This window comes from Scleropages formosus, chromosome 7 (genome assembly GCF_900964775.1).
Source record: "Scleropages formosus chromosome 7, fSclFor1.1, whole genome shotgun sequence".
Classification (NCBI taxonomy): domain Eukaryota; kingdom Metazoa; phylum Chordata; class Actinopteri; order Osteoglossiformes; family Osteoglossidae; genus Scleropages; species Scleropages formosus.
In genome coordinates this window covers 30,713,743-30,855,013 of record NC_041812.1, presented here as the reverse complement: position 1 = coordinate 30,855,013, position 141,271 = coordinate 30,713,743, and the positions used below count along the sequence as shown (strand labels likewise).

At 44.3% G+C, this 141,271-nt stretch overlaps 10 protein-coding genes across 19 annotated transcripts; 3 read left to right on the top strand and 7 right to left on the bottom strand.

Annotated features, from left to right (window-relative positions):
- Nucleotides 1–2,993: 2,993 nt before the first annotated feature.
- Nucleotides 2,994–5,776, top strand: LOC114910959 (anti-apoptotic protein NR13-like). 6 transcript variants are annotated; one of them, XM_029253570.1, is made up of 3 exons: nt 2,994–3,226; nt 4,535–4,942; nt 5,349–5,776. In XM_029253570.1, the coding sequence occupies exons 2-3, from the start codon at nt 4,538–4,540 to the stop codon at nt 5,511–5,513; spliced, it is 570 nt and encodes a 189-aa protein (XP_029109403.1). In that variant the 5' UTR covers nt 2,994–3,226; nt 4,535–4,537; the 3' UTR covers nt 5,514–5,776. The 6 variants fall into 6 exon arrangements, with proteins under 6 accessions (XP_029109403.1, XP_029109401.1, XP_029109402.1 ...); XM_029253568.1 differs by lacking the exon at nt 2,994–3,226 and adding an exon at nt 3,239–3,324; XM_029253569.1 differs by lacking the exon at nt 2,994–3,226 and adding an exon at nt 3,240–3,293.
- Nucleotides 5,777–6,305: 529 nt separating this feature from the next.
- LOC114910960 (anti-apoptotic protein NR13-like) lies at nt 6,306–7,803 on the top strand. Its single transcript, XM_029253573.1, has 2 exons — nt 6,306–6,969; nt 7,376–7,803. The coding sequence occupies exons 1-2, from the start codon at nt 6,565–6,567 to the stop codon at nt 7,538–7,540; spliced, it is 570 nt and encodes a 189-aa protein (XP_029109406.1). The 5' UTR covers nt 6,306–6,564; the 3' UTR covers nt 7,541–7,803.
- A 4,662-nt stretch (nt 7,804–12,465) lies between these two features.
- On the bottom strand, nt 12,466–13,321 carry LOC114910951 (synaptotagmin-1-like; the record flags this gene model as incomplete). The annotated part of the gene is given in 5 exon segments (XM_029253560.1): nt 12,466–12,703; nt 12,772–12,815; nt 12,817–12,941; nt 12,984–13,097; nt 13,144–13,321. Coding segments are annotated over 5 exon segments (699 nt in total), but the record flags the coding sequence as incomplete, so codon positions are not given.
- A 10,806-nt stretch (nt 13,322–24,127) lies between these two features.
- LOC114910950 (synaptotagmin-1-like) lies at nt 24,128–24,983 on the bottom strand (the record flags this gene model as incomplete). The annotated part of the gene is given in 5 exon segments (XM_029253559.1): nt 24,128–24,365; nt 24,434–24,477; nt 24,479–24,603; nt 24,646–24,759; nt 24,806–24,983. Coding segments are annotated over 5 exon segments (699 nt in total), but the record flags the coding sequence as incomplete, so codon positions are not given.
- Nucleotides 24,984–28,682: 3,699 nt separating this feature from the next.
- Nucleotides 28,683–38,223, top strand: LOC114910949 (uncharacterized). The gene is made up of 5 exons (XM_029253558.1): nt 28,683–29,298; nt 29,884–30,291; nt 33,988–34,175; nt 37,368–37,512; nt 38,011–38,223. The coding sequence occupies exons 1-5, from the start codon at nt 29,212–29,214 to the stop codon at nt 38,221–38,223; spliced, it is 1,041 nt and encodes a 346-aa protein (XP_029109391.1). The 5' UTR covers nt 28,683–29,211.
- Nucleotides 38,224–41,842: 3,619 nt separating this feature from the next.
- On the bottom strand, nt 41,843–50,329 carry LOC108929057 (guanine nucleotide-binding protein subunit beta-5). Its single transcript, XM_018743354.2, has 11 exons — nt 50,109–50,329; nt 49,448–49,584; nt 47,952–47,993; nt 47,745–47,821; nt 47,166–47,298; nt 44,855–44,998; nt 44,621–44,712; nt 44,484–44,532; nt 43,971–44,067; nt 42,853–43,019; nt 41,843–42,599 (listed from the first exon to the last, which is right to left on the bottom strand). Exons 1-11 carry the CDS (start codon nt 50,218–50,220, stop codon nt 42,588–42,590), a joined length of 1,062 nt encoding a protein of 353 aa, XP_018598870.1. The 5' UTR covers nt 50,221–50,329; the 3' UTR covers nt 41,843–42,587.
- Nucleotides 50,330–53,602: 3,273 nt separating this feature from the next.
- On the bottom strand, nt 53,603–86,025 carry LOC108929055 (unconventional myosin-Va-like). Of its 3 annotated transcripts, XM_018743352.2 has the most exons (41): nt 85,524–86,025; nt 78,565–78,675; nt 77,952–78,123; nt 77,523–77,667; nt 76,462–76,618; nt 75,193–75,336; nt 74,751–74,832; nt 74,488–74,595; nt 74,231–74,337; nt 73,729–73,994; nt 73,207–73,288; nt 72,649–72,789; nt 72,382–72,507; nt 72,101–72,184; nt 68,684–68,836; nt 68,498–68,595; nt 68,237–68,323; nt 66,475–66,583; nt 66,176–66,387; nt 65,784–65,940; nt 64,901–65,140; nt 64,025–64,252; nt 62,674–62,767; nt 62,234–62,382; nt 61,998–62,111; nt 61,765–61,902; nt 61,502–61,558; nt 60,693–60,929; nt 60,437–60,445; nt 60,228–60,328; nt 58,603–58,801; nt 58,230–58,289; nt 57,710–57,803; nt 57,457–57,612; nt 56,841–56,995; nt 56,652–56,741; nt 56,403–56,553; nt 56,002–56,284; nt 55,536–55,710; nt 54,196–54,276; nt 53,603–54,069 (listed from the first exon to the last, which is right to left on the bottom strand). In XM_018743352.2, exons 1-41 carry the CDS (start codon nt 85,548–85,550, stop codon nt 53,917–53,919), a joined length of 5,532 nt encoding a protein of 1,843 aa, XP_018598868.1. In that variant the 5' UTR covers nt 85,551–86,025; the 3' UTR covers nt 53,603–53,916. The 3 variants fall into 3 exon arrangements, with proteins under 3 accessions (XP_018598868.1, XP_018598869.1, XP_029109170.1); XM_018743353.2 differs by lacking the exon at nt 58,230–58,289; XM_029253337.1 differs by lacking the exon at nt 58,230–58,289 and having other exon boundaries at nt 66,176–66,583.
- Nucleotides 86,026–87,814: 1,789 nt separating this feature from the next.
- On the bottom strand, nt 87,815–91,218 carry LOC108929047 (cAMP-regulated phosphoprotein 19-like). The gene is made up of 3 exons (XM_018743338.2): nt 91,046–91,218; nt 89,086–89,208; nt 87,815–88,777 (listed from the first exon to the last, which is right to left on the bottom strand). Exons 1-3 carry the CDS (start codon nt 91,103–91,105, stop codon nt 88,607–88,609), a joined length of 354 nt encoding a protein of 117 aa, XP_018598854.1. The 5' UTR covers nt 91,106–91,218; the 3' UTR covers nt 87,815–88,606.
- A 2,340-nt stretch (nt 91,219–93,558) lies between these two features.
- On the bottom strand, nt 93,559–117,683 carry LOC108929068 (protein FAM214A-like). 2 transcript variants are annotated; one of them, XM_018743376.2, is made up of 13 exons: nt 117,289–117,683; nt 116,886–116,954; nt 103,071–103,246; nt 101,647–101,840; nt 100,923–101,048; nt 99,268–100,741; nt 98,868–98,978; nt 97,757–97,845; nt 96,351–96,450; nt 95,641–95,799; nt 95,436–95,504; nt 94,671–94,876; nt 93,559–94,246 (listed from the first exon to the last, which is right to left on the bottom strand). In XM_018743376.2, exons 1-13 carry the CDS (start codon nt 117,302–117,304, stop codon nt 94,096–94,098), a joined length of 2,940 nt encoding a protein of 979 aa, XP_018598892.1. In that variant the 5' UTR covers nt 117,305–117,683; the 3' UTR covers nt 93,559–94,095. The 2 variants fall into 2 exon arrangements, with proteins under 2 accessions (XP_018598892.1, XP_018598893.1); XM_018743377.2 differs by lacking the exon at nt 116,886–116,954.
- A 9,092-nt stretch (nt 117,684–126,775) lies between these two features.
- Nucleotides 126,776–133,627, bottom strand: LOC108929035 (hepatocyte nuclear factor 6-like). Of its 2 annotated transcripts, none has more exons than XM_018743326.2 (2): nt 132,137–133,627; nt 126,776–127,309 (listed from the first exon to the last, which is right to left on the bottom strand). In XM_018743326.2, exons 1-2 carry the CDS (start codon nt 133,206–133,208, stop codon nt 127,014–127,016), a joined length of 1,368 nt encoding a protein of 455 aa, XP_018598842.1. In that variant the 5' UTR covers nt 133,209–133,627; the 3' UTR covers nt 126,776–127,013. The 2 variants fall into 2 exon arrangements, with proteins under 2 accessions (XP_018598842.1, XP_018598843.1); XM_018743327.2 differs by having other exon boundaries at nt 132,152–133,627.
- Nucleotides 133,628–141,271: the final 7,644 nt, after the last annotated feature.

Below are 141,271 nucleotides of genomic sequence, written 5' to 3'. Positions count from 1 at the left end.
CATCATTGTTGCTGATGAGACCCACAGCTGTAGTGTCATCAGCAAACTTGATATGATTTGAACTGTACTTTGCAACACAGTCATGAGTCAGTAGGGTAAACAGCAGTGGACTGAGCACACAGTCCTGGGGAGCACCGGTGTTCAGCGTGGTTGTGCTGGAGGTGGAGTTTCCGATCATGACGGACTGGGGTCTCCCAGCCAAAAAAGTCCAGGATCCAGTTGCAGAGGGAGGTGGTCAGACCCAGCAGGCTCAGCTTAGTTATCAAGTTATCCTTCCTGATATAGAGCTTCTGAAGTTTTTTGTCAGTTTTCCAGATTGCCCTAAGTGACTAAGCTTTACGCCAGACACAATATTGTTTAGTAATACTTTAACCTTATAGTCTCCCACCAATCCAGAACTGATTAATATGATGGTCTGAGATCCAGCTATGTGAAACAAGTCCCTATAATCCTTAATATTGTCAAGGTGGCTGCATGCCCCTTAGCTATTGTGCCAGACAATGCTCAGATGACTGGGGTTGCATACTTTAAAACCGTCATAGAGGTCCCTAGGGGTCTTCACCCTCACTGCCAAACTCACATGGACTGAGCACACAGCATCAACCACCAAAAAGGCCCATCAACGTCAAAATCTACCAGTAAAAGTTTTAAGATGTTTAGTCCTTACATTCCCCTTCCCTTCGACCTGTATGTTAAAATCCCCCCGATTATCAAATGTTTATCAGTTATACAAAATGGGAGCAGTTCATCTAAAAGAACAATGCAGGACAAACCCTCCACTGAAGCATAGACATATACGTTTGGCTGATGCTTTTCTCCAAAGTGACTTATGATGTTAAGGTACTTACAATTATTTACCCATTTGGGCAGCTGGGTAATTTTACTGGCCCAATTTAAGGTAAGTACCTTACTCAAAGGTAGTACAGCCAGAGGTGGGGATTAAACCTGTAATCTTTAGATCTAAAGGGAGCAACTCTAACACCACTACACTACCAGCTAACACATAGCTCAAATGTTGGTCCATCCATGTGGTGTCCACTCCAAGCACCCTACCTTGCATGATAGAAAATGCACTGACTTTCTCAAAACAATACGCCCAAAAAGAACATTCTGTGGAGTGAACGCCACCTATGCTCCAGTAGGATTTCCTGGGGGGTCCTTTTCCTTAAGGATTAACAAGCCAACTTTACACACTCCCCAACAGGCACTCACCCCCTTATTACCCCTGTCAGCCCCCAGAGCAGTTGAACAACTGTTTTATATTTTTCCCCCACAATTCCCATTACACACACACACACACACACACTTTCTGAACCGCTTGTCCCATCCGGGGTCACGGGGAGCCAGAGCCTAACCTGGCAACACAGGGCGTAAGGCCGGAGGGGGAGGGGACACACCCAGGACGGGACGCCAGTTCACCGCAAGGCACCCCCAGCGGGACTCAAACCCCAGACCCACCGGAAAGCAGGACCTGGTCCAACCGACCGCGCCACCGCCGGGCCACTGCACCCCCTAATGTGTAACTCATGCGAACGTAATAAGGAGCCAATGTGTATGTATTTTTTCTGTGTTTTCCCTCCATTTCCCACAGTCTCCCATTTGAAGACAAATAACGAAAGTTGATTAAATTCTGTAAAGGGATATTTTTTTTTTTCAAAATGCTACAGTTCTGAGACAGATACCATGACAATATTTGTCAATTGATAACGCTCCTCACCAACAGACCCCAGCGTGTGCGGATTGGCAGTAATACCTCCTCCCCACTTATCCTCAACACTGGCACTCCACAGGGAAGCGTCCTGAGCCCGGTGCTGTATTCCTCGTTCACACATGACTGTGTGGCCAGGCACAGCTCCAACACCGTCATAAAGTTTGCTGACGATACCACCGTTGTGGGTCTGATCACCAACAACGATGAGACGGCCTACGGAGAGGAGGTGAGGCTCCTGGCAGAGCGGTGCCAGGACAACAACCTGTCTCGCAATGTCAGTAAAACTAAGGAGCTGGTGATTGACTTCAGGAAACAGGATACGGTTCAGGCACCCATCTACATAGGAGGGGCCTTTGTAGAGAGGGTCAACAGCTTCAGATTCCTAGGGGTCACCCTCACTGCCAACCTCACATGGACTGAGCACACAGGATCAACCATCAAAAAGGCCCATCAACATCTCCACTTCCTCATGTGTCTGAAGAAAGCCCGGATGTCCACTACAGTCCTCACCACTTTCTGTAGGTGTGCTGTGGAGTCCGTCTTCACAGGGTGTATTACATCCTGGTGTGGCAACTGCTCCGTACAGGAGAAGAAAGCCTTGCAGAGGGTGGTCAAAACAGCTCAGGAAACCATTAGCACACAGCTACCAGCAGTCGAGGACACCTACACCACGCGCTGCCTCAGAAAGGCGATGCGCATCATGAAAGATCATAGTCACCCAGCACGGGCGCTCTTCTCTTCCCTACCATCTGCAAAACGGCTCGGGTCTATTCGAACCCGCACAGCTAGGTACAGGAACAGCTTTTACCCCACCGCTGTAAGAGTATACAACACCCACCAATGTTCAAACTTCACTAGAGTTGGACTGTTCCCTCCGAGCACATCAGCTCATTACATTGTTACTTCAAGTATTCTCAGTTTTAAGTACTCTGGCTGTCTATTGTTATTTATTGTTGTTGTTTTGTGCAGTATTATCTATTATTTTTTTGTTCATAGTTTGTGGAGAAGCACTCGGACAAGGATTTCATGGTACTTGTACAGGGTACTTGTACCTGTGACAATAAACCTTGAACCTGAACTTTTTAGTGAGGAATTAAATCAATATTGAACACTCATTGGGGTTCTAATGCTGTAGAACAAATAACGTGATTTCTTTCATTTTTTGCAGGAAGATGCTACATCACCAACAAATAACAGTTCCTGTGTTGTACCTCGAATTGTTATTGTGTTATGAAAACCTGTGTCTGATAAAATTGTGACATTTTTATTTAGCCCGTTTTCGTGTATTATATGATTCAGATACAGTATTTCTAGACTCTCTGGAATGGTCATCATTTTCACAGCCACCGTTGGCCACAGGAGAACTAACTGACTTGGAGGAGCAAATAAGTTTTCAGAGAACGTTAACAATCGTTCGTTCGAATAGAACGAAGGCCGTGGTAACCACGGTAACAATTATTGCGTCATGTCCTCGCTTGGAACGTTCAGCACTCGTATTTAATAGGAGCCCGGGAGGTGAGTGTATATATTCACTGTCGCGAAAGGCTGAGCTACAGGTGTGAGCTCTGAGGCGCCGCGCATCGTGAGTTCGACGCCATTTGATTTCTGTTCTGGTGGGTGTCTGTTTTAAACTGACCAATCAATGGTATTATAATAATTAGTTAAAAACAACGTTCTGCTGCAAGTCGCCCAATAAATGACGGATTTTCCGCGAGTTTCTCAGTTTTCGCGGCTCCGGCGCGCGCTGAGTCCCGTCAGGCTTCTCTGAAGCGGAGCGCGCGCCGGCGGACCGTTTAACGTAACTAACGGTCATTCGCCTTTCGCCTTCTTACCGAGTGTTTTACTGTAACATTGGAGGGTTCAGAAATCCTGCCTGCTCGTGAACACATTTAGTGCTCTAAGTTCTTTTTTTCCCCATCATATTTATTTAACATCTATGATGTATTAAAACACCGGCGTTAGATACTGTAGTTATCCATCGTCAGCGCAGGGCTTCTCAAACACTAACTGGTTTGAAGTTTCTCGAACCTTCTTCAAGTTCAACTACATTTTTACAAAAAAACGAAAACAGTTTTCTGAGTTCACCCGTGGTCCTCGTGTTTGTTTGAAATTTGGAGCTGCAAAGAGAAGCAAATATAATCAGGTGGTGAAATGTGTTCTGTTGTTCTGTCTGTGTCCAGTAAAATCGAACTCCCGCTTCATTTACTTCAAGTCCTACTGGCACCTGTGTTTTGTGTGGTTAGTAAATATTAATACTCATACTGTACTTGTCTAGCGAAGCGTTTATATATATGTATATATTAACAGGTACTTTTGTACAAGTGTGCCGTTTAAACCGTATTTCTGCGCGGTAAAAGAAATGCATATAAAAAGTGGTAAGTTGCCTTTATTATATAGTAGAACCAAAATGTGTTGGTTTTAATGATTAAGTGTAATACAAGAAGGTAGTATAAGTGGTTAAGGACAGGCTCAAGAAACCTGAAGTTTGTAGGTTCAAGTTCCAAGAAATGCACCCTACTGTGTGGTGCCTTGGGGGGGGGGGGGGGGGGGTATTTTACCCTGTTAATTTGCGGTAAAGGAGTTGAATCCTTTAAGTGCGTTGAATAAAAACAAAGTATTAATCGCAGGTTTTGCTACTGATGATTATATCAGAGTGCAAGGGGCCGTTGCTGTGTTAACATGGTATACAGCACACAAGGTGATCTTGTAGTAATTTTAAGCGCGTAACTGAAGTGTTTCCAGTAGCTGGCGTTAAGTATTGTGCCGAGGAAGCGTAGCCAGCATTAAAGCCACTGTGCGTTGTGCTTTTTTGTGTTTTTGTAGAAAATGTCCAGCCCATTGGAGAGGGAGACCTTGCTGGTGGCAAAGGATTATGTGGGTTTCTGCACTGGGATCCGGCAAGACCCTCCAAGCGAGTCAGCCAAAGCCATGAGACAACTGGCGAAGCAAACGGAGAGGCAACATCGGTCAACATTTCAAACCTTAGTGCAGAACTTCTTGGACAACTCTGAACCCGACTTCCTGACCAGTCTGAAGCAGACCATGGCAGCGCTGGCGCATGACGGACAGTTGAACTGGGGAAGAGTCGTAGCGCTTTTTGCATTCGCAGGAATGCTAGCGAGCGAGCTCTCATCCCGGGGAGTGGACGTCAGCAACAGAAGGTTAGCGGAGACGATCGCTCGCTACCTCAGCGAGGAGCACGGAGAATGGCTTCTGCACAACGGTGGCTGGGTAGGTAGAACTTGTGTGTAAACATGTCCGTAATTGTTCTACGCAGACTGCTTGTGTATACACTAGTCTTTACTTCCATGAAGCAGCTAAAAGTGAATGGAAATCGGCAGTGGTTCTGCTTGTGGTAAACGATCACAAAACTTCTTTAACAAACCTTTCTTGTGGTTGCTGTATGTAGGTCGAAATTAAGAAAGCAGTGCGGATGTGTAACAATTTTCACCATGTGGCAAGAGTCTCTCAGCGCACGTCTGACATGCATTATGATGCTTTATTGTTCTAAACCCACAAACATTCCTACACCGACCGTAGTTTCCAATGTGTACAGCAAGTATTTCTGACTTGGAATCAATTGATTTTGTTCAGGAATAACCACACTTACTTGGCATTTTGTTTGTCTCTTGTGTAGGTCGGCTTCCTATCCTTTTTCCACATGGTGAGAGGTGCGGACTTGGGGTTGTTCCTGAGGAACGCTTTCTTTGCAGTCTCCGTTGCGAGCATTGCAGGGATAGCCGCCCTTCTTCGCCCTGGAAGACTTCCTCTGGGGTCCTTGCTTCGGCTGTTTTTTGCCTGAAGGATCATGTTCTGATCCTAGCAAAAGTCAAATGTATTCGTTGTCATAATTGTTTGTTTTTTTTTTTTTTAATTCTTGATTTCTGACCAGTTTTGGAATTTTTTATGACGTTCTAGTTCCAGCTTTAACTACTATGGTCAAAATCAGCTGGCATTAGTCAAGCAGCTTTCCTGTATTTTCCCTGCAGATGTATATATTTCTTCACTTGTTATTCTTTTTGATTTAATTAAAAAATTAGCCCATTAAGAGACTTGTGTGCTCATCTTTTGAGGACAACTGTTACTACCGCTGTGCTGTTGTGTTTTAGCATTATATGGAATATCGTCTTGTTCTTTAGTGGGAAAGACATAGTTGAGGACATCAATCATTACATTGTCAAAAAGAGACTTCTAGGGGTGCCGAAAGAACAGTGTAAAAGTGAGTACAGTGCCATCTCTGAAGCCATATGTGATTGGTGTTCATGTGATCACCTTAGAAGTAGTGCTGCTATTCATTGAATTGTTCAAGTTTCTTACATATTTCAAGGACTTGCTGCTGATCTCCAATTGCTGTGGCGTGAAGAGGATGGTTTTCCATGTTCCAATGTGAAGTGGAAAAAGAGCTGCAGATGCTATCAAATGCTGAAATAATGTGTAAATGTGTTCCAACCTGTTCTGTGCCCTGCAGTAAAATCAAAAATGTTGCTGGTTAGTTCACTTCACTGAACTCATGAAGCAGCTATAGCTGTCTAGCACAGCATTCACGAAACAGGTAGTTTTGTAGCACTTCACCGTAGGTATTTACCCTGTTAATTTGCGGTAAAGGAGTTGAATCCTTTAAGTGCGTTGAATAAAAACAAAGTATTAATCGCAGGTTTTGCTACTGATGATTATATCAGAGTGCAAGGGGCCGTTGCTGTGTTAACATGGTATACAGCACACAAGGTGATCTTGTAGTAATTTTAAGCGCGTAACTGAAGTGTTTCCAGTAGCTGGCGTTAAGTATTGTGCCGAGGAAGCGTAGCCAGCATTAAAGCCACTGTGCGTTGTGCTTTTTTGTGTTTTTGTAGAAAATGTCCAGCCCATTGGAGAGGGAGACCTTGCTGGTGGCAAAGGATTATGTGGGTTTCTGCACTGGGATCCGGCAAGACCCTCCAAGCGAGTCAGCCAAAGCCATGAGACAACTGGCGAAGCAAACGGAGAGGCAACATCGGTCAACATTTCAAACCTTAGTGCAGAACTTCTTGGACAACTCTGAACCCGACTTCCTGACCAGTCTGAAGCAGACCATGGCAGCGCTGGCGCATGACGGACAGTTGAACTGGGGAAGAGTCGTAGCGCTTTTTGCATTCGCAGGAATGCTAGCGAGCGAGCTCTCATCCCGGGGAGTGGACGTCAGCAACAGAAGGTTAGCGGAGACGATCGCTCGCTACCTCAGCGAGGAGCACGGAGAATGGCTTCTGCACAACGGTGGCTGGGTAGGTAGAACTTGTGTGTAAACGTGTCCGTAATTGTTCTACGCAGACTGCTTGTGTATACACTAGTCTTTACTTCCATGAAGCAGCTAAAAGTGAATGGAAATCGGCAGTGGTTCTGCTTGTGGTAAACGATCACAAAACTTCTTTAACAAACCTTTCTTGTGGTTGCTGTATGTAGGTCGAAATTAAGAAAGCAGTGCGGATGTGTAACAATTTTCACCATGTGGCAAGAGTCTCTCAGCGCACGTCTGACATGCATTATGATGCTTTATTGTTCTAAACCCACAAACATTCCTACACCGACCGTAGTTTCCAATGTGTACAGCAAGTATTTCTGACTTGGAATCAATTGATTTTGTTCAGGAATAACCACACTTACTTGGCATTTTGTTTGTCTCTTGTGTAGGTCGGCTTCCTATCCTTTTTCCACATGGTGAGAGGTGCGGACTTGGGGTTGTTCCTGAGGAACGCTTTCTTTGCAGTCTCCGTTGCGAGCATTGCAGGGATAGCCGCCCTTCTTCGCCCTGGAAGACTTCCTCTGGGGTCCTTGCTTCGGCTGTTTTTTGCCTGAAGGATCATGTTCTGATCCTAGCAAAAGTCAAATGTATTCGTTGTCATAATTGTTTGTTTTTTTTTTTTTTAATTCTTGATTTCTGACCAGTTTTGGAATTTTTTATGACGTTCTAGTTCCAGCTTTAACTACTATGGTCAAAATCAGCTGGCATTAGTCAAGCAGCTTTCCTGTATTTTCCCTGCAGATGTATATATTTCTTCACTTGTTATTCTTTTTGATTTAATTAAAAAATTAGCCCATTAAGAGACTTGTGTGCTCATCTTTTGAGGACAACTGTTACTACCGCTGTGCTGTTGTGTTTTAGCATTATATGGAATATCGTCTTGTTCTTTAGTGGGAAAGACATAGTTGAGGACATCAATCATTACATTGTCAAAAAGAGACTTCTAGGGGTGCCGAAAGAACAGTGTAAAAGTGAGTACAGTGCCATCTCTGAAGCCATATGTGATTGGTGTTCATGTGATCACCTTAGAAGTAGTGCTGCTATTCATTGAATTGTTCAAGTTTCTTACATATTTCAAGGACTTGCTGCTGATCTCCAATTGCTGTGGCGTGAAGAGGATGGTTTTCCATGTTCCAATGTGAAGTGGAAAAAGAGCTGCAGATGCTATCAAATGCTGAAATAATGTGTAAATGTGTTCCAACCTGTTCTGTGCCCTGCAGTAAAATCAAAAATGTTGCTGGTTAGTTCACTTCACTGAACTCATGAAGCAGCTATAGCTGTCTAGCACAGCATTCACGAAACAGGTAGTTTTGTAGCACTTCACCGTATTTCTGCAGTAAAATACCTAAGAAGTGGTTAAGGACAGGCTCAGATAACCTAAAGTTTATAGGTTCAAGCTCCAAGAAAAGCACTGTACTGTGTGGTACCCTTGAGCGAGGTATTTACCTTAAATTTGCAGTATAAATGGCTCGCTCGCTCTAGCTGCGGTCCATCGCAGTCTGCTGCAGTGTGATGGAGTAATAATGGTGGTATAATAAAGTGCCTTGTTTGTTTTTTTCAGATCATGGTTCTGCTCAACCGAATTCCTCACGCCCAGAATTGTAAGAACTTCCTTTCTCTGGGGCTTTTGGTCTTATAGCACCTTCTTGAGTTGTGTGTCATTGGGGAGCACCTGCGCACAGGTATTCACTTTTCTCTCTTTTCTTCCTTGAGCAAGAAAGGTCAAAGGCAAAGTGGGAGGTCTCTGGAATAAGCACTGTGGTATGGATGGCTGGGTGGTGGACGCATCCAGTGTCCTTACAGAAGATACCCCCCCTCCCCAACCCTCACTGTCAGTGTACAGCGCTGGGAAATAAAATGATCTGGTGTGTTTAGCTGGGTTCATGTGGTCAACAAGCCAGTGCTGTGTCCCCACTGCTCTACTGCAAGATTTCAGAGTAGCCAGTGTGTCCCAGTGGGGAGGAACCAGAATCGGGCCACAGCACCTGTGTGTCAAAGGACACAGGATGTCCCATGCAGAATGCTCCTCTGATTCCCCCCTGTGAGCTCTGTTGGCTTGTGAAGTTAGACCCATGACCTTGGGGTTGGTGGTCTGGTCCTCAGACAAGCTGTTCCTTTTCAAGCAAACTCCTGACAGCCCCTGTGTCCATCCCAGAGCAGGAGGGGAACCAACCTGTGCAGGTGCCTGGGACAGCATTCTGAGAGCTATGTGTCTCCCCAACAGATTGTGGGTGTGATCCCGTTGGAGGGGAGTTGCTTTTTGGTCTGTGACCAAGTTCCCTTCCCCAAGCTTAGCTATGTGTAGAAGGGGTTTTGGAGGGTAGGTTGTGTGGCACAGCTGGTTGGTGGGGGTAGTTACTATGCTCGAGGTTGTGGATTTACTTTGTGAGAGAGGTGGTATTCTGGTTGGCTAAATGGCCATTTTGCACTTTAACTATATCTCAAACATCCAAGTAGGGGTTTGTGGAGTGGTTGTGTAGCTCAGCAGGCTGAGGATTGGGTGGCTAATGTGATGGTTATTGATTCAAGCCCTGCAAAGGGTATGGTGAGCTGGGTGAGGGTGTACCTCCTGTGGTGGTTAGTATGTAAATCACCAGGTCTGTAGAAAGTGTGTGTGTGAAGGGGTAGGGGGTAGAAAGAACTGCTGCTTTTCTTTTTTTTAAAAGACAAAGGGGGGGGGGGAGTCACTAACTGTAGTCCTACAACAACACCAGCAGCGACCTTCTTTCTCTGGAGGTCAGGGGAGGGATTGCCTCTCCTCTACTTTTCTTCATGGTTCAGGGGGAATGTGTTTATCAGCCTCATTGCCTGCTCTGCATGGCTTTTGACACCTTCAGATGTTTGGTACCACACATGGCTACCTCATTACCCCCTCAAGGAGGTCTCTCTTGTCTCCTTCAGCTCTTTAGCACCAGGGGTGGCTCCCTCACCCACCCTTCAGGGGGTCTCTCTTGCTTTCCCTAGTCCTTCAATACCAGGGGTAGCCCCCTTCCTACCTCCTCAGGGTTTCCTCCCATTGCATTTGGACCTTTAGCCCAACTGTTGGCCACCCCAACCAACTGCTCTGTGTATTTCTTGCAATGCTTGGACTTTCAGCACCAAGGTTAGTGGCCCCATCTCTTACTCAGAAAGTGCTTCCTAGCACCTTTGTTCTTTAGGGTTCTCAAGTGGGTTTAAACCACTAATGTTACTATCAGCAGCTTGACCACCCAACAAGCTGCTCTATGCCACCATTCCTCTAAGTACTTCTCAAAGTGTTCAGATGAGCTTTAAAACCAGCCTTCCTTTTGACACAGGAATTGAATTTACACTGTATAATTTAACAAAGCAAACAATAACCTGATGAGCTACCTGTTAAGTTTTGTGTCAGACCTTTCATGTGTGGTTAAGGTACAGAGATACTCCAATGGTTTTAAAAAAAAGGGTCATGAATGAAAGAATTGAACTTGAGTTATAGGGTTTAACAGAACAAGTACTAACATCAGGAGCTATATATTAAGGGAAGGATTGAGAGTTTTTACATGTGGTTAAGATACAGAGATGTTTCAATGGTTAAGAAAAAAGAAAGACTGGTCTTTAATCAATGAGTTGAACTTGGGCTGTTGGGTTTAAACAAGTACTAATCAGACAAGTCACATACTACACTGGACATCCAACCTTTCACATGTGGTTAAGGTACAGAGATACTCGAATAGTTTTAAAAAAAAAAAAGTGGTCTACAATAGAGGAATTGAACTTGAGAGTTTAAAGGAAGGAGCACTAACCTGATGAGCCATATGCTAATCTCAGGGACTAGAATTTTACAGGTGGTTAAGGTATGGAGATACTCCAAGTTTTTTTTTTTTTTTTTTTTTTTTAAAAAAAGAAAAAGAAAGAAGGCACTGGTCTTTAATTGAGCTGAAGCTGGTAGGCAATGACTAAGTACTAACCTACTGAGCCACATACTATCCTGGAGAAACAAAACCTTCCACATGTGGTTAAGGTACAGAGATATTCCAATGGATTAAAAAAAAAAGACTGGTCTTCAAATGAAGACTTGAACTTGGGCTGTTGGGCTTTTTAAAAAACCAAGTACTAACCTAATGAGCGACCTACTACACTAGAGATTAAAACTTTCACACGTGGTTAAGGTACAGAGATGCTCCAACGGTTTAAAAAAAAAAAAAAAGAGCAGTCTTCAGTAGAGGAACTGAACTTACGCTGTAGGGTTTAAAAGAAAAAGTATTAACATGATGAGCTACACATTAAATTAAAGATTAAAACTTTCACATGTGGTTAAGGTACAGGGATGTTCCAACAGTTAAAAAAACTGGTCATTAATGGAAGAATTGAACTTGTGCCATAGGGTTTAAAAGAACAAATACTAACCTGATGAAACCACCCAGCAAACTCTAAACCTTTCAAATGTTTTCAAGGTACAGAAATATTTCAGTGGAGGAATCTCTGCATCTTGACAACATCTGAAAGGTTGTTCTTTATATCGTACACTGTGTGGTTTAGTTGAACCAACACACACCTGCTGAGCCACCCAGCTATAGAAAGTACTGCTCCTTAATGACACCATAAGTCAGATGTTTAGTTTTTTTTTTTTAAACATTTATTCATTTAATTGATGCTTTTGTCTCAGGCAACTTAGAATGTTAAGGCACTTTTATTGTTTACCTGTTTATACAGCCAGGCAACTTATTAGTGCAGCAATTTAATGTAAAGTACTTTGCTCAAGGGTACTACAGCTGGATGTGGGAATGAAACCTGCAACCCTTTGGTCCAAAGAAAACAGTACTAAGCACTCCGCTACCAATTTGCATAGTCCAGTTTGCTGTCTTTTTACACTGAAAGAAATTTTCATGACATTTTTATTATCTTTGAGCCACAGTAATTTGAAAACGAGCGTACATTTTAAAGAGCAAAACCAAAAATGTGTTCTGTACAGAAAATCCTCTCTGATGCTAGATGACCACACTCCTGTGCAGTCTCAGTTCTGTCTGAGCACACATCATTTTCACTCCATGTTGGAGAGCGGGTGAAAAAATGCAGTTAAAAATAAACAAAATGCCATGTGTAGACTGTCAGTTTTCCACAGGGTTCCACCAGTGCACTGGGGTTTACTGCACTGGTGGAACCCTGAGCCATGTGTCTGGCAGGGTGCTCAACACACACACTGTCACCTTCCCACCACCTTCACGTTCAATCCCATTTATTGCAGTTAAGATGCGGTAAACCCGAACATCAGAGCGTCAGGCATGGTCTCGAACGCGTAACTTTGGAAACTGAGTGTTGTCGTTGTGCTGCTCCTGCACGCATCTCATCTGCCGTCTGCTCGCGCCGCTCCGAAGAGTTTACCGCAACCTGCTGGGCCGTTCACGCCAAAGCCGTTCTCCCAGGCCTCTGCACACGTGTTCCCTCCCCCCCACAGACACAGACCAGCAGAAGCAGGACAAGCGCGCCATGTCTACTCCCTAACGGTTAGCCTAGTTAGTTACGAGCACGTGAACGGGGGGTGACCCCTCAGGGATCCTTCTAGCAGCGAGGTTCCTTCAGCACTACATCCAACTCCTCCTTGAACTACAGTGTGTGCGCCACTGAGCCACGGGGCGCAAGCTGCCAGGGGTTGGCCAGCATGTCTGACCATCGTGCCGTAGCCGATGAAGGTCTTGCCGGTGGCGTCGTCGTTGCCCAGCTGGTCGCAGTTATACACGGTTATTAGGACCTGCACGGAAATGACGCGTTAGAGCAGCATGAGCGGTAGCACCTCACGGGGGCCCCGGCGGTGCACTCTCCACCTCGCCCAATCTGTTTGAAAGAAACTTTGAAGCTGAAGCTCTCGTTTCAATTACAGGTTGAGTCTGTTCTTCACTGTCGACGTCTCCTTCTTCAGCCGCCTCCTGTTGTGCTGCCAGAACCACAGTCTGGATACGGGGACATTTGGCGATAGGGGGATGTTAGTGGCACGGTCTCTGGACCCCTGCGGGACAAAGACATAGCAGGGTAGGTCACCTGAGAGGTCGCTGAAATCTGTATTTTTAAGGTTCTTGGCTTCCATCACGTTGACGGTGAGCTTGCCTGCCATGGGCATGTGACGGAGGGAGATGCAGATGTCATCCAGCTTCTCTTCCTAGGCCGAGCAACAGAAGAGGACAATGTTGAAGAGGCCTACCTCCCCTTCCTCTCCACTCGTGCAGCGGTTTGCCCGGGTCCACCATGTTCATAGGGATCTTAACCTTGCCAATCACGTCATGCTTGGAAAAGTGGTCAAAGTCATACGCCTGCATCACCAGGGTTTGGCCCCCCAACTCGGAGTAAGGGATCTGGCAAGTAGGGGGAAGGATGACATGTTGGACATGTCAGCCAAGGGAGCTGCATCATCCCGCATCTCTGCTCAGCGATGACACGCATAAGACCCAAGAGTCTGGCTCTCTTCAGCCTCCGTAAGAAGTGAAGATGCTGCTGGGCCTTCTTGGCTAGGCAGGTGGTGTTGAGAGTCCAGGAGAGGTCCTCCGCCATGTGCACACCAAGAAACTTGGAGTTTTTGACTCTCTCCACAGTTGTTCCGTTGACGTGCAGTGGCGAGTGGTCTACTTGGGTCCTCCTGAAGTCAACAATCATCTCTTTAGTCTTATCAACATTAAGAGATAGATTGTTGTCTTTACACCATTCTGTGAGCTGGTTCACCTCCTCTCTGTACGCCGACTCATCATTGTTGCTGATGAGACCCACAGCTGTAGTGTCATCAGCAAACTTGATATGATTTGAACTGTACTTTGCAACACAGTCATGAGTCAGTAGGGTAAACAGCAGTGGACTGAGCACACAGTCCTGGGGAGCACCGGTGTTCAGCGTGGTTGTGCTGGAGGTGGAGTTTCCGATCATGACGGACTGGGGTCTCCCAGCCAAAAAAGTCCAGGATCCAGTTGCAGAGGGAGGTGGTCAGACCCAGCAGGCTCAGCTTAGTTATCAAGTTATCCTTCCTGATATAGAGCTTCTGAAGTTTTTTGTCAGTTTTCCAGATTGCCCTAAGTGACTAAGCTTTACGCCAGACACAATATTGTTTAGTAATACTTTAACCTTATAGTCTCCCACCAATCCAGAACTGATTAATATGATGGTCTGAGATCCAGCTATGTGAAACAAGTCCCTATAATCCTTAATATTGTCAAGGTGGCTGCATGCCCCTTAGCTATTGTGCCAGACAATGCTCAGATGACTGGGGTTGCATACTTTAAAACCGTCATAGAGGTCCCTAGGGGTCTTCACCCTCACTGCCAAACTCACATGGACTGAGCACACAGCATCAACCACCAAAAAGGCCCATCAACGTCAAAATCTACCAGTAAAAGTTTTAAGATGTTTAGTCCTTACATTCCCCTTCCCTTCGACCTGTATGTTAAAATCCCCCCGATTATCAAATGTTTATCAGTTATACAAAATGGGAGCAGTTCATCTAAAAGAACAATGCAGGACAAACCCTCCACTGAAGCATAGACATATACGTTTGGCTGATGCTTTTCTCCAAAGTGACTTATGATGTTAAGGTACTTACAATTATTTACCCATTTGGGCAGCTGGGTAATTTTACTGGCCCAATTTAAGGTAAGTACCTTACTCAAAGGTAGTACAGCCAGAGGTGGGGATTAAACCTGTAATCTTTAGATCTAAAGGGAGCAACTCTAACACCACTACACTACCAGCTAACACATAGCTCAAATGTTGGTCCATCCATGTGGTGTCCACTCCAAGCACCCTACCTTGCATGATAGAAAATGCACTGACTTTCTCAAAACAATACGCCCAAAAAGAACATTCTGTGGAGTGAACGCCACCTATGCTCCAGTAGGATTTCCTGGGGGGTCCTTTTCCTTAAGGATTAACAAGCCAACTTTACACACTCCCCAACAGGCACTCACCCCCTTATTACCCCTGTCAGCCCCCAGAGCAGTTGAACAACTGTTTTATATTTTTCCCCCACAATTCCCATTACACACACACACACACACACACACACACACACACACTTTCTGAACCGCTTGTCCCATCCGGGGTCACGGGGAGCCAGAGCCTAACCTGGCAACACAGGGCGTAAGGCCGGAGGGGGAGGGGACACACCCAGGACGGGACGCCAGTTCACCGCAAGGCACCCCCAGCGGGACTCAAACCCCAGACCCACCGGAAAGCAGGACCTGGTCCAACCGACCGCGCCACCGCCGGGCCACTGCACCCCCTAATGTGTAACTCATGCGAACGTAATAAGGAGCCAATGTGTATGTATTTTTTCTGTGTTTTCCCTCCATTTCCCACAGTCTCCCATTTGAAGACAAATAACGAAAGTTGATTAAATTCTGTAAAGGGATATTTTTTTTTTTCAAAATGCTACAGTTCTGAGACAGATACCATGACAATATTTGTCAATTGATAACGCTCCTCACCAACAGACCCCAGCGTGTGCGGATTGGCAGTAATACCTCCTCCCCACTTATCCTCAACACTGGCACTCCACAGGGAAGCGTCCTGAGCCCGGTGCTGTATTCCTCGTTCACACATGACTGTGTGGCCAGGCACAGCTCCAACACCGTCATAAAGTTTGCTGACGATACCACCGTTGTGGGTCTGATCACCAACAACGATGAGACGGCCTACGGAGAGGAGGTGAGGCTCCTGGCAGAGCGGTGCCAGGACAACAACCTGTCTCGCAATGTCAGTAAAACTAAGGAGCTGGTGATTGACTTCAGGAAACAGGATACGGTTCAGGCACCCATCTACATAGGAGGGGCCTTTGTAGAGAGGGTCAACAGCTTCAGATTCCTAGGGGTCACCCTCACTGCCAACCTCACATGGACTGAGCACACAGGATCAACCATCAAAAAGGCCCATCAACATCTCCACTTCCTCATGTGTCTGAAGAAAGCCCGGATGTCCACTACAGTCCTCACCACTTTCTGTAGGTGTGCTGTGGAGTCCGTCTTCACAGGGTGTATTACATCCTGGTGTGGCAACTGCTCCGTACAGGAGAAGAAAGCCTTGCAGAGGGTGGTCAAAACAGCTCAGGAAACCATTAGCACACAGCTACCAGCAGTCGAGGACACCTACACCACGCGCTGCCTCAGAAAGGCGATGCGCATCATGAAAGATCATAGTCACCCAGCACGGGCGCTCTTCTCTTCCCTACCATCTGCAAAACGGCTCGGGTCTATTCGAACCCGCACAGCTAGGTACAGGAACAGCTTTTACCCCACCGCTGTAAGAGTATACAACACCCACCAATGTTCAAACTTCACTAGAGTTGGACTGTTCCCTCCGAGCACATCAGCTCATTACATTGTTACTTCAAGTATTCTCAGTTTTAAGTACTCTGGCTGTCTATTGTTATTTATTGTTGTTGTTTTGTGCAGTATTATCTATTATTTTTTTGTTCATAGTTTGTGGAGAAGCACTCGGACAAGGATTTCATGGTACTTGTACAGGGTACTTGTACCTGTGACAATAAACCTTGAACCTGAACTTTTTAGTGAGGAATTAAATCAATATTGAACACTCATTGGGGTTCTAATGCTGTAGAACAAATAACGTGATTTCTTTCATTTTTTGCAGGAAGATGCTACATCACCAACAAATAACAGTTCCTGTGTTGTACCTCGAATTGTTATTGTGTTATGAAAACCTGTGTCTGATAAAATTGTGACATTTTTATTTAGCCCGTTTTCGTGTATTATATGATTCAGATACAGTATTTCTAGACTCTCTGGAATGGTCATCATTTTCACAGCCACCGTTGGCCACAGGAGAACTAACTGACTTGGAGGAGCAAATAAGTTTTCAGAGAACGTTAACAATCGTTCGTTCGAATAGAACGAAGGCCGTGGTAACCACGGTAACAATTATTGCGTCATGTCCTCGCTTGGAACGTTCAGCACTCGTATTTAATAGGAGCCCGGGAGGTGAGTGTATATATTCACTGTCGCGAAAGGCTGAGCTACAGGTGTGAGCTCTGAGGCGCCGCGCATCGTGAGTTCGACGCCATTTGATTTCTGTTCTGGTGGGTGTCTGTTTTAAACTGACCAATCAATGGTATTATAATAATTAGTTAAAAACAACGTTCTGCTGCAAGTCGCCCAATAAATGACGGATTTTCCGCGAGTTTCTCAGTTTTCGCGGCTCCGGCGCGCGCTGAGTCCCGTCAGGCTTCTCTGAAGCGGAGCGCGCGCCGGCGGACCGTTTAACGTAACTAACGGTCATTCGCCTTTCGCCTTCTTACCGAGTGTTTTACTGTAACATTGGAGGGTTCAGAAATCCTGCCTGCTCGTGAACACATTTAGTGCTCTAAGTTCTTTTTTTCCCCATCATATTTATTTAACATCTATGATGTATTAAAACACCGGCGTTAGATACTGTAGTTATCCATCGTCAGCGCAGGGCTTCTCAAACACTAACTGGTTTGAAGTTTCTCGAACCTTCTTCAAGTTCAACTACATTTTTACAAAAAAACGAAAACAGTTTTCTGAGTTCACCCGTGGTCCTCGTGTTTGTTTGAAATTTGGAGCTGCAAAGAGAAGCAAATATAATCAGGTGGTGAAATGTGTTCTGTTGTTCTGTCTGTGTCCAGTAAAATCGAACTCCCGCTTCATTTACTTCAAGTCCTACTGGCACCTGTGTTTTGTGTGGTTAGTAAATATTAATACTCATACTGTACTTGTCTAGCGAAGCGTTTATATATATGTATATATTAACAGGTACTTTTGTACAAGTGTGCCGTTTAAACCGTATTTCTGCGCGGTAAAAGAAATGCATATAAAAAGTGGTAAGTTGCCTTTATTATATAGTAGAACCAAAATGTGTTGGTTTTAATGATTAAGTGTAATACAAGAAGGTAGTATAAGTGGTTAAGGACAGGCTCAAGAAACCTGAAGTTTGTAGGTTCAAGTTCCAAGAAATGCACCCTACTGTGTGGTGCCTTGGGGGGAGGGGGGGGGGGGTATTTTACCCTGTTAATTTGCGGTAAAGGAGTTGAATCCTTTAAGTGCGTTGAATAAAAACAAAGTATTAATCGCAGGTTTTGCTACTGATGATTATATCAGAGTGCAAGGGGCCGTTGCTGTGTTAACATGGTATACAGCACACAAGGTGATCTTGTAGTAATTTTAAGCGCGTAACTGAAGTGTTTCCAGTAGCTGGCGTTAAGTATTGTGCCGAGGAAGCGTAGCCAGCATTAAAGCCACTGTGCGTTGTGCTTTTTTGTGTTTTTGTAGAAAATGTCCAGCCCATTGGAGAGGGAGACCTTGCTGGTGGCAAAGGATTATGTGGGTTTCTGCACTGGGATCCGGCAAGACCCTCCAAGCGAGTCAGCCAAAGCCATGAGACAACTGGCGAAGCAAACGGAGAGGCAACATCGGTCAACATTTCAAACCTTAGTGCAGAACTTCTTGGACAACTCTGAACCCGACTTCCTGACCAGTCTGAAGCAGACCATGGCAGCGCTGGCGCATGACGGACAGTTGAACTGGGGTAGAGTCGTAGCGCTTTTTGCATTCGCAGGAATGCTAGCGAGCGAGCTCTCATCCCGGGGAGTGGACGTCAGCAACAGAAGGTTAGCGGAGACGATCGCTCGCTACCTCAGCGAGGAGCACGGAGAATGGCTTCTGCACAACGGTGGCTGGGTAGGTAGAACTTGTGTGTAAACATGTCCGTAATTGTTCTACGCAGACTGCTTGTGTATACACTAGTCTTTACTTCCATGAAGCAGCTAAAAGTGAATGGAAATCGGCAGTGGTTCTGCTTGTGGTAAACGATCACAAAACTTCTTTAACAAACCTTTCTTGTGGTTGCTGTATGTAGGTCGAAATTAAGAAAGCAGTGCGGATGTGTAACAATTTTCACCATGTGGCAAGAGTCTCTCAGCGCACGTCTGACATGCATTATGATGCTTTATTGTTCTAAACCCACAAACATTCCTACACCGACCGTAGTTTCCAATGTGTACAGCAAGTATTTCTGACTTGGAATCAATTGATTTTGTTCAGGAATAACCACACTTACTTGGCATTTTGTTTGTCTCTTGTGTAGGTCGGCTTCCTATCCTTTTTCCACATGGTGAGAGGTGCGGACTTGGGGTTGTTCCTGAGGAACGCTTTCTTTGCAGTCTCCGTTGCGAGCATTGCAGGGATAGCCGCCCTTCTTCGCCCTGGAAGACTTCCTCTGGGGTCCTTGCTTCGGCTGTTTTTTGCCTGAAGGATCATGTTCTGATCCTAGCAAAAGTCAAATGTATTCGTTGTCATAATTGTTTGTTTTTTTTTTTTTTAATTCTTGATTTCTGACCAGTTTTGGAATTTTTTATGACGTTCTAGTTCCAGCTTTAACTACTATGGTCAAAATCAGCTGGCATTAGTCAAGCAGCTTTCCTGTATTTTCCCTGCAGATGTATATATTTCTTCACTTGTTATTCTTTTTGATTTAATTAAAAAATTAGCCCATTAAGAGACTTGTGTGCTCATCTTTTGAGGACAACTGTTACTACCGCTGTGCTGTTGTGTTTTAGCATTATATGGAATATCGTCTTGTTCTTTAGTGGGAAAGACATAGTTGAGGACATCAATCATTACATTGTCAAAAAGAGACTTCTAGGGGTGCCGAAAGAACAGTGTAAAAGTGAGTACAGTGCCATCTCTGAAGCCATATGTGATTGGTGTTCATGTGATCACCTTAGAAGTAGTGCTGCTATTCATTGAATTGTTCAAGTTTCTTACATATTTCAAGGACTTGCTGCTGATCTCCAATTGCTGTGGCGTGAAGAGGATGGTTTTCCATGTTCCAATGTGAAGTGGAAAAAGAGCTGCAGATGCTATCAAATGCTGAAATAATGTGTAAATGTGTTCCAACCTGTTCTGTGCCCTGCAGTAAAATCAAAAATGTTGCTGGTTAGTTCACTTCACTGAACTCATGAAGCAGCTATAGCTGTCTAGCACAGCATTCACGAAACAGGTAGTTTTGTAGCACTTCACCGTATTTCTGCAGTAAAATACCTAAGAAGTGGTTAAGGACAGGCTCAGATAACCTAAAGTTTATAGGTTCAAGCTCCAAGAAAAGCACTGTACTGTGTGGTACCCTTGAGCGAGGTATTTACCTTAAATTTGCAGTATAAATGGCTCGCTCGCTCTAGCTGCGGTCCATCGCAGTCTGCTGCAGTGTGATGGAGTAATAATGGTGGTATAATAAAGTGCCTTGTTTGTTTTTTTCAGATCATGGTTCTGCTCAACCGAATTCCTCACGCCCAGAATTGTAAGAACTTCCTTTCTCTGGGGCTTTTGGTCTTATAGCACCTTCTTGAGTTGTGTGTCATTGGGGAGCACCTGCGCACAGGTATTCACTTTTCTCTCTTTTCTTCCTTGAGCAAGAAAGGTCAAAGGCAAAGTGGGAGGTCTCTGGAATAAGCACTGTGGTATGGATGGCTGGGTGGTGGACGCATCCAGTGTCCTTACAGAAGATACCCCCCCTCCCCAACCCTCACTGTCAGTGTACAGCGCTGGGAAATAAAATGATCTGGTGTGTTTAGCTGGGTTCATGTGGTCAACAAGCCAGTGCTGTGTCCCCACTGCTCTACTGCAAGATTTCAGAGTAGCCAGTGTGTCCCAGTGGGGAGGAACCAGAATCGGGCCACAGCACCTGTGTGTCAAAGGACACAGGATGTCCCATGCAGAATGCTCCTCTGATTCCCCCCTGTGAGCTCTGTTGGCTTGTGAAGTTAGACCCATGACCTTGGGGTTGGTGGTCTGGTCCTCAGACAAGCTGTTCCTTTTCAAGCAAACTCCTGACAGCCCCTGTGTCCATCCCAGAGCAGGAGGGGAACCAACCTGTGCAGGTGCCTGGGACAGCATTCTGAGAGCTATGTGTCTCCCCAACAGATTGTGGGTGTGATCCCGTTGGAGGGGAGTTGCTTTTTGGTCTGTGACCAAGTTCCCTTCCCCAAGCTTAGCTATGTGTAGAAGGGGTTTTGGAGGGTAGGTTGTGTGGCACAGCTGGTTGGTGGGGGTAGTTACTATGCTCGAGGTTGTGGATTTACTTTGTGAGAGAGGTGGTATTCTGGTTGGCTAAATGGCCATTTTGCACTTTAACTATATCTCAAACATCCAAGTAGGGGTTTGTGGAGTGGTTGTGTAGCTCAGCAGGCTGAGGATTGGGTGGCTAATGTGATGGTTATTGATTCAAGCCCTGCAAAGGGTATGGTGAGCTGGGTGAGGGTGTACCTCCTGTGGTGGTTAGTATGTAAATCACCAGGTCTGTAGAAAGTGTGTGTGTGAAGGGGTAGGGGGTAGAAAGAACTGCTGCTTTTCTTTTTTTAAAAGACAAAGGGGGGGGGGGAGTCACTAACTGTAGTCCTACAACAACACCAGCAGCGACCTTCTTTCTCTGGAGGTCAGGGGAGGGATTGCCTCTCCTCTACTTTTCTTCATGGTTCAGGGGGAATGTGTTTATCAGCCTCATTGCCTGCTCTGCATGGCTTTTGACACCTTCAGATGTTTGGTACCACACATGGCTACCTCATTACCCCCTCAAGGAGGTCTCTCTTGTCTCCTTCAGCTCTTTAGCACCAGGGGTGGCTCCCTCACCCACCCTTCAGGGGTCTCTCTTGCTTTCCCTAGTCCTTCAATACCAGGGGTAGCCCCCTTCCTACCTCCTCAGGGTTTCCTCCCATTGCATTTGGACCTTTAGCCCAACTGTTGGCCACCCCAACCAACTGCTCTGTGTATTTCTTGCAATGCTTGGACTTTCAGCACCAAGGTTAGTGGCCCCATCTCTTACTCAGAAAGTGCTTCCTAGCACCTTTGTTCTTTAGGGTTCTCAAGTGGGTTTAAACCACTAATGTTACTATCAGCAGCTTGACCACCCAACAAGCTGCTCTATGCCACCATTCCTCTAAGTACTTCTCAAAGTGTTCAGATGAGCTTTAAAACCAGCCTTCCTTTTGACACAGGAATTGAATTTACACTGTATAATTTAACAAAGCAAACAATAACCTGATGAGCTACCTGTTAAGTTTTGTGTCAGACCTTTCATGTGTGGTTAAGGTACAGAGATACTCCAATGGTTTTAAAAAAAAGGGTCATGAATGAAAGAATTGAACTTGAGTTATAGGGTTTAACAGAACAAGTACTAACATCAGGAGCTATATATTAAGGGAAGGATTGAGAGTTTTTACATGTGGTTAAGATACAGAGATGTTTCAATGGTTAAGAAAAAAGAAAGACTGGTCTTTAATCAATGAGTTGAACTTGGGCTGTTGGGTTTAAACAAGTACTAATCAGACAAGTCACATACTACACTGGACATCCAACCTTTCACATGTGGTTAAGGTACAGAGATACTCGAATAGTTTTAAAAAAAAAAAAGTGGTCTACAATAGAGGAATTGAACTTGAGAGTTTAAAGGAAGGAGCACTAACCTGATGAGCCATATGCTAATCTCAGGGACTAGAATTTTACAGGTGGTTAAGGTATGGAGATACTCCAAGTTTTTTTTTTTTTTTTTTTTTTTAAAAAAAGAAAAAGAAAGAAGGCACTGGTCTTTAATTGAGCTGAAGCTGGTAGGCAATGACTAAGTACTAACCTACTGAGCCACATACTATCCTGGAGAAACAAAACCTTCCACATGTGGTTAAGGTACAGAGATATTCCAATGGATTAAAAAAAAAAGACTGGTCTTCAAATGAAGACTTGAACTTGGGCTGTTGGGCTTTTTAAAAAACCAAGTACTAACCTAATGAGCGACCTACTACACTAGAGATTAAAACTTTCACACGTGGTTAAGGTACAGAGATGCTCCAACGGTTTAAAAAAAAAAAAAAAGAGCAGTCTTCAGTAGAGGAACTGAACTTACGCTGTAGGGTTTAAAAGAAAAAGTATTAACATGATGAGCTACACATTAAATTAAAGATTAAAACTTTCACATGTGGTTAAGGTACAGGGATGTTCCAACAGTTAAAAAAACTGGTCATTAATGGAAGAATTGAACTTGTGCCATAGGGTTTAAAAGAACAAATACTAACCTGATGAAACCACCCAGCAAACTCTAAACCTTTCAAATGTTTTCAAGGTACAGAAATATTTCAGTGGAGGAATCTCTGCATCTTGACAACATCTGAAAGGTTGTTCTTTATATCGTACACTGTGTGGTTTAGTTGAACCAACACACACCTGCTGAGCCACCCAGCTATAGAAAGTACTGCTCCTTAATGACACCATAAGTCAGATGTTTAGTTTTTTTTTTTTAAACATTTATTCATTTAATTGATGCTTTTGTCTCAGGCAACTTAGAATGTTAAGGCACTTTTATTGTTTACCTGTTTATACAGCCAGGCAACTTATTAGTGCAGCAATTTAATGTAAAGTACTTTGCTCAAGGGTACTACAGCTGGATGTGGGAATGAAACCTGCAACCCTTTGGTCCAAAGAAAACAGTACTAAGCACTCCGCTACCAATTTGCATAGTCCAGTTTGCTGTCTTTTTACACTGAAAGAAATTTTCATGACATTTTTATTATCTTTGAGCCACAGTAATTTGAAAACGAGCGTACATTTTAAAGAGCAAAACCAAAAATGTGTTCTGTACAGAAAATCCTCTCTGATGCTAGATGACCACACTCCTGTGCAGTCTCAGTTCTGTCTGAGCACACATCATTTTCACTCCATGTTGGAGAGCGGGTGAAAAAATGCAGTTAAAAATAAACAAAATGCCATGTGTAGACTGTCAGTTTTCCACAGGGTTCCACCAGTGCACTGGGGTTTACTGCACTGGTGGAACCCTGAGCCATGTGTCTGGCAGGGTGCTCAACACACACACTGTCACCTTCCCACCACCTTCACGTTCAATCCCATTTATTGCAGTTAAGATGCGGTAAACCCGAACATCAGAGCGTCAGGCATGGTCTCGAACGCGTAACTTTGGAAACTGAGTGTTGTCGTTGTGCTGCTCCTGCACGCATCTCATCTGCCGTCTGCTCGCGCCGCTCCGAAGAGTTTACCGCAACCTGCTGGGCCGTTCACGCCAAAGCCGTTCTCCCAGGCCTCTGCACACGTGTTCCCTCCCCCCCACAGACACAGACCAGCAGAAGCAGGACAAGCGCGCCATGTCTACTCCCTAACGGTTAGCCTAGTTAGTTACGAGCACGTGAACGGGGGGTGACCCCTCAGGGATCCTTCTAGCAGCGAGGTTCCTTCAGCACTACATCCAACTCCTCCTTGAACTACAGTGTGTGCGCCACTGAGCCACGGGGCGCAAGCTGCCAGGGGTTGGCCAGCATGTCTGACCATCGTGCCGTAGCCGATGAAGGTCTTGCCGGTGGCGTCGTCGTTGCCCAGCTGGTCGCAGTTATACACGGTTATTAGGACCTGCACGGAAATGACGCGTTAGAGCAGCATGAGCGGTAGCACCTCACGGGGGCCCCGGCGGTGCACTCTCCACCTCGCCCAATCTGTTTGAAAGAAACTTTGAAGCTGAAGCTCTCGTTTCAATTACAGGTTGAGTCTGTTCTTCACTGTCGACGTCTCCTTCTTCAGCCGCCTCCTGTTGTGCTGCCAGAACCACAGTCTGGATACGGGGACATTTGGCGATAGGGGGATGTTAGTGGCACGGTCTCTGGACCCCTGCGGGACAAAGACATAGCAGGGTAGGTCACCTGAGAGGTCGCTGAAATCTGTATTTTTAAGGTTCTTGGCTTCCATCACGTTGACGGTGAGCTTGCCTGCCATGGGCATGTGACGGAGGGAGATGCAGATGTCATCCAGCTTCTCTTCCTAGGCCGAGCAACAGAAGAGGACAATGTTGAAGAGGCCTACCTCCCCTTCCTCTCCACTCGTGCAGCGGTTTGCCCGGGTCCACCATGTTCATAGGGATCTTAACCTTGCCAATCACGTCATGCTTGGAAAAGTGGTCAAAGTCATACGCCTGCATCACCAGGGTTTGGCCCCCCAACTCGGAGTAAGGGATCTGGCAAGTAGGGGGAAGGATGACATGTTGGACATGTCAGCCAAGGGAGCTGCATCATCCCGCATCTCTGCTCAGCGATGACACGCATAAGACCCAAGAGTCTGGCTCTCTTCAGCCTCCGTAAGAAGTGAAGATGCTGCTGGGCCTTCTTGGCTAGGCAGGTGGTGTTGAGAGTCCAGGAGAGGTCCTCCGCCATGTGCACACCAAGAAACTTGGAGTTTTTGACTCTCTCCACAGTTGTTCCGTTGACGTGCAGTGGCGAGTGGTCTACTTGGGTCCTCCTGAAGTCAACAATCATCTCTTTAGTCTTATCAACATTAAGAGATAGATTGTTGTCTTTACACCATTCTGTGAGCTGGTTCACCTCCTCTCTGTACGCCGACTCATCATTGTTGCTGATGAGACCCACAGCTGTAGTGTCATCAGCAAACTTGATATGATTTGAACTGTACTTTGCAACACAGTCATGAGTCAGTAGGGTAAACAGCAGTGGACTGAGCACACAGTCCTGGGGAGCACCGGTGTTCAGCGTGGTTGTGCTGGAGGTGGAGTTTCCGATCATGACGGACTGGGGTCTCCCAGCCAAAAAAGTCCAGGATCCAGTTGCAGAGGGAGGTGGTCAGACCCAGCAGGCTCAGCTTAGTTATCAAGTTATCCTTCCTGATATAGAGCTTCTGAAGTTTTTTGTCAGTTTTCCAGATTGCCCTAAGTGACTAAGCTTTACGCCAGACACAATATTGTTTAGTAATACTTTAACCTTATAGTCTCCCACCAATCCAGAACTGATTAATATGATGGTCTGAGATCCAGCTATGTGAAACAAGTCCCTATAATCCTTAATATTGTCAAGGTGGCTGCATGCCCCTTAGCTATTGTGCCAGACAATGCTCAGATGACTGGGGTTGCATACTTTAAAACCGTCATAGAGGTCCCTAGGGGTCTTCACCCTCACTGCCAAACTCACATGGACTGAGCACACAGCATCAACCACCAAAAAGGCCCATCAACGTCAAAATCTACCAGTAAAAGTTTTAAGATGTTTAGTCCTTACATTCCCCTTCCCTTCGACCTGTATGTTAAAATCCCCCCGATTATCAAATGTTTATCAGTTATACAAAATGGGAGCAGTTCATCTAAAAGAACAATGCAGGACAAACCCTCCACTGAAGCATAGACATATACGTTTGGCTGATGCTTTTCTCCAAAGTGACTTATGATGTTAAGGTACTTACAATTATTTACCCATTTGGGCAGCTGGGTAATTTTACTGGCCCAATTTAAGGTAAGTACCTTACTCAAAGGTAGTACAGCCAGAGGTGGGGATTAAACCTGTAATCTTTAGATCTAAAGGGAGCAACTCTAACACCACTACACTACCAGCTAACACATAGCTCAAATGTTGGTCCATCCATGTGGTGTCCACTCCAAGCACCCTACCTTGCATGATAGAAAATGCACTGACTTTCTCAAAACAATACGCCCAAAAAGAACATTCTGTGGAGTGAACGCCACCTATGCTCCAGTAGGATTTCCTGGGGGGTCCTTTTCCTTAAGGATTAACAAGCCAACTTTACACACTCCCCAACAGGCACTCACCCCCTTATTACCCCTGTCAGCCCCCAGAGCAGTTGAACAACTGTTTTATATTTTTCCCCCACAATTCCCATTACACACACACACACACACACACACACACACACACTTTCTGAACCGCTTGTCCCATCCGGGGTCACGGGGAGCCAGAGCCTAACCTGGCAACACAGGGCGTAAGGCCGGAGGGGGAGGGGACACACCCAGGACGGGACGCCAGTTCACCGCAAGGCACCCCCAGCGGGACTCAAACCCCAGACCCACCGGAAAGCAGGACCTGGTCCAACCGACCGCGCCACCGCCGGGCCACTGCACCCCCTAATGTGTAACTCATGCGAACGTAATAAGGAGCCAATGTGTATGTATTTTTTCTGTGTTTTCCCTCCATTTCCCACAGTCTCCCATTTGAAGACAAATAACGAAAGTTGATTAAATTCTGTAAAGGGATATTTTTTTTTTTCAAAATGCTACAGTTCTGAGACAGATACCATGACAATATTTGTCAATTGATAACGCTCCTCACCAACAGACCCCAGCGTGTGCGGATTGGCAGTAATACCTCCTCCCCACTTATCCTCAACACTGGCACTCCACAGGGAAGCGTCCTGAGCCCGGTGCTGTATTCCTCGTTCACACATGACTGTGTGGCCAGGCACAGCTCCAACACCGTCATAAAGTTTGCTGACGATACCACCGTTGTGGGTCTGATCACCAACAACGATGAGACGGCCTACGGAGAGGAGGTGAGGCTCCTGGCAGAGCGGTGCCAGGACAACAACCTGTCTCGCAATGTCAGTAAAACTAAGGAGCTGGTGATTGACTTCAGGAAACAGGATACGGTTCAGGCACCCATCTACATAGGAGGGGCCTTTGTAGAGAGGGTCAACAGCTTCAGATTCCTAGGGGTCACCCTCACTGCCAACCTCACATGGACTGAGCACACAGGATCAACCATCAAAAAGGCCCATCAACATCTCCACTTCCTCATGTGTCTGAAGAAAGCCCGGATGTCCACTACAGTCCTCACCACTTTCTGTAGGTGTGCTGTGGAGTCCGTCTTCACAGGGTGTATTACATCCTGGTGTGGCAACTGCTCCGTACAGGAGAAGAAAGCCTTGCAGAGGGTGGTCAAAACAGCTCAGGAAACCATTAGCACACAGCTACCAGCAGTCGAGGACACCTACACCACGCGCTGCCTCAGAAAGGCGATGCGCATCATGAAAGATCATAGTCACCCAGCACGGGCGCTCTTCTCTTCCCTACCATCTGCAAAACGGCTCGGGTCTATTCGAACCCGCACAGCTAGGTACAGGAACAGCTTTTACCCCACCGCTGTAAGAGTATACAACACCCACCAATGTTCAAACTTCACTAGAGTTGGACTGTTCCCTCCGAGCACATCAGCTCATTACATTGTTACTTCAAGTATTCTCAGTTTTAAGTACTCTGGCTGTCTATTGTTATTTATTGTTGTTGTTTTGTGCAGTATTATCTATTATTTTTTTGTTCATAGTTTGTGGAGAAGCACTCGGACAAGGATTTCATGGTACTTGTACAGGGTACTTGTACCTGTGACAATAAACCTTGAACCTGAACTTTTTAGTGAGGAATTAAATCAATATTGAACACTCATTGGGGTTCTAATGCTGTAGAACAAATAACGTGATTTCTTTCATTTTTTGCAGGAAGATGCTACATCACCAACAAATAACAGTTCCTGTGTTGTACCTCGAATTGTTATTGTGTTATGAAAACCTGTGTCTGATAAAATTGTGACATTTTTATTTAGCCCGTTTTCGTGTATTATATGATTCAGATACAGTATTTCTAGACTCTCTGGAATGGTCATCATTTTCACAGCCACCGTTGGCCACAGGAGAACTAACTGACTTGGAGGAGCAAATAAGTTTTCAGAGAACGTTAACAATCGTTCGTTCGAATAGAACGAAGGCCGTGGTAACCACGGTAACAATTATTGCGTCATGTCCTCGCTTGGAACGTTCAGCACTCGTATTTAATAGGAGCCCGGGAGGTGAGTGTATATATTCACTGTCGCGAAAGGCTGAGCTACAGGTGTGAGCTCTGAGGCGCCGCGCATCGTGAGTTCGACGCCATTTGATTTCTGTTCTGGTGGGTGTCTGTTTTAAACTGACCAATCAATGGTATTATAATAATTAGTTAAAAACAACGTTCTGCTGCAAGTCGCCCAATAAATGACGGATTTTCCGCGAGTTTCTCAGTTTTCGCGGCTCCGGCGCGCGCTGAGTCCCGTCAGGCTTCTCTGAAGCGGAGCGCGCGCCGGCGGACCGTTTAACGTAACTAACGGTCATTCGCCTTTCGCCTTCTTACCGAGTGTTTTACTGTAACATTGGAGGGTTCAGAAATCCTGCCTGCTCGTGAACACATTTAGTGCTCTAAGTTCTTTTTTTCCCCATCATATTTATTTAACATCTATGTATTAAAACACCGGCGTTAGATACTGTAGTTATCCATCGTCAGCGCAGGGCTTCTCAAACACTAACTGGTTTGAAGTTTCTCGAACCTTCTTCAAGTTCAACTACATTTTTACAAAAAAACGAAAACAGTTTTCTGAGTTCACCCGTGGTCCTCGTGTTTGTTTGAAATTTGGAGCTGCAAAGAGAAGCAAATATAATCAGGTGGTGAAATGTGTTCTGTTGTTCTGTCTGTGTCCAGTAAAATCGAACTCCCGCTTCATTTACTTCAAGTCCTACTGGCACCTGTGTTTTGTGTGGTTAGTAAATATTAATACTCATACTGTACTTGTCTAGCGAAGCGTTTATATATATGTATATATTAACAGGTACTTTTGTACAAGTGTGCCGTTTAAACCGTATTTCTGCGCGGTAAAAGAAATGCATATAAAAAGTGGTAAGTTGCCTTTATTATATAGTAGAACCAAAATGTGTTGGTTTTAATGATTAAGTGTAATACAAGAAGGTAGTATAAGTGGTTAAGGACAGGCTCAAGAAACCTGAAGTTTGTAGGTTCAAGTTCCAAGAAATGCACCCTACTGTGTGGTGCCTTGGGGGGGGGGGGGGGGGGGTATTTTACCCTGTTAATTTGCGGTAAAGGAGTTGAATCCTTTAAGTGCGTTGAATAAAAACAAAGTATTAATCGCAGGTTTTGCTACTGATGATTATATCAGAGTGCAAGGGGCCGTTGCTGTGTTAACATGGTATACAGCACACAAGGTGATCTTGTAGTAATTTTAAGCGCGTAACTGAAGTGTTTCCAGTAGCTGGCGTTAAGTATTGTGCCGAGGAAGCGTAGCCAGCATTAAAGCCACTGTGCGTTGTGCTTTTTTGTGTTTTTGTAGAAAATGTCCAGCCCATTGGAGAGGGAGACCTTGCTGGTGGCAAAGGATTATGTGGGTTTCTGCACTGGGATCCGGCAAGACCCTCCAAGCGAGTCAGCCAAAGCCATGAGACAACTGGCGAAGCAAACGGAGAGGCAACATCGGTCAACATTTCAAACCTTAGTGCAGAACTTCTTGGACAACTCTGAACCCGACTTCCTGACCAGTCTGAAGCAGACCATGGCAGCGCTGGCGCATGACGGACAGTTGAACTGGGGAAGAGTCGTAGCGCTTTTTGCATTCGCAGGAATGCTAGCGAGCGAGCTCTCATCCCGGGGAGTGGACGTCAGCAACAGAAGGTTAGCGGAGACGATCGCTCGCTACCTCAGCGAGGAGCACGGAGAATGGCTTCTGCACAACGGTGGCTGGGTAGGTAGAACTTGTGTGTAAACATGTCCGTAATTGTTCTACGCAGACTGCTTGTGTATACACTAGTCTTTACTTCCATGAAGCAGCTAAAAGTGAATGGAAATCGGCAGTGGTTCTGCTTGTGGTAAACGATCACAAAACTTCTTTAACAAACCTTTCTTGTGGTTGCTGTATGTAGGTCGAAATTAAGAAAGCAGTGCGGATGTGTAACAATTTTCACAATGTGGCAAGAGTCTCTCAGCGCACGTCTGACATGCATTATGATGCTTTATTGTTCTAAACCCACAAACATTCAGAATCAGAACGAGCTTTATTGCCAAGTATGTTCACACATACAAGGAATTTGTCTTGGTGACAGGAACTACCACAGCACAGACAGAATGACAGTGACAAGACAGGTGAGAAGATAGAGTATGTGAACAAGGGACAAAAAATATTTAAAAATATAAAGTACCCAATATACAAAAATCGTCACTAGACACAAATGCAAGGGAGTGTGAGTAAGAGATATGATGTGATAAATAGTTATAAATACAGATATAAATAGCATTATGTATTGCACTGGTTTACTCTCTAGGGGAGAGATTTAGGTGTTCATGAGGTAGATGGCCTGAGGAAAGAAACTTCTCTTGTGCCTGGCTGTCCTGGTGCTCAGTGCTCTGTAGCGCCGGCCAGATGGCAAGGGTTCGAAGAGGAAGTGGCCTGGATGCGAGGGGTCTAGAATGATTTTGCTAGCCCTTTTACTGACTCTGGACGAGTGCAGTTCTTGGAGAGCTGGGGGGGATGTGCCGATGATTCTTCCAGCAGTCCGAACTATCTGTTGTAGTCTTCTGATGTCTGACTTCGTAGCTGAGCCGAACCAGACAGTTATAGAGGTGCAGAGGACAGACTCAATGACTGCGGAGTAGAATTGCATCAGTAGCTCCTGTGGCAGGTTGAACTTCCTCAGCTGGCGAAGGAAGTACAACCTCTGCTGGGCCTTCTTCACAATGGAGTCTATGTGGGGCTCCCACTTCAGGTCCTGTGAGATGGTGGTGCCCAGGAACCTGAATGACTCCACTGTTGTCACAGTGGTGTTCATGATGGTGAGTGGGGATAATGCTGAGGTGTTTCTCCTGAAGTCTACGATCATCTCCACTGTTTTGAGCGTGTTCAGCTCCAGGTTGTTATAACTGCACCAGACAGCCAGCTCTTGGACCTCCTGTCTGTAAGCAGACTTGTCACCATCCCGGATGAGGCCGATGAGTGTGGTGTCATCTGCAAACTTCAGGAGTTTGACAGAGGGGTCTTTTGCGGTGCAGTCGTTGGTGTACAGGGAGAAGAGCAGTGGGGAGAGCACACATCCCTGGGGGGCTCCAGTACTGATTGTGCGAGTATTGGATGAGAATTTTCCCAGCCTCACTATCTGCTGCCTGTCTGTCAGAAAGTTGGTGATCCACTGACAGATGGAGGTGGGCACAGAGAGTTGGGTTAATTTGGACAGGAGGAGGTGTGGGATGATGGTGTTGAAGGCTGAGCTGAAGTCCACGAACAGGATTCTCGCATAAGTCCCTGGTTTGTCCAGATGTTGCAGGATGGTAGTGCAGTCCCATGTTGACTGCATCATCCACAGACCTGTTTGCTCGATAAGCAAACTGCAGGGGGTCCAGCAAGGGTCCAGTGATGTCTTTCAGGTAGTCCAACACCAGTTTTTCAAGTGACTTCATGACCACAGACGTTAAGGCGACAGGTCTGTAGTCATTAAGTCCTGTGATTTTGGGTTTCTTTGGGATGGGGATGATGGTGGAGCGTTTGAAGCAGGAAGGAACTTCGCACATCTCCAGTGATCTATTGAAGATCTTTGTGAAGATAGGGGCCAGCTGGTCAGCACAGGTTTTTAGGCAGGCCGGTGAGACGCCGTCTCGGCCTGGTGCTTTCCTTGTCTTCTGTTTGACGAAGACCCGACGCACCTCCTCTTCACAGATCAAAGGTGCAGGAGGGGGGAAGGTGGGGGTTACTGGAGGTGTTAATTGATTTGTGGAGAGAGGGTCTGAATGGGTGTAGGGTGTGAGACAGGGTTTATCAAACCTGCAATAAAACTCATTCAAATCGTCGGCCAGTTGTTGAGTTGACACGGTGCCGGGGGGTGGTGTCTTGTAATTTGTGATGTCTTTCAGGCCTTTCCACACCGATGCAGGATCGTTGGCTGAAAACTGTTTCTTCAGCTTTTCAGAGTAGTTTCTCTTAGCCACTCTGATCTCCTTTGCCAGTATGTTTTTGGCCTGTTTATACAAGACTCCATCCCCGTTCTTGTAGGCGTCTTCTTTGGCCTGACGAAGCTGTCTGAGTTTTGCAGTGAACCACGGTTTGTCATTGTTGTATGTTAAACGAGTCCTGGTAGGGATCCACATATCCTCGCAGAAACTGACATATGATGTTACAGAGTCTGTGAGCTCATCTAAATCGCTAGCAGCAGCCTCAAAAACACTCCAATCAGTGCACTCGAAGCAGGCTTGTAAGTCCTGCTCTGCTTCCCCAGTCCATCTTTTAACAGTCCTTATTACAGGTTTAGCTGATTTCAGTTTCTGCCTGTAGGTCGGTATAATATGAACCAGGCAGTGATCAGAGAGCCCCAAAGCTGCCCGTGGAACAGAGTGATATGCATCCTTTACTGTGGTGTAGCAGTGGTCCAAAATATTACTGTCTCTGGTGGGACATGTAATATGGTGTCTGTATTTTGGCAGTTCACGGGAGAGATGTGCTTTATTAAAGTCCCCGAGAATGATTATAACAGAGTCCGGGTGTTGTTGCTCTGTGTCAGTGATCTGGTCGCCTAGCTGTTGCAGCGCTGCGTTCACGCACGCTTGCGGTGGAATGTAAACACTTACGAGGATGAACGAGGAAAACTCCCGCGGCGAGTAGAAAGGCTTGCAGTTGATGAAGAGCGCTTCTAGGTCGGGACAGCACATCTTCTTCAACGCTGTTACATCTGTACACCACCTTTCGTTGATGTAGAAGCATGTCCCACCGCCACGTGATTTCCCTGCTGATTCCGCGTCGCGATCCGCTCTGAACAGCTGGAAGCCCGGCAGATGTAGCGCGCTGTCCGGGATGGCTTCATTCAGCCAGGTTTCCGTGAAACACAGAGCAGCAGAGTTTAAAAAGTCCTTGTTTCTTTGGGACAGGAGGAAAAGTTTGTCCATTTTGTTGGGTAAGGAGCGGAGGTTCGCCAGATGGATACTAGGCAGCGCTGTTCTAAAGCCGCGCTTTCGGAGCTTGACAAGCGCGCCGGCTCGCTTTCCGCGCTTGCGCGTCTTGGAGCGCTTGAGTAGCGCCGCTGCACCTCCGACTACAATGTCCAGCAAAACGTCAGAATAGTCGAAAACCGCTAAAATGTCGGGTGGTGTGTACTGCCGAATGTTCAGCAGTTCTTCCCTGGTAAAACTGATTGTCGGAGTATAACTAAAGACAGGGCAAACTAACAAAAACAGTAAAACAACTTAGGAGCGCCACACCGAGGCGGCCGTTCGCAGCGCCATCATGATAAGCAACTGATAAGCAGATGGTGTTTAAAAGCTTACACTATTGTCTAATACTTGTTACAGAGAACCTAGTGAAACTGAAATGGCACAGAGGCATCTTCTTAAGCACTTGTGACTGTGGTTATGAGTTCAGACTTTTTTTGGAACTTCTTTCATCGAGATTTTGTGCCTTCAGGCAAAAAACAGCCAAAGCAAGGATCCCAGAGGAAGTCTTCTAGGGCGAAGAAGGGCGGCTATCCCTGCAATGCTCACAACGGAGACTGCAAAGAAAGCATTCTGCAGGAACGATCCCAAGTCCACACCTCTCACCATGCGGAAAAAGGAGAGGAAGCCGACCTACACAAGAGACAAACAAAATGCCAAGTAAGTGTGGTTATTACCACAGTCACAAGTGTTTAAGAAGATGCCTCTGTGCCATTTCAGTTTCACTCATTTTTGGAAAAGGGTGGAACAGAAATGTGTGAAGAACAAAACACTACATAGAAAAAGGATAAGTTTAATGTCTTGTACAGAAAGAAAATTAAATTAAAGTTTTAATCTTTAATTTAATGTGTAGCTCATCATGTTAATACTTTTTCTTTTAAACCCTACAGTATAAGTTCAGTTCCTCTACTGAAGACTGCTCTTTTTTTTTTTTTTTAAACCGTTGGAGCATCTCTGTACCTTAACCACGTGTGAAAGTTTTAATCTCTAGTGTAGTAGGTCGCTCATTAGGTTAGTACTTGGTTTTTTAAAAAGCCCAACAGCCCAAGTTCAAGTCTTCATTTGAAGACCAGTCTTTTTTTTTTAATCCATTGGAATATCTCTGTACCTTAACCACATGTGGAAGGTTTTGTTTCTCCAGGATAGTATGTGGCTCAGTAGGTTAGTACTTAGTCATTGCCTACCAGCTTCAGCTCAATTAAAGACCAGTGCCTTCTTTAAAAAAAAAAAAAAACTTGGGAATATCTCTATACCTTAACCACCTGTAAAATTCTAGTCCCTGAGATTAGCATATGGCTCATCAGGTTAGTGCTCCTTCCTTTAAACTCTCAAGTTCAATTCCTCTATTGTAGACCACTTTTTTTTTTAAAAACTATTCGAGTATCTCTGTACCTTAACCACATGTGAAAGGTTGGATGTCCAGTGTAGTATGTGACTTGTCTGATTAGTACTTGTTTAAACCCAACAGCCCAAGTTCAACTCATTGATTAAAGACCAGTCTTTCTTTTTTCTTAACCATTGAAACATCTCTGTATCTTAACCACATGTAAAAACTCTCAATCCTTCCCTTAATATATAGCTCCTGATGTTAGTACTTGTTCTGTTAAACCCTATAACTCAAGTTCAATTCTTTCATTCATGACCCTTTTTTTTAAAACCATTGGAGTATCTCTGTACCTTAACCACACATGAAAGGTCTGACACAAAACTTAACAGGTAGCTCATCAGGTTATTGTTTGCTTTGTTAAATTATACAGTGTAAATTCAATTCCTGTGTCAAAAGGAAGGCTGGTTTTAAAGCTCATCTGAACACTTTGAGAAGTACTTAGAGGAATGGTGGCATAGAGCAGCTTGTTGGGTGGTCAAGCTGCTGATAGTAACATTAGTGGTTTAAACCCACTTGAGAACCCTAAAGAACAAAGGTGCTAGGAAGCACTTTCTGAGTAAGAGATGGGGCCACTAACCTTGGTGCTGAAAGTCCAAGCATTGCAAGAAATACACAGAGCAGTTGGTTGGGGTGGCCAACAGTTGGGCTAAAGGTCCAAATGCAATGGGAGGAAACCCTGAGGAGGTAGGAAGGGGGCTACCCCTGGTATTGAAGGACTAGGGAAAGCAAGAGAGACCCCTTGAAGGGTGGGTGAGGGAGCCACCCCTGGTGCTAAAGAGCTGAAGGAGACAAGAGAGACCTCCTTGAGGGGGTAATGAGGTAGCCATGTGTGGTACCAAACATCTGAAGGTGTCAAAAGCCATGCAGAGCAGGCAATGAGGCTGATAAACACATTCCCCCCTGAACCATGAAGAAAAGTAGAGGAGAGGCAATCCCTCCCCTGACCTCCAGAGAAAGAAGGTGGCTGCTGGTGTTGTTGTAGGACTACAGTTAGTGACTCCCCCCCCCCCCCTTTTTAAAAAAGAAAAAGCAACAGTTCTTTCTACCCCCTACCCCTTCACACACACACACTTTCTACAGACCTGGTGATTTACATACTAACCACCACAGGAGGTACACCCTCATCCAGCTCACTATACCCTTTGCAGGGCTTGAACCGATAACCATCACAGTAGCCACCCAATCCTCAGCCTGCTGAGCTACACAACCACTCCACAAACCCCTACTTGGATGTTTGAGATATAGTTAAAGTGCGAAATGGCCATTTAGCCAACCAGAATACCACCTCTCTCACAAAGTAAATCCACAACCTCGAGCATAGTAACTACCCCCACCAACCAGCTGTGCCACACAACCTACCCTCCAAAACCCCTTCTACACATAGCTAAGCTTGGGGAAGGGAACTTGGTCACAGACCAAAAAGCAACTCCCCTCCAACGGGATCACACCCACAATCTGTTGGGGAGACACATAGCTCTCAGAATGCTGTCCCAGGCACCTGCACAGGTTGGTTCCCCTCCTGCTCTGGGATGGACACAGGGGCTGTCAGGAGTTTGCTTGAAAAGGAACAGCTTGTCTGAGGACCAGACCACCAACCCCAAGGTCATGGGTCTAACTTCACAAGCCAACAGAGCTCACAGGGGGGAATCAGAGGAGCATTCTGCATGGGACATCCTGTGTCCTTTGACACACAGGTGCTGTGGCCCGATTCTGGTTCCTCCCCACTGGGACACACTGGCTACTCTGAAATCTTGCAGTAGAGCAGTGGGGACACAGCACTGGCTTGTTGACCACATGAACCCAGCTAAACACACCAGATCATTTTATTTCCCAGCGCTGTACACTGACAGTGAGGGTTGGGGAGGGGGGGTATCTTCTGTAAGGACACTGGATGCGTCCACCACCCAGCCATCCATACCACAGTGCTTATTCCAGAGACCTCCCACTTTGCCTTTGACCTTTCTTGCTCAAGGAAGAAAAGAGAGAAAAGTGAATACCTGTGCGCAGGTGCTCCCCAATGACACACAACTCAAGAAGGTGCTATAAGACCAAAAGCCCCAGAGAAAGGAAGTTCTTACAATTCTGGGCGTGAGGAATTCGGTTGAGCAGAACCATGATCTGAAAAAAACAAACAAGGCACTTTATTATACCACCATTATTACTCCATCACACTGCAGCAGACTGCGATGGACCGCAGCTAGAGCGAGCGAGCCATTTATACTGCAAATTTAAGGTAAATACCTCGCTCAAGGGTACCACACAGTACAGTGCTTTTCTTGGAGCTTGAACCTATAAACTTTAGGTTATCTGAGCCTGTCCTTAACCACTTCTTAGGTATTTTACTGCAGAAATACGGTGAAGTGCTACAAAACTACCTGTTTCGTGAATGCTGTGCTAGACAGCTATAGCTGCTTCATGAGTTCAGTGAAGTGAACTAACCAGCAACATTTTTGATTTTACTGCAGGGCACAGAACAGGTTGGAACACATTTACACATTATTTCAGCATTTGATAGCATCTGCAGCTCTTTTTCCACTTCACATTGGAACATGGAAAACCATCCTCTTCACGCCACAGCAATTGGAGATCAGCAGCAAGTCCTTGAAATATGTAAGAAACTTGAACAATTCAATGAATAGCAGCACTACTTCTAAGGTGATCACATGAACACCAATCACATATGGCTTCAGAGATGGCACTGTACTCACTTTTACACTGTTCTTTCGGCACCCCTAGAAGTCTCTTTTTGACAATGTAATGATTGATGTCCTCAACTATGTCTTTCCCACTAAAGAACAAGACGATATTCCATATAATGCTAAAACACAACAGCACAGCGGTAGTAACAGTTGTCCTCAAAAGATGAGCACACAAGTCTCTTAATGGGCTAATTTTTTAATTAAATCAAAAAGAATAACAAGTGAAGAAATATATACATCTGCAGGGAAAATACAGGAAAGCTGCTTGACTAATGCCAGCTGATTTTGACCATAGTAGTTAAAGCTGGAACTAGAACGTCATAAAAAATTCCAAAACTGGTCAGAAATCAAGAATTAAAAAAAAAAAAAAAAAACAATTATGACAACGAATACATTTGACTTTTGCTAGGATCAGAACATGATCCTTCAGGCAAAAAACAGCCGAAGCAAGGACCCCAGAGGAAGTCTTCCAGGGCGAAGAAGGGCGGCTATCCCTGCAATGCTCGCAACGGAGACTGCAAAGAAAGCGTTCCTCAGGAACAACCCCAAGTCCGCACCTCTCACCATGTGGAAAAAGGATAGGAAGCCGACCTACACAAGAGACAAACAAAATGCCAAGTAAGTGTGGTTATTCCTGAACAAAATCAATTGATTCCAAGTCAGAAATACTTGCTGTACACATTGGAAACTACGGTCGGTGTAGGAATGTTTGTGGGTTTAGAACAATAAAGCATCATAATGCATGTCAGACGTGCGCTGAGAGACTCTTGCCACATGGTGAAAATTGTTACACATCCGCACTGCTTTCTTAATTTCGACCTACATACAGCAACCACAAGAAAGGTTTGTTAAAGAAGTTTTGTGATCGTTTACCACAAGCAGAACCACTGCCGATTTCCATTCACTTTTAGCTGCTTCATGGAAGTAAAGACTAGTGTATACACAAGCAGTCTGCGTAGAACAATTACGGACATGTTTACACACAAGTTCTACCTACCCAGCCACCGTTGTGCAGAAGCCATTCTCCGTGCTCCTCGCTGAGGTAGCGAGCGATCGTCTCCGCTAACCTTCTGTTGCTGACGTCCACTCCCCGGGATGAGAGCTCGCTCGCTAGCATTCCTGCGAATGCAAAAAGCGCTACGACTCTTCCCCAGTTCAACTGTCCGTCATGCGCCAGCGCTGCCATGGTCTGCTTCAGACTGGTCAGGAAGTCGGGTTCAGAGTTGTCCAAGAAGTTCTGCACTAAGGTTTGAAATGTTGACCGATGTTGCCTCTCCGTTTGCTTCGCCAGTTGTCTCATGGCTTTGGCTGACTCGCTTGGAGGGTCTTGCCGGATCCCAGTGCAGAAACCCACATAATCCTTTGCCACCAGCAAGGTCTCCCTCTCCAATGGGCTGGACATTTTCTACAAAAACACAAAAAAGCACAACGCACAGTGGCTTTAATGCTGGCTACGCTTCCTCGGCACAATACTTAACGCCAGCTACTGGAAACACTTCAGTTACGCGCTTAAAATTACTACAAGATCACCTTGTGTGCTGTATACCATGTTAACACAGCAACGGCCCCTTGCACTCTGATATAATCATCAGTAGCAAAACCTGCGATTAATACTTTGTTTTTATTCAACGCACTTAAAGGATTCAACTCCTTTACCGCAAATTAACAGGGTAAAATACCCCGCCCCCCCCCCTCCCCCCAAGGCACCACACAGTAGGGTGCATTTCTTGGAACTTGAACCTACAAACTTCAGGTTTCTTGAGCCTGTCCTTAACCACTTATACTACCTTCCTGTATATCCATCATTAAAACCAACACAATTTTGTTCTTGGCTACTTACCACTTGTCACATGTATAATGGGCTAAAAATTGGATGTATGAGAGGAAAGAGAGGGCACCCAAAAGCATTTTGTGTTTGTTTTGTTTGGTTGTTACAGAAAAGTTCCTAATTGCATGAATGCTATTCAATAGTACATCATGTCGATGGTGCCAGCAGTGATAAGGATCCCCTGGTTCTGGGCAAAGGGTCAAAAGTTAAAGAAATAAAGGTCACCGCCAGAACTGATTACACGCTAACTCGCGTCCGGTCTCCCTGTCACTTTGCAGGTTGGTAAAATAGATTAAAATGAGTATGAAGTGAATTACTGAATATTGTTGCTCATATTTGAAGTTTTGGGAAATGTTAATCGTTGCTTCAATGCATTTGTTTTATAAGTTAGTTTAAGCTAATCCTGCTCGTACTTAAATACGGGTAGGTAGTACTAGTAGGATATAATACGTACTCAGAGAAGTGTGCTGTTAGAAATAGATTATTTTGGTATTTGTGTAGATGCCTTAGTCAGTTAGTGGGTAAAAGTGCTGCTTACAGTAAATTCAGCTGTGCAAATGGACATTGAAGACAGGAGAAAAATTAATTAAGAAACATGGTGCCTAATAGGTTATGCAAATGTGGACACAGAAGTTGATGATAGTGGGAATATAAGCGAACTCCAATTGCATGCGAAAAATAACTAAAGGTGCAGCATAATAACAACGCATGGAAAATATTATAGTATATAAGTGTGAAAGTGGTAGAGGTTGGTTGGGTTAAATGAAAGTGTGGGGTTGATTACTGAATTGATTAGTATAACTCTTTTGTTAGATTTACCTTGTTTATATCGAGACTGCTAAGTTAAAGGAATAAGTCACCGCCAGAACCGTTTACAAGCCAACTTGCGTCCGGTCTCCTTCACTTTGCACTTGACTCCAACTCAGCAGGCGCCCCGTCTGAGAAACACATGCACTTATTTTACTACAGAAATACGGTTTAAACGGCACACTTGTACAAAAGTACCTGTTAATATATAAACGCTTCGCTAGACAAGTACAGTATATTAACATTTATACTAACCACACAAAAGGTGCCAGCAGGACTTGAAGTAAACGAAGCTGGAATTCGAATAATTTACTGCAGTGCAGGACACAGAACAGAACACATTTTTATTTCACCACGTGATGTTATTTGTTTCTCTTTTGCAGCTCCAATTCAAACAAAACAACACGGGGACCACGGGTGAACTCAGAAAATTGTTTTTTTTTGTAAAATGTAGTTGAAGAAGGTTCGAGAAGGTTCGTAGAACACTAGTAGTAGTGTTCGAGAAACCAGTGCAGTTTGCTGATGATGGACAACTACGAGTATCTAACGGTGTTTTGGATGTTAAATAAATAGGGGAAAAAAAGAACTTAGAGCACAGAATGTGTTCACGAGCAGGCAGGATTTCTTAACCCTCAATGTTACAGTACAACACTTGGTAAGCGAAACGCGAATGACCGTTAAACGGTCGACCGGCGCGCGCTCCGCTTCAGTCTCAGAAGCCTGACGGGACACACGGTGCGCGCCGGAGCCGCGAAAACTGAGAAACTCGCGGAAAATCCGTCGTTTATTGGGCCACTTGCAGCAGAACGTTGTTTTTAACATTAGTCAGTTTAAAACAATTTAAAAAGAGACCCACCAGAACAGAAATGACGTTGAACTCACGATGCGCGGCGCCTCAGAATTCGCACCCGAGCCTCACCCTACTGCTGTACAGTGCTGAACGTTCCACAGGTGGGCGTGACGCAATAGCAGTTACCATGGTTACCATGGCGTTCGTCCCATTCGAACCCTTGTTACGCGTATTTTCAAAGCTCATTGGCACCTTATTACGTACGCCTGTGTTACAAATTTTGAAGACATGCCCTTTTTCCTATTTCCTACGATCTGTAACCGTCGTCACTTATTTTCTAGAATGTTCTGCGTCGTGGAGTACTGAACAATGATTAGTTTTGCATGGTAATCTACATCTTAGGTGTTCTTGAGGGATCTCACCTTTGTGTATTTTTATTCAAGTCTTCAAGGAATCGCAGCTGCTTAATTAAATTTAAAAACACAAAACAAGAAGCTAGGAAACAGCAAAAAGTAATATGGACATGTCCAAGATGTAAACAAAGTCCTTTTGTCTTGAAAAGTTTTCCTTTCCAACTTAGCTGCTCTGATCCCAGTTGCTGATTTGGGGTATATTTAAGCGGATGTCATGCCACCCCACTCAAAGTTTCCACGGTGGGGGGGGGGGGGGGGGGGACTGTCCTCCAAAGTCTGGCCACATCATCCACCAGACACCACATCCAGTTTCTCCAAATTCCCACATCTTCAGTTGCCTCGTTTCATGACCAGTGAACAAGATTCTGTTTAATATTTATTCAATGCATTTATTGACTTAAAGGTTACCTGACTTTAACATAATCCAGTATTTTCATACGTTAAACGTACTTTCATTCCATTTGGGACAATCTGTTTTTACTGCTATGGTCTCATGCACAGGAAGTCACCCAAAGGTTAACTATCTCTATGTGCTACATTTATAAATAGGTATTTTGCTATTATTACTACTGTATAAAAAGAAGTCAGTGTAATTTAACTCAGTTTAGCAGCAGCACTATCTTTAAACTTATCACAGAAAAAAATCTTACATAAAATCTGATAAATACTTTTTCTTTGTTTTGTACCATGAAACAGCTAATAAAATACAATTTAAACAGATCATTTTGTACAGCTTCAATTTAAGTACTACTTTTACTCCCCAAGCTTTTGGATAAAACACTACACAAACATGATTTCTAGCCTTTAAAAAGGTCTATAAAAATAAATACTAATGACAGGTAAATTAACAGCAGATAAAAAAACAAAACGAGGTAAATAAGATCAAACTACACAGGTGTTGCCCTGTGGTTGTCAAGCAATGCAGAGTTTTAGAATGCTGAAAAGCGCATTCTCACCAGTGCAGTGTGTGTAAATGTATGGGGTTGGGAGATCCGCTGACTCTAGAAACACAAAAGTCCTACAAAACAAAGCACGTATTTATTCTTCTAAACGGTTGTGGAGTTCCTGCTGGCTGAAGGTGCAGGGAGTGGGAATCCAGGCAAGCTGGGTAATGTCGAGATTTCAAGGCCCAGACTCTGTGGAACAACTCAGGCCCAAATCTGCAGTAAAAAAAAAAAAAAAAAAAAAGAAAGAAAAGATAAAGAAAAATTTCAATCCCTGCTTTTCTTTTGTGGGCTTTACGCAGAACTGAATCGCACGCTCTTGTGTAACTCGGCTGACAATCACGGAAAATGGCTCCTCTTCCATTATCGGCCTTTGCTGCCTACAGTCATCCAACGGTATGGTGGGGGTGCTCATCACAACCCCTCATTCTTCCTTACCAAGGCATCAAATACCCTCTTCCTCACTCACCCGCAGGGTATGATCCCAGGAGCCAGAGCAAAAGGCGGTGCCGTCTGGAGAGACCCGCAGAGTGCTGACCCGGTTCTCATGGCCAAAAAGGATGGACACCCTGTTTCCTTTCAGCACATCCCACACATTGATGGTATAGTCGTTGTACCCACCAAACAGCAATCGTCCTGTACAGTTAACAAAGAGCGCAACCTTTTTGGCTTACGACATGGTTATCAACGCCTTAAAAAAATTGAGTTTTTTGTAAGTGGTTCACACTGTTACCCATTCCTCCACTGACGCAGTGAAATATTTACTAAAACCGTTCATTCACTTTAAAATATTACGGTGTTTCTGACCTGTACAGAATTTCCTTTTTTGGTTACAACAGTCTGGGATGCCATTTTCCCCCCTAAAGTTAAATACAATGTTGTTTAACAGTTCTTACAAACAAATAATTTAGCAGACAAAAATCCCCCCTTTTTTAAAACGACTGTTCAGCCTAGTCAGAAACTGTTCTCAAAAAGCATGTGGCATTTCGGTTCATGAAGCTGAAAGAAGAAGGGAGAGTGTAAAGTGTTCGAGACAGCTTCAGCAGCCTTTATGTAAATGTTTAACCGAATCAGCTGAGGGCTGGAGTCACTCAAGGGTAGCATGTAACAGCTGAAAGCCAGGTGCCATTTTTGTTAGGGTAAACAAATACGCGCATGACACAGAAGGTGCCGAGACTGAAAGGTTAAGGATTAGTACAATCAGAGGGTTGTAAATGTCTAGTTAACTTGCCAGACATGGGCTGCTGCAGACTGGAAACTAAGGCCAGGAGAGGCAGGAGGACGCTGGGTCGAGACCTGAGAGAACGTTCAGGTCTGCACAAGGTCGTCTGTGGTGGAGGTTGCATTTCCCACACAAGTATGACTCAGTCAACAGAGGGCGTTCCGTTTAAACCTTTACCATGTTTTAACATCTCTAACTTCGCCTCCTTTGTCTTCCAAGATTAACATGGTTAATACATTTTCAATCAAATATTTTTAAACTGGATACCCTAAACTTCTCTTTTCATGATGATGCTCTCATTCTTGGGGTTAGTGTGATTGTAGGGTGTGCCCTGTACCTGGTTCACTTTTCACCATGGCTCTTACCACTAAGAGAGAAATCCACACTAGAAGCTCCAAATATGATGCTCTCCTTGGAGTAGATGGCCACTTCTCTGTCTGCCCGTAAGTCATAGAGACGGCACTAAAACAAACCAGGTGCATAACGAATTAAAGAATGTGTAGGCATATTGTGAAAACCCTGTAAAACATACTGGTGTTTCATCGACACAGTACTTATTTGGTTTTTTACCTGGACAGTACTACCCAAACCTGCACACCTTTTGGTGACAGGGTCTATAAACACATTTGAACTATCCGTGAGGCGACTCACAGTTGCACGTCTAAAACCTACTGTGCATTTTCATTTATTCATTTAGCTGATGCTTCGTCCAGAGACTTACAATGATTCACCCATTTATACAGCTATGCAGGTAACATTTACAAAAAATGCTCAAAAAGCTGCACACTGGTAAGAAAAAACTCCTAATACTGCAGTAGACACTGCACAGGAAAGCAATAGGATCATGCGAGTGAGGAGAGATCCAAAGCATAACTTACAGTGGCATCATCAGACCCAGATGCAAAGGCATCTCCACTGGGATAGTACCTGGAGCCAGGAGGTGACATAAGACATCACATGGGGCTTGCAGCAGGGAGAACAACTACGGTCTCCAGAATCTGTCAGGTGGGCTCACCTCACGCTGTTGATGTCTGACTCGTGGGTCTCAAAGGACTGGATGCACTGTCCCGAGCGCATGTCCCACACGTTGGCCTTCTTATCACAACCCTGAAAACCAAAGGGGTCCAGTAGAAAATGAGTCAAAGACAGTGGGGATCTGTGGAGACTCGGGATGATCAGACAAGAGCTGGACAAAGTACCAGGAACAGGTGGTGTTGGAGGAGGGGCCAGAAGAGAATCGAGCGCCTACCCCCGAGACGAAGGTGTTGCCAGTCTCAGATGGGGCCAAGTCCAGGCAGAGCACGTCAGCTCCGTGGCCATGAAAGCTTTGCAGCAGCTGGCCGCTTTCCACGTCCCACAGAGCGCAAGTCCCATCGCCACTCGAGGTCAGGATCTGAAACCATCAGGCACAGTCGTAGCAGGCACCCACACAAGCGTGCAACACACACAAGCACAATTTATATGAAAACACAGAAAGCAGGTGCCTACGCATGTCCACACACAACACAGACATACAAATAGAGAACTTTTATCAATTATATAAAGCTCTTCTTGCTGGCTTTAAAATACACCACAAACTTCGGATGTTCAGTCACATACTGCATTAACATTCCGCACCACGATTTTTGTACCACCTTGCAAAATGTCTACAACTAAGCTTCTGCTGCCATCTTTTGGTATCCTGGGGAAATATCGTCTTAAGAACACGCAATTTAGAATGCTCACCTCTCACTGATGCGCTGACTCGCTTGCTTAACCGTCATCTAAAATTTGTGGTGTTGCAGGACTTCCTTAAAAATGCTCTCAACAGCTAAAAACAGAAGCTGTAGTTGTCAAGGGGTGTAAAATTAGAAAACGACAGAAAGCGCTTACGTCAACACTAAGTATAAAATTACAAACACACTCAGCCCTCATATAAGTGTCCCATACAATGAAAAAACACTGCTTCAATATCTTATGAAAATGTTCCTTTTTCGCGTAATGGCATTTTTGACCATAAGGAGGTTATTTCACTTTTGCGACGGGTACTTTATTCCACACAACTTCTTGTATCAGACACTTGTTTGGACAGCTTCACTTACGGATGAAGAGAAATGGAGTAGGACGTTACCCTGGTCATATTTCTTCCGTAACAAAGCCAAGTATCTACTTCCTACTTCCTCTCCACCACATTAATAATCTCCACCACTCACAACCATTAAAAAGGTAAATCTAAATAACATCACATCTGAAAAAGCAGATTTAATCCTGTTATCACTATTACTTCATTTTGATGATGCTTTTCTCCAAAGCACATTATAATCTTAAGATCTTGGCAGTAATTTGTAGTGAAGCAATTGGAGGTAAGTTCCCAGCTCAAGTGTAAGCAGGAGTGGGGACTACACATAGGTAGTGATCTTACGAACTTTATCCCTTTATGTAATAAACTTCTGTATGTAAAATTATGTAAATGTCTCTGTTCAGGGTGTACCCTGCCTCGAACCTTATGCTTCTGGGATAAACTCCAAGCCTACATAACTCTGCACTGGACAAGTAATTAATTAATAAATGAAGATAAAACTGTAAAAGAGAAGCCAATTTTGCTATAAATATTATATGTGTTACCATTGTAAGACCTGAAATTACTTTTTTTTCTTTTATTGGTATTTTAATTCACTTTAGGTGACATTTTTTTTTTTTTTTTTTTTACCAGGGGATCTAATTAATTTTTTTCCAGAAGAAATAATGGTAACTTTGCCCCTTCACAACAGGTATTCGCCTAAAATGGTTTAAAAATGGAGTAAATTAAACTTATGTAAGGAATGTGTGTAGTTGCTCTCCAATTTGGCTTGAATAAACTAATATACACATTAAGACTAAAAAAGGTTTATGCTTTTATACCATAAAGGGAGAAACCAGCAATGATTCATAGTTTTCATTAAGTAACAGAGTGAATCATCACATAGTTGCAGAATTAAGAAAACGTTACTTACAGAACTCTAGATACTCTAACTACAACGCAAATTTACACACTCCTATTGATATTTGTACGTGGATGGATATAAAATAAAGGCCACGCTCAGGCTATAAATAGAGCTGCTTAAATAGAGCATAGGCACACGTGACTCCGCTGTAGCATCAGGAGTGGCAAGATTGACTGCTCTGAATTATTAATAACCCTGGAAATGTCTTCTGTGGGCAAAGGAAAACCAGCATTTTTTTTTTCTTTTAAAGGGCATTAAAATGCCTATGGCTACATACTGCTGTCTCCTTAAAAGGATTCCCGCTGATCCGCTGCAACTGCTCAGATATTCAGAATAACGGGACATCAGCGTGGCCCTCGGGGTAAGGAAACTGCTGAAACAGACTCTGTACATGGGAGAGCATCCCAGACAGTGAAGATGAACCATCAGCCTTATAACATGTTGAGAAATGAGACTACAGTCACTTGAATTACATGAATGGCTCTACGGCTTCTCCCCCACCAGCGATCGGCTCTGCCCCAAGCAGGAACTAGCGCCCTGCCTCGGCAGCACGTGGCCTCATCCTCCTTGCACATGGCCCCTCTGTCAGTGTCTAACCTGCATGTCAGAGTTGGTGAAACTGCAGGCTGAGAGGTAGTTGGTGTGCATTGCCACAGACTTCTTCTTAGCGGCCAGGTTTTCGTTCTTGTCCAGTGACAGGGGGTACACTGAGCACTTATTGTCCAGACCTCTGAAAGAAATGATGGAAAACAAGACTTTCGATACAGTGGACACACAAATCGGGGCAACGCATTCTGAAAAAGGAAATTACTTGATGCCTCACTAATACACAATCGCTTCAAAATTGAACGAGAATGCTATTGCCCCTGTATTTTTTACTTACTTATTGGATGCTTTTCTCCAAAGCAACTTAAAATGTTAGGTTTGTATAACAAGATACTTACATTTTTTGCCATTTATACAGTAAGATTACTTATACTGCAGAACATAGAATTAGCACCCTGCTCAGTGCTACTACAGTGGGATGCCAGCCTGGTGAGAGGAAGGGTACATCTCTAACCACAACGCTACCTAGCGGTCTCCATCAAAACAATACTGAAAAAAGTGGTGGAAGTGGTTTTGACACCGGTGCTGAGACTGCATCTGGACCTGGGACTGTGATCAGGACCAGCTCACCCGCAGGCCACTGCACAGCCAGAAGGAGCATAAGCACAAGCCATCACCCAGGTGCACGGCATAGTCACAGCGTGTTCCTGCAGCACAAACATTCGTGCAAACACACACAAACACACTCAGGTGAGTCTTGTACACGGAGATATTTTCACATTTAAAATTTAAAACATTTTTTCTTTGGTGCTCAGTCATGCATGGCTTCCAGTTTACCTTATTAGTTGTGAATGCATCCCACACAATTACTTTCCCATCCTAGAAGAAGAACAAAGATCAAATTCAACAGAAGGTAAATCGATATGCCTTAGCGTTACGTGGACGATAGCATTTTCTCATAAATTAAGCTTCATAAGCCTTCCATCGTTACAGCTTTCAAAATCTAAATCATGCACAAAGTTTTTGTTTTAATAAATAAATGCACTTTTTGTATTGTTCTCAGAGACTTAAGTTGCTTTGAAGATCTGCTAAATGGTGTACATGTAAATGTTTCTGGGGGTAGATGTCTCCAAGGACCACACATGAACCCTCAACCCTCCAGGCCTGGTTAAGAAGGCTCAGCAACACCTTTACATCCCGGTGAAGCTGAGTAGAGCCAAGCTGTCTCTCAGAATCCTTCATGATTTCTACAGCGGTGCTGTCGAGAGTGTTCTGATCAACCGCATCGCCACCTGCTATGACAACTCTACCGTTTCTGACCAGATGGCCTTGTAGCAGACAAACAAAACAGCACAATTACTCACTGGGACCTCTGGGCCCACAATCCACAACATCTACAAGCGGCGGTGAGAAAGAAGGACACGGAACATCATAAAAGACAAGTCGCTCCCCTGACAAGGCCTGTTTACTCTCTTCCTGTAGCATGTGGTACGAAACCACAAAAAAGTTTCTTTCCTCAAGCCACCAGACAATGAACACTCCACTCTTCAAAGAACTACTGCTTCCTCGAAAACAATCTCATTTTGTATTTGACAGCTTACATTTATACTCACTTTATATTCAATTTTACATTCGCACTTATTTATAGCTTCGTTATCTATAAACTGTTACATCTGCACGTTATTCCAAGGACTCATGCAAGACACTACGATCAGCTGGATGCAACATACTGCTACTTCAGAGATCACTGGCTGGGGTTGTTGTCTTATTTCTGTTCTTTATCATGTCTGTAACCTAATGATTACATTGTGCGTGTACTACGAGCCGATTCGTGTACATCCAAACCGGCCAAAGCATATTTTACTCCTGCTGTACACCTGTGCAGTGAAATGACCCTAAACATAAACATAATCCCAGCACAGGTCCCAGACCTTCCCAATCCTGCACTGGACAAGCATTATGGATGACAGATGGATGGATGGGTGGATGGATGGATGGATGGATGAACTGTCATACTGTTTGTTGAGGACATTAAATCAGTGTAAAATTCAGCATTCGTGTACCCTCCGTCAGCGCTTAACGTGCATGACCGAATCGGTGAAACAGATGCACTTCGGAGAGATACCGATGTCTCGTGACCCGTGAAATCCGATTCTTATAAATAATGGCATTTTCTGGCACGACCACTTGAAATCCTCTTCTAAGCATGTGTGTGACAGCAAGTGACACGGGCTCCGGAAAAGGTGGCGCTTGTCCGGAAGGAGAGGTGCCATGTGCCGTGACAGTGAGTGGGCCACAACGGTCAGCACCGCGGACAGAGGCCAGCAGATCACCTGCGAGGAGCTCACGATCCGCCGCTTGTCTTTGCACCAGTCCATGCAGAGGACTTTGTTTCCATGTCCCTTCAGCGTCCGCCTGGTCTTCATCACAAACTGTCCCAGCGCCTCGATCTTCTCGGCCACCTGATGGACTGCAGCACGGAGGGGCGGAGGGTCATAGAGTCAGTGTGAGTGGAGCGCGCGGCAGAGCCACAGCGCGCGACACACACAGCGCGCGGCGACACCCCCGTCACACAGCGAGCGCCACGAGCTGCAGTAGCAGCACACGGCAAATTGAACGCAAAGGCGGAGCTCGCGGCTCTCACTCTGAGAACCGGACACAAAACTATGATATAAGCTGACTTCGACAGACACTTAAAATTGCTAATTCCAATCGGTGAATATTAAGTTAAACAATATTATTATTATAGGCAGATAAAGAAATCCCACGACACGTTTTTTTTTTTTATAACACTACAAACCAGGCAGTTGCTTCACAAAGCGCTAGCCTAAGTGCAGTTACGAGCATTTGTCGCTGTCATTCATCGGTTCAGGGTTCATCTTTTAGACCCCTCGCCTCGGCCACCATGATGAAAATCCCCCCCCCCCTCATTAAACAGCGATGCGGCGCGCGCCGAGGCCCCGTCGCCCCGGTCTCGCGCGCTCCCGCACTCACGCTCCACGTCGTGCAGCTTGGCTCTCTCCTCCTCCAGCTTCGCCTTCAGGTTCTCCGACTCCATCTTCAGCGTGGTCAGGGTGTCGTTGGGATGCAGCTCGTGGGTCGCCATCTCTGCGGGATGAGGATCCGACGTAGAGCGAGACGCCGTCGCGAGCCCGACGCGGCCGCTCCTCCTCGCGCGCGCGGCTGATGCAGCTGCGATGACGTCACTGGGATGCTTGTTCCGTTCGTTGTCGATGGCGACCGCGCTGCTACCCCTGAGCATCTTCGCGACACCAAATCAAATTAAAACAGCAAATTTTAACTCATAAACACCCTCATGCAGTGTGTTGTACTATAATTTAACATTTTGAAAACTATTTTAGGCGACTCGAAACATTCGCTATGAACTGCTCCTCCAGTGCACACCATGGGCTGAAGAGCATTCTAGACATTTTCCGTTCGGTGTCGTCAACGAACACAAGAGGCTCTATAATATTAATTACATTTTCCATTCAGTGCCATTGAGTTATTCCTCTGATGATTCTCTGCTCAAGTCAAACAGAGGGTATTTCCCCTGAACTGATACAGGAAGGGTACAGTACCTTGCTGTATGAATGTGTAAATCATTGTAAACTTGCTTACTTTTGCCTTGGACAAAGGTCAAGGTGGCAGAAAAATAAAAACAATAATCTCACCTTCACTGGATGTGGCTGTGAAGGACATTCCAATCCGGTGCGCATAACACACTGAGGGTTATGCTCCAGGCCTACCCCTCGTACGGGACGTTCACGTTACACACCTGCGTTATTCACTTCAGTTTTGAGCGTCGCACAATCTCCTCTCTTCTCTTTTTAAGTTTGGATCTGAGACTTTTTCCAGGTTTACTGCTGTATGCCCTATTTCTGGAAAGGGGGCTCTCTTAAAAATAAATCCCAGAGGAACACTACCATTTATACATTTTTGTAAGGTATTGAGAATATAGCGTGTGCTCATGTGAGCACAACACAGCTACTAATGATTGGAACGGGTCTAGAGATGATGTAGATGTAGACACACTTCCAACAACTGCCTCTTCTGGACTTGTATTTCCTTACTGACTCTTTGCAGTTTTCTCCCCCCTTTACGTTTCGTCTTCCTGTGCTTTAAAATGTCGTATATAAAATGTAACTATATCTTTGCTTGCATTCCTTGTAAGTATTAGGCTATGATCACCGTTTTGGGCAAATGCTTAGCGTGCTTTTCAATGTAGACTTTGATTCCGCAGGTGAGCTGTCAGATGCCATCGAGCAAGGTTGTTCAACCCCATCTTTTGGGACACAAGCAGTCCGCAGTGAGGTAGAGAGAGGCTGGGGACTGGTTTGGTACAATACCTCCCTCCCAAAATTTTGCTTTTACACAACTAGTCAATTTCAAACAGAAAATCTAATAAAATTTTAACATTAACCTCAGTCTTAGAAAAGGACTGAAAACACCAAGAATATTCTAGATCCCATGGTTAATAACTCCCAGGCCTGGCAGCCCCCCACGTGGTCAGATTTTCCCAGAATCTTATCAGAAAGAGTTAATCAGTTCCAGAAATATGACAGTGTGAGAAGGTGGTTGTGTACTAAGGTAGAATAAAGACCTAAATCATCATCTGCCCAACACCAATTTAATTCAATTTCTAAGCAACTTTTAAAGTGCATAAAAAAAAAAAAAAAATACTGCTTTCCACCCTCCATGTGCAGTTTTGAAATAAGTATACACAGGGAAACAAAATGTGTAATTTTTTTTTTCCTGGAAATGCAACACAACATTGTACACAGACAAAAAAAGGTCACAAAGGCTGCTGACAAACATAAAACAAATGAGTGTTACAGATATAAAACCGACGACTGAATCATTTGAAATGACTTGTGTGATCCAGTTTTTTCTTTAGTTGTGTAACAGATATAAACTATTTTAAGCTGTATATTTTGTTAGTATACAAAATATTGCAACATACAAAAAGACAACTTTCCCAAAAGTAGTCCAAGAAAAATGTAAAATATGTAAAGTTTTTCTTCAGTATTGTTCCAAAATATTCTGGAAACAGTAAAAACTGGTTCCATACTTGTTCCAAATGTTCCATTTTGCATCAGTTAACTCTTGTGGAAAACAGACAATATTTGCTTTTTAGCAGTATGCTAAGATGCCAGTAGTGCAGCAGAGGAAAAGCCCCAAGTTCCAGTCACGTGGCAAACAAAACTGACGTGACACACAAAGCCAATTAAATGGGGAAAAAAAAAAATTACCATTTAAACTCTACAAATCAGCATCGCATGGTGGCATACCGGATCAGATATCTTAAATATCTGAGTACGAACAAGACCTGCTCCCTGTAATGCATAAATAATGCTTTTTAAAAAAATGGTGAGCAACAGATGAATGTCAGTTTTGCATACAAATCAAGTATGGAGAGAAGAAAACAGATTCAAATTATGCAATTCGTATGCACTTCAAGTCCTAAAGCTATAAACTACCTAGTCAGAGAGATCCATAAATTAATACAAATAACAGCTTCTTTGAAAACAACAGAGAAGCTGGTTGACCTTTAATTGTGTACCCTTTATTGTGTGATTCAAGGAAAGCTGCCAACATAATGTCTCTAATCAGCAAACACTGTCACACAGATTTTACAAAAAATAAACTCACAAGCTTTATATGATACAACTCTTCAGTACAAGTTCAAGATTTTCCCAGTTCTGAGAGGTTTTTAAAAAAAAAAAAATACATTCATTAAATACTGAAATGTGTGTAGAAATATTTAAATATGCTAAAGAGGAGCTCAAGAAATAGGAGTCTGTCTCTGATAAAATATCCAGTGCTCTGCTGTGGTCACTGGACAAGAAAAGCACTCCATGGTAGACAAATTCAGAGCAGCAATGACGAGATACTAGGAGAGACAGCAGCATTACGAAGACAATGCACCTGTACCTGTGCAAAGCAGAGCAACCCTTTAACAACACGTCACTTGCTAACAGCACTGGAGATGGTTAAAAACCTAATCACCAGCTTCAGCACTGTTCTGACTCCTCACTATAATGAGCTTCAGCCATAGAAAACAGCATGGTCTATGAATGCTTCCAGAACATTCTGAACTCCAGACAACCCAAGTGTTGATCCCAAAACTGAGGCCATAAGCATACCCATAAACACCCAAGCTCACATCCAGTTTGTAAACAACATTGATAACTATGACATTCATTACCTTAAGTCTCTAGCCGGCAAGGCATAAATAGTACATTCTTTGATATGCAAATTGCACAACATATAGCTGCTGTTTAGATGTGCTAAACCACATGTACCATCAAATAAAACATCTAAATTTAACAGGTAATTCTTTAACATTTCTTAGATACCTTTTAAAAACATGAAGGCAAAGAAGAAAATGAGAAATTTTCCTCTACTGCTTTTGAAATGGTTTCAAGTCTTTCTCTTTCCATTTCTGGAATAATGTTTAAAGGTAGCAATGATTCATCATTTTAACTACAGACACACTTGGGTATACACCCCCCCCACCCAACTACTGCTGCTGATAAAAGCATTGTAATGTTTCTGCCGGCATACACACAGCTTTTCTTGGCAGTAACAAAAAGCAAGGGCACAGCTTTCCAGGAAAGTCTGCGCTTGGAACCACCACTCTACTCACTATAAACCTTGGTCAAGACAAGATGGACCATGGGTATCCGTATGCATTACAAGACCACATAGCTGTACGCACACGCCTAGTTTCCCAACAATCTACAGTCCCAGTTCCTTTGTGATGACATGATGTGTGTACACGTATGTTTGTGTGTCTGAACTACACAGGTATGAGAAAGCCCAGGTTCAGACTGCTTGGAATCTGAATGGTGTCCAGTGACAAGGAGGAGGGGTTGAATGGAAACGTGACAGGGAAGATCATTTTGGTGTCCATGAGCAGCTGGAGTGACTCCTTCCGGTCTCGTAGACGGGCCTAAGCAAAACAGAATAAGCAGGTGCTGGGTTAGTGAGCCATACACACTTGACACAGGTACACACACACACACACACACACACACACACACACAGCACAGGCTTAATACCATTAATATACACTCACCTGTATGGTGCGAATGAATGCGATTGAAACTCTTTCTTCAAACTCATTCATTGGGGTGTACAAGTTCAGCACTTTCACAATCTGGTTGGAGGTAACATAAGATTTAACATGGACTTGATTTACTTCAAAAGTACTTTATATGATAGATAATTTATATTTTTTTATTTATTAAATAATGGAAACCTTGAAGCCAGTGGGTCCGTGTACGTTGAATTCATTTGTTTTTCGTTTTAAAAATGAAAAACAAATTATGAATTAACTGTTTAAAAATCATTTACCTCAAAATGTAAAATATTTAAAATATGCTTCATTTATAGCTCCTTGCCTTCTTATTTTTTGATTGAGTTATTGAGTCATTTTGTGGTATTCTTCAGCCTGCGTGTAAAAGAACTGAAACCGCACATAATCCATCAGTGACTTCATTGAACATACTGGCTTTGCTCAGAGTTATTGATCATAAGTTGATATGGATCACTAGGTACTTTTCAAAGCAGCAAAAGAGCGACGGGGTGCGGTGGTGCGACGGGTTTGGTCGGTGCCTGCTGTGTGGTGGGTCTGGGGTTCAAGCCCTGCTTGGGGTGCCCTGCGACAGACCGGCGTCCCCTCCAGGGTGTTTCCCCTATGGTGTGTGTTGCCAAGTAGGCTCCGGCTCACCGCGACCCCACTCGGGACGAGCAGTCATTGACAGTCGTTGGTTGGTTGGACTGTCTGTAAGGGTGAATCGCATGTCCACTGAGGAAATGACTGGCATGATTTTTCAGATGCAATTTCGTAAGAATCTTATTACTAATTAAGCGCAGGTGTTAAAAGCACTGAAGTTCCACTGGCAGTAGAGTACGAGATGTACATTTCATTCATTATATTTGGTATTGAGATTTTGATTTCTACACTTTTAAATGAAAAGAGAAAATAAATAAGTCCTTTTCTTTTTGTGTGGGCTCAGAAGTTAGTCATTTTTCTGCTTTCAATATTAAATCAAAAAATGAATGAAGGCATCGTAATTTGCTTTGTTTTTCCAATTTTGAATAAAAAAAAAAATGAACAATGCACACAGAGCCCAGTGTTTCCTGTCAACGATAGGTCATGCTAAATACTGTGGTGGAGGGTTGCAAATTTCTTGAGCACATTAATTTTATACGCAGAATGTGTATATGTAAAAAACAAAGTTTAGTTGGAAAAAAAAGTATTTGAATACATAACCACATTATGTTACCATACAGTGAATGTACATGGGCAGTTACACCTGTTATATACCACGTTTAAATGTCTGAATATACACTGCTGTCCAGCAAGCAAACTTTAGCTCCTCTTACAAAGACCCAGGGAGTGACTGGACCTACCTGTGCAGTACTGAGGGCGTGACACATAGAGCAGATGGCTTCCGCATCCTCGTCTGTCTTTTTCTTCACCTGCAGCAGCTGTGCAGCCTGGATGAGGGGCTCCAGTGTCTCCTTGGCCCCACATGTCATCAGGTTCTTGTCCCTCAGCCACTCTTCCAGCTGGCTGACATTGTATCTGGGACAGGAAGTGGGGTGGGAAGGGGGTCAGGTCAGTGTATGGAGGCTTCATCTAAGTGCTGTATTGAACTGTTTGGGAAATACAGCCAATTTATTCTGTGCTCAGAGGAGGTTGGTATGTAATTTCAGCATCTGCCACAACAGCGTACAGTGGACTTTCTCCCTTCTTCATTTTAAACTCCTCGCACTCAAGTGTCACCAGTGGCATCCCTGGGCCTCTGTGTTCATCTCAGGGCAGTAAATTGCCTCTATACAATGTAGGCCCCTTGGACATGAACCGTTATCCTACCTGATCTGCATCCCTTTGCTCCAGGAGCACATGTCCTTACGCAGCAGCAGGTTGTTGAGAGTCACGGCACCAATGACGTAAAACTGTTGCTTGACCACCTGCTTGATGAGCTCGGGGTCGGTGCCGTGTTGGCACATGGTGGAGTGGAAGGCGGTGAGCTGGCGCAGGATTAAGTCCAGTGTGTAGGTGCCCTCTTCAGCTATACTAGAGGTCCGCTTCCGCAGGCCTGTGGGCTTCACTCCTGACATGCCCTGGATTGTCTCGTGCTCCAGCATACCTGAAACTGTGGTAAGAACACATAGATATGAGAGTGGGAACCACTGAAGCAAGCTCTATTATATATTTTTTTAAAGATCCTAAAAGTTAGTTTGCATAACCTCCATGTTCAACCATATTTTTACCTATCATGGGCTGCAAGATGTTTTCCATACACCTGATGAGCTGCTGGTAGATCTGAATGGCCAGATCGCTTAGCACCTGTCGGTACTCTGTCAGGTCAAAGTTGGAGAGGCAGTGTTCGTTCTGCTTCGGAGTGTTATGCTTCATGAATGACTACAGGTTAAAGAGCAGGGAGGATAAATCATGAGAGGCAGGACAACAAGGCTGTGATACACGGGACGAGCATAAGAATACCGACTCTTCAGCCTCACCTCCTCCCCACTGTACTGCTTGAGGCAATGCAGGAAGCGGCAGGTGTTAGAAAGCCAGAAGGAAACCGTTTCAAAGTCATCCCCTCCTTTCTGTAGAAAAAGCAACGTGTGCAGGTCAAACCAAAGTCAACAACAGGGAAATTAATGCCTTTTTAGTCTTTCCTGGAGTCCTTGTATGGCATCACATACCTTCAAGATCTTCTTGATGCTGTTGATGATAGAGGTGAGCAGTATGCGCACCTTCTGGTCATTGTTGGTATAGTCAGCATAACGCAGGCACATGAAGAGGATGTAGGCTGGAAGGCCAGGGATGACATTCACAGCTACGCCTCGAGGTTTCAGCTCTGCAGAGCCAGACATCGTGAAAGATATATCAGTGAGCTTTGCCACATTTATAGTGAGTGTAAGGAGACACCATGTCCTCCAGAGCAACACACGACTCAGAGAGAAGACAGTGTGGGTCAGAACAAGCTATTGTTAGTTCATCTTGTTACTGATTATATTACCGTTTTGTACAACTTGCACTTTACTGTTGCACTACATACTGTTTTAATTTATAATATACTTTATTCTTTTATTTTTCCAACAGTATACATAATTGCACATATTTTATCTTGTATTTTTCCACTTGTTTTATATGTTTTTTAAATATATATTGCAAGTATTTATCTGACTTGTGTTCTGCTGCTGTAACATAATTTCCCTTGTGGGATCAATAAAGTATATCTATATGCATCATCGGTCAAGGAGGACATAAACTTAAATCACTGAGATAACACAAGTGGAAACTCATGACTGTACTGACCTAGGATGAGGTATTTGACCAGCTTCTGCTCGTCTTCCTTCTTGTATTCCAGCATGCCCTGAAAGTCTTTTTCCTTGCGAGGGATGTTGACAGGCTGGATAGCCTCCTCTGCTTGCTGGCCAGGGGAAATACTCTCTGCTTGGCTTCCCCCTAAGCCTGAGGACCATGAGAAAACAAAATGATAAACAGATCTTCTGACTGGTAAGAGGGAGTGTCGTACACCGTGCAGCAGAAGAAATGCTCTTGAGCGCACCTCCCATTTCGCAAAACTTCTTGGCAAAGACTTTCAGCTGCTTCCTTAGCTTGCGGACAGCCTTGTCTTGCTGCTCCACCTGCTCCATGAGATCCTGCAAGAGAGAAAATGTCTAGCCTGTTCTTAGACATCATAGACATACTTTATAAAAAAAAAAAGGATCAAAATAACATGTAAAGTACTTCACGAGAGCACAGCAGCAGGTTCACACTTTCCATCACCCAGTGACAAGGATGAAGAGCAGACTAGCTTGTGGTGGATTAGGTGACCATGAGAAAGCTGATTCACTGTGTGTTAGAATTCAGAGAGCTGACTAAGTAAGAGACTTCAGACTGTGACAGTGGAAGGTGATGGTGGGCTTAAACTGCAGAATACTGAATGCTGAGGGAACATACCCCTGGAAGGCAGTGCAATTAGTACTCACTCACGCACACACACACACACACACACACACACACACACACACACAGAAAGTCAATCAGTGGCAAGTGAGCACTCCAGCAATCCTACGTACAACTACCCGCTGCAAAACCAAGAGGCGGTACTTCGGATATCCCCCGGGGTAGTCAGTGTGCATTTCCTGTGAGGCAGAACCCACAGGAGAGAGCATGTGATACAATAAGCCTGATCTCAGCTCTGGACTGCCTTTCATTGTCCTACATTCACACACTTCCATATTCCCTGGTTGTGTAACCATCATCACACAGTCATTAGATACCACTACTTAGGGAACACATTCCTAGAATAAATGATGCATTTCCATAACTCCCTCCTTCCCTTAGTGCTGCTGTAATTAGTGAGGGAGGCAGGATATGATGTGGCTAGCAAATGTAGTGTGGATGGGTCAATAAAACTGGGCATCATGAGAAAGGGACAAGCCCTGGGACACTGACCAAGTTCTCGTGTGTGAGCCGGGTGATCTCGTGCTGCAAGCTGGCCTCAATGCGTGCCTCCGGGGGCAGCTGCAAGTTCTGGGCTAGGAGCTGCTGTTGTCGGTTGTTTTCCTCCTTTAGGCTCTGCAGCTCCCCATGCAGAACCTCGATCTCATTCTCATGGTTCCTCTTCTGGGCTTGCATCTGAGCCTCAAGCAACCTGGGTGGTGGGTGGAATAGGTGTGCGGGAATCCAGAGGAGAAATGTGTTACTGAAATGACTTCAAACCCAGGTGAAGGAAAATATTCAGCAGGAGAGAAGCAAAGCAATTTCTGCTCTTCCTTCCATCATCATACCATGAACCCCCCTGCTGTAATTTCAAACCCTATGGAAGCAGCCACAAATATGGACTGGCACCCAGATGCCGTTTCATTATTCCAATATTAGCCAATTCAAAACAGCTGACATTTCTTCAGACATGTTTTGGATCAAAATGAATCAGGAAGCACTTGGGCTGCGAAGCTTCTGAAATATGCAAGCAACAGACATCAACACAAAAGAGTATAAAACCAGTTGCTGACCATTCCAAACACTGTGCACACTACATTTGTGAAAAGTATTCTTTGATTCATGATTTTTGAACTCTGACTACTCTACACACAACCTGGACTGAAATTGTAGGGAACAATGGCTGTAGACAGCAGAACGGTCCCAGAGAAAGCACATCCCTCAGTGTGACAATGTCCACAAGCAGGGACTGTTTGCTGAGTGACAAAGACATCAATCAAAAACATTAACGCTAAAATTAAGCCATAAATAAAACAGGTTGGAGTGCGCCACCGAGCAAAAGACAGCCAGGAAGAACAGCAAGAAGTTGAGAAATGGAGAGGGTGAGTGAAATTGGTGCCAGGGGTTACAGCTTGACAAACTCTCAGCTTCCATTGCAACTTATTGGTCTGCTTTAACCAGTCTGAAAGTAGCCGAAACTCTCATTCCTGTTCAGCTTATGGCAGGTTAAAAGGCATGATTGGAACCGAGGTCAGAGGTTATAATCCAACTGGAATTAGCACATTCAACCACAAGAGTCAGCAATGAGAAAGAAAGGATAAGTTGTGGTTCAAGTCAAAGCAGACTCCAAATTAGACATTGCAGCTCAATCTCTGTATGAATGGACAGCAGGACTTTGTGTTCACATGGTGCCACAAAGCCAGCATGGCAGCCAAGTTAACATCTCCTGTTGTGCAAGAATAAAAATATTCCAGCTACAGAGCCTGTCCTGTTAACCTAGGTGCACTGTGTCCAAGAAAGGGATTAGACAACTTCGTGACCAGCAGAGAATGACGTTTGCAACTCCTGACCTGCAATACCAAGGAAAAGCTGAATATGCTTGGGTTATACCTCTATGGGAAGACTTGGACAGAAGCGTGAAACCAAAGCAAACCACAAGCATCCAGCATCTCCGGGAACTTCTTCACTGAATGCCTTGTGAAAACTAGTTTCCAGTGAGTGCCCTCAAAGCTTTGACTGGTATTTGATAGACGCAAACTGACTCAGCAGCACACACGCAGAGTCTAGATGTAGCTACCCCTGGCCAGCACTGCTAAGGCACCTCAGCTTCCTGAGGGAGAGATCCAACTGCCTGGTACCTGTTGCTCTCCTTCAGCCCCATGTATGCCTGAGTCATATCTCCCGCATCTTTGGTCTTCTGAGTGCCCTCCGTGTACAAAAGGGCCTGAGCTTTCACCTCCTGCAGGAACAACAGCTTGAAACAACTTACACTTCATTTCTATGGCTTTCAAACATCAGTGATGTCATAGGTTCATTTTACCAAACAGAAACTTAAAGCTACTTGTACCTTTTCATCCTGGCAGCAATGCATCAGCAATGGGAGGAAAAAAAACAGATGAGACAATATATTAAAAAAAAATAATGTTGAGTGCATACATTCATACATCCATGTAGTAAAATGAATATCTAAGATCAGAGACTCTAATACACGTAGTATAGCTCTGTATTTCACAGTTAGCCGAAAGATTACTCCAGTTTTTATTTCTGCTTGTGAAACTTGCTGTTAAAAATGAGTTGTGTGTTCATGTGGCTAATTTGCCCACCTTGTGCTGCATCGCCTCTTTCTGGCTCACCAACTGGGAACGCAGGATCAGCACCTCTTCCTTGCGTACCTCCAGCTCCTCATTGGCCAAGTTCAGCTGATCCAGGAGCAGCTTGTACGCAGGTCCGCCGGGCATGGCCGTCCCCATGGCAACGGTGGTGGTGTCCTCCATCAGCAACTGCCGCATTTGGTTCAGTTCGTGCTTCAACCTCTTGTTCTCGGACTCCAGGTCCTGGCGCTGCAGGAGAGGTCGGCGATGTCAACTCTCTGCACTATTTTTCCCCCTGCCAACCTTCCAGCTGCAACCCCTCACCCTCCATGTTTGCTTGACAATCTTAGAGACCACACAACCCAAGACTGAGCACACACCACACACACGTTGTCTGAAACCGCTTGTCCCAAGCGGGGTCACGGTGAACCGGATCCTAACCTGGCAACACAGGGCGTAAGGCTGGAGGGGGAGGGAACACACCCAGGACAGGACACCAGTCTGTCGCAAGGCACCCCAATCGGGACTCGAACCCCAGACCCACCGTAGAGCAGGAACCAGCTAAACCCGCTGCGCCACCACACCCCCTCCAAGACTGAGACGCACATTCTAAAACACATGGTTACAGTAACCTGATGAACCCACATTGAAGTTTTTAACTGACTGGTTAATGAGAGAGAGAGAGAGAGAGAGAGAGAGAGAGAGAGAGGATAAAGCAGAACAGGCTGAAGCTTCAATAGAGGCACACCTCCTGTCTAATGCTGAGATGACATAGGATGGTTGGTGTGAAACAGGTATGCAGATTGCTGTGGTAGCCTCACCTTAAGGGATTCATATTCCAGCTCTGCTCCTCGTGTCTTTGAGTGCTCTTCTTCATCCTGGTAGGAGAGGGGACCAAGAGGAAATACTCTTTACAGGAGAACACACAAGCACACCGTAATATTGCATGTGCAGCTCATCACGGAAGTGTCTTCTGTTACAGCACTAAAAACCAGTTTCAATCACACACTTTCCAGACACCTTGCCCCAGAAAGAGGGTATGAGAAGAGAACATGAGGGGTATACCCAAGCGTGTGGCTCGTACCCTAGCTCTTGCCCGCTGAAACTGCTCCTCTCTGCACTCAAGGTCATCTTCCAGCAACTGCTTCTCATGCTCCAGCTCAGCCACCTTCTTCTGCAAGTTAAAGACGACAGACATGTCCAGGGTAGTTTTGGTGATATCCTGAAGGGAATATGGAGGGAAGAACAGAGCAAGAGCTGCATTAGGATGTTTGTTTCACAAGTGCATTCACTAACTTCTACCCAGGCAGGCCTTACCTCTGCTCCGTGGGAGGCCTCCTCGGACTCGGCCAGCACTGAGCCATATGCACACTCGGACTCATTACTGCCACGAGCGAAGTCCGTCCTTACGTGGCCGTCTTTGGGAACATTCTAAAAGAGTTCAACAAAAATTGCACACGGGACATACTTCAACTTCAAATTAGTTTATTTTCTCTGCGATGTACAGAATGGCAGGGCCCCACTGCTGACTTCAAGGTAATGGAGAGTCTCACCAAGGTCAGGGACATCTGCTCCTTCAGGTCATCATAGCGCTCCTCTAGCCGTAGGTGTTCACTGAGCAGGTTCTGGTAGCGTGAACGCTCTTCATTCAATTCATTCTCCAGTTGTCTGGTTTCCTCCTTTAGGACTCTTTGCATCTTCTCTGTGAGGAGAGGAGAGCAGGACCTCAGTGAAAGTGTTCATCTACAGTGTTCATCTACTGTGTTCTTCATATGTGCAATGCCACCTATCTGTAGTACCAAATCGATGAGGGACAGTAAGTTGCAATCACTGAGTAATGCATGTTTTTGGCTCGTTCTCTGAACGGTGCAATGTGTTGATTTGCTCTTTAGTAGGATCACTGTCAGGGCTGTGTAACTGTGTCCACAGAACACAAACGAAGCATTTTAACTGGTTCTTTTTCCCTAACCAATTCCTTGGGAGTACCCAGTACCTGCCATCTGCTGGCTCTGCTCCTGGATCAGTTGGTTCAGGTCATCCTTTTCGCTCTTCAGCAGGATGTTCTGGTCTTTTAGCTCAGCCACCAACTGCCCCAAGACATCACACAAAGTGAGGACCCAGTGGAGGTACACCATGCCACACCAAATGGTAAACACTAACTTGGCAGTGGTTTGCTATATACTGGACTCACATGGGACTGGCTCAGTTTCTCAAAGCCCATCCAGCACATGTAATGATTCATCTCACAATTTCAATAAGACTTATTCAGAAGGGAAAACATTATTTGCTTACAACTGAACAGTAACCAAAAGAGTCTATGATGATTTACACAATGGATAATATCTACCTTACATTTATATTATATTTAAGCATTTTGCAGATGCTTTTCTCAAATACAACTCAGGGTGTACAAAAGTGCATTTTACAACAAAGAGCTTTAAACACAAACACTTAACTACTGAAGGATAACTTGTTTGATACCAGTATCTTTGCTAGCATACACAGTCAAGTAGCTACTTACAGAAGTAACATATGAATGGCAAATATGCAAACAGAGTATTAGATAGCGATGAATCAACTTATGAAGCTATGAGGAGCTCAGGACAGAAATCAGCCCTGAGAGTTTTAAGACTCTTCTTGAATGGGGGATTCAGATGCCTTGAGGGAAAGAGGGAATTCCTCCCCCCTACCAAACAGAGGCGAAAACTGAGAACCACACACACCATCTGAAACAGCTGGTCCCATGTGGGGTCGCGGGGAGGCGGAGCCTAACCCGGCAGCACAGGGCGTAAGGCTGGAGGGGGAGGGGGACACACCCAGGACGGGACGCCAGTCCGCTGCAAGGCACCCCAAGTGGGACTTGAACCCCAGACCCACTGGAGAGCAGGACCCGGCCAAACTCACTGCGCCACCACGCCCCCCTGAGAACCAGCAGACTTTTGATTTTTTTTGCCCCTTGTGCTGCGCTCTTGTTGGAATGTAGGTATTGATCAGGTCCTATCGGTATTGGGGTACCGAACCTTTGCTTGTCCATTAGTCACACAAGTGAGTCTTTGTCCAGAGACACCAAATTCCTTGCCAGTCATGTCTGAAGTCACAACTGGTCTCCTCAGGGGCCTTAACGATATTACACTGAGGTTCTTACACTACCTTGTCGAGAACAAGGAATCAATGTTAGTATCAGTTATAAAACTAATTTAAATAATTTCAGTGCACAGCAGAAATTTCACCATGGAGGCCTTTTAGGATAGTGCACCAATACAGGGACACATCTGTGTGTATGAATGTATGCAACTGCATGCTCCGCCTCACCCCTCCTCCACAAACCCTTTGAGCACGCCCACCTGCTCCATCTCATCTCGGTATGTCTCTGCCCATTCCTCCATCACACTCTTCTCTGTCCGCAAAGCTTCCAGCTCCTCCAGCAGGAAAATGATGCGATTGGCGTTGTTCCTGGCCTCCACCTCCACGCTGCGCAGACGGGCCACCTCGCTGCGCAGTCTCTCGCTCTCAGCTGCGTGGGAGCTCTCTAGCCCAGCCAGACGCTCTGCGATGGCCTTATTCTCCTTGTGCTATTACACACACACACACACACACACACACACACACACACACACCACAGCTGGTCTCACCCTCTGCCGTGAGCCAAGTGATCCTCACTATGGCCTTGTTTTTAATTCTGCAATCCGAACCCCCGCTATCCACATAACCTCCTTCCTCTCACTCTTCATATCAACAGGCTGAGAGATCTGACTGTGCTTTCCAAAATCTGCCAGTGACATGTTACTTGTAAAGCAAACATGAATATGATCCTCATATCTTTACTGCCCTACATAAATTTGAGAAAACATTGAAAATGTAGAAATGCTGTTGTCAATAAGAGCCAGTGCTGTCAAGTTCAACACAGTGACCACTCACATCATTATCATGGTAAGGTACCAAAATGGTTTACCATTGCCTTTTTCTGCACAAGTCTTTGGGTTATGAACACACAAAGAACAGGAAAACTCCACACACCCTTTGCTGGAACCAGCATTTCAAGAGCTGTGAGTCACTGGCATTACCTGCTGTGCCCTTGTGCTGCTCACTGTCATTAAACGCTCGCAGCACAGAGAATCTAAATAGCAGAACTTATATAATGGACCTTTGAGGCTTCTGGTATCTGTGTAAAACTCCACATAAGAGGCAATTCTGCTCATCCAGTTGCCGTGGGAACACACCTGCTCATCCACCTTGCGCTGCAGCTGCATGATCTTGTTCTCCATACCAATATTGAGCTTTTTGAAGTGCTCCACAGAGCGCGCCTCGATCTTCAGTTTCTTGAGTTCGCGCTTGGCCCTCATGCGTCGCACGCAGCTCTGCAGGTGCACGATGGCTGCCAGTGTGCACTTATACCACTGCCGCACAAGCCACCCGCGCACAAACTTCTGGATGATGACGGCCTTGTGCTCCCGGAGCAGCTGCAGAGGAGGTGGACAGAGAGAAAGAGCACAGCGAGGTCAACGGGCCAGCGAAAGCCCATCCTCCTTCACATGAGTACTTTCTAACTCATCTTAGTGCATCACGCAGGATAGACCGGCCCCCTGCAAACTGTCACAGGCTGAAGAGCAGCAGGTGGTGCGAGTGTACATAGAAATGGAGAGGGGTGGGGGGGGAAAAAAAAAAAAAAAAAAGTGTTCAGCATTTTTTCAGGAGTGAGGTATAGCTGGTTACAGTTAAGGACATTTGTGCAAGTCTATGGTGCTGTGAAAAAACCAAATGTGAAGACAGCATAATGGATGCAATACTGTCAGAAAGGCTGAAGTATGATCTTTTGCTTTTTTTTTTTTTTTAAAAAAAATGTTGGTAGGTGGTAACTTGATTTAATTTTACCAGTTGGAAATGCCAGGTTGTGTATGTTAAGACTGTCCCATTGTTCCTCTGCCTAGCCTTGTTGTCACACAACAGCTTGCTGTAGATGTAGTTAAAGCAGGAGATGCTCTGTTATGTGAATGTAACTCACTGATACTGGAACTTAACCATCCATAATGGGTGGGTCTTAACATCTAGTCATGCCTTGTAGGGGGTGTGCATGACATCTTTTGCTAGCGGTAGATGTCTTACGCCCTGGTAATGTTGTCGGGCCATATATGCCCGCAGGATACACTGTATGATGAGGGCTGCAGCCTGCTGTTGCTTGTAGCGCCTCCTCTCCACAAACATGCGCTGATACTTCTGGATAATGATGGCTGCTCTGGTGCATCGTAGGAAGTTGGCCAGGCTAGTCAGAGGTGAAAGGAGGGGGGTCAGACAAGCAGTGGGGCAAGTAAAAAGCTACTTCCCAAACTGGCACGATTAAACAGATCACAATCACAGCCTTGAATGGATGTATATTCTTTCGCCTAGGAAAACCATTTAAAGCAACCAGATGTTCCCCAAGGAAAAGTAGAATTTCTTCCAAAATTTGAGCTTGCAGTTTGAACCAGATTTAACCACGTTGAAGCCCTTGCCCTCACCATCTTGCCTGGTAGCCCCGCACGTGTCTCTGGATGTTGATGGCTGCAGCCCTCATGCGCAGGTACTTCTTGCGTGCCAGCCAGCAACGGATGGTCTTCTGGATACGGATGCAGGCTGCCCGCAGCTTGTCCGCTCGCAGTTTCTCCAGGTAGGCCACCTGGCCAGCACGGAAGAAGATCTTGGTCTTGCCAAACTGGTACTTGTCCTCATCCTGTAGACAGGAATGGGAAACAAAATTCTGTTTTGTACAAAACAACGCTGGTTGGAAAGAAGCTTCCAGGAATTCATGGCCTGTTACCTTGACCAGTTTCTCCAAGAGGTTCTTGCAGGTTAGTTTCTTTTCAGGGAGAACATCCTTCTGCTTCATCAGGACTCGATATCGGCTAAAGAACTCTTGGTAGGTCCACCTGTAGTCACGACAACAGCAGAATAAAGCTGTTGAGATTAAAGCGAAGTGTTCCGTGGATGATGTGATGTTTAAAATTTTATATTATAAACCTCTTCTCAAATGGCACAGTGTGTACAATCATTTTTCAGTTTATTCATTATAAACCATTCTGTTTTCTAAATATTCTGTTGTGGAGTAAAACCTGTGTATGTTTAAGAAAACAGCCTGGATTTAAGTGTCCAGCCATTCATTGGCAATAAAATGCCCCCAAACAGAGGACAAGTGTGATAATACTTTATTTCAACTCCATTTCTCTTTCCTTACAGTTTGTGTTTGGATTTCCAGAGTGCCGACATTCAGTAACAAGATGATTAACATTGCACAAGTTTATAGGAGGAACTGGTCAGAAATCGACACGGAAAAGGAGTTTGTAATTCATTTAAAATGTTTAAATTTGAACACAGGTCAAAGTTAGCAAAATGCCTTGAAGTATTTTTTTATGCTATATCCAACAGTTTATACGTGTAGTGATGTCTGTATTAGTAAGATTTTGCTGACTGTATCAGATATAAAGGAATCTGAAAGCTGCCAAAAGCTTAGAAACACTGCACGTGTTTATGGTATGGATTGGTCAACAATCCAGACTGAAAATGACGTCGTGGATAAACTCTTCTGTAACGCTCAGTTCTAATTTTAAGGTATTTGGGACTTAACCAAATAAAAAGTATTATACTGAGACGGACCGTGTCCTGTCCCTGGTGTACCCTGCCTCGTGCCTTCTGCTTCCTGGACAGGCTTCGGACTACTGAGACCCTGCACTAGACAAGCAGTTATTGACAATGGATGGATGAACAGAGACTTTCTTAAATCATCATTGGATTATCTGAGGTTTTTATATAACCCAACATAGGAATAAATGGAGAATCACCTACTTTATGTAGTTTTGACTGATAGTTTTTCATAGCGAAAGTTGAGTTATGAACACACTTCCGGTCACAGCTGGGTTCTTGATAAAAAGGAACCGGTGCACATACAGTTGACCCTCGCATATCGCGACATCAATTTTTTCGCGGGTTGGTAAAAAAAACAATTAAATGGGAATTTTTGGGGGGCTTTGCGGCCTTGTACAGGAAACCGTGTGGCGCTTCAGACAATGCGCATAGAAGACGAAAAGTAAACGTAAAAAAGTTTAGTGAGTCATAAATGCATAATATACATGTATAATATTACTGTATTTTATCATTTAAAACCATAAACACACAAATTTTTTTCAGTTAAATTTTGTAAAAAGTTTTTTTTTTTCCCTTCTCCCTGCAAAGTAAAACACTGGATATCCGTGCTTTGGAATGCCAAAATGGTCTCAGTGACGCGTGTATGACATCTCCACCCACGTAGTGATCTTGTGTCCCGCGTTTATCTCACAATCTTTGTGTGTTATACCTTGTATGTTATACCTTACGTAATCATAGCTCCAAAACATAAAGCTCCTAGTGTTTCAAAAGCAATTCCAAAATGCGGTTTTTCCACATCATGGGGGAGGGGCTGAGCCCCTAACCCCTGTGATGTTGGAGGGACAACTGTATATCTGTCTGCGTGTGAAGCGCTATTACATGAGCATGCACGCGTATGAATATGTGGGCTTTTATGCAAACACTTGGCATATAAAATGGACCTTGATGGGAAGCCAGCTGCTGAGATTCGGATGGTTTCCAGGACTCCACATGCTCTGAGCTGCTGCACTGCCCTCCTGGGGTCAAACCTTTGAACAGCAATGTTTAAGAACACATCTCATCTAATACACAGCCTTCAAGCATCAAAAATATAACTGACAGACTACTCAAAGCAAAAAGGTTCTGTCCTGCCACAACTGAGCCTGAACCAGTCCAGTCACAGAAAAAGGTGGTGCTGGTAGAGATGAGAGGAACGCACTTACGTGAACGGAAACTTGAAGTCATTTGGCTTGATGCAGCGCACATAATGGGGAGTGGTGACATTCAGGGTCTCCATCAGCAGCTGGAGTGAGTTACGGAACTGCGAGGGGAGTGTAAGGTGAGGGTACGAAGGATCACGGGGCTGCACAACTCTGTCCTAAGAAATGGTGATGTAGCCAAAACCTCACCTGCAGACTCACGGTCTTCTTGTGCTCCTTGTTAGCCTGGCCACGGAGTGTATGCTCAGGTCTGATGCTGAGTCTGGTACGGCCACCAGAGGATGCTCCGCTTGGACTGGTGGCTTTGTCTTCGTCCTGAAACAGCTCCACCAGCAAGTCAAACTGGTAGACAGCAGAGACAATATCACTTGCATGTGAATTATTATTATTATACTGGCTATCATGATTTTTACAAGCATCAGCTTTAAAAATAATATTCATATTACAACACATATCTACCCTTCATCAAAAACAGCACCCTAAGTTTCATGTAGGGGGGTGCAGTGGCGCAGTGGGCTTGGCCAGGACCTGCTCTCTGATGGGTCTGGAGATCCAGTCCCACTTGGGGTGCCTTGTGAAGGACTAGCGTCCCGCCCTGGGTGTATCCCCTCCCCCTCCAGCTTTGCGCCCTGTGTTGCCGGGTTAGGCTCCAGCTCACCGCGACACCGCTTGGGACAAGTGGTTTCAGACTGTGTGTGTGTGTGTGTGTGTGTGTGTGTGTGTGTGTGTGAGAGAGAGAGAGAAATTTCATGCAATTTAACAAGTAGCTGGAACATTAAAGATTTAACATTCTCTGTAGAGAAAGCTGCATTTATAGATATTCATCCAAGGTGACACTGAAAATGACAAAAGGGAAGTCAGGGTGCTCTGAGATGACATAGGAGATGCTGGTCCCTTCATTCTCAGTAATATTAGTTAAGTGTTAGCAGCCTTGTTGGAGTACACAGAGTTGTGAGGAAGATATTTACATAACATTCATTTAGACACTTTTCTCCAAAGCGATACCAATGAACTCTATGTAGTGTGATCAGCCCACACACCTTATTCACCGTGGTGACTTACACTGCTAGATACACTACTTACAATGGGTCACTCATCCATACATCAGTGAAACACAATCTCTCTCTGTCACTCATACACTATGGGGGAACCTGAACAGCATGTCTTCGGGAGGAAACTGCAGCACCAGGAAGAAACGCATGCAGACACAGGGAGAACATGTGAACTCCACACAGACTGAGTGGGGATTGAACCCACATCCTCTCGTATCACCCAAGCTCAGAGACAGCAACGCTACTCGCTGTGCCACCATGCCACCCAGGACACAGGGAAAGTTTTCCAGAAATACATCTTTCAAAGTGTCTTGAGTGCTTCACTTGCTGTTATGTTAATTGAAGAAACCTTCTGTTTATTTTTACTGATTATTCACCCCTTTTGCTTCTATGATTCTCTCTTCCCAGCACTATAAAGCAGATTATCAGTTAGTGCATGCTGAAGGAGCAGATGAACTCCATGCTCTTGCTCTTCTCAGCCACAGGCACCAACCAGCTGTACCCAGTCCCACCCAAATTCCCCAGGCTCCACCCAGCCCCCCACCTGTACTCTGCAGCCATGCAGGGGGCAAAACTGAACTGCTCTGAAAGGGCAGATGAGCAAAAATGCACCAAATAACTGGGGGTGAGACATTCCATGAGTGGATTAACATGAGAGAGACCAAACAGGCAGGAACCAGCAGGAGGCAGCCCAGTAAAGTGAGGGTTGGAGACAGTATACATTTATTCATTCGGCAGACACTTTTTTCTAAAGCAACTTCCAATGAACTCTATGTAGTGTTACCAGCCCACACACCTTATTCACCAAGGTGACTTACACTGCTAGTACTGTACACCACTTACAAGGGGTCAAAACAACAACACATTGGGGAGGAATCAAAACAAAAAATAAAATCTAAAACCCCCCAATTTAATATCTGGTATTATGGGGAAACAAATATAAATCTGCCCAAAAATTATTTAATAAACACAAGCAAACAAAGAAACTGCTTTTGAATCACACATACCACATGAATAGTTATTCTCTGCAGCTGCCTTTATAAGTGGTATCAAGATCCTCCCACACGTACAGCACATACCACACAGAGAGCAAAAATAATATAAAGAGCTCAGCTGTATTAAATAAATTAGAAACCTTCCCTCTTATTTTTTGTTCATGTATCTTGTTTTTGATCATGGATATGATCGAGGGGCCATTATACCTCCATTCCCTCCATCTTTTGACCAAGCCCTGTACAAGAGAAACAATGAGATGTCTGGGAAGAAGTGCATTTCCCACTTATTTGCCGCAGACCTTCTGACCCCGAAGCAGACATCAGACCATCAAAACGCAATGAGGGTAACATCACCCAGAATGACAGCTGTCACCACCTTAAGAAGCGACAACGAGATGTGACACAGGGAGCTTCTTTGCGATCAGCTGACAGGAGAAAAAAAAAAAATCACCTTCACTGAGAGAATATCTGACAACATCTCAGGTAGCTGCCAACAAGTCACTAAGCAATGGAGCTGGCAGTGAAACCTGTAAAACACATGTCAGCTCACCAGCGCTACATCCAAGGTCAAAAGCCCTTCAGCAGGAAAGGGATAAGACCTTGGAGTACAGCTTGACTTTGACCACCATCAAAACTCACAAGTGACAATATGGTTAATCCTCACAAATATCTTGGCGTAAGAAACTAAAAGGATTCGACCCTTCCTCTGAGGACAACGACTAACCTTAACGCTCAAACGAAACACTCGTGTACAAATGACGTTAACAAGTACCCACTGTTTCAATAATGGAAAAAGTACCTTTGTGCCACTGTTACCATTGTAAAACCTGCCTCCAACAATGAGGTGTCTTGCCCTGGATCTGAAAGCACACTGGGCCTTTTCAGAACTCATCTCTAAAATCCCTGTTGACACATTTTGAAGATGCTTCTATATTTAACCGTTACGCAGAGCAATTCCCACCTCAACACTGCAGCCATTACAGCTGCAGGGCAGAGAATCCAGGACAAGAGACATGTATAGTACAGAACTACATGTCAGCGACCTGCTGTGCTGCAGTACGATCTACAGTATATACCTTTTCGCAGAATTTACTGACATTTATCAATGCCGAGCATCATTTATAGCATGGAGACTTTGCATGTCTGTTCATGAGGACTGCTTTCATTTCTGTGAAACATCTAGAATTCTCAAAGTCCTCAATTCACTTTGAGAATAAATTAAAGGAACAGCATCTCTCAATATTTCAAATATCTAATGGTGGCTTTTAAAATATTTCAAAATGTTCCAAGTTACTGACCCTGAAAGAAATGGAGCTTATGATGTTATAACTTCAGAAAACACCAGGCCTCATAAAGGCAAAAATTCATTATTTCTGCACTTTCCTGGCTGAGTATTACAAATCTTTAGTGGAATTTAAATTAAATCAATTGTGCCCTGTGACACAAATGGCCAGACAATACCATCCAGGAAGCAACTGGTCTCATTCGGACCTGTGAGCATCAGCTCATGCGTCGTACAAGCAGAGCACATAAGGAAAACTCTGGCAGAGAATACCAACCTTGCTCCCTTTTAGAACATGAATCTGCTCCTCATTCACTGTGTCTTTGTTTTTCTCCAAAAACCCCTCACACTGATACTCAACCTGGAAAGAAAGAAGCAAAAGAGAACAAAATTAAGTCCATGTAAATTTCCTAGGCGAAGAACTGAGCAACCAGAAACATCGTGTTCACCCATAGGGAGAAGCACAACAAGATGCCAGAAAATGACAGACAGTGAAAGAAGGTGCCAGGTGTGGTGGATTCAAATCCAGGACATTAGGGTAAAAACGGATGTATGTACCTTGTCTGCAAAGTGCTGGACGATGAAAGCCTTGTTGGACAGCCGGGGTTTCTCAAACAAGGGACATGTCTTCAGGTGTGTGTTATATAGCTTCTGCGCCCATGTGTCGTCAGTCCCCTTAGGCATCTGCAGAAGGTGAGGAATCTGCTGAGGAATCTGCTGCAACAGTACACAGCAGTCTAGGAAGGGGTTGCTGTCAACACACGTATTTTTTTTTGCCTGACTTCGTCCTTTTGGCACAATCTTTTCACCCTGCCAAATCCCCACCTTGCACTCTTCGTCCAGGAGATCCAGGATGCCCATCTTGGCCTCGATCAGATTGATGCAGGGCTGGTTGTCATAAAAGTCAATGAGTGTCCAGGGAATCTGCTCCTTCATGTACTCTTCCTGCTCTAGTTTGAAGACATGCTGCGAAAAGTTCTGCATGTCAATCTGCAACTCTAAACCAGTTTTCACAGAAGCCCCTGAACACAAGTCCTCAGTAGACCCAAAACACTGACTTTCCGAAAAGCAAGACGGGGCCCATCCGTAAGCCACCAAAATGCTCCATAGACCAGAAAGAGCAACATAATCAAAATTTAATAAGAGCTTAACAGACACAACATGGGACCACTGAGAAACATAGTTATAAATGGTTGGCAGTAATCATAATGACATGGACCAGACTGCCTACTTCATCCCAAATTTGACCCTACAGGGTAATAATCCAAAATGTATTTCATTAATGCCATTTGCAGCCCAGAAACATAAACCCCCCTTTCCCATATGATTAGATGGTTATAAAAATACAGAATCTGGATAAAATCCTAAAAATGTGGCCCTCACCATATTAAACTGTTGCTGCAGCTTCTCATTTGCATAGTTTATACAAAACTGCTCAAAGCTGTTCATCTCAAAGGTTTCAAACCTGCAGGGAAAAATGTGTAATACAACCTTTTTAATGCAAGTATTAAAAGATCTTTTACATGGCATCTTTCAAAAGTCAAGCATTTTTTGTAATCACCAGCCATTCTCAATGAACAGAAAGAATGAAAGGCTCAGCCAATAAAATGAAAGATGCTGCTGCTGAGAAACTTTGAAGCACTTTGGGTAAATCCAAGATGCTTATGGTTGAGGCTGCCTCTCTAAGCTAAATGAAGAAAATGTGGCATAAACCAATAAAATTAGTATAATCTTCCTTAAATATAGCACAGAGAAAATGGGGCATGATCCAAAAACAAACTGCCTCTACTTGAAGCATGTCTGTAGATGGGGCAACCTCTTGAATGTACCAGGCACATGACTATGAACTTAATTCAAGGAGGTGCCACATCAATGTGGAATTAATAAGTGGAACAAAGAGCAGACCCATAGATATCCAGCACACCAATAAAGGAGTGCTGCTTGATGGAGGACTGAAGGGCCTGGTTGACATGCTCCACGATCCAGCTGAAGAGCTTTGCATAAATGTGCTTGGCGAGGGCATCTCGGGCATTAACAGCCTGCAGCTTCGACAGGGGCTTGATGTAGGTCTCCGTGGCTGTCTTCAGCTTCCTGTGGCATAGCCACTGGGACATGTCCTGGTATGCAACCCCCATGAGCTTGCAGAAGATGTTCAGGTGGCTGTTACTGGGCTAGAAGGAAAATGTCAAAGCAGGCATGTAACTCCTATATTAAAAGCATGGGGCACATATGCCACGCAGTACACAGAATCACATAAAATGAGCAAAAACCTCAGCCTCAAATATCTAGCAGTGTGAATCCCTGGCAACCCAGCAATGCCATATGTGACAACTGAGCCTAGGACACAGACTGTTCTCCTGGCCACATGACCCATTCAGTAATCCAGAGCGCAACATGCCCGACCCACCAGGATGGTACTGCTGTCCGCATCATGATCTTTCACTTCCACATTGCCAAGATGCAGGATGGAAGCAAGAACTCTGAACACTCCCATCTGATAGGATTTGTTAATACCTGGAATTTAGAGGAAAAGCAGCTGAAGTATGAGGTCACTTGAGCATGTATTTCTTTATCAAGATACTCTCACTCTGAAGAAGTTTACAACTTGCAGAGTAAAGGTTCAATGACAGCATTCTCCTGGATTTGCATTGGGCAGTTCCTTACCCAAAAGTGTGAAGGCATTTCTAGTTGTGCACATCTCTTTATCATCATCCACCCCATCAATGACTGGGCTCCTCCCTTGACTGGTGTAATAGAAGTCACCTGCACTGCCTACAGATCAGCAGTGATCATGCTCAACATGACTTGTGAAGTAGAGAAACCAAGCAAACATTCAACTGAATTTATTTCATCACCATAATGTCAAACTGTAAAAGCTTACATGGTCTATGGTCCCTCCCTCATTCCCAAGGTGGACCTGAACATACCTAACTTAAGGGCTTTAAACTCGGGAAGGTGTGCAGAGGCGCACAGCTGGTAGAAGATATGGTAGTTTCTCTCATCATCTGCCTGAGGGAGTAGAATGAAGCTTGAGACATAGGAATGAAAGGCTAGGAAAGTGTTCAGCTCATCCTCTGCGTTCATAGTTCTGCTCACATCAAAATCTTCCATCAACACTGTGACCATGAAGGCAGAGAATCTCAATGTGTGCTTGATAAGTGCTACATTGTTTTAACCATGGGGTTTCAACCATGATGCTGAAAAAATATGTACTTCAGGTCAAATATGTTGACAATCAAAAATAGACAAAAGTGCGGCTAAAGGCCACTGCACAAAGACTATCTGAAAGTAAGGTCGAAGATGTCAAATATACGCACCTTAAAGGTTGCCGCCTTACATATTTGACGTCATAACATGTACTGCACTCACCTGAAACACCACCCGAGATTTCTCCAGCAGGTAGGTCCTCATGTTTGCCCCAATGATGCGGTACCTTTTGTCAAAACCAATCTCAATATACTTCCCAAACCGACTGCTGTTGTCATTCCTTGTGGTCTTTGCATTTCCAATGGCCTAGATTGAAAGCAGAGTGACCAGATACATGATCATCTGCAGTTCAACACTTCAATAGATATACAAGGACATGGATAAATAAATTAAATGAAAACTTATAAATTAAAACTTTTAATCCTGGAGGGAAATTCACTTTAGCTGCAGCAGCATACAATGTACAACATACACACACACTATATATACACACAGACACACGCGCACACACACACATGCGTGAAGTATTCGAAAAAAGTTAGCAATTGAAATAAATGGAAAATGAGTGAATGAACGGGGGACATATTTAATTGGAAGAGCACGGAGGAGTGGACTGAAGCGTGATGAGTGATGTAAGGGGGTCTGGATCCACTGCAATAACTGCATTCTAATACCTAGAAACCCATGCACAATTCATACTGATAACACTGATTTTGTCATACAACCCAGCTACAGCTGCTTGTGTGCAGTTACATGACAATGGTGCCTTAAATACCCCCCACCCCAAAAACAACCAGTGACTTTTCTGATTATTTCCACCACTTTTTCTCACTGCAACATAAGAGATGAGAGGCTCAGGAAGGGATGTGTGGTGTGTTGGATGATGGAACTGCTACCGCTCTTGAATTGACTGGCCAGTAAATGAGAGCAGTAGAAGCACTCTGCTAGCCCCCAGGGAGCTCCCTTCCCCTGTCCTGTTCCTCCTTTCCCATAAAGCCCTGCTCCACAGGCAATCCGAGCATGCTCTTACTGTCACACAGAACATACCCTGCCCACACATTTCAGATGCAAGAGAACAGACCATATTTAATATCTGCCATTTCTTAAATGACCAACTAAAGATATGCAACAGCTAAGCAACATAAAACCAAACTGCTAATATGGATGTGAAATGTTTTATCAATATTACAAAGAATGAAAAAGCCATCAGCACACACTTAGCAAAAAGATTTGTACACTCTACTTCCACATTGTTATAGCAGAGTACAACACTAAAGGAACTGTTTTGGAACCCCTGTTACACCCAAGCTAGACTTCTGGGATGTGAGCCAAGTGCATTATTGCGATAAAACCTCACCACATGGTCCTTAAATTATGTCTGATCAGCTGCATCACTGAGAAAAACTAAGTTTCACACCTGCTGTCACATACCTCCACAATGGGGTTCGATGCCAGTACTTTCTCCTCCACGTTGGCCTCGCTGGCTGACCCACTGACTGTGGCGAAATAGCGCATAGCATACTTGGCAGAGACCGTCTTCCCCGCACCAGACTCCCCACTCACAATGATGGACTGGTTCCTCTCATCTCTGGGGGTCAGAGATCAGACACCTCTTACCAAAAAAAAAAAAAAAAACAAACAAACAAACCAAACTGATGTGAACAAATACATGGGGCACAGCTTTGATTATGGAATGAGATGTTTCATCAGGAGGTTTTTAGTTCCCTTTTCCGTTATGTCCTAAACCAAAGTCCCTAATCATAGCCACTCAAATATTTGTCTATATAAACTTGGAAAAATTAAGGCTCTTTTCACAAAATCATCAGGCAAGCAACAAAATAAGAAGCAATACAATACTTTGCTTGATTTTTTTTTTTTTTTTTTTTCTGAAAATGCCCTAGACCATCCTCTAGCTCTAGTCTGCTCTTCTGTCTTTTCCATCATAGCTCAGGGCATTATTTTTTTGAGACCACACTTGCTCTTGTCAGCTCTAAGTAAAAACCATTTTAATGTCCCTTTGGCAGATTCCCTCTTCCAGGAACAATTAGAGCTCACAGTCTAACACTTCATTTTTTATGGAAGCATTCCAGGTTAAGCATTGTACCCAAAGGTTCAGCAGAACCTCAAGAGCAGGAATTTAAACCTGCCACCTTCTGGACACAGCTCTTTCTATGTTATTCCACAGAGCGTCCTACCATACAGGATTGCTGGCGCGAGGATAACAGTTAGAGGAGGTCCTTCTACTAAAACTTGCAGATCTCTCTGCCCTTGAGGACCCGGCGCTGGCTTCTCTCGGGAGAAAGTGTAAAATTGACAGCCACGGCTATTTCTGGGCCAGCCTCAATGCGCTGGTACAGACAGCCTACAAATCTTACAAGGAGGTCTTGAAAGAAACTCATGCTTTAGCCAGCAGCTCATCACAGATCACACGAGGAAAAGATACCATTATTTATGAAAATGCACAAATTACACAGCTTGAATGTTTAACTCACCTGGCCATCTGCTTGTACGCCTCCTCTGCCACAGCAAATATGTGGGGATCCATGTCTCCCATGTTCTGCCCACTGTACGCATTGATGATGTCAGTTCCATAGATGGGCAGGTTCTCATACGGATTGATGGCAACCAGAACAATACCTGAACAGGTTCAACAAAGCTCAGTGAAATTTTACTGCATTATGCTGCAGTACCAACGCCCCAAACATTAGCTTTTATGATGTACCCAGCTCAGAAAATCAGAAATAGTCACATCAACACCAAACATGTTCAGACACCCTTGGGCCCACCCCTAAATGATGCTTTTTTTTTTTTTTCTTAAATAAATACTGAAACAATGGCAACAACCCAGTGAGGTCATCTCAGATTAGAACCCAAAGGCTTTGGACTCCGAGACTGAATACACTGCTAAGGAAACAGCGTACCACAGTAGGTGTAGATCAGCTTGGAGTCAATAAAGCGCACTTTGAGGTTGTGAAGAACAGCAGGTTCATGGAGGTAACTGAGAGCAGTCAGGTCATTCTCCCCCACCAGGATGTCTGGGTTCCGAAGGTGGGGCAGGTTCATGGTTGCGGGGTCTAGCTTGTACTCAAATGTCTGAAAGGCCAAGGTCTTGTGTTATATATTGCCGCTCTCAACACAAGGTAAGCAGAACTCCCTACAGCCTCAAACTGGCTGCCATCTGCAGCAGCGTTGTCCCTCTTTAGAAACCACAAGCAAGCAAATATATCAATGTAATTTATAGGTGTCTGTGTCACTGAACACAAAAGTGTACACGTAGCTGCTAGAGTTTGCCTATGCAGTAAGTGAAAGTATGTCAATTAGGCTGAAGTGTATGTGTACGGGAAGTGTCTGCGTGTAGGTTTCTGAAAACTCCACGTAGGCAGGAAAGTGTGGGCGAAAGTGTGTTTGTGTGTAGGTCTCCGCATGCTCTGCCTACGTGATGAGATGGACACATATCAGGTGATTGCGATACACTTGTGCCTAATGTGTGGAACTATCTTTTTTTTCTGTTCTCGCGCCTGTTCTCTCCCTCACCGTGCCATCCTCCAGTTGCAGGTACAGGGCCGTGTCCCCTGGCTTATAGTCTTTGGTCAGCTCTGCTGACCTCCACACATCATCTGCATCAGGGATCCACACCCGAGCATGCTGTAGTAAAAATGCAAGTTAAAAAGTGAGCCACACACATTCTGTACCTTGACATACAGTAACCCCAATAGTCATCCATGCAGGCTTTAGGTATAGAGACACTGCAGGGATAAAGGCCAGAGGTTAACCCTAGAGATTTAAACCCAGATGTGCTATAGAGGGGTCAGGTCATGGGGTGCCAGGCAGAGTGTATAATAAAACAGCTTTTCAAAACTTGTAGACAGAGGAAGGAGGAAGATGCTGTGAAAGATCCTGTGTGTCCCTGCATTGTCCAATCTGCAGAGAGAAGACAGGGACATACAAACTCTCTTGATACCAGTCAGCCATAAACACAGGTGTTTTATTCATATTCAACATCATCCCTATATTGCCTGCCTACAGGGGAAGGTTGTTTTGTTTTTAATGGGATTTAAACCAACACCAAACTGGAAGTGGACTCAGGGTGACAAGTTCACACTATAAACAAAGCTTTGGTACAACAGCAGGATCCCACACATGCACAGCCATAGTGGACAGGTGGAGATTACACAGGGAAATATAGCCTGGATATTCAGACTTTTCCTCAGTGAAAAAATGGTGCACCCATCTAGCAGAAAAGAGCAAAACCTCCTGAGTCTCAGAGATGTGGGTGGGACTGGATTTGGAAAACAACTTGGGGGGGGGATTGGGGTTATGTGATCACAAGCTTGTGAAATCCTGGATCTAGTTGACTCCGGGTTGACATGCTGCCTCGGGCTAGCCTTGTGCTTCCTGCCCAAAGCTGAGCAAGATGAGCAGCATATCAACCTAGGGTTACACAATTGTGTCATTTCCACTAGTGTACGATGTTCAAGTGTACTCACATTTTTCATCATCTTAGCAATTTATATTTATTCACTTAGACGCTTTTCTCCAAAGCGACTTACAACGGATACTATGTAGTGTTATCAGCTCACACACCTTATTCACCAAGGTGACTTACACTGCTAGATACACTACCCACAATGGGTCACCCATCCACGCATCAGTGAAACACACTCTCTCGGTGTCATTCACACACTACGGGGGAAGCTGAACAGCATGTCTTTGGACTATGGGAGGAAACTGGAGAACCTGGAAGAAACCCATGCAGACACGGGGAGAACGTGCAAGCTCCACACAGACTGAGCGGGGATCGAACTCATGTTCTTGCACCCCCCAGGCACTGAGTTTTTTTTTTTTTTTGTTCATGATAAACTTTTGATTTTATGGTTTACTTGTAATTGTTCTTTGATCATTCCATATGTTATTCATCTTTTTACCTCAATGCTTATAATTTACCTTAATGCTTTTACTTAAAAGCTTATATACCTGTGGAATGGTCTGTTATAGAACCTTCTGGCTGACAGCACCTTGGCTACTGGAAAATGCCACTAATTTTGGACAGGATGGAAGAGATCTTAGGAAGAGAGTAGAGCCAGTTTAGGGGAGTATAACAAGACAAGAGGGAAATGTTTCAGGGTAAACATCTGCAATGGATAACATCTGGAGAACTAACAAACCAGCCTTTCAACCTTCATTAGGCCTGTTCCTTGAAACTGCAAAGAACCTTGATTTGAAAGAATATGAATTCCAACAATGTTTAGCTATACACTCATCCCTCATATAAGAGTGTCCAATACAAAAAAAAAAAAAAAAAAAAATAATAATTAGGAAAATACAGTATAGAGATTCTTTCATTCAGCGGGTTTATATTTCAGTATAACACCATTTTTCCTGTTACGTGATCAGTTTACATCCAAGTGTCCCCTGTTCAGTCTTGACAAAGACAAAACCGGCAGTACAACCTCACAGACATATGTGCCCAGCACTATTCCAGACACATTCCTGACAGAACAACCATCAGTTAACAACAGTCATCAAATACTACAGCACAGCAGTGCAGTGGGTAGTGCTGCCGTCTCACAGCAGGTAGGCTGTTTGGGCACAGGTTCAAATCCAACTCAGTCTGCATGGAGTTTGGATGTTCTCCCCGTATTCCAGTGGGTTTCAGGCAGGTGGTCTAGTTTCCTAGGGAATCTAAACTGGCCATTGTGGGTGAATGTGTGCTACCCTGCAATGGACTGCCATCTCATCCAGGGTGAACACTAGCAAGCCTGGTGCCTTGTCCAAGTGGTTCTTATCCCAGCCCACTTCCACACAGAAAAACTAAAACATGTTGACTGTCAGTGAGCAGAGAAGTTACACTGCTTCTCTCTAGGCCATAATAAGATGAGGTCTGAACCATAACACATAAAGAAACCATGGGGTTGGTCCAATGAGCCTGTTAACAGCAGAAAATTCTCAACAGCACTGTACAACCGCAGTGCATAACTGTGTGATGTTTGCATTAGCAGTTCTGCATGAAGCCCTTGCCATCCTGAGGGTTCACTGATGCTGTAGTTATTCTGGTTGGACAGCAGGCAGTAAATAAGTGTCTCCTTGCATATGCACTTCACAGACCCATTATCCCTCGTCTCTCAGCCCCTTCCGTCTTTAAGGGTTCAGCCTTATTTCATTAGGATGAAACCACTTACACTGATCACATTAGTATTGGCTCTGGAAGTCAAAGGGTCTGCCGGAAAATCGGAAACTGTTGAGAAGTAATTTGGCCGAAGAACATAACCAGTTAAGGGTGGCGCTTGTTTCCATGGCAGTGTCATCGGAGTTACGGGGCAGTTAGAACAAGTCACAATAGGCAGCTGATGTGAATGTGCACGAATAAAACAGAGCTTTAATGACCCTCTTGGTCGGCCCTTTTTCAAATTGCAGTGCAGGGAAGACACACATACTGTCAAAGAGGCATCTGACAGCAGGTGATCACTGGTGGCTTGTTGTATACATGTGTAAAGATGAGGTTTTCAGTTTCAGTTTTTGCTTTCTTGTGTCAGTTGCCAAGATACTAAATAATGAGACAGGAACCAGAAGTGAGAACCCAGTGCCTCACAGCAGTAGCATGAAACAGTATGAGAGAATAAAAGATAGCATCGAGGGTTGGGGAAAACAGTACTCCGATACCAGCAGAAGGGCCGTACTCTGGGGCTTCTTTGGTATTGAGGACAGAAGAGGACTCGCCAACAGCAGGAGATTGTCCATGCACCATGGATGGAGAGAAATGCTAAGGAGTCCAGAAAAGGGGCCTGAGACACAGTATGCAGTCAATCCAATAGCTCTCCATCCTGTCATCACTTTCACCTCACTCATAACGTGTGGTTTCCCGAGGATGAACATCAGGGCTTTACTTATGCTACACTGTACACAACAGCTTGGGCAAAACTCTTCAAAATTCTGGGCAGATGCCTGTGGCTCTGAATAAGGCTTTGCCTGACTTCAGTAAGAGGCCAGACCCATCGGAAACCTTTGATTAAAGTAGGATGACCTTAGATGATTTATCGGAAACACTGCAAGTACATCTCAGTGCTTTGGAGAATAAGACGGGAGTTGTCCTTAAGTATGAGTCACACTCTGGATTTAGATATTTCAACTTACACTGTGATAATGGATCATTCACAGTCTGTACTCAGGCTGGGTTTGGGTGTTGTGCACGTGTAATAGAAGAGGAAGGTCTGAGCGTAGTGTGGGTTTGATGCATCTATGATGGTTCTTTTATTTAGTCAAAAGAAGGCATACGTAATCTTTCAAGAGAAAATGTACTTTATTAAGGATGACACCACTGTTGCTGGATATTTTTAGTTTGAAGAGTATAAAATGCACACCAAGCAAATCAACCAAGTTGATATTTAGTGAGGCTTGGGCTAAAGAGCAAGTTCCTTCCCACTGAACCCGCAGTGTCTTATGTATAAATTCACCTTTTACGCTCGCTCTGCTCTTTGTTTTCTTATATATGCGCCAATCTCCATCTGAAACCCTCCATTCATTCCTCCTGGCAGTTTGTCTCTGCTACTTCACATATCCCATAAACTGTGAACAATAAATCCACCAGGGACAAAGGATACACGAGTTATACATCATCGCCACACAAACCTAAGCTCTCAGGGTGGGCAAGAGTGATCAGGCACCTGCTTGAAGGACATGCTAAGGATGTTGAGCCATACAAGGAATCATCCACTGTAATTATGAAAAACACACCAAAACACTTTGAGGTGCTGGATCTTAAAGCAGTTGATATGTTGAACCCGTGTTCTCCTTTTGACATACCACAGAGATGCCAAGGCACGTTCCCTTGTAACAATCAGCAATATCGGCCATTTATTTATTCTCTCCATTCAAACTGGCAGAGTCTCTGCAGAAGAACCAATTTCTGCAACGAGGGCCGTGGTGTACACTGTCACACACAGCAGGGCTCATCGGGGTGTGAGGCTAGAGTGTAGCTTCCTGGCAGCTACACATCATAAGTGAGTCAGTGACATGCTGGCAATGTCATTAAGATCCACATAGTACATTAAAAAAAAAAAAAAGCTCAGCCTGAGCTCATAGATGACAGCATCATTCCAAACTCCACAAAAACACAGGCTGCAGAAAGGAGGGCTTCAAAACTTTTTTGCGCAGTGTTACCTACAGCCCAGACGACACATTGCTGCGAACAGCAGAGCTTTCCTGACAACCCCTTTGTGGCCGCATGTCACTGGAAATATAAGTCCACACGTGTAATCATCTCTGTCACAAAGAATGGCACCTGCAACAACACAGGAATCTTTTCACCAAGGTTCAGGGAGGAATCCTTTGGTAGGTGACAATGATCCACCCTTCAGCCTAATTTTCAGCCACAGTCTCTGTGGCTGTTAGAACGTCTCTGCTGTGGCAGCATCACACGTTATCAACCTGCAGATGAGCCAACCGTCAGCTTCTTCTTTAGTTCATCCACAATGGCTGGGTGGAAAGACCAAAGGGAGTGTCACCATCATCACCAGAAGATGAGGTTCTAATGTTTTTACTTTTTAAATATCCCGCTATGCAAATGGATACTAGAAAAGCGAAGCAAATTAGGTTGCCCTACATTAGGGTGTCCGCCAAGTGAATTACGCAACGGGCAGTTCTATAGGTCTGCAAGGGTTAGGTCGTGCTCCATGAGAGACGTGGGACGCTTACTTCCACAGGTCGTCCACAGCTCCTGATCTTACAACCACATCGCTGCTGATTTGGACAGGTGAACACACACCAATCACTTGTGCCCAGATGAAGAGGAGCTCAAGATACATGTTTATTCGTAGATCGGCACAGAGAACTACAAAAAGCATAATTTTGGAAGGCACGCTACAAGAACTAAGAAAGAAATAATGATGAACAATGACGACAATGATTACAAAAAAACAACTCACAAAAATTCAACTTCTCTGAAGACTGTCAAAACCACTCAAAATTAATTTAAAAAAAAAAAAAATCTAATGGTTGAACCGTTACGTATGTTCATATATGAAGAGTTCATAAAAGAAAATGGGTATACTTAGGACTTAGTTTATATTTATTCATTTAGCTTTCTAGAGCAACTTAAAATGTTAAAGTACCTACAATGACTTATCCATTTACACAGCTGGGTAGTTTTACTGGAGAAATTTAGGGCAAGTACCTTGCTCAAGGGTACTACAGCTGGAGATGGGATTCGAACCTGGGACCTTTGGGTCCAAAAGGCAGCAGCTCTAAGTGCTATGCTTCCAGCTGTCATAACAATCAAACGTAATAATTTATATACACAAGAAATGGAAGCAAAGTGCAGTTTATTCTGCAAAGTGTAACAAAGAAGGTAAACTATACTCCTTCAGTGCAAAGCAGGACACAAAGTTTTTTGCAAAAGGACCAGATTAAAATAAAAGACACCGTACACTGAAAGCCTTTACAGTGTTCACTGGACTACAGTGAAAGTAAATTTTATAGTCCGCAGGGTTATATAAGGCTCATTTTAAAATCGTTTGGGGCCAGCTGGTGGCGTGGTGGTTAGAGCTGATGTCACGTAGGTTCGAATCCCACTTACTGGTGTAGTACCCTTGAGGAAGGTACTTAACCTAAATTACTCCAGTAAAATTATCCAGCTGTGTAAATGGGGAAAATTGTAATTTGCTAAATGAAGAAGCGTAAATTATTCCTGCTGTACCTTAGGGTCCTCTTTGAGATGGAGCCAGTGTGTACCCTGGTACCGAGCGTGACTCCACTCCAGTGGGTACAAGATTGTCAGTGTCACAGTAATTGAGACGTTCCCAAGTTCAGCTGCCTTGCAGAACTGAGGTCCACTGGACCCTGGCAGGGTCAGGAACTCGCTCTCAGCTGTCAACAAGCAAGAAGTCTGAGCAGAAACGTGGTGAAGTCCCCGCATCACACACGCGGTCCCACCGAGTCAATGTAACCGCTGATTCTATGCGTGTACCTGTACAAGTCAAGATCCGAAGCCCAAACCGATTCCAGTTGTGGAAAAAAATAGAATGAACGAAGGCAGCAATTTTCGACAACTGCAATAACAGCGAGATGACGTTCAAACACGCCGTTGAAGCGGAACAACTGAGTTGGGCGCGCAGAACGGGCTGGGAATCTGAACCACACGCTCGCTCTCCGGGGGGGAGGGAGCACCAGCACCGGTACCGGCACCATCTCCGCCAGTCCTCATCAGCATCCCCCGCTCAGCCGAGCAGGAGCAGCGGATTCGGGTCCGAATTCAGCTCTCCAAGTCAATGTCAATGCGTTTGGCACCGCAGCACAAACTAAGTCTAAGTCCAAAGCAGCGGAGTCGCGTTCACTCGTTCTGAAGGCGGCAAGAACAGCGAGAACATCCTCGGAACGTGACATTACATACCATAACATAACCGAGCAGAGCCGAACACGACTCACTCACACAGCTACCCGTACTGCACACCGACGTCGAAGTGAGGCGCAAGCAAGAAGAGGGTGGACGTGGGCATTACCTTGGTGTAGAGCTCGAACGCTGCCATCACGGCCAACTCGGACTTCTTCGAGTCTTATTTTCTTCGTCAGAACATGAAGCGGCTAGTCTCGCGCGCTGCCCGGCTGCGCTGCGCTCCTCCTCGCGCAGAGCGCGCTTTTTGAGGCGACGGTTCGTTCGAGGGGTTCAACAACAAGGCAGCTTCCAGCCTCCGCGAATGCGTGGCAGTGTCCGTGTCTCCGTGGGCTCTGGGTGGGACAGACGGACGGACGACCGACCGAGAAAATCCCTTCTTTCCACACACAGTGGAGCTGCTGCTGCCTCCCGGCGGCGCGCGCGCCAAACCTCCTCACACCTTCACCACAACCCCGTTCGGATGGACTCAGCTGGTCTTTTCAAAGACATCCCATACGAGGCGGTTGGTTTTTCACTGTTAAGTGTACGTTTGCTTTCCTCCCCCAAAGCCAAGTGCAACTGGAGTAAAGAAAAAGTGCATTTCGCTCCTCAGCCGAAGAGCGACTGCAGGCACGTGACCGCGAAGTGCGGCGCGCTCGTGCAGCCACACGCTCACGAGCCCCTTCCTACAGAACTAAAAGAAACACGACGGTGGCGCGTTCGGATGAGGCGACGTAAAGTTACGGAGTTGGAAGGAGCGGCTCTGAAATGGATGTGTTTTGACACCTTTCTTTAAGTGATTCAGCAGTTCAGAGGGAGAGAGGGAGCTCATTCCACCACAGGAGAGGCAGAAGCAACAACGTGGTGGACTTTTTGAGTTTTGGAAATCCTGTGAGAGGAGCCACCAGGTAGCCGGAGGAGCGTAGCGCTCTTGCTGGGGGTGGAAGGGGTGATCGGGCCCTGATGACAATAGGGTGCACATCTTTTGGCCCTTTTGAAGGCCATAACCAGATTTTTCTATTTGATTTGGCCCCCACAGGAAGTCACTGCAGAGACAGGGAGGGAGATACATGGGAATGCTTTGCCAGGTCAAATACAACTCATCCCATGGCATTTTTGATCAGCTGGGGTGGCTTGATGGCAGGAGGTTGTTGCTATAGTGCAGACAGGATATTAGTAACCTGGACAAAGATCTGCATGGATATTGTGGAGCTGTCATATAGGTGGTATCTGCAGGGTTAAGTTACAACTTCAATGTGCTGGGAGAAGAAGAGGTTTGAGTCAATTGCTACACAGATTCTTGACCTGTAAAGAGGATTAATTGAGCAAATTGTCCAGTTCAATTGAGAATTCCCAACAGCTGGATGGGGCTGATGGAAGGTGAAGGAACTTGATCTTGGAGAAATTCAGCTGTAGATGGTAAGCTGTCCAAGCAGTGATGTCTGAAGCAGCTGGGAGGAATGTGCTAGGAATCAGCAACATAGCCATGATAGTGAGAGAGTGAGTAGAAGCTGTGAAGATGTAGAAGAGTAAGGGACCCAGAACCAAGCCCTGTAGAACACCAGCTGAAAGAAACTGAGGAGTCAGGAAGCTAATCTAAGGGACCTGATAAGTGACCATTTCACTGCTGTTCACTTGATACTAAACTGCTCTAGAGAGGAAAACAGCATCTGCTGGATGCAAATGTCAAATGCACTAGTCCTACCAGCAGGTAATTCTCCAATTACTGTTTTCTGTTTCAACAAGATGGATGTATGAATTGGTTTTCCTGATACCAAATACCAGATAATGGTTATTCTCCAGACCTCATGTTCATAAATCCTCCCTCAAATAGTTTGTTTCCCACTTAACCAATTCAATTGCAGTTGAACTAATTTCACACATTTGAGTTTTGAGGGGCAAGGAGGGTATTTAGGGAGTGCCTTGGTGTACTGAGAGAAGTGTAACAAGAGTTTTGCTATTTGTTACCTACAGGTGACAGATTAACTTGTACTTACCCTGAAATTTTACAGTATAGCTACTCTACTGTATAAAAGCAACTTTGCACCTTGAATACAGGTGTCTAACTTAAGGTAGAAAGTTAGATGAGCATTTGGAGGCAGCAGCTGTAAGCTCTTGGTTTGCACTCAAAAGGCCTGAGTTGAAGGTCTGCTTCAGTACACTTTAACATGGTATTTGTTTAACTGATACGGGGGGGGGACTCAGCTCTATAACTAAAGCAAGCTAGTGTATTAACCTCACAATAAGTCACAGTGGAGAAAAACATCACCTAAATAAATAATCCTGCTACTAAAACTGGGTCACCAGTGCAGAAACCATATTTCATTTTGTATTAACATTCATTGTTCAGTTCTGTGCAAATATAACTTGTGATTAATCAAGTCCCACTACAACAAGCACTACACAGTTCTTAGAAGTATGAAACAGGTATTTGTGCAAAACTATTTTATTTACAAAATGGCACCAAAGTGACAGTACAGTCAATGCTCATGCATACTTTCCATCATTTAGCAAGTTACCAATCCACAAAACCTCAGCAGGGCTGGTCTCAGATCAGCATACATTCCCAACTTGTCACAGGGATATTTTTTGTGGACAAATATTGTCCAAGAGAAAGTCTGGCTGAAGCTGAATTGAGAGTTTAAGGCCATTTTAGGGATTCAAGATCAGAGTCAGACAAACAACCTCTCAGAATATAGCATCACACATGCTCTTTTCCTTAGACAGGACCTAGCAATTGTTTTGTGATCTATGATGGAAAAACAAAATGGACAAGGTAAAGAGTGTAAACATGAACAAAACAGGGTTTTCAAAAACATTTATGCTCTTTATAATTTAGAAGAGGAATGATAGAATAAAATGTAAAAGTCTAAAATGTTGACTCATTTGAAACTCAAATCTAGGAGATGTACATAATTTTCTACAGTACATTTTAAGCTTACAGTAGACTTGTCTGGGTCTCCTTGGGAACTGAGCCCTCTTCATGTGCGAGATCAGACAAGCGTGGATCATCCAGGAACTGCGAACCACTGCAGCATGCCTACTCCTTGTATGTCTTTTCAGAGCATGCAGGTGTGGAGGTAAAGTAGAACAGCAGAAAGGAAATGGATTAACACAAAGGGATAGAATGATGCAAGAGGGTGAATTTATGGAGGGGAGGTATGTAACACACACAGACAAGGGCACAGAAGGGCCACCTGACCCCGCTGATCAGCCTGCCAGCTTGCTGGTCACCAGAGAGGTTTTTCTCTGGGGCAGGTCCTGAGGTGTAGGGATGTGGTCTCCAGTGATCTCAGTCTTCTCTGCAGCTGCCAGTGGCAGCTGCTTGTTTTTCATCTTGGCCTTTGCCATGTTGTAGTCACCTGAGTCAAAGTACTTTTGCTGAGGGAAGGGAAGGCAACAAACAAGAGAAGACTCAGTACACTACACTGACAACAGCATTTCTTACTGGTGTAGCACTAATGATTAAGGCAACAATACACAGAAAAATGCCACTGCCCCCCCTTTAAACAAATATGGAATCCAAAACTTTGGGATAAGGGTGGCTGTTTTAGACTGTGCAGGCTAATCAGTTGTTTACCCTATCTGCATTCAAAGCTGTCTGACTGGTTTTGATTTTACATGGGGATTGTGAAAAGGGCTAAATTAAATGTGGGGAGCCTCTACATCTGGGAAAATTGAGCCTTTACCCCCTTTTGGAGTCGTTTCCTGAGGAAATCAGAGCCCCCAGGCTTGGTCCCGAGGTGGGGGTAGCGCGCCTTCAGCTTGGCTTCCTCTGCCTTCTCTGGACTGATCACCTTATCCTGCATTTCCTGTACAGACAGGACAAAATATGAAGTCATGTCATGGCACCAGCACCCAGTTCCAAAGGCCCAGCTTCCTCTAACAGTGTCCCACTACAGATGGCTTGTGTCATGTATTAGTAATTATGTTCCAGCTGTCCCAGGAAGATGTACAGACAACATCTAGCTCAATAACAATTCTGAATGCCTCCAGGTTGAAAAAAGTAATGTACAGCTCTATTGCTGCTGCACACAACTGACAAATAATATGTGGGGCAGGGGAGACAGGACAGGACTGAATAAACAAAGCTGAATGTTTGTCAGTGGATCTGAGAAAAAGATACATTAGAAAACCAGGACACAAGCTGAGCACAGTACCCTTTGACAACTCGGCATTCTGCCAGAACCAACACTGCTCCAATAAAACAAGAAAGGGCCTGAACTGACACAGCGGACAAAATTCTGTTAGAAACACTTCATCTCACACACATGCACTGTCTGAACCGCTTGTTCCATATGGGGTTGCGGTGAGCCGGAGCCTGAGCCGGAGCCTAACCCGGCAACACAGGGGATGAGGGGGAGGGGACACACCCAGGACAGGACGCCAGTGTGTCGCAAGGCACCCCAAGCAGGTCTCGAACCCCAGGCCCACCGGAGAGCAGGACCCAGTCCAACCCACTGCACCACCCCAACACTTCATCAGTTAAGTTAAAAGAAAAATTGTGATCAGAGAGGGGCAAGGAGCACAACATTCAGGCAGCTGAGGAGCTCCAGAAGGCCTTCTGCAACACTGAATTCAAAGAATTATAGAAGATGTCCAACATCAGGAAAACTTAAGATATGATAGCACAAATTTCACTACAAATTAACAAATGCCAATAACAAATATGAACCAAACCATTCTTTCATTTCATGAATAATCTAAAATTATGTAAATCTGACCAAGTTGTGGGGGGATAAATACAATAACCCCCCCCCCCACAATGTTAGATGCTTAATTATTTTGGTAAAAACTAGTGTTAAACACCCATTCAATTTTAACTTCTTATTCATCACACATATTTTGTGGAACAAAAATATGCCAAGTGCGCAAGAATGGCTGAACAGTAAGGGAAGAGCAGTGTAAAAATGCTGCCATGATGATTCAGGGATTAATGATTTTAAAAACTTTTGGTCCTAAAGGTAAACCCAGAAAATCCAAACCACATGAATCCAGTGCTGGGATGTAGGAAAACCACGAGGAGGAGGAACCCAGCTGACGGGATACCATGCCGAGGGTCCGTCAACAGGAAGACGTGGGACTGAACACTGTACTCATGCTAGAAAACGAGGAGCCTCTCCCCCTAATGACTGTCCACTGTATGAATCCATAGATACTAGACAAATGAAATAAAACAACAGCCAAGCAAATTATTAACAATATTCAAAGTCAACATATAATCCTGATATAGTTTAACAAAAAAAAAAAATAAAAATAATAAAAATACTGTGGCAAAACACCACACCTGCTGTGGTGACCATGGCATTAGAGTAGAACAGTGGACACTGACTGACTGACTGACTCTATTTATGCAGTGTAACCACACTGCATGTACCAGTTAGCTCAGTACCGACTGCATGACAGTAACCATACTACAAGCACTACTGCCACTGTCCACACCGCATCTACCAGTGGATTATTTAGTTCATTACTGACTACATTATGCAGTGTAACCACACTGCACCAGTGAACCATTTCGTTCATTACTGACTCTGACTACATTCTCACTCAGTCAGTTGTGACACTGCTGACAGTGACACCGGCTACTTAGCCGACAAGCTCAGTCAGTCATTTTCTCGTTTGCAGCAGACGCAGACATCTCTTTACCCGCTGCTCTTCGGCCGACGCGTTCTCGACAGTTTTGTTCCCCTGGGTTCCGTCAGACATACTTCTAAAGAAAAAGTACAGACGAGAAAAACCGTAACCGACAACCCCGCGCGCGCTACCCGCGTCCTTCCTCACCCGCCGCTCTGAGAAAACGGGCTTGCTTCTCGTATCAAGATGGCGGCCGGATTTATCACGTCACTGGCGCGAGAAGCCGCTTTCTTTTCCTGAACGCAAAGCGCTTTTTTAATATTAACCTTCCTAGAATCATTTACGTACCTTAATTTATTTTATTGCCTTTCACTGCTTTTCTCCTTAATTAGATAACCCAATAATACGTTGAAATGTAATATTTAAAATGTCATGGGAAATGTAGTTCAACGACTAAGCCCCTTTCCTTCTAGTTATAGGTGGAAAGAGACAGTGAGCGAAATCAATTTTGACCCCCTGGAAAAAACAATAATTAGCCCCGTACGCTGAAGACAAATTCACTTATTTTTCCACTGTAGATCTAAGAATGGGGTTGACATGATCCGTATGCATTATTTAAATAGTTTAATGCTAATTTAAATATGAGAAAAGCGAGGAGTAGGAAGATAGTAGGTACTAGGCCTAGGGTTCCTGAGATACTACATCTACTGTTCTTCGCTTTGTCTGAGGCAAAAGTGGTGGAAACCTTCTGGACAAATTACAGTTCCAGAAGTTTTCCACCGTTTAATACGGCCAATTAGAATAACAGTAAAGTACCGTGAAATACAGTATAAAAAGCTTGTGAGACTTGCAGTGTTTCACTAAGTTTACTTGTTCAGCAGACAGTTGGATTCACTGTTTGCCATTTCTACAGCTGTGTTGCTTTCACTTAAAATGAAGTACTTTGAATACTCCAAGCTGAAGCTACACGGGCCTGAAATCAGAGTACAAAAATACAAACACCCACAGCACTGCCTGTTCCACAGATGTCTGCTATAACCCATTCCTGATAGAACACATTGAAGGAATAGTTAGTTTGGAAATTATTACAGAAATTAAAAAGGGTTAAAGAATTTTCCATTTTTAACCCTTTTACCAGTGCACAGTCAGTACCATACCTTCCAAATAATTTCATGCATAAGTAGTTACAGGATTGTCTTTATTGCATAGAAAGATTGATGAACTTGTAAATGAAAGGTTCTGATTTTAATCAATTAATTTTTTTATAGAGCGCTCTTCTCACGCAGTGACACAGAGCGCTTTAACACAGGCATAAGGTAAGAAAAACAGATACAAACAAGGAAGACAGTTGACTAATGGCTACCGTAACAAACTACTTTCATAGAGCTATTATACTTACTGGCCACCGGGGAAAGGAACAAAAACTCTCAACTGAAAGTTGAGGGAGGAAAAGAAAACCTCCGGGGGTCCACAGGCCAGTGGTTGCCCACCCCTCCTGGGCATTCTAGAAGGTAAAAATTGTAAGCCAGTGTAACTGATTAAATAAATAAATGATTATGTCGCAAAATGGCATCTTGGATCCCCAGCTCAGTATGGAACGTCTCTTTCATCATGGCAGTTGGACATCATCCTCTGTCAGCATGGGATTCGTCTGTCACCACTGGCCAGCCTCCTCAGGTCTTATGTAGCGAGGTAGTGCTCAACAAGAAGAATCGTAGGGTTACTGTACACATAGAAGTTACGTAAGTATGCATAGAGGGGGGCGCGGTGGTGCAGCAGGCTTGGCCTATGCCTGCACTCTGGTGGGTCTGGGGTTCGAGTCCTGCTTGGTGTCCCTTGAGATGGACTGGCATCCTGTCCTGGGTGTGTCCCCTCCCTCTCCAGCCTTGCGCCCTGTGTTAGGCTCCTGTTCGTTGCAATGCCGCTTGGGACTATCGGTTTCAGACAGTGTGTGTAAGTATGCATAGTCATGTGCTCTTGCATCGTGTAGCTGGAGGAAGAGGTGGAAAGGATCAGTAAGATGGATGAAGTCTTGCTATTCAGTGGTCATGATGGACGTGAAACATGCATACAAGCACAGCGACATTTTCTCAAAATGTTGAATCAAGGCTGAATTTTCCACTCCAATATTTCTGCATAACTCCTCTGAATATGATAGCCAATATTTCTGGCTCCCCAGTAGCTGACAAGTTGTCACACCACTGCTATAAAATAGAAGAAATGTGAAATGCACAACAGTTGTAGTGTAGTGTTTAAAACAGACACGATCACGACAACGGCAGGTACACCCCACCATAATCCCCTCAATAAAACAAGAAGTTTAAAACAACTGAACTCTATAATACAGAGCAGGGAGTCTTGATGTTAAGAACATGGAATTGTAATCAGAGGAGAGCCAGTCCAGCTCCTGGTCCCTGCTATTGCCGATGTGCTCTTGATCAAGGTACTTACCCTGAATTAATGTAGTACACCCAACCATAAAAATGGGTAAAACACTGTACGCTGCCCTGAATAAAACTAACTCTGATTGAGCTGGATGAATCAGCTAAGAATAACAAAACAGACAAAAGAACTTGCTTTAAGATAAATTTATTGTTTCATATATAGTTCAGATTTGAATACTGTCAAAAAATACATTGTATGATTTACATATAAACAGAAAATTTTGCTTACCAAGGCAGACTAAATGTGAGCTATACTGAATATCAAATTATAAATAATAAATATCACAAAACATGTAAACACTGAGCAGGTAAGGTTATTTTCCATTGCAACACCTCAAATAAAGTGGGTTTTGTAACAGTACAAAAAAGCATATTTGTAAGAATTATTTTCCAGTTATTGTGGAAATACACAGTGCACACAATGTTTTGTTTTTAATGTTGTTAGGTTACTTTTTCAAAGTGGTCCGCAGTCTGATGTGTTTACTCACGTTGCTATAGAGCAATACCATCAAATTAAAAAGGTATAGAACAAAAAACACGGATTCATATTCTAATGAGGAACGCACTCCGTGTTTGAGAGGAATTAGTTGTGCCCAAATGCAGACTCTTGTTTTCTCATTAGACAGAGGGTCAAAGATCTTTGATTTTGTTCTGGGCTTTAAAAATCCCATAATGAGCCTAACATCGCGGGGAAAAAGGTGGGGCGGGAGACTGAGTGAAGGACTTAAGCTCATAGGCAGCACCACTGTCCACTTCCATGGATTTGCGGGAAAACAGTAGCCGGATGTCTCTGTAGAGGTAGATCTTTCCAGACTTGGAGCTCTGGAACCTGGGGCAGGTCAAGGGGAAGCAACACAACAATTAGTTCACATTGACTAGTCACAGAACAACTTGAACAAGGTGAATATGACGTAATACAATTTTAAATGTGGTACTCTATACATACTTACGATCTTTGGACAAACACTAAAAATACAGAACATTCAGGACTAAGCACAAGGTTTAATAAATTTTCACACTCCAGCACATAACTCTGGTTCACACAATGTGATCAGGTAATGATTAAAATAATAATTAAAATGCTCAAAGCTGGCAAAACATTTTTTAAATAAAAATACTTCAAGCAAGGTACGTAGCTCTGTACTGTTATATGAAATAAGTAAAGAAGGCCATAAACAACATCTGGAAACCAGTATGCTCTCCTGACTCGGCTGCAGTATGAAAACAAATACGAAGTGTGAATGTTAGCTGACCTCAAGTGAATAAGGTACCGCAATGTCCTTTCTTGGCTGAGGGGAAAGGGGAGGGGCTTAATGCCAGCACGTTCACACACTCCCTGCTTCACGGGAACCGAGAAGGTCCTTTGTCTCAAGAACGTCTGGTGACCGGCTGGCATCTTCCTCAGATCATACATCACCACAAACATCTTCACTACTGTCTTGTTTGGGTTGAATAAGGTCTGGTGAGGAACAGTAAGCAAAAATGTAGTTTGTGAGACAACTGGTACAGCCATTTTGACTGAACATTGCTGATGAAAACTTCAGAAATATTTATCCAACCAGTCAATTTTAAAAATTTAAATATATAATTTTATTTGCAGCACACGTCAAATATTGCACTGCAAATAAAATCCATTATAAAGACACCATACTATATATTAAAAAAAAAAAAAAAAGTTTCCTTCAAAAGAAAATGCTGTACAGCACACAAGCATATAAAGCATAAATTCCATTCTTGACAACAGGGGGCTCCTTTCCCTCCAATTTGAACTGGAACCCATATTTTCATTTCCAAAGTTCTCACTCCATTCCTTCTGTTCTCTGGGTTGCTTTCCAGATGTATTTGACTTTACAGATGTATTTACTTAAAGAACAGAAGCAGGTAACACAGCAAGCACATTTTAAGATGATGGTACCATCAAATGGTGGTTCCATTTAGACACGTTCTCGTTTTAAACAATTGTGAAAATTATAGAGGTGGAAGAGCTTCAAAAGATTCCTAAAAGCCATGATTCTTACCACTTGGATTGTTCCTGAAGGAGGTATTCGATAACCCCGTTTACCGAGGGACTCCAAATTTATAACTCCCTGAAAACAAAACACAAAATGAATACAAGATCAAATCTGTCTGGGAAAATACAGCTAGATGCTCTATTCAAAAACATTGCTAAATGAAAAACTTAGAAGTTTCTGGTTTTTGTCTGTATAGAGATAGGCTGATCACCATGTATGGGGAAGGTGCATTGTCATCGGAGACGCTGTAGAAGGACACGTCAACGGGCAGGGTCATGTGACCAGGGCAAAATGTTCCGCTGGCTCCCACCTCAGCCCTGAAGCCTTCCACCGTACCCAGGGGTTCCAGGCGGTAGTTCAACACACACTCCTGTGAACAGCATTTTACCCACACCTGGTCAGCAGGTCCAACCAATCTGCGGCTGGAGGCAACAAAGCTCTCCTTCCTAGGATTTGATAAACTATCTGAAGTGTCCTTAGCTGGCATCCACACATTTAAACAGGGCAAAACTCAAACCTTTTAGCAGATTATTACGCTCTTAGTTGTATTGTTCCTGTAAAAGCACAGGAACCATTTGTAGATGTTCTTGTACAAGCATGCAGGTGAGAGTCAGTTTTTGCTGGTACAAAAAGATAAAATGAAAGAACCATATGTATATAGGGTGGGAATAGTGGCTTGGCGGGTTCAGCCAGTGCCTGCTGGGTGGTGCGTTCGGGGTTTGAGCCCTGCTTGGGGTACCTTGTGACGGACTGGCGTCCCATCCTTGGTGTGTCCCCTCCCCCTTCGGCCTTGCGCCCTGTGTTGCCGGGTTAGGCTTCGGCTCGCCGCGACCCCGCTCGGGACAAGCGGTTGTTGACAACAGATGGATGGAACAATATGCAGATGTTCAGGTATGTATGCACGCATCATTTCCTTTGTACCTCAAAGTTTCCGAGAAGGCTGAGGCTTGCTGGTGGGGCGCTGGTGCTCAGCACCTGCTGGTCCATTTCTGAGACCTTGTCCTCTCTTTTCAAAGATGCTCTGCACATATAGGTGACATGAAAAGAATGCATCACTTTACACAGGACACAAAACTGCACTTTTATACCTGCTGTGCTGATTTGTGCAATGTTTTGCATGACCTTCAGCAAAGGTCTTTCTGTCACAGTTGTAGCCTGTTCTTACAAAAGATAAGCCACATGCAACCATTCCTCACACAAGAGAGTTCATTTGTTGTCAAATCATGCTCTTAGGCAAATTCCAGTTCTGACAGGGTCCAAAAATCATTGCTTCTTACAGGGGAATAAAAGGCTCCCAGACAACAAAAAACAGAAAAAAGGTATTATGTATGATAGTGATAACAGTAACATGTTATAAAATTTGGGGAAAAAAATTTCCAGCTAGACTTTTAATGTTATTATTCTTTAATTCACTATTAATAAGCACTGCTCCAATGCGGAGTCTGAGGTGTATGCTGGAATCACAGGGTGCAAAGCAAAGCACGATGGATGAAAACATGATTTCAGAGATATCAATGACATAAAAAATGAAGTTCACAAGATCACCGTGTCTTTCACTCTGAAAAACATCAGGACACTACGCTGTTCTCACGTTACTATTAAATGTGTGAGGCTAAATCTTCATTTTACTGTGAGATTAAGGCTTTTATTCATGCTAATTTAAGGGTGTCAATGATATTAAAACCATTAATATGATTCGAATAACCAAGTTACTAGTTACATATATATAGCTTATTTATATAAGGGCTTGAACTCAGGGTTGAATCCTGAGTAAGTACTCTTGAGTAAAGTGCCCTGAACTGCTCTAGTACAAATGATCCTGCTATATAGTCACTTTGGGGAAAGTATCATAGTTTCTTGTATTAAATTACTGCTTTGAACCTATAACCAGGGACCAGAGTTATATTGTCAGGGTTGACAGCTTATGTGTGCAGGATGAGTATGGATGTAACATGAGTGTGTAATAAGTAAAACACAGTTACACTGAATTTTTATCCTGTAGTACAAGACATGAGTGTATTTTCATAAGCTGTTCAAGTGGTTTTATGTTATTATGAGACCCTGTTACATGAGGGGTGAGTGTACTACAACTGTGGCAGAAAATCAAAAGCAACAATAATGGGTATCATACAGTATCAGACCAATAACATGAGACCACTTGCCATTTTTGCATCACAGTTCAAAAAGTGTCATATTCAGTATCTTACTGGAAAATCGAGCACCTGACCTAAATATTCATGACCATTCATTTAATTAAAAATGAATATGTATTCCCAATATAGCATTTTCACTTTTTCCATTTAAATTGTGAGATCCTGAAAAACTACCTTCTGTTACCAGGCCACGGCATCCCTCTGCTATGAGTCAGAGAAGTGTCCAGCTCAAAGTACCCAGTCTGACTTCTCCTCTGTGGAACCTGAAGACCAGAAGCGAGAATGTAAATGAAATCAATGCGTCAGGAATCCAGTTAGACCAAAGCCTGACACTATTGTTCAAACAAAAGACTGGCATATTAATGCTTTATGTAAGTACTCTAGCACACTCTAGATGGATGTGATTTACACATCACATTCTACTTATATGTACTTGGTTCAACCAATGCAACTTGGGGTTCACTTATTTTTGCACATGCACTACTTCCGTGTTTCTACTACACACATGATTTCCCCTAAAGCAACATCTGTAATTGGTCACTACACACCTACTGCGTCAGATGAGAGACTGATTTTCATTGAACCATTTCATGGTAAAACTAGGGAACACAAGGGGTTCACATACTTTCAAGCAGCACTGTATGCAAAGATTAAGGTGTACATTTGCTCATGTTAAAATATTTAATATTGTTAACAATGTTCCCTAAAACATGGTGCTTATTAGTGGGCGTGAGGCAAACCCCAGTTAACCAAAAGGAAAGTGGTGAAAATAACTAACAGTGGCGTCACTTCAGTGACTTGAATCTTTGAGCTTGCCTGAAATTTCCTCGGATAACCCACGGATGTTGAATGACAATGGGATATGATGCAAATGTTTCAAAAACAACTTCCAAATAGTTTGCATCAGGCTCGTGAAATCTCCTGAAGAGCATCCCATTGGCAGGCCTGTGACTCATACCTTCATCACAAGGCCAAGGCTGACTGTCTCCACAGACCCCATGCTTCTTTAAAGTTTGGCTACATTTCACATCACATGAATCATGTCAGTGATTCATTTGCATCTGGCAGTGGCGGCTGGAAACCAAATGGGGCCATTGGGGCCTCCAACCTGGGGAAACCGAGCCATGACCGTTTGTGACATCTGGGAGACGGAGGTTTGTGAACTATATTAACTCGTGCCAAAAGCCTGAAATCAATGTTGTCTTCATGACTGTGACAGGGGGGCTTTGGAGATGTGCATATCTGTAGCACGAACATCTAACGGCGCTCAACGATGGGTACACACCGGGCTCGATAGCAGCGGTAGCCCAGTGCGCTGGTGGAAGGCTTTGGTTGCTGTGCCGTCTAAGGAGCGGCGGTTCTGCGTGTTCCAGATATTGCATGGCTTCAGGGGAGACTGTTTAATCGTGTAGGAAACAGAAATTAGTACAAGTCATGCTTGGAAAATATTCCTACAATTCCAGCAATTTTATTCAGATATTTACAAGCTTATAAATGTGTCATGGCAGTAACCGACACACTTACAAAAATACACTTCATTACATAAGTCACATGTGTGAGTCATGTTACTGACTCACTGGAGTACTTTTGTTCTTGTCAAGTGGTGTAACAGGATAGTAATTAGTCATTCTGCAATAGTAAAGATTTGTTTGCTGTGGTCAGACAAGTTTTGGACAGTTTCTCACCGTGACAAGTCCATTCTGTGCTGGATCAGGCCCGACTCGCTGGTGCTGGTCATGGACCATCTGGATAAGGCTGCTAGGGTCCCGATTCTCATTTTGTCCACTGAAGTGGGACTGTGGGATTCCCTTAATCTGTGCTTCGGGGACACTAACCTCTTGGTATTGGGAGCACTTCTTTGCTGTATTGGCATTGTTCTGACACCCCTGTGAGCTGCCAGGACTCTGGGAATTGGGCTCGATGCTGGGGGACTCCTGGGAGCCCTGTGTGGCTGTTTGTAAACTAAGGGATTGTAAAAGGTTTGGAACAGCCTCTGCTGGAGGATTTTCAAGTTTAAAACAGGCTACATTCTGAGGTCTGGAGGAACAATCTTTATGAAAGTTGCTATTTACCACGCTGCTTCTCGAATCTGTGGGGAGGGGTGACACAGCGCCCAAAGGGATGAGGGACTCTACAGGGGACGATGAGCTCGGCACTTTGTCTGCATGGACGCTGCCTTGACGACCGCTCACTCCGCCCGTTTTATTTTCGCAGGTGCGGTGTGCACAGTGCTGGAACTCAGCACAACTGCTCTGGCACTCTTGCAGAGAGCCCAGCGTTTGCTGGGAGAAGTCTTGCCCCGCCTCTTCTAAGAGCCCAGATCTGTCTGCAGGGTGCTGCAGGAGCAGCTTCCTACAGGCAAGCGGCCTGGGGGAGGGTTTTGGTTCAGTGTCCAGTTTGGCTCTGCTACATGAATCGCACGGCATGTCACAGGGCAAAGGCCAGCTCCTCCTCTCACACGCCCCATCCTGTGCAGCACCATCCTGCAGTGCTAAGAGGTAAGAAGCAAGAAGCAGCGATTTGAGGCTCTGTGCCTCATTACATCTCAAAACGCCATCTGGGATGATAGGTCCAGTAAAGTCATAGTAATTTAAATTCTGGGCAATTCGGGCGATGACCTCCTGCCTCTCCTGGAGCAAGGTGCCAATCAAGGAGCTTGATTCATCAGGAAGCTGTGGTCTGGAGCTTGAGCCAGGTGTTGGTGGATTCACTGGGGAGATTGATTTTAAAGCGCTAACAAGTACTTCAGGAGTCTTGGAGTCTTCGGCATCATCAGTTTTCACTCCAGGATGCAGAAGAGCACTGACACCAGGGGAGTCACTAAGAGTAGAATGGAGCAATCTGGTTGCTTTGCCAGAGGGGGAGGACTCTAGGGGTGGGAATTTGCCAGGGGTAGTGGTGGAGTTCAGGCAGACTGAAGGTGGAGAGCTAAGGAGTTGTCCTTGTTTTCTGTAGGAAGAATCACAGTCAGGTTTCTCCTTCTGGAAGGCCAGGCTGGTATGTATGCTGCAAGTCAACACGGGATAGTGAGGTTGCCGTGGCAAGGATTGGACGTGTACTTTGAGGGCCACGCTGTGCGAGACATTGGGCACCGGGAAAGCGTGCTCAGCCGGTGGCTGGGAGAAGCCCCACAGCAACCCCTTGTCCGCTGCGCTGATCCTGCAGAAGACCAGTGGAGCATATCATCAGTCAGAGCACCTCAGATGAAGAGATTCTGGAGTGTATGAGGGTGCACCAACCCGTGAACCTCGGTCCATGCCTCAGGGGGGCATTTAGTTGCCCAGCAGATTAAACTTTGGATCCAGGCTAAAGATTCCGCAGATGCATGATGGCAGCTCACCTGTATAAGATATTCCTGGGGACAATGCCACGTGAAGCACTCAGCCAGGCGCTTAGCTGAGAGAAGAACACATAGGAGCGTATTGCCAGCAGCAGAGTCTTCTCCTCAATGAAGCGATCTCCGCTTCTAAAAACAAAATCATCTATCTTTAACCTCCTTGAAAAGAAATCTGCTCTACTTCATGTCAAGGAAACATTAAGTTCATTAGGAGCCAGTGAGAGTCTCGCACACTTACCCATTTCCTTGCCCAGGGCAAAGGCAAACTCTGCCCTCCAGGTACTTAATCCTGAAACCTTTGGTTCTGTACCATAAACACAACACTACCTGCTACCAGCATAACCACAACAAGTAAGTGAAATATAAACTAACCCTGTCAGTTTCAGCATCATGACTGCTACTGCACCCTCTGGCCTCCACAGGGTCACAGGGTCTGCTGAGTGGTAGAGCCAGTAAAGGCACCAATCCCTAGTGCTGCCTAGGTCCTACACATAGCAGGGACGTATCCCTGGACTGCAAGCTGGAGACCGTTCTGCGCCCACTGACACTGTGCTTCTCCGATGCGTGCTGATTACTCTACATGACACCATCTCACTTGAAATGGACACAATGGCCACAGGCAGTCAATACATCTCTCTCCATAGATACCTTCGTGAAAAAGACACATTGAAGGAAACGAAGAGAAACAGGAACAAGAGAGAAAGATAAATTAACATGGGACACGCACTGTCTAGGAACCGGTTGCAGGATCCATCGCTCCAGCAGTACTGCGTCCTGCTGGATGGCGGGGTCCTCCAGGTCGTTGCCAGGACCCTCTTCACTATAGCAACAGTCAGGAAGCAGCATCACCTCAATCTTTATGGGAACACTGTCCCTCCACAGGACCATCACCTCAGAGCGTGTTCTCTTGGCTTGCTGACACTGTCACAGGGGACATGAAAGGTATCATAAGGCAAGGAAACTTGACAATATGTATTCAGTATACTTGATCCTTTTGTTCTAATCCTTCAAGCTATGAATCTGAGATGAAAACATTTATCAGTTTATTTTAAATTGTATTCTTTTCATGGTTCCATTTTATAAAACCTGTCTTTTTAGAAGTGATTTCTGTTACGGTGTCCCACCGTTAATTGGCAGTAAAATGCACACATACAGAAGAGAAAGGAGTGTGGAAATAGCTTCATTCAGCTTGCTCCCACAGTGTTTACTTCTTATGACCAGTACTTCTGAGTGCTGATGATCAATAATATGTTGTGGAACATTGCACAAGTTCCGAGGATGAATTGTTTAACAACTGGAACTAAAGCGGAATTTGAGGAGTCTTATTTTCATTCATTTTATTTTAAATATATCTTAAAAGTTTAAAAAAAAAAAAAAAAAAAAAAAAAAAAAAAAAAAAAAAAAGTGTTAAAACAAAAAATCAAAAACGTATTTTCTGTGGCTGTGTCCAAGGTTTTTACTAAGCACAACCCATAAACTGACATCTGTATTATTAAACTGTCACTGTTTAGATAAATACAGCTGGAAGTGGCCACAGGCAGATGAACACTGAATACATTTAGGGGGTAAATCAGTCAGTAATCAGCACTGAACAAAAAGTTGTGAAGATGCTTCTTTTACTTCTAGTCAATTTAAATGAGTTTTAATTTTTATGTGGTTTGAAATGTAAAGAAAAAAATGGCACGTTACACTACAATAGACTGATGCCCTGTTCAAGGTGCGCCTTGTTCCACACCCTATGGTTCCAGGATACATTCTGGAAATCACATACTGGATGAATGGAAGGATGAAAGTGTTGGGTATGTTTTAATTTCTTAGTTTTAACCAAGGGTTTTACAGAACCTCACCTGTGAATGCAGGAAAGGAGGATAGTATTATGTAGCTCTTATTGACTGCGTATATTAGCTGTACACGTGACTTTTGAGTTACAAACCAGCTAAGGTGCAGAATTCCTGTCCCAACTGTGTTTTTAAGTTGAGGAGCCAGTGTAGAAAATAAAAGAACAAGTCATGGGGTCTAGGATTAAAAACCCAAGCTGTAACATATATCGTGATTCACAGATGTCATGACCTTTCGCAAATATCGTCTCACAGCTTTCCATTCACAGCAGAGACCAAACACTCTTCCTCACTGCACACAGATGAGTCCTACCTGTGGCAGCTTCTCATTGCACTCATGTTTGGAGGACACAGGCTGCGCTGGAGGGCAGTGGGGCCCCTCCGTGCGGCCCTTGATGGAACATTCTGGAGTGCGGCCTTCCGTGATCAGCAAAGTGAGGAAGACCAAGAATTCCTCGGCATCATATTCAAAGTACTCCTCGGAAGCATCTGCAGAACACGTTGAGTAGACAGGAAGTGAACGGGGGCATCCGAGTCAAATGCAAACGTCCACACTGGTGCCTCTCACTTGATGCTGTGCTAACAGCAATGATCAGAGACTCGTGCAAACGTCTTTCTGCAATAACCTCCATCTGGTCATGGAGGCAATACTGAAATAAAACTAAAGTACAAATGTACCAAAATCAACCTTAATCAAACCTCATTTTTGACTCTTGACTGTGCAATGATTGTTATTTTTCTATGGAAGACAGATTTTACTGTCAGTACATCATGGTCACTTCACTTTATGCCAAAATTTCTACAGCTGACATGTAGCTGTATTAGAGTCATGTGCTGTTTAGCGACGTTTTGCTTAACGACTGACTGCATATACGACGGTGGACTCATAACATTATAATGGAGCTAAAAAATTCTTAACGACGTCGTAGAGCAACGTGTTACTTATGTGTTTGTGGTGGTGTTGCTGCGCTGCCAGTCGTATAAAAGTATAGCGCATACAGTTATGTATCACACATAATACTTGGTAATGACAAAACATCTGTGTTACTGGTTCATCTATACTACTTTTTTTTTTTTATCTTTACAGTGTACTCTTTCTACTTATAAAAAAATTAACAGTATGCTGTTACACTGGCAGCAGCGTCATAAATCTCGTGTTTACCACGTCTCTTGACTGCACTGAGGCTATACCATGTAGGTTTGTATAAGTACACTATGATATTCACACAACGACGAAATTGCCTAACGACGAATTTCTCAGAACGTATTCCTGTCATTAAGCGATCCATTATCTCCATTTATTTTAGATGTTTGTACCCCAAATGACTTGTATAGCTCAAGATCCTTTTAAAATAAAACAAGTTAAGTCTTTTGCACAAAAACTCAACACTGGCTTACTGCAGATTTGAGCACAATACCCTCTGGTGCAATGCCTGTTGCAGCCACAGACAACTGAAGCCACAGCCTGGAGAAAACACCCAGGCCCTGGGGATTCTCAGGCAGACAGGGGGCTCTAATTATGTGTAACTACTGAGTTCTTCCTATTGAGGACTTCCTCTTGGAGCTCCGCCAGTGAGGCTGCGAACAGAGGCACAGCGGTTCTGACAAAGCGTATCAAAAGCCTGCGGAAGGAGAGTGGCATGAGGAATCAAAACCAAATTACATCAATTAAATGGCTCTTGCTGCACTTCTATCACTGCTTTTTCTTTCTTCTTCCGGTTTCTTTCATAGCTTTTTCACGGCCTCAGCGCCAGCATAATCAAAGGCAACTTTATTCCTTTTCCATATTCCACATTGGCGTGGCTAACATATGCAGTCCATTTGGGGAAAAATATCTGGGATTGAGAGGAGATTCTTTGTCTGGGCAAGATTAAGAGCTTTCACATGTTATACAATGTGTTGGGCAAGGGTCATGCATCTAGTACACCAATGCAGCTGTTAACATAATTTTCAAATTAAAAGAAGGCACTGACATTCATGTCATGTATAATTTTGTTACAGATGCTCCTCGACTAACGGTGGGGTTACGTGCCGATAAACCCATCATAAGTGGAAAAAGAATAGAGTACCGCACCTACCGAGCATCATAGCCTGGCCTACCTGAAATGTGCTCAGAACACTTACCATAGCCTACAACTGGGCAAATTTATTCAGGAGACACACATGGGCGTTTAGTAGACATACTAGGATGCAGAAACACAGAATTTAAAAAAACGCTTTCAACACAGTATCGGTTGTTTACACTCATTGGCGTGATCGATACAGACACTGCGAGCGCGGTTGAGTGGATGCTGCGACTCGCTACCATCGCCCAGCATCGGGAGAAAGTATCGTACTGCATATCGCAAGCACGGGAACAGATCGAGATTCAAAATTCGAAGTACGGATTCTACCGAATGAGTATCGCTAGCATACCATCGTAACTTCGAAAAATCGTTAAGTCGAACCATCATAAGTAGAGGAGCACCTGTATGGCGATTTTTCCCTCTATAAATTGAAAATCTGGTATCAAAAACAAAGAGCCACTATACCTAAATTTTATACAGAGCTTGTAAATGTAGGGATGCTTGCGCACACAGCATAGGTATAAAGATATGTACTCTAAGTAGGTTCCTACCATGACCCTACACTGGACTGGAAACACCATGCTGGGCTCCACTCTCTCTCTTCTCACACTCATTCAGGGGCCAGCATGTGAGGTGCAAATGAAGGGCATTCGTATGGTGTGTGTGATGGCATCAAATCATATAGGTAAACTTTGTGGGGAACAAAAAGGAAATGGACCTTAGCAGCTCTTTACTACATTTTCCATGGCATCCAGAGCTTTTCAGAGACACAAAAAAAAAAAAAAAAGGGTTGTCGAGGTGAAGCTCAAGAAAGAATTTACAGTTCAACTGAGGAAAAATGCCCCCGTACATTCAAACACTAATCCCAATCTCACTAAATCCTAGTAAACCCCCAACTGAAGGGGTTTCAAAAACATTGCCAGGCAAAACAATGTATTTCTAGTATCCCACCGTTCTAATCATGTGTGTATTTAGACCTCTCCATCTGTTGGTGTGATACGCTGCTCTGTTTGAGTTTGTATTGTCTTCTCCTACATTAATACATGTAAACTCTCAAATACATCTTAGAACACTGTCAGTCTACATTGTACTGATGGCAGTGCACAAAAGGTACAAAACTGATACATACACATGCCAATTGCCTTAATTGGATGTGCAGACAGAAAACGTATATACTGTAGGCCAAGTTCCCTGTTCAGTGGTGCAATGGAATGGGGTTCATGGAATTTAAATCTGCCACCTCTGAGTCCGTCAATTTCTACCTGCTGATCTTTTAAGATGTGTATGAAAGAGATAAGTTAGAGTCACAGTGACATAACTGAAATGAAAATGAGGTTTCATTTCACAGCTGTAAGAAAAACCCTCCGCTTACTTGGGAAGCACAGATCTCATCTGAGGATAGAGCCTTTCACCGCCACCCTCCATATAATTAACATCTCAATTAAACAATTAACATCTCCATTGCCAACAATCAATCTCATTTAGTGTTTTTATCTCATTTTGGAAAAGAAATCGGGAAACTATGACTGTCCCCCCCCCCAACAACATTAACACCTGAGTGTGATCTGCTATTCTTGCAGTTGGTGACACTTGGGAAAGAGCGAGAAGCCCCGTGTAACACAAGAACCCAGGTGGTTCAGGTTGCAGCAGAGGAGACTCATGAAAGTGATGCCGTTTTCCATCTTGGAGCAGTGGATAGGGCTGGGGGTGGTGGATAGCATACCTACCTGTTCTTCAAGATCCTCTCCTAAATTCTGAGCACGTGGACAACTTTCAGTCATCAAAAGGGGGGAGAAACCTAAAGGCTTTAGCCATCAAGAAGGGAGAGGCTTTAGCCTCAGGACTCCTCTACAAGGCAGGCCTTTTGTAATGCCCATACTTCCACAAAAATGGACTCATGGTAAAGCCAGGTAAAGAAGGGGATGAGAGAAGAAAAAAGGTATGTGTCATGGATAGGGGAACTGAGTACGTGACACAAAAGCTAAGATAAAACAGCACAAGGGAGATCTAGTTTACAGGATACAGCCTACAGCAGTGTTTAATTTGAATAGATCACATGTTGCACTAACTGGAGCTCCACGCCAGTAAGATTACATACCAGTAGAATCATGGTTAAGGAAGAAAGGCTTTAGGGAGCCAGACCTGTTGTGGCATAATATTGTGGAGTTCCCTTTACATATTAACATGAATATGATCATATGCATGCGGCCCAGAAATGTCCAGAAGATGGATGCCGTCAAGTCTCATCTTGAAAAAGGTGTTCTAATTCAGTTATCAAAAAATAATTACTGCTACTATTACTAATGGAAAAGGAAATCTGAAAGTGCAGAGATTTAAAGCGTATGTCCACAGTACATCATATATCAAATAAACCCATTGGAATTTTAAACAAAGGAAATTCTATGGAAAATGCAATGGTGCCCCTCAAACACACAGGCTGGACCTGTGGTTTGCTTCATTGCCACCTCTTGCCCCAGAGGCTATTTTGAGAGAGGCAGCATGCGATGACCAGCCCGGATCCTCTGAGGGGCTGGAGAGTAGCCCAGACATCAGCTGTTTGCATAAACAGATCAGGCCCCCTCCCGAGGTGACCCTCCTCCACCTCGAACTGCTGACACCACTTCTACACCTTCTCGTCTGGTAATATCAGTCCCATCCATACATAGGCTGTGGAAACCAAAATACTACAATGTAGTCCCACTGAACTAAGGGGGATGATGCTGACACAGATTAGATGCAGACTGCATCTCCTGTGCAATGAAAGGTGCAGGATTACACAGGGCTGCAGACAGGACTAGTATGTAAACCGTAGCCAAATCCTGTTCGCTCTACACTGATGGCGCTCATCGGAAGCAGTTGGTTTTGGATACAGAAAACAGGGTGGATCTGACTCAGATCAGACACTCTCAGTCTTTACAGACCACATACGCACCACCGGGAATAGACCAGAGAAGCATTACATTTAGTTGAGAACAGTGAACTCTTACAGACATACCGTCAGGCCATGAATTCACCGAATAATCTGGTCTAAATGTGGGGACGGCACAATACCGTTCTGCATTTCTTTCCTGGAGTAATTCCACATAATTACCTGGCAGAGATTTTAGTTTATATGACTTAACTCCTGCCATATTTAGGGGATAAAAAAAGACAAACGCAACAACAGTAATGCTATTATTGTATGACAAAAAATCATTACTAATGATCTACCTCTAGGCAATGGGGCTGAAATTGTTTTTCTTGGTTGTGAACACATTTACAGAGCCACTGAAACACAAAATTGACCTTCATCTCTGGATTCAGGCACAAATCATCTGGAAAGAGAGGTCAAACCACTATTAACACCATACCCGGGCACTGAAGATTCACGTCATTAAGTGATAACTGCAGCTGATGAATTGCAAAGCCTCATAAGCATAGTAACTGACTGGTTGCCAAATGTGATTCCACAGATGCATTTATACGTCCAACTCCCTTCCCGAGCTATGAGCAGCAGCTCCACAACACATTCACTGTCACAGGGGTGGAACAATTTACAGTTGACATTTTCAGTGACGTGTTAGCGACACGATACAATCCACCTCTAAATCACAGCAATGTCACAAGCTCTGCATTATGAGCCAAGAAAATAAATACACACACACACACACACACACACACACACACACACACACACACACACACACGTGCGCGCACAGTACTGTGCAGAAGTTTTAGGCACTTAGATGTTTTACAAAAATATTTTAGATTGTTATTTAATGTCTTCTGCATTGTCAATGGCAAAGAGCATATTTTAGATTTCCAAGCATTTCTTTTGCAAAAAGTTAGTATTACAGTAAGGGTTTTGTATGTCGTTAAAGAAAGTAAAATAGTAATAAAGCACTTTCCAAACAAGGAACTTGAGATCTTTGTATGGCACAGCGATTAAGTGAAGCAGAAACAGCTGTATAGAGGCAATAAAACTGGGCGAGGGACAATTGTACTGAAAATGTGAGGTTTTTTCAGATGTAGCAGTTGAACTCTCAGATCTTCCACCGTGGCAAGAGTGAGTATAGCAACAAGACACAAGGTGGTCGTCCTCGGGACAAGTGCTTGTTGACGATGGATGGTTACTAAGCTTTGTAGGAAGTTTATTAATTAAGAGCATTATTTTTGGAATCATTCTCACTTTATAGCTTTTTTCCCCACAAGCGCCTAAAACTTTTACACAGTATTGTGTACACACACACACACACACACACACACACACACTTTTCCCACTTTTTTTTTTTTTTTTTTTAACAGCAAAGTAAAATATATATCAACATTTAAGTTTTGGTCTGCTTCAAATGCACATGAAGACATACAGTTAATAAAACAAAATATTGCATTAGTTATTAAAATGAAAACAATTCACCTTTTTTGTGCCACAAGGTACAACACTGGTACTGTACTTCATGTCTACCTAGATCGTGTACATGATCCACAGTCGTGACAGATTACATGCAACACCTCCACAAGTAAGTAGCTTACCGCAAGCAACGGAGAGATAAATTTAAACACAGAGCACACATCTCCACCTACACACATTAAACAGCTTATAACCATGGATGGATGCATGGTGCATACAAGTGGGTATGGAGATCTAGCTGATTCAGCTAATCAGCACAAGGACCAGCTGATTATAAAGCCTGCTCAATGCTAGATGATGCACAAAATCCCTGCCACACTGACCTAAAAGCGGTGGTCATCATAGACACCTACACTGCTCATACTCACTCATCTTAAAGCTACATCCCAAAAACAGGGAAGGGAAATATTTCTTATGTCTTGCAACATATGCTTGCCTTTCAACACATGCATTCTTCTTTCTTTTTAATGTTACACAAAAGCTTTGTGTTTATTATAAACCAAAGCACATAATGGGAAGCACAGGCATGTTAAAGAATAAAAGAGAAGCTGGCAGCGAGAATTCTGTTATAATACGAAGGAACAGGACAAAGCAATGGGACACATTTTAGCTGTTATAGCACCGCGTTTTCAAGCTACCTAAGGAAAAGTCCCTTTAGCATGGTCACTAGTGAAGCAGCTGGTGACATATGGAGCAGCAAAAGAGCAAAATCAGTCCTGCCTGTCAGTGGGAAAGGGCAACAGGTTGAACGCAATATGAAAGTGTGCGGTTAATGAGAATTTTCATGTCATCCATTCAGTGAAAATCTTGCAGATTGCAGTTCTGTTGTATTCTGCTCAGTTGCTTTTTTGTCCTGCCCAAACATCTGATCTATCTTACAGGGGTTTATCAGTAATATCTCAGTGAAAGAGCTGCAAAGTGAGGACAGCATGATGTGTTTTTCCTCACTGGGCCTCTACTTCTTGAATGACATGGAAATTAAGGGGCACAGGGTTTAGCTTCAGGATGCTTTGTCAAACTGAGAAATGAGAAGAGAGTTGTCAGCGAGATACCGAAAGGGCACACGACATGTTTCCAAGTTGCCAAAAAGAAATGGCCCTCAACCTATCAAGGTGGACATGACCAGATACAGAGGATGGAAAGGTTGCCTCACTGGCCCCACCCGCGTGTCTCTAAGTGAGGGTATCCAACCATTAACAATAAAGAACAACCCTAACCCTGAAGCTCCAAGTGAAATGCAACGGGCAACAGTGCTGGGCAGGGCAAACGGAGGCGGATGATCCATTCGTCTTCACGTAGCAGGCCGTGTCGGACACCCCTCCTTAATCACAACTCTGGTTGTCCCTTTAATCCGAGAGGACACGGGATCACGTTGTTCTTAGACACAACAAGGCTAGAGTGTGTAGACGAGGACAAAAAAAAAAAAAAAAAAAAAAGAAATTTTATGTGACAGCCATAAATTACATGCCAAAAAACACGTTAGTGCCTAGACGATGGCAATGAGCTGTGTAACAAGATCACAGGCTCTACGGAAATTTAGATAGTTGTCACTATTTTTAACCCAACTGATGTGATCAACACCACATCTACGCAGCAATGCAAGAGCACTTGCTGGTAAAACTAAAGTGACACAAGGAACACTAGTCATGGGTCAAGGCAGATGGTAATAAGTGACCAAGTTTTGAGCTTTCCAGCCAAAGCACGCCGTGTTTCATTAATAACCGTCTCGCTCTTCGAAACGGTATTTGGACAGAATCCTGCACTTTTTAAAACAGCCCACAGCACAACCAATAGGAGGACAACTGATGCTTTCAACTGAGGTCAAAGAAGGCAGAATTAGAACTGTTATGGAAACAACCCCTGACAATATCACTGGTTTGAAGGTACAAACTGGACTTTTAACCCCTTTTCTGACGACTTAACGGAAGAAATAAATTAATCTCTGATGTGCTCTAGACACGAAGGTGACCATTTTCATTAATGCATTTGGAATCTAAATGACTTCATACATTGGTGTCGTGTAAGAATTTGAAACGGCTTTGAATGGAACTCATGATATTTGTAATTGATTCTTTCATGCCTGAATCAATAAGGTGCCTAACCAAGACAGCAGTACATTCAGAAAAGTGTAGTCTAGTCCAAAATAACAATAGTGCAGGTCAGAACAAAAACTGTACTAGTTTGGGTGTGCAACACACTGGACATAATACATGTTATGTTTTGTCTCAATGCTTCGTGTTTAGACTGTCATTTAGGGGAGAGGCCAAAAAAATAAAATCATCACTGGGTATAATTTATCTATTTGTTCATCTACTTATTTCCTCATTTCTTATTATTATTTTTTTCCCTGAAAAATCCTTGTGTGTTACCCTGTCCTGTAACATGTCATTGTCCTGAAAGACAGAGCTGCTACAAGGAAAAACAAATTTTAGAGAAATCTTGACAATAAAGCCCAATCACTTCATAAGAGTCGGTCTTGATGCACAATTTAAAAAGTTCTCATGTAGCCTTAATGCTTTGTCAGCAGGCTATAATGACATTTTTAGGACCCAGAACACAAAGTCATCATTACAGATTATTACAATATTAAAATGTTTTAATATGACAGAAATGATTTGGTTATGAATTTACTACAAATACTGCATAGTCTGCCTGTTACTGAAGTTGCACAGACAAAAAGAATAAAGACAAACACACCTGAATATTACTCTACATTCATCTGTTTGGATGTCAGAGTTCTCCGGACAAACAAACTACCCTAAACAGACAACATAGAGGCAAACTATGTGTTTCTTCACGGGCAGCTGATGGACCAAAGAGTTCGAACACAGCTGCAAGACAAGCTTCGTTCCTAGTGTGGTGTAACCGAGCTCGCTGAAGGCTACCTGGTACACACTGCCAAGGAGATCAGGGCTCGACAGTCATCTGTGCTTGCTGGGCAACTTGATTCCCATTCCGATTGTCGTTAAGAAGCTTCAGTCTCTACTGTAACACTCACTCTGTAGTTGTCCTCTGACCCACCCCATCTGTCTAGCCTGACATTTCACTGAGTCGAGGCTCATCGTGGTGGTGGGGGGTTGTGTATCTCTCCCCCATGTTGCCAACATTAAAAAAATAAGTGCAATGATTTTCCTGTATGGTTTTTCCCAAGGCACTAAGCGCAACATCTACTGCTGGCTAACAAGAGGTCAACTCACCATAGCTCCTGAGAAAGCAAAACGAAGCACAAAGAAACCATACGCCACGATCTTATTACAGCAGCATCGGCATTACAGTATTTGCCTCCGTTCTAAAGCAAGAGTGAGGGACATCAATGTTTTCTAATTGTACAGAGCAGCACGAAATGAACACTCAGGGCTGCACGTCCGAGACATTGAAGGCTTCAGTCGATACCTCGGCAAACAGCTTGCTGCCATGTGCGCACAATTCATAGCCCAGGCCTTGCATAATGACTGTACTTGGGAAAACACAGGGTATCCGCTTACTGTAACAGCCTCCACTGCCGTGCTGCCCCAGATCTGTCAGGGCCTGTAAAGTGGACCTGAGAGGCATCCAGGCTGCGACACCTTATACAACAGACAGAATGTACCAGGGAAACCTGCAGGAGATTTATTTTTATAATAAAAAAAAAAAAAAAAAAAAAACCTGTGACACAGTGGCCTGTCCTTGAATCTGTAACAGGCCTCATAAGTCAGGCTGGTCAGTGAGGTCATTTTAGATTCCTGCCCTCCTTTCCTCTCAGTGGAAAACACCCATTCCCCCTGCCCGTCGACTCCCGGGACAGATCGCTTCCAGACGTGCAATAAGCAACCAAAAGGCAGGAGAAATGCTACACATACAGTTCACGTGCCACAAAAAACTTCACAATGGAAGTAAAACAGACAAAATTATTGTTACCAACTGCGTAGTGATATCTCTATAATGAGGGACACTTAGCTTAGAGGTTGGCACGCACAGCTTTGGCCCCTGCGTCAAGTCCCGCTGTACTTAAACCAGTGTGCTCGGACAATGTCGTCGCGTCATCGTCCCTGGGACATAAGGCCGGTGAATGCCCTTGTGTGTGGCGTTGGTTCTTGTGCACGGTGAGCAAATTAAATGTGCTGCCAAGAGGCCACGCAGCCGTGGACGGTGAGGGGGTGGGGTCAGTGCCTAGCAACAACAATCTGGTTATATGTCTGGAGGCCAGAACAGAGCAGTCTTCACAAAGACACAGAGTTTCTAGGAGAGGGAGGGGAAAAAAGAAAAAAAAATTTCTCACACGTCGTTTATGCATCAAGACCGGCGGAAACAGATTGAGGAACGACACAGATTTCACATTCAAAGCTCCCTATGCAACATACAGCAAGGTCATTTTCAGGGCACTTGATGGGGCAGCCGGCAGTGTAGTGCTTAAACACGGCAGGTTCCAATCCCACCTCCAGCTGCAGTACTCTGAACTGCTCCAGTAAAATGACCCAGCTGTAGAAACGGGTAACTTAACATACTAAGTCACTTTGGAGAAAAGAACCAGCTAAATAAATGTAAGTCTATTATGTAAAGACAGCCCTGAAATGTCTGTGTAGTACAGTAAAACAGTCATTTCATTTTAAATGTTAAAGCAGAAATCTGACGTAGAGACGGGGTAAACCTTAGCTTGCGTAGAAAGACACCACAGCTGTCTGATCTGGACCAAAAGCAGGAATTTCTGACAAATGTTCCATTTCCATTTATAGATCAGTTCCTTGGTCCCTGCTCGGAGCTGTGAGTGACCCTGATCCGTCATGAGGATCGGGATTCTTCTGGTCACGCCGGGCGGGAGAGAGCGAAGGAGTGAGAAATCCCGACGGCCCAAAGATCCCTGTCGCTGTCGCTCTAAATCAGAACTTCACCAGTCTTTTGCTGTGAACCCAAGGCAGCGCTGGATCGTGATAAGGACTGCAAAACTAGGATGAAGGCAAGAAGGATCTGTTGGGCACCAGAACACATGTTTGTTTTGAATGCATCCTGGGAAGAATATGCACTTGAGCAGCAACAACCAGACCTTTCTAATATGTACATAATATTGAGGTCAGATATCTGTGCTGCCAAACTTGTTGCACTGAGGACTCACAAAGCACAGCTTGTTGAAAAATCCAATTAAACCCAATGTCTGTGGACAAAAGCGTCATGGTTACGCAGCAACAGCTGTTGCATAAACACTAGATTTGCCCCCATTCCATGAAGCATGAGGAAGTTTTTGCACTGCTAACCTTCCCCATTGATGACTCTTCATGATGACTGAGCAGATCAACTTTTGAGGAAAACAATTTGCCGTTTTCATGCGCTGAAGCGCAAAGAAACCAAGGCCTTTCAAAACGACATGTACACGGAATATATAAATGGGAGTAACGTTTCAGCAACATAAATCATGCTTATGGAACAAACGATAACGCCTGAGATTACCTGCCCTCCGTTATGAAAGTTTCAGACCGACTCATTATGTTCAGGCGAGAAATTAAAACGCACGCACCCCTGAACTGTGCCACACTAACCACGAGGACAACACTTAATTCATGTAATGTTGCTCAAATTATTTACGAGGCCTGCAGGGAGAGAAAGCCAAAAAATAAGCACAACTAAATACATTTTAAACAATATGTCCTGTTTTGCACAGAAAGAGCCCAGTTTTTTCTCTTGTTTTTTTTTTTTTAATCTGTAAACCACACACACACACACACACACACACACACACACACACACAGAAACCACTTGTCCCAAACGGGGTCGCAGCAAGCCGCAGCCTAATCCGGCAACACAGGGTGCAAGGCTGGAGGGGGAAGGAACACACCCAGGACGGGGTGCCAGTCCATCGCAAGGCACCCCAAGCGGGACTCAAACCTCAGACCCACCAGAGAGCAGGCACAGCCAAACTAAGCCTAGATCAACTCATCTACTGAATAATACTGGTAGCACGCCTCTGGTTGGACACAGTCCTTCCAGCACAGTCCCATTCTCCAAATTTACAGTTATTACCATGAAGTGATGCTGCACTGATTGGATTTGATTTATCCTGGAAGACTGCTGTAATTACACAGTGTCGCGATTTCCCTCGCGACCGACTGCCTGCTGCACTTTCCAAAGGAGCACCAATCTTTTTCAGACAGGCAAAAAGGAAAGTGTCTCATAATGAAAGAGACTACACTATTGTGCAGGACTCCCAAAACTTCTGTTTGCAGGTGACTTTGTTCAGCTGCTCCACGCAGCGCTGGCGACTTGCACAGCCGCAGTGGGCTGCAAACGCTGACTAACCATACAGTCATTTGTTTAAGCAGACAGGCGCTTGCTTGTATCACTCTCCCAGGGCTCCTCCAGACTGTGCAAACACTGTTTCCATATGGCCTTCGCTCCACATCCTCATCGTAAAGAGAGCATTTTAAGTCTCTTTATGTTTAATGATAGAGGACAAAGACTGATGACAGATGACTGCAATGGGTGGAAGCCAGGAATGTTTATTTTCCAACTTCCATGTGCACTGATGGAACACATGTAACAAATTCATAGAGTAACCCCCCCCCCCAAAAAAAAAAAACAGCACCACAGAACAATCACTCCAACACAGTCTTTTCTGGATTTCCCATATAAAGAAGAGCTCAGTGGAGTCTAAAACACTCAATGTTTTGATGTGAAGTCCATATATAACAGGATTGCTTGTTATTCAGTCATGTTTCTTTGTGAAGCAGCACATTATTAAGCCTGGGGTACACAAAACGTTGACGTCAGTCTCATCCAGCGCACCCCCTCAATTTAAATATGCTTAATGGATCACTTGCCTAGGGCAGGTCACACACAGCCCATTGGGGGGGGGGGGTTCAATGGAACATGATAAAGAGCAATTAAAGTATCAAGAGAACACACCAGTGTCTCATGTGTACAGTCCATGTAAAAAAATGACCTCCAGGACAACAAAGGGAAAAACAAGAGGGAAAGAAAGTAGTGGAAGAACAATATGTTCCCTTGCAGATATGGGACCAGATCCAAGGCCCTTCTGCTGCAGTCTGGTTTTATTATTAGACTCATGAAGGACAGCAGGCTGAGACTAAGCCAGCCAGATCCACCTGGCAGTTAATACTGAGAACACTACGCAGGGATTCCCATGTATCTTATACGCAGCCTTTGCTGTGGGGTCACGTATACTGTACTTTAGGGCATCGGCTCATTTTGGGCCTGCAGCATGAGAATATGCACACCGATGTTCCGGAAATAAGCTCGGAATTCATACATTTACATTTATTAATTTAGCGGATGCTCTTGTACAAAGCCACTTCCAGTAAACACCATATACTGTAGTAGTATCAGCCCACACCTTGCCTTCTTACTTACAGTAAGGCACTTCAGAAATGGGACATGGTCTCACCCCGATTGACAAAAATGCCAAATGTTAATGACTTTAAAAACACCCTGTCACTGGGTTACTGAAAATAAGGGGAGAGTCGCATCCCTCCATAGAGAGATGGGGTCTATACACAGTACGGACACGTTTCGGTCAGGTGGTGGGCAGCACATGCTGGTTACGCGATGGTTCAGTGACTCCCTTTCATTACGGCTTCCTTTCCCAGCAGCGTCAGGCCTCACAGAGACTTCTGAAACAGGTATGTTAGTGTGAACATCTGGCCGAGGTGAACGCAGGAGTAGTTCCACACACACGTGTGCGTACCTGTGCAAGAGGAGGCACGGTGCACGGAAACCAGAGCGCGATCGTCCTCTGTTCCCCTCGGAGCGGTTTCTGCGGCCCATGGGGCAATGAAGACCATAACAGTGAACACAGGGAAACGGGCCAATGCGGCGAAACAGCGACTTATTGGTGTGACTGGAGGTGTTTCTGGGGGAAGCTGTGTGACTGGAAGCCATATACAAGTGCGCACGTGCAGCTGCGTGAGGGAACAGCGGGTACGTTGTGTTTCACTAGGACCGATTGGATTTTAGAGAACCTATCGATCAGATCTCTGGTGGTCACCTGTGTGTGTGTGTGTGTGTTAGAGAGAGAGAGAGAGAGAGAGAGAGAGAGAGAGAGAGAGAGAGAGATGGTTCATTTATTTAACACCGATCGCGTCTCCTACCTCTGTCCGCCTTCATCGTCGGCGGGTTCCGTGGACCAGCCAGGTTCCCGCGGCACGTCTGGATTCGCTGCTCTCTCTGGTCGGAGATCCGTCTCGATCTTAAAAGAGCTGCGCGAGCCGCCGGTCCTCGGATCTGGAGCGGAACCCACAACAACCTGCGTGCACTTAACTCCTCAACAGTAGTACCTCTATAACCGAGAGCGTCCCATGTCCGCTTATGTCCTTGAAACGAGAGACAAATGACTCAATTAGCATGTGTGGGGAAGTGTTCGAGGAGCCAAGAAAGCGGACACCAACCAGCCCCCACGCCACGGACGGGACGGCGGGCACCCGGCGGCCGAGTGTCTCTGTCTCCGCTGCCACACAGCTACACACGCACGCAGGCAGGGCACAACTGAGGCACAACTAGTTAGCACAACTACACAAAGACGCGTCCAACTTAAGGCTCCCGTTCCCGCACCGTTTACCCACACGCACTCGCCCTCTTGCGATTTTATGCCATTTCACCCGCGTCCGTTACTTATTCACCACCCCGGCCGGGCGGGACGATTCGTTTATCGCGACGTTTCGCGCGGCTCCTCCGCGAGACACATGATGATGATATTTCAACGGTGTGTCAGGAGGAGGACCCGGCGGAGCTCCCCTGCCGTGGGGGCTGCCTTCCTACACACTACTAACGTCGCCTGACAACGACTTCTTTGCAAATAAAACAACCAAAATATCACTTCCTGAAGCCATTCTCCTGTCACGCGGTTCCGCGGTCAACAACTTTCCCCGCCTGTGAGCGCACGCAGCACGCATTCCCATCTGCCCTCGGACTTGCTCGGGACGCTCGACGCTCGAGCGCGTCTCCCAGCGCCTCGCGGCAGCCCGTGCTCAGTCACGTGTCCCAACAACAGCTCGCGCTCTCTCGTCACTTCCCCGACGCTGCCCGAAGCAGAACTCGTTGCCGTGGCAACCCGGCAGCTTCAGTCTTCTTCTGGCTTTCCCCAAATCCCGAGAAGTTGCAGGCGGTCCCGCTCCGGGCGCCGTTCTCACGCATGAGTCCTTCTGAAGAAAAGTTACAGAAATAGAGGCCGCAGGTTATGTTTCTAATGCCATTAATCACCAAGCCGCTTCGAAAGAGATTTTGAAAGGAAAATTATTTAAAAAAAAAAAAAAACAAAAAAACAGTAACGCATTGCTTTCAGATGGAAGGTTTTGCACTGCTGAACTTCTTGTGTACAGTCAGTGTATAGTTATGGATACTTAATTCTAAGGCATTTGCACGTGCCTTTACAGCCTTTATTTAGATCAGTCCTCAGATGTTTTTTAATTTAAACCAACGTTATTCTGTGGAGAAGAGGTGACACTGAGATCCCTTTCCATTTCAGATTTAAATCAACGACCTAGATGAATCTGTTATGGAAATCGTTGAACAAGGTAAAACCGTTAATGAAACACTGTATATCACGAACAGTAAGATAATGACTTTTGCAGAATCTGCTCTAAAAGTTCATTAGATCATTTCGGCAATCAATCTTTTCAAAGGTTGACAAAATGAAAGAATCAGTCAATGTCTGTATGGCTCAACTGATATTCCTTTCAGGCTTACACAGTACTTTTTGTTAGAATCCCACAGAGAATAGGTGTCATCAAATTTTAGTTTTTGCAGTTACCTTCCTTTACCTGTTTCAGTAATATCACAAAAAGATATACTCACACACAGTCTGAAACTGCTCGTCCCAAGCAGGTTTGCGGTGAGCCGGAGCTTAACCCGGCAACACAGGGCGCAAAGCTGGAGGGGGGAAGAGACACACTCAGGACAGGATACCAGTCCACCACAGGAAACCCCAAGCGGGACTCAAACCCCAGACCCGCTGGAAAGCAGGACCCTGTCAAACCTGCTGTGCTGCTGCGCCACCGCATCCCCCTACAATAAGAGATACTGAATGTCTTTATAGATCATTACAAGAAACACCTGAATAAAACAGTACCATATTAAAAATCATGCAGCCTGTAGGAAGGTGGTCAGGATTGTCTGTCCTGAGTTTTGCGCACCTACTCGTGTGATGAACATCGGTGCATAAAGTGGGAAGAAACAAACGAGGTTTACTTAAGAATCACATGTCTGAAGCTATGTCTCTTTTTCCTAATGTAATGCACAAATTGTATTTTCTCTGAGATGTACGTCACTTTGGAGAAAAGCATCTGCTAAATGAATAAATTACATGATTTTTACATTTACTCATTCAGCTGATGCTTGTCTCCAAAGCAACTTAGAACGTGAAGGTATTTACACAGGTGGGTAATTTTTACTGGAGCAATTCAGAGTAAGTACCTTGCTCAGGAGTACTACAGCCAGCGGTAGGAATTGAACCTGCAACCTTTGGATCCAAAGATAGCAGTACTAACCACTGTACAACCAGCTGTTTTTAATATGATACTATTTTATTCACAGGGGGGCGTGCTGGCGCAGTGGGTTGGACCAAGTCCTGCTCTCCGATGGGTCTGGGGTTCAAGTCCCGCTTAGGACTTAATTTCTGCACTCATTCAAACTGATCAAAGCTTCATAGAGAAGCATGGCTGGTTCATGGTTTATGAAGTGATATGGTTATAGATACAATTCAGGTGAAGTACTTACTCAAGGCCACAACAGCAGAGCTCATGCAAAAGCCTGAACTTGACTCTTTTCATCATATATCCCGGTCTCTAATCACTGTGCCACCTGATGACCACACAATGTTAAAGAGGCTCAAGAAACCCAAATGATGTTTTGAACACCAAGTTGATAGCGGAAACATAACAATGAAATAATTGAAAAATAAGGAATTTTAAACCAACCAACCAGTGTCAACAACCGCTTGTCTCAAGCAGGGTTGCGGTGAGCCGGAGCATACCTGGCAGCACAGGGCCGAGGGGCGAGGGGACACACTCAGGACGGGATGCTGGTCCGTTGCAGGGCACCCCAAGCAGGGCTTGAGTCCCAGACCCATCACACAGTGAGCATTGGCTGAACCTGTCATACTGCCACCCCCCCCCGAACCCCCCCGGCATTTTAAATCATTTTTAAGTTTTATTCTTTGGAATATTTCTGCAAAGATTGTGAAATAATATCCCCCCCCCAAGTACTCCCACAAGTTTTTTTTTCCCTTTACTGTTAAAATGCTCTGGATTTATGGTTGTGCTATTTTCTTCACCATCATAGGAAATCAAAAAAAAACTTATAAGTAGACATGTAGCAGCTTTGACTCCCATAATGATGTTCAGGTGACCTCGAGTGGTCCACTTTGATTATAGACTTGCTTGAACATGCTGTTTATGCGGAATATATTTTTAAGATGGAAATGATACACCCAGTGCCTCTTAATTCTCGAGTTTTCTATAAATAGGAATAATTAATTATGAAATGAATGAATGTAACATTAATGGTGGTCAGAGAGATTAAGATTCACATGAATGCATTTAGCTGATGCTTTTTTCCCAAAGCAATTTGCAGCGTTAAGTTACTTACGATTCTTTACCCATTTATACAACTGGGTAATTTTACTGGAGCAATTTAAGGTAAGTACCTTGTTCAAGAGTACTACGGGTGGAGGTGGCAATCGAAGCTGTGGGTCCCAGGGCAGTAGTGCAAACTATTATGCTACCAGCTGCCCCATAATAAGACAATCTCATTCTTAAAACTAAATCTAAAATTGAGAGCATTATTGCCTCGAATGTATCGAGGCATGTGTTTACCACAGTTCCTCAGGGATACACAGGACTGGTATTAAAATAACTGTTAAAAATGTGTGAAAACCAAGCTATAGAATAAAAGCACAAGACTACATCGATTTAAGCTTCTGGGAAAACCCAACATTTTATTTTCTAACATTTTGTGGTGACTACAGAAAAGCAGAAACATTTTTTTAAACAATGGAACAAAGCATGATGACTTCAGCACATATTCCTTTTCATTATAATCATAATTTTTTTTTTTTTGCTTAGCAAAACACAGCGGATGATTTTGCACGGCATAAGGGAGAGCAACAGCAAAGCTGTATGGGAGCGAAGAAAAATATTGAAACGCAAAATAAAAGGAAGATCGGCTTAGAAAAATATCAAGTGTTAAAAAGGCTTGCAAGTAACCACCACTGTGTTACCCATTCATTCATTTTACTGCTTACAGTAAACACTGGACAAGGACCATGACTGATAGAGAGCGAGAGAGACAGATGGAGTGAACGACAGAGACTGTGATTTTAATTAGAAACTGGTGGAAAAAAACTGTCTGTGTTGGTCAGCAAAATTACACAATTTAAAAAACAGATACTGATATCGAAGAAAATTACTACAGTGGAATTTGGAAACATCTCAAAGTTTGTTTTTCCTTTTTTAAATAAATATCCCAATGTCTTGTAGCTGCGATGTCTTTTTAATTGACGGAGGCACACCTCCACCTTGGAACAGAATCAAAACGGACCGTCTTTTTGCTCTCCGGGTGATTGTCTTCGGCGTTCTTGGTTTAATGACATGATCAGTAGCCAAGTTGTCTTCCCAAAGGGCGCATCTGCTAGCGTGAACCAGTTCTGTTCTTTTAACAGGGATGTGATTTTAGAAGGTGAGAATAACTGCGAAAGGGAAACTTAAAATGTTGTACAGAGGAGCTCTTAGAAATAAGTGTAAGCGTGTTGTCCGGAGGAAAACCTTTCCAATTTTTAAACATATTCTTATTATAGATCAATTAAAAACAGTAACTTTCTGTTTGGGCCACTTACATCCTGCATTCCGATATTTAATTGACAGATTAAAATAAAAGAATATGTATGGCGGTAGTGTGAAGGCTTGGGGAAAAAAAAGTTGATTTAATCAACGGCTGGTTGTAAAAACAGCAAAACGTGAAACGTGTCAAGAGCAGGTGAAAGAGTGCAGCCAGAATGAAATACACACAGTAGTCTTGCTGAAAAGAAAGAATAAGTGCAGTTTTGTTCTTACTATCATGAGGAGCATGTGAGAACAACTACGAGGTCCCACAAAAAAGGAGTAATTCAAGTGCAATCTATAAAAATTCACACGCATGGGTGTAACTACAGGGAATAAAAACACATGAATTCCGGAGCATAAAGGTCACAAAGTTGGACCTTTCCACACTCAGACAAAGAAACGCAATGACGCACAAGCTGACCAACACACTGACGCCCACCCTCATGGTGACAGGTACAGAAACCAAGGAGAACACGCCAAGGCATGGAAATGCACAGACACACGAGATACACAAGGGCGTGGATAAACGCACAGACGGGAAGACAGATACACAAACACACGCACACGGATCGCACGGTGAGTTTTTCAGCAGGTTTTGTACACTTTGCTTGTCGCACCGCAACGACAGATCGTCGGCAGAGCTGGGCAGCAGGGCCACACGGAGAAGTGCACGCAGAGCGATGTGGCCCCAGCCCTCAGCAGACCAGCTGCCCTGCCCAGGCCCTGCCTCTCTGTGTAAGGGCGAGCAAAGTGAGCAGGGCTCGCAGCCCTCGGGTCGCACCTCCACATGGTACACCACACGGGACGTCCTGAGCGCTCACGATCGCTCCTCCGCTCTGCAGTTCGATGCCCTCGCCGTCCTGTACCCGTGCGCACGGCCAATCGAAACCCAGCAACGCGACCTCGCAAGCGCCAGTGCTTTTCGTTATCAAACATATTGTCTTTTTTTTTTCCTTTTTGGTTTGTTTTATAAATCTTTGGATGTGCAGTATTACTCGTTCGATAGCTGTTTTAAAAAGTAACAGAAAAATACACACACTGCGTTTTGCCATGTGATCAACAAAGTGACACCCTTAAAACTTTGTTCTCATTGGCAATTCCATTTTTTTCGTATCCTGGCAGTGTTTAGAACACATATCGAAGTGCTTGCTCGGAGATCAGTGAAGGCGGTACACCCTGCAATATAAAATCCTATGCCTTCCACATACCCAAGCAAAGAATGAAGAAAACAATTGAGCTCGGATGAGAAACTTGGCTGATTCCCTCCCCTCCCCCCCCGAAAAACCTACTATATACAAATCTATATTACGTACAAATGCATAAATTAAAGCTGTGATTAAGCCGTACAAAATGCAATTAAATTAAAATTAAATCACAACACAGTTGAGAAAGGGAAACACATACACACACATACACGCACACACGCACACACGCACACACACACACACACACACACACACACACACACACACACCGTTACAGCAGTTGGTGATACCCTGTAAAAACAAATTGGACTACCATTGTAAGGACATCAGAAATACACAACTTCTTCATAGAAAATAAAAGCTTTTTCCTTTCCTTCCCGCACACCTCCTCTGCAGTCCCTAAAACTCACCTTTCACAATAAAAACAACGTCTAAATAAATAATCATAAAGCTTTTTTTTTCCTTCTGCAGTAACATGAACGAATAAGAAACTACGGAAGGTCTGCTGTAATCACGTAGACTCTCTGTACAACATAACCCTTAGGACTTCTTAGTACGAGGTATTCAGAGACACTGGTAGCAGACGTGCACGGCCATCGAGGTGGACACTCCTACAGGTTACAGGGACACGGGGGTGGGGGGTCGGGATTGGGATGGGAGTTGAGGTTGGGGTTGGGGGGGGGAGGCAGATGAATGACCTTTGGCTTGTTAGCAACAGACGCGGGGGGCGGGGAACGAAAAAGCTAACTCCTTTGGTATGTTTTCATTGCATGGTTGCACTGGCAAAAGCACCACAGTGAGAAAATTACTCGTCTTTTTTCTTCGACAGCGTCCCTTTTTCCAGGCTGAGGTATTCAAAGAGTCAAAGGTGAGATTGTAGAGGTCAACAGCGGTTTAACACTTTGGTTCAAGCAAGGCACTCGTACTGTGAGTTTCCACAAAGTTTTCAACATGTCTGCCTATAGCTTCGATTCGATTGCTGATGACAAGACCTTACGTTCGGAAGGATGAGCAGCGGGGTGGGGGTTGGGGGTTGGGGGTGGGGGGGGGGGGGTGTGGGGACACCGGGTCAGTGGGCCGATGGGAGGAGACGACTATCCACCACATTACATACATAGGCCGTGCAACAAAAAATCTTTGGTAATCTTTGGTATCGTCATTATTGTGATTAAATTCACTAATGGAAATAGAGTGAGGTAGCATCTTTGGTTCGCACTATAAAGAACAGAAGATCGTTACACATTTTGCTTCATCCTTCGCCTCCACTTCGTTGTCGTTCCCTTGTTGCCACCGCACAGGTGAAAAGTTTCTGAAACGCGAATTCGTTCCGCCGAGCGCACCGCGACTCGACTCGCGCCGCCGCGGGCTCCGCCCCTTTTCTCGACTCTGAACGCACCTGGTCCCTGGGGACGGGCTCCTGTAGTGCTTTCTTCCCACTTGTGACATGCATAGATTCTACTGGTGTGAATGGATGGCGAGAAAGGTGGCTGAAACTCCCGGCGGCTGCGGCTCGGTTCCGGTCCGATGGACTGGGGCATTTTGGTCGAGCCGTTCGTCGCTTTGGAGAGAAGCGACTGCTAAATGCGTAGGCGTAAAACGAAATGACGGGAGGTCCCTGTCTAGTGGTTAGTAAACAAGCGCTCGGCCGCGGATCGGCCGTACGCTGCGTCTTTGGTGAAAGCCTTTGACGAGGGGACCCAACGTTGGCGGCGTAAGAGACGCTTAACACGGCGACTGCGGAACCCGCTGCCTTCGCCTGAGACCAAGCATGAGCGGAGCCTCACTGGGGCCACAACGCTTGAACTGAGGCTTTGGCTGCGTTCCTCCCGAAAGCCCTGTGCTCCGGCTACCTTTCAAAGTGCTAAGAGAGTACCGTCGGTGGCCTCCGGTCGTGGAGCATCACCTGGTTCCCTGGAGTTAAGTCTAAATCGGTTTTAAACAACGCCACTTGATCACCCAAACTGCCGCTGTATTGGACCTGCTGGCTATTACTTAGTCTGAATACTTTGTTATCGATAGTGTGAATTCCTCACTATTATTCTTGCTCGTTATTAAACGGCCATGATTTTGTTCCTGTAATGCATCGAAGAGGGAACGCTTATCGTTTGAAGCGCTAAGTCCACTTCCTTAATAGAAATGAGAGCCTACAAAGAATGGTTTGGTTTTTGGATAAGCGGGATTATTTTAGGTATTTAGATGCATTCTGGAAAATACGGGCAACATTACAAAGTACGGCAGAACACTGTAGTTCAGACTCTGGCGAGACAATGTCATGCGAATGATTCTTTGGTTGCTAGCTTCAGAAAATATGGAATTTAAAGCGAATGCAATCAGTGTACATCCCTGAAAATATTAATTATCCTGAACAACAGGAATTAATATAAAAACGAATAATGTTTCGCAAAACTATGTAGGGTCACAGAAGATAAGGGACGGAGGATAAGTCATCCGGATGATTGCATTATAATTATTATTATTATGTCATTCATTGCAGGTAATAAAAATGACTGTCTGGACAATAACACATTGCCACAAACAAACCAGAAGGCCTTAGTAATAATTACACCAGCGGACTAATGCTCTGGTGAAACTCCATGGTCGTACTGTGGTTAACCTGTGGTTTGTGCTCATTCCAAACTACATTCTGCTTATTTACTTGATATCTGAAGTCCAACAGTGTGTTATTATGACCGAAAGAGATATTGTTTTATCCCCCACAAACCACTGAAAAGGAGTAAAGAGCTTTTTTTTAATACAACCTTATCTGCATAAAGGCTGATGTCCTCTTTGGAGCAAATGCTAAGATGTATCTGTGAATTTATTCAAGTATATATTGCAAGAAAGCTTATTTTTGCTAAATTTGCTGCTGGGGAATCCTTAGGGCATTCCCCAAATCCTGTATTATAACAGTCAAACTGATTTGAATGATAAATTATTATCTTGAAAAAGTGGAAAAATATCTTTTTAATTTAAAATAGAACTAGTCTCTTCTTTGGTATGTTAATAACGGGATAATGGGATTGATCTAAAACGGATCCAGGAGATTTATGAGGGGAGTTAGATCTGTTCTTTTATATGTCATTGACAACTAGGAAGAAAGCACTACTGTATTAAATGACATTCAGTATAATCTTTGCCAAGACAAAGCTCTCAGAAGGTGGATTTTATATCCTCCGGGTGTTTCGAAGTCCGATGAGTGGGAGATGAGCGCATCCTCAAAAGAACTGGGAAATGCCTCTTCTACGTTCGGGTCTTGCCTCCTTCAGTCACCTCGCATGACCCGGTCCTAGAGGATGTCCACCCACTAGTGTGTACACAGTGTTTTTGCCCTCCTGAGGTCATACACCTTTCATGGTACGGCAACACGTAATGCCTGATGAGCCAGGATGGTGTCAGTTCACAACACAAAAGACTCTGCTGCCAGCCTCTACAAGGATCACTAAAACAATCAATCACATTCAATGACGACGAAGGCGGTGAGGGGGGTCGTTCGGTAGGATTTTTTGCTGAAAGGCGTATGACCTGTGATTCCATCATCTCATGTCATGTAACTTTTGTTTTTTTTTTTTTTTTCTTTTTCAAAACGCTTGTTCTTGAACTTGAACCAGCGGGAAAAAAGTACTGGATGCAGGTGAGTGTGGTCTTTGGTTTCTCTTTGGATACTTCAAATGCTTTTACTGTCTTTTCGCACTTGCCGCATAAAACCTTTGCCTGGAAGGCCTGGTCTTTGATTTTTAAAATTGTTATTGTTTTAAAGCTTTTCCACCGAGGTTTGGGCCTCTGACTTCCATGACTTCACGCTTTGGTACAAGAGCTGGATGAGGAGGTGGAGCTGGAGGAGTGGGAACCCCTGTCGTCCAGCCACTTATCCAGGCTCCGCCTCCGTGCGTTCATGAAGAAGTTGCTGACAGTGTTGAGCTCCAGGCCCAGCTGCTGGGAGATGGTGAGCTGCAGCTCCTTGGACGGACGCTTGTTCTCCTTGAAGATGGCGTGCAGCGTCCGTCGCTGGATGTCCGTGAAGACCAGCCGGGGCTTCTTGGTAACGCTGCCACGCTCCGCTTTGCCATGTTCCTGCTCCTTCCTTTTGCAGGCTGCAGGGGGCACAATGGAGCAGAAGGAAATGGACAGCGTTACTAGGGTAATGCAAAGGGGCGTACACCTCCAGATTCTGTACATTGGGGTGCCATTGAATGGTATGGTGAAAATTTAAGCTTAACATTTTGCAGGTCTTAAGCGCTGATTTTGTTCCTTTTGATGTAAAGATCAACTGGATTTTTTTTTCCAAACAGTTAAATGTCTGATGGTTGCTCAATAACAACATATTATGTAATTAATACCTATTTATATAAATCAGAAAAAACAACTGATGTAATTATAATTATGATTATAGCTTTACTGCAGCAATATTTTTCCTGGTTAAACACTATGTTAGAAGGAACAACATGGAAGGGTAAAATGTTGTAAATCTGAAACTTTGTTTTTCATTGGCACCCTAATGTACATATACACATACATACACATATCCATAGACATATACAGTATATACATATATGTATATGTACACATATACATGTATAGCTGATTGTGTAAAAAGGAACATTTAGAACATTTAGAAAAGTGCTGTACTGAAAAAAAAAAATCCTTGGAAGGTGTCTTATTGACTATAGACTTCTTGAAGAGGTACAGCCACTGGACATGAACAAAAGGTCTGAAATGTGAAGAACTCCAACAGTTTGATTCCACAAGGACATTGTCCTGGAAAACTTCACTTACTTTGTGACCCTTCAGCATGACCTACAGCACTGATTGTCCTGTTCATTTCATGTTCAACTTGTACAACTTGGAACTTTTTTTTGTAGTACCAACCATCTGTGACCTTTCTTTTTTCTTTCTTTCTTTCTTTCTTTCTTTCTTTCTTTCTTTTTCTTTCTTTCTTTCTTTCTTTCTTTCTTTCTCACACTAGCTCTTCTATGCTCTGTCACTTCATGTAAGTTTTGACATTAACTGTATGTATACTGCTGCAGCCCTGTGCAATTTCCTCTATCCAGTGATGATACAAATGAGCAATTTTGATGTTGGGGTTATTGCTCAGGTATAAAGTGGTGCTGTCCGTGGTCCTGAAAGTACCATCTCCGAGGGTGGCAGATGTAAGTGGACAGCTCTATATGATGAAATGTAATAAAACAACAACAACAACAACAATAATAATAATAATAATAATCTGTTAAGGCACTACAGGCACATGACTGTTTCGCTGATTGCATTCATTTAAAAAAGCATTTTCTCAGAGCCTCTCTCAGCTGTTTGTTTGTTTGTTTGTCTATAAATACTGGAGGCACCCAGAACCACAGCAAAATTCCTTGTTCCTCTTGGCACAATAAAACTCATTCTGATTTTGATTCTGGAAACGCGTCCAACTCTCGCACGGGGGGTGTGGGGTGGGGGGGGGGGGGGGGGGCGCTCATTTCCTGCCGCTAGGGGGCACCCATTGACTTCTTAAAGTCTGCAGGTCCGGCTCAGGGCGCAGCAATTGGTTTATAAAGCTTAGAAATAAAAAATAAAGCATAAATTAGTCAGAACATAAAGAGTGTATCGATTATTATTATTATTATTATTACTATTATTATTATCAACTTTGTGCAACAAAACCCATTAACTCTTAGGTGCCAGTTGATAAAGAGGGATATTAATAATACTGTATAAATTCGCGGTAGGTGTGATTAAGAAGCAGGAACCGTGAGATTCCAAAATAACAGCCCTGACCACTACACTACCTGATCCCCCCCATCTGTCAAAACCGTCCGTGCATTTGCATAACGTTTATTTGCATAGTTGTCCGTCACTATTTAGGGGCGACATTAACGTGAAAGGTGTGAATAAAATTCAACACTCTCTTGTCGCTCTTCACAAATCACACATCAAAATTTCCAATGCATTACAAGAGATTTCCCGCAAACCAGAGTAAAACGAAGCCCAAGTCAGGGGTAATTTACAAAAAGACAACCAATTACACAAAATCCTGCTGATTAATATCGATTTCGACAAGCTCGCACCACCTGATGTAATAGGTTATGTGTCGCTGGTAATAATTCATAGATCGGAGTCCCCAGTCTCTGCTGCTACAGGATTTACTTTCATTCTACATAAAAGCAGAGAGCAGATCAAAGACAATTAGCGACGAAAACTTCAATTGAAGACGAAATTAAATCATCTGCATCTTCATCTGCAAATCATAAGCATCAGCAAATGCTCGGGTCTGTTTAAGACCCTCGCACTAGTTTCCGTTAGCATCACCATCATGACCGTGATGAGGATGATCGCCTTAATGATCATCACTTCCGCGTGGATCCGTCCGTCCGTCCCGGGTAAATATGAACAGAGTAAAAACGCGGCTTTGTGTCCGATGCAGTAAACCCGAAGGGCCCGCAAGGACAGCGCGCCTCCGTTGCCCACGTGACACGTCTCGCGGCGAAGGAACGGACAAACACCGGCGCTCAGAGGGTCACTCCTTCCCTCTTCAATCACTACCCAAAGGGGAATAGCTGTACACTGGAGGAGCAATACTGCTCCTTACCGTGGTAACATACTGCGCTCACTGGCTCCCCATGCAGAACCGTAATAAATTACAGTGCCATGATGATCCAACCAGGTCGTGCGGATCAACTTTATATATTATTTTCTTAATTTGCAACAGTCTTGTTATATGTGTTGTGTGTGTGTGTGTGTGTGTGTGTGAAACTCTGCAGAGTATTTTCTTTATTCTCGCCTGCTAATGAATATTTCTCCTATTCCTTCAAATTTCCTTAGCAATCAAAGAATACAGAAAAAAGGCATGAATTTATTTATTATTTTTTAAGTAACCCACTAAATAATTACAAGATGTGAGCGACTTCTTAAAAACGTGGCCAAAATACAAGCGTACGCAAAAACTAAATAATGCGTCCATAATATTTCTTATACGTTATATTCTTATACATCTTATTCAATTTCTTATTTAACAATTAAAAATCTAACAGGAAGAATTTCAGTAAAATTAAATATTAAAAAGTCCCGCCTGTCGCTGGCCTCATCCGTTTGTAACAACCCTGTACCTTATTCTTAGAAACGTGTACAAATGAATAATATAAAAATGTGACACATGTGCTTTTAGTAATCGATTTAAATAATAACAGCAGCCTAATTTCACAAATTATATAAGGGAAAAAAAATAGATAAAAAAGATGTCAAAAAAATTGACGAAGAATCAAAGGCAACGATTTTGATTTTAAATAAATAATTCATTTCTGCATAAAAAATACTTTATAGAGGTAATCGCATGCAACTTAAGATGTTTGAAAAAAAAAATGCTGCGCCCTTACTGAACACATTAGAAAATACAAAATATAAATCCACACTTAATGTGTCAGCAGCCTGTTGGGCGAAAAACGCTTGAAATTCGAGAGAAAATGATCGCACCGAGAAATGACCCTGTATGAATGAAATATTACATATTCGGGATGTTTTGCTGCCTTTCCAAGAAACAGAGACTCGGTTTTACCACGTTTAGCAGAGAAATCACAGGAGACCACAGCTCTCCACTCCAGCAACGCATTTTAATTCGAGGGGCTCCTTCCACTATCGATCCGCGCCCATAAATTGAGACCTGGGTCGACAACGTGGCCCAAAAATGTTCCCAGGGTCAAAGCGAACGCACGTCTCCAACTTTGATTTTTATTTGAACAAAGACCCCCACTTGAGCCCCAAAGCCAGTGACCCGGTGCCAAGAACAATGACTCCTCCGCTAATCGCTCACGATTTTGCACACGCCATTAGCGGACCGCAAAGAAACGCCTTGTTTGATAAAATGAGGGGAGAAAAAGGAGCAGAACTCGTGCGGACGGAGCGATGGAGCAGCGGGGAAAGTGAGTTTTGTGCTAAATAATTCAGCGATGTCTCTTCAGGCGCCCTGCGCTCCCCCCGAAAGATGCGCTCGCTTCTCCAGGCGACGAGGAGGATGGATCGGATGGGCGGCGGATCGACTGGCTCCATCTCCGGGGACCAATCAATGGAGAGCAATCAGTTAATTAAGAAAACTTCCATGAAAAGCCGCGCGCGGTCGGTACACACAAACCGACACCCAAGGCTACAGAAGACAGCGCGTGTAGTGGGGAGCAGACAGGATCGCAGTAAAACATGGTGAAAAACTGCAGCTCCCGCCCGATATTCCCCAGCCTCTATCCTTCAGAGCAGAGCACGATCTGTGCGCGCCTCCTGCAGGGTTCAGTGGCCCCAGGAGCGAATCCGAAGCAGAAAGAAATGTGAAACACACTCAGAGTGACAGCTAGGAGCCCGTTTTTAAAAACCTTTCTATTAAACAGTAAAAGTGGCAACAAAATGGAGGTTCTCAACACCTTTCCACGCAACATGTTCACATGGAGACAACAATGGAAGAGACCGCACGTCTAGGAGACCAGATGCTCATGACAGAGGACGAGCTCGTTCTTGCTGAAGCCCCGATCCCATAGAGTAGAGTACAGTAGAGTAAAGTAGGGCAGAGATTTGTAATAATCAGCACTGAAATATTCATGACAAGCATCTTACTTACGTTGAGTACATTGAAAACGTCACCAAAAGACTCAACTTAGTGCAAAACATGAACAGTGATTGCGACACAGTACAGACACAGTACAGTCGCGGCACTGACGTGTCAAACTGAAAACGCCGTTAGTGTTTTGAAAAGACACCGCACTACACTTGTGGGCGGACCGCCATGCAGGTGGGTGGGGGTGGATGTGCACCACCAAGGGGTTCCTTCTGCTTTCAGCAGGTCTAAAGGATGCACTAGAAGAGCAGAAATGTAGAAATGCTCTTTATAAGAGACAATAGAAACGGGACACAAGAAGGACACAGAGAGGAGAATGAGAAATGCGCTCAGTTACCTGGGGGTCGCTCACCTGCGAGCCTCAGCGCCGACATCCTCTGGAACTCGGGCTCCTGGAGCCACTTCCACATCCTCCTGAAGGTCTCCCGACCCGACTTCAACTTGCTCCAGGGTTTCGGGTTCCTCAACAGGTCTGACAGCGTGCCCTGCGAGCGGCACAGCACCCTCTGGGCGAAGATGGCCTGGGGGATGCTGTACCTCTTGAGCTCCGTGGTGATCCTCTGTGCCACTTCTTTGGTATTGACCTCCTCCATCTGCCCCGAAGTGCCCCCGCCGCTCACCTGCGGGTTTGCTTCTCGGGTGGAGCCCACCGCTTGGCCGTGGCTCTGTGCGCCGAGGTGGGCGTGGGGGTGGTGGTGGATTTGAACCATGCCCGCCGAAGATGCGCTCATGTGCTGATCTCCATGCCGCCCCAGCATGGCCGGGTGGTGGGCTTCGAACCCGTTTGGGGTCAACATTTTCTCCGCGGGCATAGCAGCCCCCGGGTGGGCATAGGGCGGCAGCCCTTGCTGAGAGTTGTGGATGCCCCCAAGGCCGGACCCCGACAGGGGCGACAGGCTCTGTCCCATGCCGGCGACATCCTTGTGGTAGGGGCTGTAGATGTTGTTCATGGACCCCAGTCCTCTGTCGTCCCTCATGAGGGTGAAGCTGCCGCTCACGTTGCCAGCGATCCTCTGATGGGGGTGGTGATGATGATGATGGTGGGGATGATGGTGGTGGTGGTGAGGAAACTTGTCCGATACGGTCGAGATTGGCGGCAGCGGCTGCAAGGGGGTCAGCGTGGTGTAGGTGCTGCTCATGCTCAAGCCGGGGGGGGCCTCGCAAGCCATGGTCATGGCCGGGTGCAGGTGGCCCGCGAGCCCGTGGTCCGGGGGCCGGTGCTGATGGTAGTCCCCGGTGTCTAAGATGGAGGCCATGCCCACGGAGCGCGCGTGGCTGGACAAGTGGCTGCTCCGGTGGGCTCTGTGGTGTGGGCTGTGGCTGCCCATGAGCTCTTCCGTGGAGGACACCTGCTCATGGCTCACCGCGTGCAGATCGCCAATACTCTCCATCGACAGCTGACCATTCATTATACGGACAATCGTGTGGAGAAACCATCTATCTTACGTGTTGGCGATGAGTGAAAGGAAGTGTTCTCTTCACACAAACATTGTACTCATCCCTCTTCCTTCCTTGTGGTTTTGTTATAGTCGCTTTGGCGGTTTGTATTTTCTTTTTGCGTATTCCCGTTATTTCCCCTGCGTTTTCATTTCAGTTTCTTTTCTTTTTCTTCTTGTTTTAATCCTCTTTGGTGAAAGCGTAAGGCCCCCGTTCGTCTCGCAGAGCATCAGCGGCAGCGCTCGCGGTTTCCCGTTGTGTCCCCCTCCATCTCGAGCCGCGTCTCGCGCCGCTTCGCTTTCTTTCACCACGTCTCCGCCGCTGCGGCTCCGGCGAGGAGGCATGCGCACTAGGGCCACTGCGTCTCCTCCCACCACACACACACGCACACACACGCGCACGAACGAACGCACGCACACCGAGTTGAAATTCAAAATACACCTCTTGGCTGTCTTTCACACTTCTGAACACCCTGCATCGCTTTTAACAGCGGCGCCTGCTCCGTGAATAAGTATAATACAGTAAATATTGAACATCAGCTCGGAAGAAGGGGTTGTTGTATAGTGAAGTTCAAGACCATTAAAGAAGGTGTAGTAGAATTCCGTGAAGAAAAAAATATCTGAATTGCGGGAGAGTAAAAAGAAAAACAGAACGCTGTGTGTTTCACACGACACGTGCGTACTTGTTTTGTTTATGCATCGCCGGCGCCCCGAAAGGCGTCCGGCTGCGCGCGCACCGTCGCGCGCTCCTCTGTTTAACGCGTTCACTTCCGCCCCTTCTGTGCTCCCTAATAAAGAGGAGGGGAAACGCCGGCGCGTGCCGAGTCGTTTCGCTTGTTTAGAAGAGCCGAACACAGGCCTGTTCATCATTCAAAACAGAGAGCCAAAACGAGCAAAGGGGAGCACGAAAGAACGAGATAAACTCGCTAAAAGTTCACCGCCTTAACATATTTTAAGAACGTGTGAAAATTTGTCCAGATAATCTGGCAAAAACGCATTTCAAACTGCACTCTTGAGTCTTCTCTTGTCCATGAAATTATTATAATCATGGAGCCTGTAGTTATGTAGTTTCTCAGGGCACATAACGCATAGTGGTGCCCTTCTAACAAATAATACAAGTGATTACGGAAGAGTGAAGTAATATCAATTTTTCATCGTCTCGAAGAACAGAGGAGGCAGTTTGCGCCGCAGAAAACTTAATACGTTTTCATCGTCACAGGGCTCGTATTAATTTTATTATCCGAATGGACAGAAATAACAGCAAAAATAGCACATACATTTTTCAACAAACACACAATGGAAAATGGCAAAAAAATAGACATTCAAAAACGTTTAAATGTTGTAAAAAGCAATATTCACATTCACACGCTTAAAATATCAAGATATGTTTAACAAAACATCACTGAGGAAACATGGTTATTGATTAGTTTACGTTTTTATTAATGGATAATAAGAAATCTGCCCCCCCCCCCCCCCCCCCCCCCGTTGTCAGTCCTAATTATAGAATTTCACCAGGAAAATGACTTTTGATTATGATGTTCTTAACGTTCACTGGACAGTTTGTGGCTGTGAGACCCCCTCTCCTCCCATTCGGGGACAGCTTGTAGTCGTGCCCCCCCCCACACCAAAAAAAAAAAAGAAACGCCTTCAAGACCCCAAAAGCCAGCACCCACTCAGAAAGCAGATCCTAAGACTTTATGTTGAGTGATTTATTACGCGCTTGAAGGTGTTCAGAACAAACACGCACCTGTCAGGGTCAAGGAGCAGGAAGTTTTCCCTAAACTCCTGCGAACGACTGCAGCAAACTGTTGAAAAAGACGTATTCAGAATATTAAAAAAAAATTCCAAGTTGCTTCGTCGAAATAGGTAAAGGGTATATATTAAAAAAATAAATAAAATATGACGTAATACTTCCACACACGTAGAAGCACTGCATTGTTTTAATACATAAAATCATTTACAACTGTTCTCACATGTACTATGTACAGTAACAATAGATATAAAAAATATTGTACACATTGAATTTATGCGAATGTTCATACGAATACGAAATAAACGTATTAATACCCGTGCCTCATTTTCTCCATATTCTGACTGAGATTTTTTTTCAGCATTGGAATAAAGGATAATTCTCTCCGCAGGACCGACTGCATGTGGCCACATTCGCAGAGGGGTCGATATTTTTTCATTCGCACTGGGCTCTCCCTGACCTGGTAAAAAAAGGCAAAAAGAGAGGGCGGATTTCTTTTTGTTGACTTCCATTCAGGCGTGCCTGATTAGTGCTGGGACACTTTTATTCCTGTATTTTTGTCGAGACTGTTATTGCGCTGCAGTTTAATGGGTAAAAGACATGAAGCCGCAGCGCCGGAACGACACCCCACGCGTGAAAAAGCTCCGAAAAAAGAACAGCTCGTCTGAGTTTCCCCCTGTTTTCGTGTGCCGCGCGTTTAGTCCACATTCATTGTTCACTTCACTCGAAATATTTGAGGTGCGCAGCTTTTCGCTTGCTGAGTGCTGTCAAAATAAGAGCGCGATCATTATTTGTGCTGCATTCCAGCTCTTACGTGGCATTTGCCGCCTGCAGGATATTGATATAGTGTATAAAAATATGTGAAAGTGGAGCAATGAAGCTGAGAAATGTGGAGGCAGTGTCATATATACACACGTGAGTAGAGATGTCACTTTCTCTGTTCTCTCCTCCGGTCCGTGAGGGCCACGGTTCCAGGACATCTGTTGAACAGGTGTGTCTCATGACATGTGCTTTTGTACAATTGTCATGTATCCACGAGTCACTGCCAAAGTGCACCATGAAACCGGACGATTCATAAGACAAAATACAAGCATATTTCATTTTTTTTGACACAAGCAACACCACTGTCATTTTAAATGTCACGTGTAAAGCCACGCATGTCAAGCTTTCCAGACTTTGCCAAACAGCCAAATTAAAATGACAGCTTTGTTAAAATAAAGACACGTGAAATTCGAGTAATATTATTAATGATTCACTGAATATTGTATAGGGGGTGCGGTGGCGCAGTGGGTTGGGCCGCAGTCCTGCTGTCCGGTGGGTCTGGGGTTCGAGTCCCGCTTGGGGTACCTTGCGACGGACTGGCGTCCCGTCCTGGGTGTGTCCCCTCCCCCTCCGGCCTTACGCCCTGTGTTGCCGGGTAGGCTCCGGTTCCCCGTGACCCCGTATGGGACAAGCGGTTCTGAAAATGTGTGTGTGTGTGTGTGAATATTGTATCTCTGAAGGACAAGTAACCGGACTCCTGTGGGCTGCGCGGGGTTCGAAATATGAACTGAAAGTGAAACCCAGCCGTTTGTTACTGATGTTACCAACTGATGTTAATGTCACCAACAATTCGAGCATTTTAGAATAGCGAGAACCTTCGATAAAACACGAGAAATGATTAAACTCAGCAACAAAAAGTATTATGTATATATTCCAACACTCTACATCCGAATCACCGGAGCAGGTGTCCTAGCAACCAATATGCTATCATACATAAGGAAGGAGGCTTCATTATGCTTAATCGATATTTGTCTGAATTAGATTCCAGATGGATAAAGAAAGAGACTCATTCATTTTCGTTTCACACTGGAAGTCCGCTTTTACTCCTTAAGTACCCTGCCCTTTAATACAGTTCATATTTCATAAGGTTTTCAAATGTAAAAACAGACTTCAATATTGCTTTGCTCTAACTTCCTTACAATAAATTATGTTTAAACCTCACCCACATTTATAGACGAAAGTGTATACACTCACAAGTGTTCAGAATTCAAAACTGAGATTTTTTGTAATTAAAATAGTTTTTTTTCTGAAGTGACATTAAATAGGCGTTCTTTCTTCTCCCGCAAATAAATGTATGTGAAATAGTAATTTGCTATAAAAAGAACATAAACTTTGCGATTTTAGCGATTTATATCTTGTCTGTATGCGTGAAAACGCATGTAACTTTTTTGGATAAGGTAAAGAAATGAAAGCAAATTTTTTGGCCCTTTTTTTATAGGGCATTAAAAATTGCATAACATATTTAAAGAAAAATACACTGCCCATTACTGCAGAAAGCAGATCACGGTTTCCACAACTGGATAATAAAAAGTACTGCATTTTGGTACTATTCTTAGGGTGGCTGTTTTTTTTTTTTTCTTTTTTTTTTTAAAAAGCACCTTAAAAAAGGCTGAAAAAATAAAAGAGAGAAATTCGTAATTTTATTTGAAGAGGACCTTTGTTGCTGCTATTATAACAGTGTACAAATATATGGCCTCCAGAAAAAAAATGGTTTTATACAAATTGTGCTTCTTGGGCCCCAAACATATAGTTATTAATGTCTGATGCAAATAATTACACACTAGGAACACCTGATTTACACGACCATAAATCTATCTGGTAGGATTAACTTTCTGGCAAAAAAGAACACACAGAAAGAGGGAATATTCTACTGGAAGCTGTTTTATTTAAAACCACTCCAAGCAGGGCCCTTGAATACATCAGCATGTTTCTGGAGGATGTTAATCTACTTATATATTACTATATTTAACCTTTCTACTCAGAAACATTCTAACAGCAACGATGATCAGTGTCACCTGAATTCAGGTAAAAAAAAACAACTATGAAGACTGGATGCCACACTGTGATGAGGCAGATACTCTGACTGGGAAGATAAAAATAGAATTAATAGAGCACAAGGCACTTTAACATTAACATTGATGAGAAGAAAATACTCTGCCTGTGCAAGAAAATAAATTTATTTTTGTCCTTCTGTCCTTGTACTTGGCTATTTAAATTATGATCACTGATATTGACAAATTTAATTTGGACTGATGTCCTCTTATTGACAGATAATCCCTATCATTTCATTACATGCCAACCTGATTTTTGGAAATACACTATTAATGATAAATGACCAGTTGCACTATTTAAATGACCGCAAAATAAACAGGCCTATTCTTAGTTTAATCATTGTCTTCATGCTGTAGGGAATTTATAAAAATGCCAAATAAAAAAGACAGTTATTTCAAATTTCTGTGTCACTTTAGTTAGTATTGCTGCCCCAGTTAAGTATCTCACGAACTGGGCAACAAGTCAACTAAAGTGTCATTTACTTGTTTCTCTAAAAGTTAAGCCCACTCCTCTTCATCCTCCCAGAACTATTATCATTATAAATTATTATATTTTCAAAATCCCTTTTACATTTTTAACTGATTCGACTGCTGTAATTACAGTTGATGAAAATATAGATAAGTAAAACGTCACTGTTTTGCAATTAGCATATTTAAAATCAAATCAACAGAAATGTTTAATTTCCGCAAATAAACAAAACAAACGTACTTGTAACTGAAATTTGTGAAACTGCACTGATCTTATTTATGCCTGAACCAGAACCTGAGAATAAAATATCTGTAATATATTTATGTAGTACTGAGTATGTAGAAACTTTCTCTTTGGCATTTAATCGTACGTTTTAATTTCACTGTTGTATTTACATATTGATCTAAAGGAACGAGTTCCAAATCATCTATGAATACTAGAAGTGAAAACGCATAAATTTTGTTAAATACAGTGATTCTAAAGGATTAAAAAAGTTGGGCTGGCATCGTGGACACATTTTTTTTTTTGCTTTTTTTCTAACAGCATCAACAACAACAATAACAGTAGCAACAAAAATAAATATTCGTAAAAAAGGGGGCGTGTCCCCGAAGCTCCAAACAAGCCGAATCTTTACTCCAATATGACACTGTAATTGAAGACTGTATTGAGAACAATTGCTAAAAATACTGGTCTCGCCCCATTTCTGACAAGTCGTAACATTACATAATAATAATAATAATAATAACAATAATAATAATAATAATCTGTGTTAAGGCTAGGTCTATACACAGTAACTCTTAGAAAACTTTTATGCGCTTCTCAAGGCACTTTTTGTTCTCTGCCCGGTCAAAGAGGCCGGGCGCGCAGCTCCGCGCGCACCGACACCGGGACTCGGGGCGCCTTTCAGCAGAGACCACACAGCTCGCGCTTACGGAAGCCGCGGGGTGAACGAAAAGTGCGCGCGCGCGCGCGCCTTTCCTGGCTCTTCTAATTACAGCGCGCGGCAGCCGCGGTGGAACGTAGAGCTCGCTCTTCGACAGAACCTCGGAGTGCCCAACAAAAAAAACGGACGCAAGAAGTTCACAGAATTCTTTATGTTCCTGAGATGAAAATCATGACGTGAAAACCGTATCCACCTGCTTAATAATCATGCAATTTTTGAAAAAAAGGCTCATTTCGAATGGAGCTTGGCCTTGACTTTGGAGATAGAATATTTCAGCAAAAAAGATGGACGCTTTTCACTGTACCTCCGCTCGTTCAGTTTGCAAAATAAATTTGACACACACACACACACACAACACCCGTCATTGCGTATTTGTCCACGCAGGTAACGTGCTTGCTTGTTAGAACTCGTGTACCGCTCGTGTAACACACACTAAGCTGCTGTCGAACTCCTGTCCCGCGGCGGGTTTTTTTTTTCTTCCCACAACTCGGGGTTCTGTCATATTTTAGACAACCACTTTTTCTTTTTGCTAATAACACTGAGAGGTGACTGTCCGCCGCTGAGCTTCGCAGACACTCTAGGAGCTCCGCGTCACTGCATCATTTCAGCACCGCCTCGCTCGTCTCAGAAACATCTTTCTTTTCGCCCGCGTTCAAACCACAATCTTCCTGTATGTCTCACTTTTTTTTTTTTTACAACATGTACATCATGCTCAACCGCCAGCCTCTACGGCAAATTACAGCCAATGTCACCGAATGTCGCACCGAGTTTTTAACCGCCCGACACCGTGACCCCCACGCGACACTAAACTGCACCGCTTTACGGCGTCATTAAAACAGAAACAGGTCACATTTGCGCTCTCCGTGCTGAGCTCCGCTCCGCGTTAACAGGTCAGTGGAAACGCACTGCGGCTCGCGGGGCTGTAGTGTCGCGGTCGCGCGCACTCCGAGCGCTCGCGCTCCTCCGCTCCTCCGCCAGCACGTGCCCGGCTCGTCGCCGCCGTTGCAGACGCTCTTCTTCCCTCCCGCCATGTCCCGCACCGGGCAGCCCGCCGACGCCGGCGATCCAGCGCTCGCCGCGTGTCCGCGACGAGGGGAAGTGAGTGTGGCCCCGGCCCGCGACGCGGCTCACATTTGAATACGAGCCCGGGTGGTTATGGATCCGCGCGCCGGGCACTGAGGGCGAATCAGTATGCAGATTGCCTCAGTCAATCGAACGGTTCGATCTGCGGGAGCTGCGCGAGAGCAGCTCGTGTCCGCTCTCCGATTAGCATGTGCTCGTGTCCCTGGAGCGAGGCCTCGGCGTGGAGCACTTGTTATTTTCGTTATTATTCCAGAAAACAGCAACATTTCCATCCCGTGATGATAATGCCATTATTTTATGTGACCTAATGCACCCAGTGTCAGGACTTCACAATTATTACTAGTGCCTAGTAATTTTTTTATTTTTCTTTTTAAAAACCAACACAAATTCTGCGACAATTCAAGACGCTATCTTTAATATTCAGCTATCTAATAACTAATATCTCTCATATCAAATAAACAATGTAACTAAATGTGTACAATAATAATAAATAAGTAATATTTATTCTTTTTAATTCTATCATTTCAGAGTTGTGAGCTCTGGGGCTACAGATTTTGCTTGTATTCTGATGAGGATCTGATATTTTCATGTTGGCGATCAGTGTTAAAAAAGGAGTACAAATACCCTAACCCTGTTACACCTGCCATTGTTTGTGTTTTGCTGAACTGGAGGAAGATGGAGGAGGCCGGGAGCACGGCGCTGGACGCGTGTCCGTCGGAAACCGACACTGCAGCACAGCAAAGAGTGCAGAAAATGCACATTCACCGTGTTTGTAACCAACAAAAACAAAATAGCTCATAATCATACAAATCAATATGCAATTCAGTTGACTGTGACAGCATTTCTCGGTAAACTACATGACGGAAAAGTAGTCAGAGTGATTTATAAAGTCTTAACATACAACGCATGATAGTTTTT

Coding starts and splice junctions, on each gene's coding strand:
- LOC108929068 (XM_018743376.2), bottom strand. Junction 100,742..100,922: donor CCCAGGAATATCTTATACAG/GTGAGCTGCCAT, acceptor GGTCTTCTGCAG/GATCAGCGCAGCGGACAAGG. Junction 98,979..99,267: donor CACAGAATGGACTTGTCACG/GTGAGAAACTGT, acceptor ACGATTAAACAG/TCTCCCCTGAAGCCATGCAA.
- LOC108929057 (XM_018743354.2), bottom strand. CDS start 50,220: ATGGCGACCCACGAGCTGCATCCCAACGACACCCTGACCACGCTGAAG. Junction 44,999..47,165: donor TCACCAACTCTGACATGCAG/GTTAGACACTGA, acceptor TGATGGTTTCAG/ATCCTGACCTCGAGTGGCGA. Junction 44,068..44,483: donor CTGGGTCTGATGATGCCACT/GTAAGTTATGCT, acceptor GGTTTGTTTTAG/TGCCGTCTCTATGACTTACG.
- LOC108929047 (XM_018743338.2), bottom strand. CDS start 91,105: ATGTCTGACGGAACCCAGGGGAACAAAACTGTCGAGAACGCGTCGGCC. Junction 89,209..91,045: donor CGTCGGCCGAAGAGCAGCGG/GTAAAGAGATGT, acceptor CTGTCTGTACAG/GAAATGCAGGATAAGGTGAT. Junction 88,778..89,085: donor GGAAACGACTCCAAAAGGGG/GTAAAGGCTCAA, acceptor CCCTTCCCTCAG/CAAAAGTACTTTGACTCAGG.
- LOC108929055 (XM_029253337.1), bottom strand. CDS start 85,550: ATGGCAGCGTTCGAGCTCTACACCAAG. Junction 68,596..68,683: donor AGAAGACCGTGAGTCTGCAG/GTGAGGTTTTGG, acceptor CTCCCCTCGCAG/TTCCGTAACTCACTCCAGCT. Junction 55,711..56,001: donor AGCAAAGGGATGCAGATCAG/GTAGGATAACGG, acceptor TTCCTGTCCCAG/ATACAATGTCAGCCAGCTGG.
- LOC108929035 (XM_018743326.2), bottom strand. CDS start 133,208: ATGAATGGTCAGCTGTCGATGGAGAGTATTGGCGATCTGCACGCGGTG. Junction 127,310..132,136: donor CGCAGGTGAGCGACCCCCAG/GTAACTGAGCGC, acceptor TGCCCCCTGCAG/CCTGCAAAAGGAAGGAGCAG.
- LOC114910949 (XM_029253558.1), top strand. CDS start 29,212: ATGTGTTCTGTTGTTCTGTCTGTGTCCAGTAAAATCGAACTCCCGCTT. Junction 30,292..33,987: donor TTCTGCACAACGGTGGCTGG/GTAGGTAGAACT, acceptor TTGTGCCTTCAG/GCAAAAAACAGCCAAAGCAA. Junction 37,513..38,010: donor GCAGCAAGTCCTTGAAATAT/GTAAGAAACTTG, acceptor GACTTTTGCTAG/GATCAGAACATGATCCTTCA.
- LOC114910959 (XM_029253567.1), top strand. CDS start 3,863: ATGTGTTCTGTTGTTCTGTCTGTGTCCAGTAAAATCGAACTCCCGCTT. Junction 3,950..4,534: donor TGGCACCTGTGTTTTGTGTG/GTTAGTAAATAT, acceptor GTGTTTTTGTAG/AAAATGTCCAGCCCATTGGA. Junction 4,943..5,348: donor TTCTGCACAACGGTGGCTGG/GTAGGTAGAACT, acceptor TCTCTTGTGTAG/GTCGGCTTCCTATCCTTTTT.
- LOC114910960 (XM_029253573.1), top strand. CDS start 6,565: ATGTCCAGCCCATTGGAGAGGGAGACCTTGCTGGTGGCAAAGGATTAT. Junction 6,970..7,375: donor TTCTGCACAACGGTGGCTGG/GTAGGTAGAACT, acceptor TCTCTTGTGTAG/GTCGGCTTCCTATCCTTTTT.